This window comes from Leuresthes tenuis, unplaced genomic scaffold (genome assembly GCF_036924035.1).
Source record: "Leuresthes tenuis unplaced genomic scaffold, fLeuTen1.0.hap1 SCAF_19, whole genome shotgun sequence".
Taxonomy (NCBI): Eukaryota; Metazoa; Chordata; class Actinopteri; order Atheriniformes; family Atherinopsidae; genus Leuresthes; species Leuresthes tenuis.
The window spans coordinates 30,297,154-30,441,332 of NW_027325373.1; the positions used below are offsets into that span (position 1 = coordinate 30,297,154).

At 41.7% G+C, this 144,179-nt stretch overlaps 2 protein-coding genes across 3 annotated transcripts in view; both read right to left on the reverse strand.

Annotated features, from left to right (window-relative positions):
- Positions 1-7,615, reverse strand: part of nr5a1b (nuclear receptor subfamily 5, group A, member 1b) — a 13,336-nt gene extending 5,721 nt beyond the window's left edge. Inside the window, exons 1-4 of the mRNA XM_072371737.1 lie at positions 7,533-7,615; positions 7,193-7,349; positions 6,875-7,016; positions 2,786-3,378 (exon numbers count right to left, since the gene is read on the reverse strand). Coding sequence (XP_072227838.1) covers positions 2,786-3,378; positions 6,875-7,016; positions 7,193-7,324 — 867 coding nt within the window. The 5' untranslated portion in view covers positions 7,325-7,349; positions 7,533-7,615. The remainder of the gene's footprint in view (positions 1-2,785; positions 3,379-6,874; positions 7,017-7,192; positions 7,350-7,532) is intronic.
- A 36,267-nt stretch (positions 7,616-43,882) lies between these two features.
- Positions 43,883-116,296, reverse strand: LOC140276633 (LIM/homeobox protein LMX-1.2-like). 2 transcript variants are annotated; one of them, XM_072371412.1, is made up of 9 exons: positions 116,230-116,296; positions 115,589-115,602; positions 115,181-115,350; positions 54,391-54,623; positions 54,009-54,184; positions 52,486-52,563; positions 50,547-50,613; positions 45,583-45,747; positions 43,883-44,291 (listed from the first exon to the last, which is right to left on the reverse strand). In XM_072371412.1, the coding sequence occupies exons 1-9, from the start codon at positions 116,294-116,296 to the stop codon at positions 44,134-44,136; spliced, it is 1,128 nt and encodes a 375-aa protein (XP_072227513.1). In that variant the 3' UTR covers positions 43,883-44,133. The 2 variants fall into 2 exon arrangements, with proteins under 2 accessions (XP_072227513.1, XP_072227512.1); XM_072371411.1 differs by lacking the exon at positions 115,589-115,602 and having other exon boundaries at positions 115,181-115,367.
- Positions 116,297-144,179: the final 27,883 nt, after the last annotated feature.

The following is a 144,179-nucleotide window of genomic DNA, read 5'->3' on the forward strand; positions in this document are numbered from 1 at the left end:
GGCCAGGAGAAATTATTCTGCTGGTTCGGGATCTGTGGTGGCTGGGGGGCTGCTGGCCCCCTGGTGTGCCTGCTGCGCTACACCCCAGCGGAGTCGAGGGAGGGAGGACGTGTGGATGTATGGGACGTGTATGTATGTGTGGTGTTGATTGGGCCTGGGTCTGGGACTTGCTGTCCTCTGGCCTGCTTGTGCTTCTCCCGATGGGGGGGCGGCGTTGCCTCTCCCCGCTGCTCGTGACTTCACCCACCTGTGGGCACGTCTTGACTCCCAGGGCACTTGGCCAGGGGCACTGGGGCAGGCGCTGACCCACTGTGTGGCTGTCTGGGGCGCTTGGCTTTCCCGGGTATTGGGTGGGGCCTCTGCCGGGGGGTTTGGGGGCGCTCGGGCTCCTGGGGCCCGGGTCCGGTGCACGGCCCATGTCTGGGCGGCTGGGGCCTGGCGGGGTCGGTGGGCTGTTGCCCCAGGCTCCCGGGGGGCCTCTGCCCTATGCTTATGGGGGCTCTGTCCGGGGGCTTCCTCTGCAGTCTTCTGGGTGGATGCGTGGTTGCCCCTGCGGTGGGCTTCCTGGGTTCTGTGCTCCATGGGGGCTGCTGGTGGCCTGGGTCTTGTGGCCCTCTCTGCCTGCTTCTGATTGCTTGGGGGGGCTGTGGATTGTGGCCGTGTACACTTATACACTCATAACTAAGCACGGTTATCATGTAGGTCCTGTGCCATGGGTGTTGCATGTTCTCACACACACACACACACATTCATTAGTCCAGTAGCATGCACGCTAAGCAGTTGATGTGTTATCCTGTGGTTTCAGGTCATCTATATCCACAGTTGTGTTGTATGTGATTGCTGCTACTTGTGCTTGTTTTTGTTTGTTTGTGTGTTTGTTTTTTCTCTGCTTGTCTGCTTTCAGGTGCTCCTGGTGGCTCTAAGGCTGTATTCCCCTCAGAGGCCATGGATTGTTGTCTGTTTTGTTTTTTACAGGTGTAGCAGCTGGTTGTCTGGTTTTTGTTTCTATTTTTGTTCCGTTTCCTCTTCTTTCCTCTTCTTCTTTCCCTGTCCCCCGGTCCGGTTCAGTTCTATTACATGTTATATATTGTAAACAAAAATAAATAAATGGGCATCAAGGGGAGCTTTACATTTATAAAACTTCCCTTGGCAAAGCAAATCTGTTTGGCATCAAAGGTATTCAGTCTACAATTCTGCTGCCATAATGCTGAACAGGACAAGGGGAGGAAAAAAAAAAGAAGATAAGAATACCTTTTAACCCTACTCTGTTGTAGGGTTTCTTTTGACGGTTTAAATCAACTCGTTCGCTAGTATTTTAAAAGGACCCACATACTACCGTGTGTGACATACACTGCTCATATGTGATGTCTGGTTTCCGTAAAAATGATGACCTTTCAGAATCAGAGTGGTAGTCTGCTATCTTATGGGTGAAATCTGTTCCCATTTCATAATTTCTGGTGAGAGACTGTCACAAAGCCATCAATGACACAACTCATCTTAACATGACTCTTCCATTTACTGATACAAACTTTAATTATATGCACACATTTTTCCATTTTGCAATAAAATTTTCAAAATGAAGATTCTGCAATTTCTTTGTACTAACTGTGAAACATAACTCCACATTGCTGAAGAGGTCAATGCCAATGACTAATCTTGTGGTAGAATAACAAAGTGTATAATGAGACGGAAATAAAATTAAAGGCCTAAAATACAAAGATTTAAAATTGCAGCAGCACTTTATATATTTGAAAAAAGAAAATAAGAAAAATTCAGGTTAGATATTTAAAAGAAACTGTAAAACTAATTCTGTTATGTTTACTTTATTTACTTTATTTCAAATAAATTATTTACTTTAGTCTAATCTAATGCCTTTGAATGAACAGAAATAAATGAATAGGTTATTCCTGCTACTATAATATGGGACAGGAGTAGAGCCCTGCGCGGTACTGTTTTCTTCACCCCACTCCCGCAACGTGTATGTCCACACCCGCCCGCACCCGCAAAACTGAGAATTTATGCCCGCACAATAATAGAAATGCATTGATTTTGTGTCTTCTCCCGTCCCGCAGGAGAAAACACGTCATTTTATAGGCTATAATAAAGAGATTCATGGACAATTGAGAAACTTCTCCAAATGTCAGACTTGTCTTGCTTTGTCTTTGTGCTGTAAAGACCTTCTTTGAGCTTCCTTTCCACATCATTTATTGACTTCCTGTCGCTAGGATACATCCCGATCCCGCAGTGTTTTGTTTTTTTTTGCCTCCCGCCCGCAGCAAAGTTCATATGCGAGATTTGAGTTGGGTCCCGCGGGACTCTGCGGGACCCAACTGTATATGGCGGGCGGCTGTAGCTCAGGAGGAAGAGCAGTCGCCAATCGGAAGGTCGGTGGTTCGACTCTGGCTTCCTTCCGGGCTACAAGTCGAAACGGCCTTGGGCAACCCCACGTTGCCTCCTGATGTATCCATCAGGGTGTGAATGTGTGTATGAATGATTAGAAAGCACGTAGTTATGTGTATCCTAATATGTGCTGTGTGAGTGGGTGAATGTGGCATGTAGTGTTAGAAGCACTTTGAGTGGTCAGTTAGACTAGAAAAGCCAATACACCCTACAAGTACAGTTCATTTACCATTTACTAGAGTGTTAAGAGTAAAAGAAACAATGTGATCTTTCTCTCTCTTTATATATCTATATATATATTATATGATAATGAGTATACAGTACATGCAAGTCTACTTCAGGCTACTAAAGCAGAAAGTTTAAAATCATAATTGGTCGATATTACCTTAAGTTGCTTGAAGAAGATAGATGTGCGTGCCCACTCCACAATGGAGCACAACAGCTGATCAACCATGTGGTATATTGGGCTGAAGGTGTTGGTGTCCCTGTGCCACCTTTTCTCCTGCTGGAGGCGAGCAGTGATTTTCTTCTGTAGCTGTAGCTCATCTGGATCACAGCTCAGAAACTCCATCACAAGCTGAGACATTGTTGGACCTTGGGTAAATATAAGTCTTGAGTATGGCTCAAGTGGATCAATGAAGATTCCTGCAGCTAAGCCTGTTGAACCTGCACAGATGTTATTAAAAGGGGAGATGCACTGGTGCTGGGTGACACCAGGTGAGTTGGGGGGAAGGAATGAAGACATTGATGAAGCTTGGTCCATGTTGAGCAGGGTGCTGTGAAGGATGGCAACTGAGTGAAAACCACCAGTGAAGGTAAAGTCTCTCTGGTGGGTTGTTGAGGTCAGAGGAGAGCTGCTTTGTAGGTTGAATCTACAAGCTTGTATCAAAGCCTTTTTCTGCTGCTTGAGGGCACGGTCACGTTTGTATATAGGGCCAAACTTGTTTCTGCCCCCTCTCATCCGGTCTGAACGAACAGCTGAAGAAAAAAGTTGATCTGTTAATAGCAGTTTTCATGATAAGTGTGCTTGATAAGCAGATTAAAATCTCCTTAATTTGCTTGTTACTGACACACAAACATACATAACTTAATCAACCGTATGAGAGATGTAAAAGTATTCCAAAGAGTTTTCATGATAGAGGATTTAGTTTTAAACAGATTGGAATTTACATTTTTACTCATCAGTCTGATTAAAATGATCAGCTCGTCATCAAGCTCTGCAGTGGCCTGATAAGGTGCCATTCATTTCAATCAGGTGTGGTGGTGGAGGGAAACATCGAAAACATGCAGGGCAGTGGGTCATGAGGACCAGAATTGAGAAAGACTGATATAACATATCCCTACTCCCAACATATACCGTGCTGATGTTTGGTACTATATAATATTGAAGATGGAGATGAAGTATTCAGACATCCAGTAATTTAATTCTTAATCTTGTGTACCTCTAGATTAGAATAAAAACTCACTTCTACAGTTGCCAGCTATAAAGCTAGGACAACAATTCTACCACCTGTATTGCTGACCAGGGAAAACACACTGTATCCACTGATACACGATTGCTGAGTGTTTGAGAAAGCTGAAAACAGTCAACATGCTCTCACAATCAGAAATACATTTTCTTCAAGACATTTCTTAATCAAAAACCATGCTCAGAAAAGTACTAGCAGGTCAGTCTTTTCTTGTGGTAAGATAACTTCTGCTTTTGTAATTTCCACGGAGCATTATTTGCACACTCTAGCTCCATTGGGCGCACACTTCCTGGAGAATTTCCCCATAAAAGGAAATCTTGCTCTTCCTGAATGACATCACTCTAGAGGCAGGCCGCCTGCTGCGGTAGCTCTTGATATACTGTGTCTTCCTTTGCATCTTTTTGAGAATTTTATACTAAGTTTTATCTGCAAAAACTGGTTTCTGAAACATTTTTCTGTGCTGGTTTGGATATTATGCTGCTGGTAGGATCTCTGGCCATAACTCAAGAGGAGACATCGAGGATGCAGAGGAGGAACATTACGAAAAAAAAGGGTGAAAGAGGGTTAAACCGTTTTTCCCATGATCATCATAGAAATAAGCTCACAGGCCGATAAAATGGACAACCTTGGGTCCCAGATGAGGACACAGCAGGAATATCAGAAAGGCAATATGATTTTTTTTCATTGAGATATGGCTGCAGGGAAAACTCCTACACCTATCTCCTCAGTCTTAACAGACAGAGACTGCAGACAGAGTAGATTTTGCTCTGGGAATATTCACCTGATTGCCAGACTCCACAGATCTACCTGGAGATCTGGGCTTCCTGTAAAGACTCACTTGATCGCCTAGTTCCTCGGACCTTCCTGGAATTCTCTGGCTTCGTGAAAAGACTCACCTGATCTCCTGGTTTCTCAGTTTACCTGGCAATGTCACTATCATGCCATTATGCTATCTTGGAAGGCTTCACCTGCCAGCTTGCACTACAACCAGCTCCCACTGCCTCAGTCTCTCAGAGGTTGCCTGACATTCTCCAGATCCACCACACTGCCTGCAGTGGGACTTACCTAGACTATCGCCAATTATAAGTAAATTTCCAGTGCTTATTGTAAATAAACCTTTTAACGATCTTTCAGTTATGAGTATGCCTCTTTGGGTCCTACACACCAGTCTTGTCTCACAGATCGGTGTGAAAAATAAATGTGACATTGCTCAAGAGCTAAAGGAACCAGATATGGATAAACCCAAACTGGCGGGGAACCCCCCCCTGCGGCGAAAAAAAAAGGCTTGTGGAAGAACATGGGAACAAAAACATGCAACAGACATACTAGCAAATGGCAAAATCAGGCAGGAAAGGAAAAAAAAAAAACAACCATGATAAATACAGGCTATACATAGGTAGAAAAATCCAAAAAGACTTAAACTCGAGAAAATACGGAAGGTATGTAATCACAAAAAAGAAAAAGTAACAATACCTTTAAGTGAGCAAAATTTGGTTTAAATCTTAAATTTATGACTGTCAGCTTGAGAGACTAGAGGTACTAGAACAAAGCAACAAGTCCTGATGATGTCAATTCCAGCATCCTTTAGGCCTATCTAGAACAACTATGCAGGATTCCACAGCACTTCTTACGTCTTAGCCGGAGTCAGAAGAAAGTTTCAGTGCTGTGGAAGACATACTGCCTTGTTCCGGTTCCAAAACAAATGTAATTCATCTGCCCTCAATGACTATGGAGTAGTTGTTCTAATATTCCACATCACCAAAGTCCTGAAGAGACTGTTATTGACCTATTTAGGCATGTAAGTGGACACCTTTCAAGACCCCCTACAATTTGCTCATCATCCTACCTGCTTCAACAAGCTCACTCTCATCTGGATAAAACAGGGAGTACTGTGAGGATCATGTTGTTTAATTTGCTTTTCATAGCATTGACCTGCACTGCCATAGGAGATTACTGTGAATATTGAAAGAGCCAAGAACTAATCAAACAATATTTCCATCCTTGCAGAAGAGGTGGAGGTGGTGAAGGAGTACTGTCTGAACAGTTTGAACTGGAAATGCAACACTGAGGCTGTTGGTAGAGAGAGTAGACTCTACTTCTTGAGGGTTCTAAGTCCCTATGTAAGTCTCTATGTAACACAGTGATCAACCAACAAAGTGTCTTCAGTAAGAGGATTCTTGAGCTCCGATGCAACACAGACAGATGCATGTGGTCATTCCTGCCCGTAATATCTCAAACAATGTTATTATTATTATTTGTTTTTAACTGTGACTAATGACTGATATAACAGTATAATTAAATTTCTTTCACAATCTTCAAAAATGTCTGTTTTGACAACAGCTTTGAATACTCAAGACTCTAGTCTTTATGAGGTCATCATCTGGAGCTTTTCCAATAGCACTGAAAGAGTTATACTTTGCATTGGCCACCTCGTCCCAAATTATTTGCTCTGGCTCATTTTCCAGTATTGTATAAGCAATGCTTGTTTGGTGAAGTACTGAAATCTGAAAAAAAGAAAAAAAATCCCAACGGTGACACCTGCACAGAGGTTACATTTTATAAACAGTACAGGCCTGTTTTTATACTGTTATAACAGAACTGTATAAAAAAAAGAAGAAAAAAATGTTAAAATGAACTGCTCTTCTTTTTATTACTTTCCTTTTTTGCAGTCTTCTTTGACTTGATTATTTTTCATGTTCTCATTTATTTGTGAAAGGGGCTGTATGAATAAGACTAAAAGAAAAATAAATCGTGTGTTCTGTGTGTTTTCAAGGCAAAAATATTTTTGGCCAATACTTTAATTTTTCATGACTGTATATTATTTTTGTTTATGAAATACAGAATACAGAGGACATTTTAGACTCATTCCAGCAAAAACTAACTCTTCATCTGTGGAAGAAGCATCCCAACCTCAGGGAGATCACAGCTTGATGTGCATGTGGCGTAAAGAAAAGCTAAAAATTTTACTGCATAGCATATCATAGTAAAAAAACTGACCTACTCACCTTCAAGTCGCATTCCAACATGAAGGCACTTTTGAAATCTGCAGAAAGGACACCGTTTCCTCTGAGTTTTATCAATTCTGCACTGCTGATTTTCTACACAGGTGTATGTCTTGTTGTTTTGAACGGTCCTTTTGAAAAATCCCTGCAAGTGTAGAAGAAGACGAATCACTTTCAAGAGGATGATTCTGCTGCTATGGTTGTGTATCCTTCTAGATGTTGTAATAGGCATTCGTTTTAACAGGCCGTTGTAATCAACTCAGCATTAAATGTTTCAGACTTTTTCGGACTTTTGAGAACATAAAGTAAGCTTTCATTTACCTTACAGCTTTCACAGGTTAGCAGACCGTAATGGTACCCAGATACTTTATCTCCACACACTGGGCACAGCTCCTCCAAACCTACATCATATCTGCACTCCATTCTAGAAAACAGATCTGTCAAAGACAGCATGAGACGATCCTCCTTTCCACAGTTTCTATTAACACACACACACACACACGTACACACACACACAAACACACAATGCATATATTGTGAATTAGCAAAAAACAATAAAGAAATAATCACACAAATTTAGATGACTTCATGTAAATCCCCAAAAAGGCAACAGAAAACTAAATTCCAAAGTCAAACATAGAGCATTCACTAGTTGTTTTACCTGTTTAATCAGCTTATAGTGCAACAACCCAATCAACTGAACCAAAAGCAGTTACAGTTGCAGCATATCCTCTAGCTGTCCAGCCCACATGTGAAATGCAGTAGGGTGATCATGCATAGACTGTATGAGATCATGTCATCACCTCATGGAGGTGGGACATGTTCTATGGTCCTGATCCTGTGTTATCCATGGTGCTAAGGCTCCAACCAGTGGTTATGTCCAATCAATGCAACTCACCTGTGTTTGTGTTTATATCCTCACCTGATTACTTTCTCCAGTACTTTTTAGACTGCTCAATTCCTTCTTTCCTTTCCTCGTTGTAGGATACTTTATTGCAGGTAACTGGCCTGCACACATGAATACATATATATGTGTGTGTATATGTATATATGTGTATAAGTGTACATCATTTAGCCTGTTAAACTCTGAACAAGAATCACTGATGACTAACAGAAATGATAAGTGCACAAGGACATTTATAAAAAACTACCTGATCTAACTACCAGCTTTCACGAATACCCAGTCAATGTATGGAATAAAGCTACTGTAGATTGAATGCATCATATGAGGCCAAAAAATTTTTTTGGCCAATTTAGACCACTAGTACTGAAAAAAATCTTAAAAAAGCAAATCTAATAAATATCTTAGAATTTTAAAAAAAAGGAACAACCAGAGTATAAGCTAAATAAAAAATATGCTAAAAGTGAGTTACATAAAGTGACATTGCTATCCAAACTGTACAAACCTGGATGTGCCACTTCAAGTATATAAAAAGTGTAGTCATGGAAGGACCTTAACAAAATAATCACCTTAACTTCTCTAGGAAGTCCAGTCTGTTATATTCCATCTTACAGACAGCCTCAGTGTTGTATCCAGTCTGCAGTCCAGGTAAGCTCCCAGGCATCTGTAGGCCTTCATCACCTTTACCTCTTACCTCCCACACCAAGTGATTACTTTTCTGATTTGTGAAGCAAAAATAATCTCCACAATTTCTCTACTGAGCAAGTACACATTCCAGTAAGCACTACCAGGTGGCACTCAATGAGCCATCAAAATAGGCAAAAGCCTGAACAGACACCATTTCTGGCTTGCAGATCCAACTATGGACTTCTGCAGTGATATCTGTTAAAGGTCTGTTAAAGGCACTGGCTTGTTTGTTGCATCATTTTTCCCAAATGACAAGTCTTTTAGTCCGTCATTGAATTCACGAATGGTTATATGCCTTTGTTTCCGAGCTTCAGCGATGACCAGTTTCATAACAAATGGCAACACTCTTTCCAATACATCATGCATGATGTCAGGGGGGAAAGCTTTGATGACATCAAAGTTATCCAGCACCATATAAGCATAGTCTGTCATGGTCATCAATGTCACTCTCAACATGGTAAGTATATCTGTGGTTCTTAACACAAAGGAGTCCTCACAAAATTGTTTCTTAATTTCAGAATAAGACGCCATACAAAACCTACAGATCCTGCCTGAATTGAAGGACATTGAATACCCCCCGATCATGTGAGCAGACAAGTTATTGTAGGAAAATGTAGCAATGGCAGCTTTTATTGTGTGCTCTATTCCCTTAAAACATACAGTGATACCATGACTAGACAGAGCCCTCAGTTCATCTATGATTGGTTGCAGGATGTAAACTAATCTAAATTCTTTCATATGTATGTGACGGACCATTAATGCAAGGTGAATATGGCTCAAGCTTGATCTATGTCTATCACCAATGTTCCCTACAGTGTAATAGAATGCACAAAGCTTGTATTTGTTTCTTTTGGACCCTAAAGGATTTACAATTTGAAACTTGTCTTCATAAAAATGAAGTCAAAGAGCCTGTGGATTGTCTTGAAAGAATGGATGTTGCCTGAAGTACTCTCCATCAGTGAACTCTACCAAAACCTCACCATCTCCAGCTTTTGTAACATCTGCAACTATTTGCTCCCATACATCTTCCAGGGAACAGTATTTTTGGAGCACTTAAGTGACATAAGAAAAATGTCCGACTTTGTTCCCTGAAGCACCTCTAAGTGTATAATTAACTGGTTTGATAAAGCCCATTTTAGATTTGCAGTGACCTTTTTTTATCATATATGGAGAATTAATTGTTTCACATGCCTTGTCAAAAAAGTCTTTAGAGGACATAACACTATTCAGCTCTTCACATTCAGTCACATTAAAACCGTTCTATTCAAGATGATGCAAAAAAAGGCATCGTAGTTTTCTTTGAAAAGAAATTGAAGATCATCCACTGGGCATTTTTTTCTCTGGACTTCAAAACAAAACTGAATTAAATGATCTTTAAGACCATCTAGATGTAGTTAAATTCAATTAAATTCAATTCAGTTTTTTTTTTGCAGTGCCAGATTACAACAATTGTCATCTCAAGGCACTTAAGTAATATAGTCCAATTCAAGCCAATTGGAATTCAATTCATTGTAATCATAATCCAATTAATTCATATAGAGTCAATTAAAAAAATAATATTCTAGCTAAGGAAACCAACAGATTGCACTGAAACTTGTCTTCAGTCCAATCTCCCGTCCTGAGCGTGCCTGTGGCGACTGTGGAAAGGAACGACTCCCTTTTAACAGGAAGAAACCTCTGGCAGAACCAGACTCAGGAAGGGTGGCCATCCGCCTCGACCAGCTGGGGTTTGAGAAGACAGAAAAGAGGGGGGAAAAAACACCATAACACCATTCAAAGGATACCTGTTGGAACAGGGAAACACAAGTTGATAACCACAATAATGTCACATGTACATAATATCATTTGAGAAATTAAACAGGGGTAAAAGAGAGCAAAGTGAGGAAAGGTGTGACAGATGAGGTCCCCCAGCAGTCAAAGCCTATAGCAGCTTAACTATGGGATGTTTCAGAATCACCTGAGCCATCCCTAACTATAAGCTTTATCAAAAAGGAAAGTTTTAAGTCTAATCTTAAAAGTGGAAAGGGTGTCTGCTTCCCGGACATTTACTGGCAGCTTATTCCACAAGAGAGGGGCCTGATAACTGAAGGCTCTACCTCCCAGGCTACTTTTAGAAACTCTGGGAACAACAAGTAAACCTGCAGTTTGGGAGCAAAGTGCTCTGTTGGGAAAATATCTTACATTGAGATCTTTAAGATATGATGGAGCTTGGCCATTAAGAGCTTTATATGTGAGGAGAAGACTCTTAAATTCTATTTTGAATTTAACAGGGAGCCAATGACGAGAAGCTAAAACTGGAGAAACATGATTTCTCCAGTTAGTTCTAATCAGAACTCTGGCTGCAGCTGGAGGCTTTTCAGAGAATATGTGGGACAGCCCAATAATAAAGAATTACAGTAGTCCAATCTTGAAGTAACAAATGCATGAACTAGTTTCTCTGTATCACCCTGAGATAGGATGTTTCTGATTTTAGCAATATTACGAAGGTGAAAGAAGGCAGTCCTAGAAACCAGTTTTATATGTGTGTAACCCTGATTATATTTATAGCACTCAGAAATATCGGGTTCCTTGAATGCATCGTAGCATCGTCTGATAATTTAAATTTCGGGCTTGTCCTGAACATATCACCTGCAGCTCTCGTGAGAGAAAAGGTGTGGGACAGAGGAAAGAGCGGGAGAAAAAGGAGAAGGCAGGAGAAACTCCATGCTGCCGTGAAGCACGCTGCTTTCTAATTAACAGAGGAAAAGAGAGTTTTCCGTTGGCATTTGGAAAGAGCTGCTTTTAATGGTGAACCATAAGCCAGTACCTACCTCGAAGGAGTCGGAGTGGGCTGTAAGAGAGCCTTTGTCGGAGTGTCTCTTCAAACTTTTCGAACTATTCTGGTGAGTTAGCTTAGCTCAATTAGCACTATAGTTGCGGTTCAATGCGTTGGAAAATAAATAACCAGTCAGAATAGTAGATTAATGTTGTTCAGTGATGCTTGAGACCTGTTTGTATTGAGTATTGTGATGATGTGATGAATGTTTAGCACTTTTTTTTCTTTCCGGCCTGCTAATTTAGTTCGCAGCCGCCAAAGTGGCTATGCACAGTGCATATACAGTAGCGTTGCTGTAACTGCAACTGCGAGTGATGCAGAGTAATGCCATTCAGTGTATAATATGTTACGAAATGCTGTGTATTTTTCATGCTGAAGCTTATAGTTCATGTTTAAAGCTAGATATGCACATGATAATTCAATTTATTACATGTTTCATTCCATCTGTGAAGAAAAAGGGGAATTATTTAATTCATGTATGGGTTAACTAGTAAAATGCTATTTTATTTATTTGTTTTAAAACAAGGACATTAGAGGAAAAGACATTTAAGAAGTGTGGAAGTCTAACGGTTCTGCATATTTGTGTGCAGACTTTTTTTAAAATTTTTTTTTTTAGGGACAATTCTGTCTGTGCCAGTTGAAGAACTGTCCCATCGTGGTCCAGGACGCCATTGCTGTTGTGGATGTTTGCCGTACCAGGAGGGCGGTAGGAACAAAAAAAAACAAAAGGAAGTTCACCTGAGAGCCACCCTTTTAATTATTTTGCTCCTTTTCTCCACTTGAGACTCAGGTTGTTTTTTGTTCTTTGGCCAAGATACATGAGAGAAACTGACTAAAATTGACATCATAAGGAACTAAAGGTTGGAAACCAGTAAATGGTGAAGGGGTACCACAATTTATTTTCCTTTTCTTAATTTATTTTGGGGTATTGAAATATTTTTGTGATATGTTTGAGTTCTCTATTTTACTTTAAAGGTATTCCTACTGAACTGAACAAGATGTTTACATAAAGCTAAATTTCTGTTTCATAAATCTGTGGTCCTGTGTATTGTGTGGATTGGATTGGTCATTCATTCTTACAGAGCCTGCTACTGCCAATCTCCTTCCCAACCTAGTAGATCGGTGAAAGTGAATCCGAGTAACCTTGTGAAGAATCTGAACAGGAAGTCCAAGATTTTTGGTACAAGACTCACCTTTGTAGATATTATTTTGGGGTCAGTACAGAGCTCTTTATGACATAGAAGACACACGTCCAGGTTACATGTGCGTTAAATGATAAATTCTGGTCAAAAATAACTCCAAGGTTCCTCACTGTAGAACTAGAAGCCAAGGAAATACCATCTAGAGTAACTATATAACTAGACAATTTCTCCCTGAAGCGCTCAGGTCCAAAGAGAACAATTTCCGTTTTGTCTGAATTTAAAAGCAGACAGTTCTGAGTCATCCAGGTCTTTATGTCTTTAAGACAGGCTTGTAGTCTGACCAACCCATTGGTTTCATCTGGTTTCATAGATGAGTAGAGCTGAGTATCATCAGCATAGCAATGGAAATTTATGCCATTCTGTCTAATAATGTTACCTAATGGAAGCATGTGTAAAGTAAAAATAATTGATCCAAGCACAGAACCCTGAGGAACTCCATGACTTACTCTGGTGTGTGAGGAAGATTATTCATTTACAAGAACATTTTGGAATCTATCAGATAAATATGACTTAAACCAGCCTAATGCAGTTCCTTTAATCCCAATAAGATGTTCAAGTCTCTGTAACTGAATGCTGTGATCGATCGTATCAAATGCAGCACTGAGATCCAACAGGACAAGCACAGAAACAAGTCCACTATCAGAGGCTAAGAGGAGATCATTGGTGACTTTCACCAGTGCTGTTTCGGTGCTATGATGCACTCTGAATCCTGACTGAAACTCTTCAAACAGATTATTTCTATGTAAATGATCACAAAGTTGAACTGCAACTATTTTTTCAAGAACTTTAGACAAAAAAGGGAGATTGGATATAGGTCGATAATTAGCCAACACTTCTGAATCAAGAGTAGGTTTTTTAAGTGAAGGTTTAATTACAGCAACCTTAAAAGCCTGAGGTACATATCCTGTCAACAAAGACAGATTGATAAAATCCAATATGGAAGTGTCAATTAAGGGGAAAACCTCCTTGAACAGTCTGGTTGGGATTGGGTCTAAAATGCAAGTTGATGGTTTAGAAGAGACTATTGCTGTTGTTAGCTCAGAAAGATCAACTGGGCAGAAGTCGTCTAAATACAAATCAGGTTCTAAAGATACTTCTAAAGCTGCTGTATTTAATGATATATCAGAGATGATAGTGGGAAGGAATCTTCTCACTGATAGAAACAATTTTATTGATAAAGAATCTCATGAAATCATTACTGCTGAGAGTTAAAGGAATACATGGCTCAACAGAGCTCGGACTCTTTGTCAGCCTGGCTACAGCGCTGAAAAGAAACCTGGGATTATTCTTATTCTCTTCTATCAATGATGAATAATAAGCAGTTTTAATTTTACGAAGGGCTTTCTTATATGTTATTAAACTACCTTTCCAGACTAGTTGAGACTCTTCTAAATTAGAAGAACGCCACTGCCTCTCAAGCTTTCTTGCAGTCTGCTTTAAAGCAGCTGTGAATTATACCAAGGAGCCAACCTCTTCTGACTGATTACCTTCCTTTTCAGAGGGGCAACATTGTCCAGTATTGTACGCATTGAAGCTATAGTGCTGTCAACAAGAGAGTCAAGTTCTACTGGAGTAAAATTTAGGTAGCCCTCCTCTGTCATATCTGCACATGGCAGTGAAGAAAAGGATGATGAAATCAACTCTTTAAATCTGGTTACAGCATTCTCTGATAGATACCTTCTATATGTAAAATTCTTCTCAGAAGCCGTATAGTCAAGTAATGTAAATTCAAAAGTTATTAAAAAATGGTCAGACAAGACAGAGTTATGAGGGAACACTGTTAACTGTTCACTCTCAATGCCATAAGTCAGCACAAGGTCAAGGGTATGATTAAGGCAGTGAGTAGGTCTGTGAACACTTTGAGAAAATCCAATAGAGTCTAATATAGAATTAAAGTTAATATTTAGGCTGTCATTTTCAACATCTACATGAATATTAAAGTCACCCACTACAATGACTTTATCCTGCTGCAGCCAGGTTTCTGTAAGACAAAATATATCAATATGATGATCACAAATCAAATCATTCACTAACAGAGACTTCGAAAGGAGAGTAATAGTTTGATGTTTTTGTTCAGTTAAAGTTTTTGTTTTAAATTTTTTTGCACAAGACGATTTGCTCCTTTTTGTGTTTTTTGATTGGGGGGGTAGCATAAGGTGGGAAGCCACAGAGAAGACTACAACTCTGCATCCTGGTCTCAACCCTGGGTTGTCATGACTAATAAATTTGTCCATATTTCTAGAAATGAGAGCCGCTCCTTCCAAAGTGGGATGGATGCCGTCTCTCCTCATCAGACCAGGTTTTCTCCAGAAAGATTGCCAGTTATCTATGTAGCCCACGTTGTTTGCTGGACACCATCTAGACAACCAGCGATTGAATGAGGACATGCGGCTAAACATGTCGTCAATGGTCAGATTTGGCAGGGGTCCGGAGAAAACTACAGTGTCCAACATTGTTTTGGCAAAATTACAGACAGATGCAACATTAATTTTAGTGACCTCTGACTGGCGTAACCGGGTGTCGTTACCGCCAACGTGAATAACTATTTTACCGTATTTACGCTTATCCTTAGCCAGCAGTTTTAAATAGGATTCTATGTCGCCCGCTCTGGCCTCTGGAATGCATTTGACTATGGTCGCTGGTGTCTCTAATGCCACGTTTCTGACTATAGAGCTGCCAATTACCAGGGTTTTGTCCTCAGCGGGTGTGTCGCTGAGTGGGGAAAGTCTATTTGAAACGTGGACAGGTTGATGGTGAACCACAGGCTTTACTTTAGGACTATGACTCCTCTTCCTGACAGTCACCCAGCCACTCTTAAGTCCCGGCTGCTCGGGATCTGCTCTGGGACGACTAACAGAGCGAGCTACGCTAGGTGGCGCCGCACTGACTAAAGGGGCCTGGCTCGCTATCGGGTGGTTTTCAACAGTGCAGAGCCGAGCTTCCAATTCAGATAACCTTGCCTCCAAAACTACAAAAAGTTGTTACATGTACCATTGCCACTAAAGGAGGCAGAGGAGTAACTAAACATCTGACACACGGAGCAGGTGAAAGCAGGAGATAGAGGAAGAGAACCGGTAGCCATGCTAAGCTAGAGAACCAGACACACCGCTAAAAAGTGAAAAATAAAGACTAAAATTCTGTAAGAGTGAGCGTTAGAATATAACAAGTATGCGATAAAGTTAACTATGCAAGATGTGTTAATTATAGGGAGAAATAAGGTGATTATTAGTAGTTCAAGAGGAGCGAGAACTGTCACAGTGCACACACAAAGCAACAGAAAGTGATGCAATAGTCTTACCGCAAAGCAAAGCTGCAAAACCTCTCCACCAATCCATCCATTATCAGGCCCCTCTCTTGTGGAATAAGCTGCCAGTAAATGTCCAGGAAGCAGACACCCTTTTCACTTTTAAGATTAGGCTTAAAACTTTCCTTTCTGATAAAGCTTATAGTTAGGGATGGCTCAGGTGATTCTGAAACATTCCACAGTTAAGCTGCTATAGGCTTAGACTGCTGGGGGACCTCATCTGTCACACCTCTCCTCACTTTGCTCTCTTTTTCCCCCTGTTTAATATCTCAAATGATTTTATGTACATGTGACATTATTGTGGTTATTAACTTGTGTTTCCCTGTTCCAACAGGTATCCTTTGAATGGTGTTATGGTGTTTTCCCCCTCTCTTTTCTGTCTTTTCTGTCTTCTCAAACCCCAGCTGGTCGAGGCGGATGGCCACCCTTCCTGAGTCTGGTTCTGCCAGAGGTTTCTTCCTGTTAAAAGGGAGTCGTTCCTTTCCACAGTCGCCACAGGCACGCTCAGGACGGGAGATTGGACTGAAGACAAGTTTCGGTGCAATCTGTTGGTTTCCTTAGCTAGGATATTGTTTTGAATAGGCTCTACATGAATTAATTTGATTATTTTGAAATTAATTAATTGGATTTAATTGGATTATGATTACAATTAATTGAATTCCAATTGGCTTGAATTGGACTACATTATTTAAGTGCCTTGAGATGACATTTGTTGTAATTTGGCGCTATATCAATAAACTGAATTGAATTGAATTGAATCCATGTGTGAATTTCTCTTGCTAACTCTCTAAGGCCAAGAGAAATTATGATGATGGCAACTGTGAATTGTTGGCAATAAAGTTAGCATTGTAAGAGTCATGCCATTTGCTAGAGAGGATTAAATATTTATTCATTCTTTGAAATGACCACAAGAACCTTTCATACCTTGAAAATGCTGAGCAGCTCAATTCCCGTCAAGCCCGCTATTCTTTTTTTTTGGGAGAGTCAATTACACCATTTCATACTGTGGGGATGTGTGTTTTTGTTGTTATGCTTTTATTTTTTTAGTTTTTCCTGCATTCTTGTTGCTGTGTCATGGACTTCCTGGTGGTGACTGTGACGCCTTGCAGATTGCTTACTCATCTCATCTGTGGTGGCTGCTGTGCACTTAATGTGGAACAACTCCGGACTTTCGCTGTGTTTTTTTAGCTTTTGTATCTCTTGAGAATTTTTTTTAAATTGTTGTACACGTAATCTCTTATTGTTTAACTTTCATCTCACCTGTTACAAAGTATTCAGTGTTGAAACACTGAGCCACTACTGCCTCTGACACTGTCACTGTACAAAAACCTTCTCCTGGATGATGCTACAACTGTTTTTGTACAGCACCAGACCAGTTGTTTCCTAGTAGGTGCCTGACTCACAAATAAGGGCTCAAGAGCAGATGCAGAACAAGGTTTAGAGGTAGAACAGAGTTTATTTATAGGTGCAAGGTGTTGGAAACCAGAGGGAGGATCTGGGTAAATGTGGAACTCTGAGAGAGGAGGGAGACAGTTAGTGAGGAGTTGATAAATTAATTTGTCCAGACGATGATCAGTTCTTACTAGATCCAGGTGGGAATCCTGAATGGAAGGGGAAGATACTGGTTGTGGTGCAGTGGTTCTGAGTCGGTGGCAGGTAACAGGCAGGTAGGTGAAACAGGACTCTAACAAGGAATGCTGTCCTTAGTATGGGAATCCAGAGTGAGGAGAATAGACTACAGAAGCAGCACTGCAGAAAAAACAGAAGGCAAGGTAAGAACTACAAAATAACTCGATATGGAACACAGGAGTTGGCTTAATTACCACCAGTGAAGTAGACAATCTGGGGAAGACTGGCTGCTTCTGCAGCTCCTTAAGGCTGTGTCTTGATGAAGACAATTGAGGAATAGATGTGAACGAAGTATCAGTCTTGACTTTGTCCCGGACTTCCTGGAAACCTGCTCAGCCCCACCGAAGGCTTAAAAACCACAGCAACAACATCACATACAAGCATGATCTTGACAATCCCATAGTTTTGCAGAAGCCATTAAAATGTACCTGCATTTGATTGTCAACTATTGAAAATTTTCAAAACCATTGTTTGGCCATCCATTAGAAATTAAAGCTTGGATGGCTTTTTTTTAATTTTGTTGAGGAAAAGACTGACATAATGATTTTATGTGGTGCCTGTAATGCCTCTTGTATCTGTAAGGTCTTAAAAGAAACCCTAATTAATAAGACTAGTTTAGTTGTCTAGTTAGACCTTCAGATGTTCTAATAACCCTCTCATGCTAAAGTACATACATAAAATATATACATAATACAACTATGCTTATGTGTGAGTTCAATGAGGAAGATCTTCTCCCTCATGTCTGCTCCTATTATCTGGTGTTTGGACTTTTTATTCTGCTATGCTTTGTCACTTACATTTTAACACAGTTAAGCTCAACTCTGGAAAACTCCGGTTCTGTGGTCTTCTTTCCTGCTACATTTCCAGCCAATCAGTCTTATCCCCATTCTTTAAGTGTCTTCTGTTCTGTCATTCCCCCTATAGTGTGGCCTAGCTCTTCCCCACGTTCGCCTCTTTCTGTTACCAAGTCTCATCAGAAGTATTTGCCACCTCCTATCTTTGCTAATCCACCACCAGCATCTAGACTTCAATGGGGGGGATCCTTTCCTGCCCCCATTTTTCATGCACATCACTACTCCATCAAGAAAAAATAATGGAGTTTAATCCCCCCCCAAAAGAAAAATGTAATTCTTGTGCATTGTCACAATCTGTGTTATTTTGTATTTTTTTCTGGTTTCACATGAGTTTAGTCTGTTTAGTTTAGTCTTGCCATTTCCTGTATTCCTCAGTTCCCTCCTGTCAGTCACCAGGTCCACTCCTATCGCCTGTGTTAATTCCCCTCAGCTTCTTCTTCTGGCTCTCAACGAATGCGGTCGCATTTCTACTTTCTCCTGATTCTGCCCTCTCCCATATCTCTCCTGCTTCTCTTGTCCTGTCCTGTCTCAACTTCAGTGCCTCTCTCTGCATTGCTCTCAAACTAAGTCATGGAATTGATCGGCTGGTCTCTAAACGCAATTGACAAAATCTTTGCTACATGAAACTCGGGTCCAGGGGAATCCGCCTGTCCCGACGGAACATTTGCCGCTGGGTACACGAGGAACTCCTGTGACAAGTGGAGAGTCGTATGCCTGTCGATTCTTTCCGTTGAAGACGTCGAGGATTTATACATATTTGGAACCATGATAACGGGCTTTCTGCTGATTGGATTAGGCATTGCCCTGGTGTATCGCAAAATTCGGAAGTTGGAGACAGCGGTCATAGGTCCCAAGCTGCCCGACATGTTTGAATCGGTGGGCGCTCAGACTGTGGTCATTAACCGCAATATGGAAAACATCTTGGTGAAGCTGGTGGCTTTGCAAAGTCGTATGGATAGTTTTTGTGACCAGAATGGACAAACAGAGTGAGTCGTGTCCATTGAAAACGACTACTCGCCCTAACCAACTATCATAATCTAATCTGCATTCCTGCTCTCCTGGCAACAGCCTCGGCCAAGGCTGCTGCAGTAACAACTCTCCTGAAATCACTGCTGTGAGACGCTCTGAACTACTTCTCCCCCTCCCTTCTTCGGACACCTGGTGATTGTTGACTCCAACTGGGACCCAATCAAGGACTTCTCCGTGGCAACCTGCTGTGGCATCACGATGACATCTTGTGAACTGAAACATTGGTTGAGAGCCAGACATAGCAACTTACTGGGCCTACCCCCATCCCACACCTTCGTGTGTCTTGCGTTTATATGTCTGAAACGAGCAAATGTTTGTTTATGTTTTGAGTTTTTATGTTGGATGGTGACCTATGTCACTGTTCTTGATGTGCTGAGTTTTTTTCCCGTCCCCACATTGTACTCCCCATGGAGTATAGTCTGGTGGCTGTGTTTTTTTCCCCTCTCCTCTCCTCCCCCCTCCTTTCTCCCTCCCCCCCGAGCCTCCAGTGGCGCCCCAGATGGCAGCGACCGTTCCAACTATGTTTCTTTGCACATTGGAGTTGGATAAATGCAATTTCAGTCTGCTTGCAATGTAATGTTGTAATGCTTGATTGACAATAAAGTTTGCTTTGACTTTGAGCTGTAGCCTATCAATAATCACTCTCCCCACAGTATTTAGTCTCCAAGTTCCTCTGTCTTTGTCAGATCCTCGACGTCTTCTGGTCACTGTCTCTAGGCCCATAGTTTTTCCGTGTTTCCACCTCTGAGTTTTGCACAGCTTAGTTTTGTTATTTCTCTCTAAAGTTTTCTAGTTTTTTGGTTCCGTGTTCTTCAGCGTTGCTGTGATTTTTATTTATATTATGATAAACCCTTTTGAGTTTCCGTCTGGCTCCAGTCCCATGTCTACATCTGTGTCCTCCTCCTTTGTCGCTAAACCGTGACATTAGTAATTTTGTTAAATTTTTTCAGTTTATCCTGCCTTACTGAAATAATCTTGTGACTTTAAGTTGCCAGCAGGAAAGCCAGTGATTGCACAGATAGTGTTGCTTTTCTACAGATCCAAAATACACATTCCTAAAGACCCACAGTTATGTTCTCACATCTTCTCTGATCCATTTGATACCTTTTGTCATCAAGTGCTGATGGAAGGACTTATTTTAATGTAACCTATTGTCATATTATGTGTCTTGGATTTTCTTTTGGGCTTATCTATTCATTGTGATATTCTCTAAACTAGATGTTGATGTAGTGCTTGGGAATGAGGACTCTCGAAACATTTTTATTTTTTATCAAACCTTTATTTCATCAGGCAAGCAATTTTAGAACAGATTCTTACTTACAAATGCGGCCTGAGGATATACAGAAACATACAGAAATTAAGTATGTAAAATAGTTCTTAATTGCATGCTGTATTTCTGTAAATAATGGTTGAATAAACTTTCAGTATGTAGTAACCAAAAATCTCTTGATTAATGGTAAGTTTAAGTGAACATTTGCCACAGAGCCTCAGTCACAGTTGCTCATTTTTTGTTAAAACCGATACTTTTCTCAGTCATTCAAACCTTGAAAACCAGAGCAGTCAACGTTAAAACCAACAAAACTGTAGCACAACTGCATCATAAATTAACTGTTTGGACTTAAACCAGTCTGAAAAATATTTGCACTGATCAGAGGAAGTGTTCTCAATCAATCTCAACACCCTCAGCTTGCCACGTTTAACTTGAACAACAGATACCAGAAGGTGGAGCTCTGCCATTAACATTGGAAGGCAGCTGCTTCTAGGGATACCACAGACTTGTCTTCACTCTTGCATTCCAACCTCTCTGATCTTCCTTATCTTTCTGTTCAAAGCCAGTAATTTCTTCTGTTTTGTCATCATCTCTTTTGCTTTGCTTAGGTTCTAATTGAAAAAAATTAATAGGTTATTTATCTCTCTGTAATGCACAGAGACTGGAGCTGCTTACTGTCAATAATGCATTTTGACATAAACAATGATGGAAGACTATGATTGAAAAGTTCATCTTTTTTTTTCTAACCCTGTCCTGTCCAGCATCATGGCACGCAGAAGGATTGTCTGAATGCTGTGTTGTGCTAAACACAATTGCTTCGCCAAGGGCAGCTTTATGGATATCGAGCTCCCCTTGATACTTAAGAACTATTTCTTCATTCATTTGTTTTTCTTTTAGTACATATTAATGCCGAACCTTACAAAGGGACCAAGGAAAGGGTGAAAGCAAAGAAAAGAAAAACATGACAGGGATTCGACACGAACTATAGAAGAAAACAATACTATAAGAAAAATTAGACAAAACTGGACAACCAGCTAGAGAGAATCAACGGAATACATTCCACCGCCTCTGTGGGGAAACTAGGCAGAGAACCATCAGGAGCACCTGTAAAAAGACTAACTAATGATGATTAAAAACTTTTCCAGAAGACAGCATAGGAAAGCCCACAGTCACGGAGCAAAGGCCACGGGAACCAGGGGCAGCGGCCCACCAGCCCTGCCAGGCACCGGCTGCCCAAGCATGAGTCCGTGGGGCCCAGAACTGCTCAGCTCCTGGGCAGAGCCCCTGACTGATAACCAAGAGGACATAAAAAAAAAAACAGGACCGCGTACCTTTTATCATTTAACTATGTGGAAAGGTTGATACACACTTTCAAAATGTCCCAAATGGATAACTATAATCCCCTGCTTGTTTGTGTTTGCTAGGCCTCACCCTTATTTGTCCAGAATACTGTAGCTTGTCTTTTATCACAAACACAAAGGTTCCAATCCTGGCTGGGATGAGTTTGCATGTTGTCCCCATGTATGGGGGGTTTCCTTCCAGGTACTCTGGCTTCCTCCCACTGCCCAAAAATATGCATGTCAGGTTAATTTGTTACTTTACATGGACCCTCGTAGTGAGTGTGAGTATGTTTGTCTCTGTGTGGCCCTGTGATGGACTGGAGACCTGTCCAGGGTGTACCCTGCCTCTCGCCCAATGACAGCTGAGCTGCGACCCTGAACTTGATTAAGCGGGTATAGAAAATGGATGGATAGATCTACAAAAAATAAAAGTAGTGTTTTCTTTCAGCAATAAATTTTTGTTATCTTTACTGAAAGAGAAGGAAATGTATATTTTGCTTGCAAGGCTTTGTAAAGAAATTAGCTCCATTGAGGCTGGTTCCTTTATTTAGGAATGTAAATATATATTCAAAAATATAACAAAAAAACAAAAAGTATCAAGAGCAACAACCCTAGTTTAAAAGAGGAGGGAACAAAAACTATGAAACAAGGAACACCACGACTTGCCCTTTGGTAAGTAATGTTTTCTTCTCAGAAGTATGATTGCAATGGGATTATTGGCACTATATAACATAGCAGAAGGGTAATTTGTTTCTCATTTGAGTATGGGCACCAAGGTATCAGCCTCTGACTCAGGTTCAATCAATATGGAGGTTCTTCTTCAAGAAAGTTGTCTTTAGGTTAGGAAGCTTTATCATGGCTGAGATTTACTGCTTTGCTTACTCACACATGTGATGGCAGGTTAGTGTGGTAATAAGATGCCACGGGCTGCCGCACAGTGCTCACTGCACTGGACCCGGAGCAGAGCAGAACCCAGGGGACATCAGTGACAGACACTTCTTATTCCTAAGAATTTTGCATGTGTGAGTATTAGCATTCCTGTTGCTGAAACACACTCTTCAGATGTGTCAAAGAAAGAAAAAAAAATGGAAAACTGCAAGGTAATTGTCCAAAATTGCCCAACATATGTTTGTATAAAATGGTATTTTGATACTCTGAATGACATACGTGCAAAGACACTTCATCTATTAAGAAAAACATAACAGGATAAAATTTCAAATGTTACATAAAGTCAAGTGTTTTACATAAAAATGTCATGCTGTATTGTTTATTTACTGTATTGCAGATTAAAGAATAAAGAATGTTCACGTACATGTACATGGAGTTTCATTAACTAAATTTATTTTGTACAGTTTTTTAGTTTTATTTAGCCTGCTTGGGACAAGTGTTACAAGTGAGTATCTGCTGTAAACACGATGACACACATCTGTCTTTCTTTTTTTTCTTTTTTTTTTTTTAAAAAGGGAAGTTTTCAGGTTGCTAAGAATAGCATGCTAAGTGTCCTGTAGGTTGTTCTCTTAATTGAAGTACTTAATATCTAGTATATATATTATACACACACACATATATATACAAATATTTTAAGAAATGTTCTAAAAACATGTTACCTTTTGCTTTTAAGTATGCTCTATGAGAACTCTCAATCATCTGTAAAATGTTTGCTTGTAACTCTGAGGCTAATTGTAGTTGGGTGGCAGGTTTCAAAACTACTGACATCTGTCCCAGCCTGTATCTTCCACCTGACTGAATTCAAACCACAAACAGTTTTTGTGTGCTGCTGTGTAAACGAGTTACTTATTTTATGATCAATTGTTTGGCAAAGAGGCGACTGTTTGTCTTTCACACAGCAGCTCAGCGGCCTGGAACAAATGAAGTTATTCCACTCAAGTTCACTTGCAGCTCATACAAAGAGGAGGATGGGATTTGTTGCATAGTGAGTAAATATTGCTACTTTCTGTCAGTCTTGAAATCAAGCCAAGAAATACAGAATATGTACTGTTTAGTGAGCCTGCATATGCATCTCATATCACATGTGAACTTTAAAATCTAAATTGCACTTCCGGCAAAGCTGAATTCATATCCGTGTTTGCAGAAGCCATCTGAATTGTGGTTCTTTCTTTACTGTGTACCTGCAGGTGTGTGCGGATGTGTATTGTGTATGAGCTGTTTGAGGTTTTTGACGGTCAGAGAGTGGAGAAACATGCGGTAAAAGTTAAGATTAGGCTTGGTCTGGAGTTCAAATAAATAAACCTCTTAGACTGAGGGTTAAGTAACAGTTGGTCTGTGCTGCTAAAACTTTTAAAATGTCCATGTGTAAATTTGGCCATGCTTTTATCCAAGTGTCAAAATTTCACCAAATGTCATCAAAATATCCTTCAAATTTTATTAAATTTATTATATCTATAAATGTGTGTGTTTCACAGGCCACGGAGGGCCCATCTTGAGATGTTGTACATGAGATGTTGTTCTTCATAGCAACAATTTTCTGTGATGACACCGTGGTTGATAGGAATATCCTTCTCAGCTGCCAGCAAAAGAAAATCTGAAAGCCTATCCTCATAACAAAGGGTGTAGAGATTTGTCTTCACCAGTTTAAATTTTGAGAAAGTCTGTTCCACCATCGCTGCAGACAAAGCTTCAACTAAATTTAAGTTGATAGTGTAGTGGTAAGATTTCCACCTTCCATGTAGATGACCTGGGTTCAACTTCCCTGCATGAAAGGTACTACCTCCAGTAGAGGTCCTTAGGCAAGACCCCCTTACCCTATCTGCCTACCTGTAAGCTACTTTGACTAAAACCATCTGCTAAATGCATAAACATAAAAGTGATAAATATATTTATTTGATAAATAAATCAAATAAATTTGATTTATTTATATAGCGCTGTTACGACCAGCTCAAAGTCACAACATAATAAGGAAAACCATACTGAGTATGATGGAAAAGAATAACATTTATTTACAACCAAAAAGAAGTGCAACACAAACAAAGGATGGGATCTTGTGCCAGGGAGTTGAGAGAGAAGGGGGCGGAGGAAAGATCCGCTTATATAAGCCACGCCCTCAGCCTAATGCAGGTGCCCTCAATCATCTCTCAGGGAACTGCACCTTAAACATAGAGACATGGCAGACACATACAAAGGATGGCAACAAAAATATACAGTGACATGTAACACCCCCTCCCTTAAGATGACAGTCATGCTGTCAGCATTGACATGTTAGGTGACACGTGAGAGGGCATCAGCCACAACATTATCACACCGATTCTTGTGCCGAATCTCGATATTAAAATTCTGAGCCATTAGAGCCCACCGCATGAGCCGTTGGTTATTATTATACATGCGGTTTAGGAAGACTAGAGGGTTGTAATCGGTGAAAACTAACACCGGCTGTGGTGTTGAGCCAACATAGGCTTCAAAATGTTGGAGGGCCCACAGCATGGCTAAAGCCTCTTTTTCAATGGCCTCTTTTTCAATGGTGCTATACCTACTTTGGGCTGCAGAGAACTTCTTGGAAAAATAACAAACAGGATGATCAATACTCGAAGAATCCTCTTGCAGCAGTACAGCCCCAGCACCAGTCCCACTTGCATCAACCTCCAACTTAAACGGCAGAGCAAAATTAGGAGCCAACAACACTGGAGAAGAGCTCAGAAGAGCTTTCGCAGACTGAAAAGCCAGCTCACACTTGGTGTCCCACGACAAATCCTTGGTGGGGCTCAGGAGGTCAGTCAAAGGAGACAATGGCAGCAAAGTTACGGCAGAAACCTTGGTAGTAACCAGCTAGCCCAAGAAAACGACGCAGTTCTCGTTTAGCGGTGGGAGCAGGGAACTCAGCGAACTGGCTGTTATTTTGGCATCCACTGGCCTCACTTGACCCTGACTAACCCTTTTTCCAAGATAAGTGATGGTGGCCTTGGCAAACTCACATTTTGTCAGATTCAGTGTGAGGGAAGCATCTCGCAAACACTGAAACACAACAGACAAAGTGTTCACATGGGACTGCCAGTCATCAGAATAGACTACCAAGTCATCAAGGTAGGCCTCACAATTGTCCACCCCAGACAGCACCATTTGCATAAGGCGCTGAAAAGTGGCAGGGGCATTGCGCATACCAAATGCCATGACTGTGTACTGCATAAAACTGTCTGGTGTCACAAATGCAGAGATCTCTTAGGTGGAGGAGAGAGAACCGTTTCACTGAACCTGGCAACATAAGGCTTAAGCATGTTCACATGACATACACGAGTCTTTCGTCTCCTATCAGGAGTACGAATAACATAATCGGTTTCACTTACTTTCTTCTCAATCACATATGGCCCCGTAAACTTAGCTTGAAGCACTGAACCAGGAATTGGAAGAAAAACCAACACAGAGTCTCCAAGTTTAAAGCTGCGTTCAGTAGCACTCTTATCAAAGTGAGCCTTCATTTTATTTTGGGAGCCAGACTGCTTATTTTGCTACCTCACAGGCATGATGAAGACGCTCTCTGAAAGCACTGACATAGTCCAACACATTCTGAGTAGGAGAAGCAACGCCAGTCATCTGCTCACACAACAACTTCAGCGGTCCACGAACTGTATGGCCAAATACCAGTTCTGCAGGACTGAAACCCAATGACTCCTGAACAGTCTCTCGAACAGCAAAAAGAAGAAATGGTATGCCCTCGTCCCATTCCTTACCAGTTTTAAGACAATAAGCACGCAACATAGTCTTAAGGGTTTGGTGGAAGCGCTCTAGTGCCCCCTGGCTCTCTGGATGGTAGGCACTAGAGACATGATGTTTCAGTCAACTCTTCTAATACCTGAGCAAACACTTTTGACATAAAATTGGTACCCTGGTCTGTTTGAATAACCTTTGGCAACTCAAAAGTGGTACAGAATTTCATCAATTCTTTCACTACCACCTTGGCTTTAAGTGAACGCAGTGGAATTGCCTCAGGGTATCGAGTTGCAGCACACATTAATGTCAAGAGAAACTGGTGACCAGATTTTGATTTGGGTAATGGGCCAACACAATCAATGATTAGTCTCTCAAATGGCTCACCCATCACAGGGATAGGATGAAGTGGAGCTAGTGGGATCACTTGATCTGGTTTCCCAACCAACTGACATATGTGACATGAGTGGCAGTGTCTTGAAACATCTCTTTTCAAACCAGGCTAGAAGAAATGCTTCAACGTACGATAGTAAGTTTTAGCTATCCCTAGATGTCCAGACAAAACATTATCATGAGCTAAGCTCAATATCTGTGCACGGTAACCAGCAGGGACAACAATCTGGTATGCAGTATTACACCCACTGTCATCAGCTGAAGGAGCCCACTTACGCTTGAGAATCCCATCTTCCCAGTACTAAGCCACTTGAGAGGCAGTAATCTTATCTTTAGGCAATGCTGCTGCTACCCACTTGGCCAAGGAAGGATCGGCCTTCTGAGCCTCTATCAGCTGCTCCCTGCCAACCTTTACCTGAGTCTCAGACTCATCAGTCAAGGTGACAGGATGGTACAATGTAACCTCAACAGGATCACCTACAATGGAATCAATAGATTGTTTAGCTACAGTTAACTCAGAAGTGGCAGAGGGACCAGCAGACACAATCTCGACAGTTTCTTCATGTGGGGCACTAAACACTTCTGAAAGGTCTACTACATCCTCAACCTTTCTTGACTGAGCACGAGTTACAACACAAGCAGGAAACACTTTTGGCATCTGTGACAACCGATCACCTTCGTTAACAGACCTAGAGCTAACTGGGTTGTTCACAACAATGGGCGTAGGGAACACCTCCCCACCAGCCAAATCATTACCCAGAATCATGTCCACTCCTTCTACATGAAGTTCAGGGCGAATAGCCACTGTCACAGGGCCTGTAACCAAGCCAGACTGTAAATACACAACATGCAATGGGGCTTCAAACCAAGTCAGTCCACACCCCCGCACTAAAGCATTTTCACCGGTAGAGGATTCTTCATAGAGTGGCAATACTCCCTCCACCAACAGAGACTGAGCGGCTGCTGTATCTCTTAGGATACGAACTGGGACAAACTTCTCTAACTCAGAGGTGGCCACTAACCCCTCCATACGGAAAGGTGCAAAAAGGTCAGGCTCAGTGCTGTCCTCACTGGACTCACTCAGCCCTTTCCCCAACCCAAGTCTGTCCTTAGTGAGCTGACTGAGACCATCTTCTCCCCCAGGCAGACGTGACACTGAAGCGAGCAATGCCACTGGCTTAGCAGGTTTCTGCTTCTTACTGAGAGCATGACAGTCAGCTATAACATGACCAGGCTTTTTACAGAAGAAACAAACTCTCCCAAAATTTCGAGAGCCAAAACTAGCAGGCTTTATAGCAGAAACTAAAGAACCAGAACTGTTACTGCCAGCTTTAAAGCGAAAAGGACGAGGAGAAGCATAGTTCCTAGCTTCACAAGGTTTATCATTAAAAATTACTTTGTGAGCCAGAACATATTCGTCAGCAAGCACAGCGGCATCCCCAACTTTGGTTACACGCTGCTCACTCAGATAGGTGGCAACTGCTTCAGGAACAGTTTTTGAATTCTTCCAAAAGTACCAACTCACGAAGTTGCTCTTTGGTTTGAGCTTTTTGAGATGTGCACCACCTATTAAACAGAATTTCCTTCTCCCTAGCAAATTCTACAAAGGTCTGCTTGTCAACCTTACGACTACCTCTAAATCGCTGTCTATAGGCCTCTGGGACCAGCTCATAAGCCCGCAAGATGGCTGCTTTAACAATTTCATAGTCAGCACTTTGGGTGAGTGTTAATGAAGAGTAGACCTCCTGTGCTTTACCAGTTAAGACACACTGCAGCAACAAGGTGCATACATCTTTTGGCCAGTCAAATGTGGTGGCTACCCACTCAAAATGGGCAAAATATTTTTCCACCTCTTTCTCAGAGAAATAAGGGACTAAACTAATGTTCCTCCCAACATCAAACCGAGGGGAAGCAGAAGACGTATGAGAAATGGTACTCTGAGACTGCATCTCAAATGACCTCATCTCCAACTCTTTCATTTTCTCCTCATGTACCAGCCGCAACCTCTCCATTTCCAACTTCCTCCCCTCTTCTCTGTCCTTTGTCTCAATTTCCAACTGTTTCATTTTGAACTGCAACTCCAACTCTTGCAAACGAACAGATTGAGCATCCTGAGTCTGCAACTGCACAGCCTCTGTCTTACCAGCAGACACCTTAACAGGATGACTTAAGTCTGAATCTTCAGACTCACTCAATAGCACCCCCTGCTGAACAAGAGCAGTGACTATTCTGGCTCTCAGCTCATCCTTAAGAGAAATTGATGCAGTTTCAATGCAGTAGTGCTGTGCAATGGACATGAGCTGTGCCTTACTGTAATTAAAAAGCTGCTCTGCTGTAGGACCTTCAGTAAACCTCTCTAGGTCAAACTCCATAATGAGGTTGAAACAATAACTTTATGCAAAGATAAAGATGCCACTGAGGCCCAAACCGGTGCAACACAGTAACACTACCACACAGCAAGTGCTACCAAAACCAAGCACAGTAAATTACTACAAATCCTCCAACATCACACAATATCACACTTCCACAAAGAATTAAAGTATTTTATAACAACAAGCACAGTTAATGTCACCATCAGACTACACAAAGCCAGAAATAAGCAATTAGAACTTACAAAGAACACACTAGCATAGCAGTTACTCCACAACTATTTCTCGCCACACAGTATAGAAATAGTATTACTACTGCCACTTCTACCTGAGCCAAAACCACTCAAACGCTGAAGTCTACTGCTCTTCTCCACTGAGAAGAAAGTGGATCACAATTGTAATCCCTACAAAAACCATGTGACCAACAAACAAAACCCACATATTCACATATGAGCATGAGGGTCACACATACTCCTATAAGAGCACCACTACAGCCTAGCATTTGACAAAATCTACTGCGCAAAACAAAACAAAATTGCTCTACAACATTGCTCTAACTCCCCATACTCAGGTTGCACGTGGAAAACAAAGGCCAGCACATGCCACCACATGCTATCAATAGCTTAGAGGTTGTCTTAACTAACCTATTCTAGAGTTTACCTGGTTCCCTCTCTATCTAAGACTGTTTACCTAACTTACTAGGACTCAACTAGTCTTCGTCGGCTTTCCTGGGCACGCCAGGGGCCACCCCAGGGTTACCGCTCAAAAACAACAAAGTGGTGATGGTCACACCAACACCCGCCGGATGACTTAACCAGACAAACTCTCAGAGAGAAAAAAACCCTACCTCATGTGGCAACACAAGCATGGACCTCCTAACAAACCAAAAAAAATGGAAAACGTGGGTCTAGGGAAACAAAGCACTTACTCACCTACTCCAGACTAAACTTTGGATGAGCCCCCATTATGTTACGACCAGCTCAAAGTCACAACATAATAAGGAAAACCATACTGAGTATGATGGAAAAGAATAACATTTATTTACAACCAAAAAGAAGTGCAACACAAACAAAGGACGGGATCTTGTGTCAGGGAGTTGAGAGAGAAGGGTGCGGAGGAAAGATCCGCTTATATAAGCCGCGCCCTCAGCCTCATGCAGGTGCCCTCAATCATCTCTCAGGGAACTGCACCTTAAACATAGAGACATGGCAGACACATACAAAGGATGGCAACAAAAATATACAGTGACATGTAACAGCGCAAAATCCCAACAAATGTCATCTCAAGGCACTTCAATGATACAGTCCAATTCATGCCGATTAGAGTCCAATTCATTGTAATCATAATCAAATCAAATGCAATTACATTTATTTTAATTAATAATAACTAATTAATCCAATAATTAAATTAATTCAAAATGAATCCAATTTATACATACAGAGCCAATTCAAAAACAATATCCTAGCTAAGGAAACCAACAGATTGTACCGAAACTTGTCTTCAGTCCAATCTCCCCGTCCTGAGCCTGCCTGAGTTGACTGTGGAAAGGAACGATTCCCTTTTAACAGGAAGAAACCTCTGGCAGAACCAGAACCAGGAAGGGTGGCTATCTGCCTCGACCAGCTGGGGTTTGAGAAGACAGAAAAGAGGGAAAAGGGGGGGGGGGGGGGGACACACACACCATAACACCATTCAAAGGATACCTGTTGGAACAGGGAAACACAAGTTAATAACCACAATAATGTCACATGTACATAAAATCATTTGAGAAATTAAACAGGGGGAAAAAGAGAGCAAAGTGAGGAGAGGTGTGACAGATGAGGTCCCCCAGCAGTCAAAGCCTATAGCAGCTTAACTATGGGATGTTTCAGAATCACCTGAGCCATCCCTAACTATAAGCTTTATCAGAAAGGAAAGTTTTAAGCCTAATCTTAAAAGTGGAAAGGCTCTGCCTCCCATTCTTTTTCACCATTCACCATTCACCTGTTTGAACAGGGAAACACAAGTTAATGACCACAATAATGCAAAAATACACAATGTCATGTAAGGGAATAAAATAAAAGTGGGAGAAAAAACGAGAGTGAGGAAAGGTGCATCATGAGAGGTCCCTCAGTAGTCTAGGCCTATAGCAGCTTAACTATGGGATGTTTCAGGGTCACCTGAGCTAGGGATGGAGTGATTTTCTAGAGGATCGTCTATGGGCAATTGAAGGGAGGATCGTGATCTTTTTTTCAAATGGCGATCTTTAAGGCGATCTTGAATTAACTTACTACCATAAGATGTTAAAGAAAAAATCTTGAGAACCTGCACTTTACTGTGTACTTAAAAATGTTTCTCATGGAGCAACATGTCTGCATACAGAGCCCTTTGAGAAATCTTTCCTGCCAGATGGCTCATATTGCGCATCCAGTGTAGCCAACATTTTTTAAACTTTCTCTCTCAACTGTGACTCCTTCGCCAGATATCTTGCAACAGCTGTTGCACACTGGGCCCATCTTTCGCTGCCTTTCTTGTATTTGGTTGATTTTGCAAAAGCTGCCAATATTGTGGGCTACCGAAATGCATTTGTGCTTAATCCGGCAGCAGCACCTGATCTCGCAGCGGTGGTTGGGGGTATTTTGCGGCCTTGGAGGGGTGATGAACTCGTATGTGCCCAAACATACGCGGTCTTACCATTAAGGCAAAGATAGGCAATTGCCTGGGGCCCCCAACCTGAGGGGGCCCCCGACCAGCTGCCCCCTCCCCATTAAGCAGGGATTGGGGCCTCTGGACAGTAGCCCCCAACCATTGTGTTTATAAATTGTAATTGTGTATGTTTAAACGGAAAACAAAGACAAAAAACAAACAAACAAAAAACATGAAAATGCCCCAATCGTATCACCCCCCCCTTTCCTGTTATAATAGACTATTCCCTGCCTGAACGCGAACCCCAAACATCAGCGCGAAAGTCGTAAATTAAGTGGAAGTGACAAGTACGGTTTGTTGACAGTTAACTTAAAATGAAGTGACAATATCCAAGTGGGGCTAATAAAAGGAGAAAGCTGGAGGAAACAAAACAAAAGAACGCTATACACCCCAAACTTAGAAGTTTTTTTAATGTGTCAACAACTGGTTGACTCTAACAACGTTAATGTCGAGCCGGTCGTTGAAGATTCAGGGGAGCTACCTGTATGTGATGAGCTATCAGCTATTTCTGACGGAGCAGACGAGCTGATGGATGACAAGCCGACCACTTTGGAAGAAATAGTTGATGAGTTGGTGAGTAGCCCAGAGTCTTCTGACCACCGCGAAAGTGATATAGTATTGGGAGATAACCCGGCGCTGTGGCCAGCGGTTGTTAACGAGAGGGAACGATGCGACATTGTGATGAAAGTACCTGTTTCATCTCGAGCTAGAGTTAACCCGAAACGAAGAATTCGATTCACAAAAGTCAATTATTTCATGTTAATGAGGAACGGGGAGAAAATCAACAGGTCCTGGCTAGTCTACAGCAAGTCCAAGGATTCTGTCATGTGCTTTTGTTGCTGGCTTTTTGGTGATGGAGATACACAGCTGAGCTCCAACACCGGCTTTAACAACTGGGAAAACCTCCAAGCTCATCTTAAGCAACATGAGAGGTCTGCCCAACACGTCTCACATATGGATGCCTGGCACACACCGAGCACTCACCTTCGAAGTGGCACAGTTATTGATCATGTGAGACAGGATCTCATAAATGCTGAAGCTACTAGATGGAAAGAAATTTTAAAAAGATTGCTTGCCATTGTTAGCCATCTAGCCTAGCATAATCTTGCATTTAGAGGACACAGAGAGAAGCTGTATGAACATGGCAATTTCCTGGGACAAGTGCAATTAATGGCTCAATTTGACCCCGTCATGAAGGAGCATCTGTGGAGAATTCAAGATAAACAGCTCACAGATACATACCTCAGTAAGCATATTCAAAATGAATTAATATGCCTTGTTGCACAGTGCACCACTGATGCATTAGTAGAGCAATGTCACCTTTACATCAACCTCACTCCCATACACCCACTCTCTACTACTCCAACTAAGTTCTCTATCTTTCTCACTCACACAACTGTCTGGTGAGTTTTCTTTTTAAAAAAAATAAAAATTGTGCATTTTTACATATACTGGTGTTATATTTGAAACTTATTTCTCATATTCTTCTCTTTATTTAATGCAAGTAGCCTATTGACGGGTCCCTTTGTGTTAAAAGAACGGTTTTGAAGGGCCCCCTAGCTAAGTTCGCCTTGGGCCCCCAAATTGCTAAATCCGCCACTGTGCCCAAATACATTTGTCGTCTGCTTATCCTTCACAGGCACACATTTTTTGCATATTGTACAAATAGGTTGCGTAAGGTCTTTAGGCTCACCGTTGACATCCAGGAAAAACCTGAAATATGCCGATTTAGCATTCCTTTTTTTCCTTTTTTTCTTTTTTTTTTTTTTTTAGCTGCTGTAACTGCACCTGCCCTCTCAGACGAGTGGATCGCCTATCGCGATCGACAGTGGCCACGATCAAACGAAAATGGCGCCAATTTCATATCCCTAACCTGAGCCATCCCTAACTATAAGCTTTATCAAAAAGGAAAGTTTTAAGCCTAATCTTAAAGGTAGGCTGCTTCCTGAAGCCAAACTGGCAGCTGGTTCCACAGAGAGGGGCCTGATAACTGAAGGCTCTGCCTCCCTTTCTACTTTTAGAAACTCTGGGAACCACAAGTAAACCTGCAGCCTGAGAGCAAAGTGTTCTGTTGGGAAAATATCCTACTATGAGATTTTTAAGATATGATGGAGCTCGGTCATTAAGAGCTTTATATGTGAGGAGAAGAATCTTAAATTCTATTCTGAATTTAACAGGGAGCCAATGAAGAGAAGCTAAAACTGGAGAAACATGATCTCTCCTGTTAGTTTTAATCAGACCTCTGGCTGCAGCATTTTGGATCAGCTGGAGGCTTTTCAGAGAATATGTGGGACAGCCCAATAATAAAGAATTACAGTAGTCCAATCTTGAAGTTACAAGTTGGAGTTGCATCACTCTGAGACAGGATGTTTCTGATTTTAACAATATTACGAAAGTATTACGAAAGTGAAAGAAGTCCTAGAAACCAGTTTTATATGTGCGTCACATGATAAATTCTGGTAAAAAAATAACTCACTGTAGAACTAGAAGCCAAGGAAATACCATCTAGAAAAACTAACAATTTCTCCCTGAAGCGCTCAGATCCAAAGATAACGACTTCAGTTTGTCTGACTTTTTGACATGCTTGTAGTCTGAAGGTTGGTCAGACTTGGTTTCATCTTGTTTCATAGATAAGTACAGCTGAGTATCATCAGCATAGCAATGGAAATTTATGCCATGCTGTCTAATAATGTTACCAAATGGAAGCAAGTATAAAGTGAAAAGAATTGGTCCAAGCACAGAACCCTGAGGAACTCTAGGTAGTGGAGTGAGTGCGCCATATATTTTTAGCTGCCCAGACAGCTCAGGAAAAACAAGGTCAGCACTGTTTTTGTTGTGGAGGCTTAGCAATTCACTATTGTAGACTGGCTTCTCTGTTTTATAATTGCGAAGTGTGCATCTGTCGGAACACAGTTTATAAGTTCCCCCAAGACATAAATGAATAGGCAGGAAGCGGTCAATCCCTTTCATGGTGTTTAAATCCAATCTAAACACTTACAGGTGTGGTGTGTTTGTGGATGTGTGATTCTGGAATAACAATAGCCATCAATAAACTACTCACAATATGTTTAACCATAGCACACAATCCAAATAATAATGTAATTAGCATGAACATCACATAGAGAAAGAATATGCATGAGATACTATACATCACATATTTAACTGGCAACAAGAAAACGCAGTGGCATTCAGATAGCATAACATAAATTACCTTTGAACCATTAGAGAAGATTGCTAACACTGCTGGAAAAACTCAACGAGCAGGCTTATAAATATTACAACAAGGAAACGTCTCCAGTAAATAAACAATATCACTTACGTTTCTCTGGACGCACACTGAACTACAAATGGCAGATCAACCGACACAAATAATAACTTTGCAAGTGAATAACGGCTTCATCCACGTTATCCTGCATTTCACCGTCTTCTGTCTCTTCAATTCAATTCAATTCAATTTTATTTATATAGCGCCAGATTACAACAATTGTCATCTCAAGGCACTTAAGTAATATAGTCCAATTCAAGCCAATTGGAATTCAATTCATTGTAATCATAATCCAATTAATTCATATAGAGCTAATTCAAAAAATTAATATCCTAGCTAAGGAAACCAACAGATTGCACCGAAATGTGTCATCAGTCCAATCTCCCGTCCTGAGCGTGCCTGTGGCAACTGTGGAAAGGAACGACTCCCTTTTAACAGGAAGAAACCTCTGGCAGAACCAGACTCAGGAAGGGTGGCCATCCGCCTCGACCAGCTGGGGTTTGAGAAGACAGAAAAGAGGGAAAAGAGGGGGGAAAAACACCATAACGCCATTCAAAGTATATCTGTTGGAACAGGGAAACATAGGTTAATAACCACAATAATGTCACATGTACATAAAATCAATTTTGAAATTAAACAGGGGGAAAAAGAGAGCAAAGTGAGGAAAGGTGTGACAGATGAGGTCCCCCAGCAGTCTAAGCCTATAGCAGCTTAACTATGGGATGTTTCAGGATTACCTGAGCCATCCCTAACTGTAAGCTTTATCGAAAAGAAAAGTTTTAAGCCTAATCTTAAAAGTGGAAAGGGTGTCTGCTTCCCGGACATTTACTGGCAGCTTATTCCACAAGAGAGGGGCCTGATAACTGAAGGCTCTACCTCCCATTCTACTTTTAGAAACTCTGGGAACAACAAGTAAACCTGCAGTTTGGGAGCGAAGTGCTCTGTTAGGAAAATATCTTACAATTAAATCTTTAAGATATGATGGAGCTCGGTCATTAAGAACTTTATATGTCAGAAGAAGAATCTTAAATTCTATTCTGAATTTAACAGGGAGCCAATGAAGAGAAGCTAAAACTGGAGAAACATGATCTCTCCTGTTAGTTCTCATCAGAACTCTGGCTGCAGCATTTTGGATCAGCTGGAGGCTTTTCAGAGAATATGTGGGACAGCCCAATAATAAGGAATTACAGTAGTCCAATCTTGAAGTAACAAATGCATGAACTAGTTTCTCTGCATCACCCTGAGACAGGATGTTCCTGATTTTTAGTCTCTTCTTCTCTCAAACGATCTGTGGCAGTTTTGTGGTCCAGGGAAACGCCAAGGCCGGCGCTCATTAGCAGCTATGGGTGCTGGACATGTCTGTAAGCTGTTGTTCATCACCAACAACCTGTGGCCGACGTTTGCTGGTCGATTCTGGCACTCAGCATAGCATCCGTCTAGCACAGACTGTGGACACTATGGCTGGCGGACATGGCCCCCTGATGGATGGCACGCCCAATGGCACGCCCATACGCACCTACGGCACCAGGTATGTGGAGGTGTCTTTTGGTGGGTGGCGCTTTGGCCGGGACTTTGTTATGGCTGCTATGTCTGCACCGCTACTGGGCGTGAATTTCCTCTGTTCTTTCAACCTTCTGGTTGATGTTACAAACTGCCGCCTTATCAATGCCCTTTCTTTCACATCATACACCTGCACACTTGGGGGGGGCTGGAGCGCTCAGCCTGTCGAACACTCTTGCTACTGGAGACCCATATCTATGCCTCCTCTCTGAGTTCACAGACCTCACCACGCCCACGTTCTCATCTGCCGTGGCTAAGCATGGTGTGGAACACTATATCGCCACTGTGGATACAGCCAAGCTGTCGATCGCCAGGGATGAGTTTGCTATTGTGGAGCCTCTTGGCATAGGCACCGCTCCAACAGCCCATGGGCCTCCCCCTTACACAGGGTAACTAAAGTTGACGGCAGTTGGTGCCCCTGCAGCGATTTCTGTCGCCTGAACAACGCCACAATCCCGGACTGATACCCTGTCCCACACATACAGGACTTCTCTGCTCACTTAGCGGGTGCCATCATCTTTTCAAAGTTCGATCTGGTGCGCGGATACCACCAGGTGCCAGACCATCCACAGGATGTGCCCAAAACAGCTGTAACTACACCCTTTGGCCTGTTCGAGTTCCTACGAATGCCTTTCGGCCTCAAAGGGGTGGCACAGACGTTTCAGCGTCTGATGGACTCTGTGCTGCGAGACATGTCATTCTTGTTTGTTTACTTGGATGACATTCTTGTAGCCAGCACATCTGCAGAGGAACACCTGACACACCTCCAGTAGCTTTTTGAAAGGCTCAGCGATCACGGGCTTATTGTCAATCCTGACAAGTGTAAATTCGGACAGTCATCCATCACCTTCCTGGGACATCACATCACTCCACAGGGAGCAGTTCCACTTCCTGCCAGGGTGGAGGCAGTCACTGGTTTCCCACGCCGGCACACCACAAAGTCTCTTCAGGAGTTTCTGGACATGGTGAATTTTTATAATCGCTATCTTCCACAGATCACCTCATGTGTCCTTTGTATGAATCCCTCCAAGGCAAAAGAGCCAATAATGAGGTGGATTGGTCCCCAGACAGGGACAAAGCCTTCTGTGCTACCAAGACCGCAATGGCCAACACTGCTCTGTTGGTGCACCCGTCTCCCAGGGCCCCGGTCGCCCTCACTACAGATGCCTCTGACTATGCGGTGGGGTCGCTGTGTGAACAGTGGGTGGATGGTTCCTGGCAACCACTGGTTTTTTTCAGCAAGCTGCTCCACGATTGTGAGAATAAATATAGCACCTTTGACAGAGAACTCCTGGGTCTATTCCTCGCCACCCGACACTTCAGATTCCTGTTGGAGGGCCGCCAGTTCAGTGCGTTCGTGGACCACAAGTCGCTGACATTCGCAATGTCCTAGACCTCGGAGCCATGGTGTGGTCATCAGCAGCGGCAGCTCTCTGCAATCTCAGAGTTTACCACAGACATTCAGCACCTGGCAAGCAAAGACAACTTAGTCGCTGACTGTCTTTCCCGAGCGGGTGCGTTGTCTGTTCACCTAGGACTGGACTATGCCTCCATGGCGACGGACCAAGTGGAGCCGCTAAGGCTAGAGGATGTGGTGTTCGACAGAGCCAATGCCACGCTTCTCTGTGACGTCTCCATCAACCAACCGCGCCCTATGGTGCTGACTGGCTGGCGACGCCGGGTTTTTGACACCATCCACGGCCTTTCCCTTCCGGTTGTGAATGCCTCTACCAAGCTGGTAGAGGCGAAGTTTGTTTGGCTGGGTCTTAAGAAGGATGTTAGGGCCTGGGCGGGTTCTTGTGTAGCATGTCAGAGTGCCAAGGTGCCACGTCATACAAAAGCCCCTTTGGCACCTTTTGTAGTACCTGAGAAGCATTTCAACCTTGTGAATGTGGACCTGGTGGGTCCTCTGCCTCCCTCCCGCGGATTCACTCACTTCCTCACCATGGTGGACAGGACCACCAGGTGGCTTGAAGCAATTCCCCTGTCCTCAACTAAGTGAGCAGAGGTGGCCAGGGCATTCATCGCATCCTGGATAGCCCGGTTTGGCACATCTTCAGACCTTACCTCAGACAGGGGCCCGCAATTCACGTCGGAGCTCTGGACTGCAGTCACCGAGCACCTGGGGGTGTAGCTCCACCGCATTACGGCATACAACCCACAGGCCAACGGGCTGTGTGAGAGGTTTCATCGTGCCATGAAGGCTTCCCTATGGGCAAGCCTGATGGGCAGCAGCTGGGTTGACCGCCTTCCATGGGTCATGCTCGTGCTTTGCTCACGCCCCAAGGATGACCTCCAGGCCTCATCTGCTGAGCTAGTATATGGACAGCCACTGCGGGTCCCAGGGGAGTTTCTCCGGGTTGCAACAGCTCCTTGGTCAGCTGACTCTCATCGGTCGCAATAGATCATCGTAAGCCTGCTCATTTGGACATGGAAGAGCCCATTGAGTTGGCCCGGCCCCCACGGCGGGGACGCCCCCCAGTTTTGGCCTCTGGCCCTGACCCCCCCGTCCCTTCTCTTAACCCAACCTCTTACTAAGCGCAGCCGTTTTGGCCGTCGGATCTGCCCCCCACCCCATTGATTGTTTCTCGAAGACTGTTCACTGTTTTGTGTTGAACTGTGTTTATTGCCTGTATGTTTCCATTTTTTTGTATGGGGGGGCTGTGTAGTGACCCACAATAAGGAATTTAGGAGAGACATTCACCAGAGGACTTGTACCTTTAAGAGCAAGGGCTTATGGGATATGCCGGTTCGAGATTCTATAAAGTTTACATGTTGCCTAGCAACAGTTAGAGTTTCAGAGTTATCAATATCATTTACGTCTCCACAAAATGACATTTTGGACATTAAGGGGCTAAAGGGTGGGGACTCAAGGCCCTAAAGCAAGCCCCTCTGCATGTGCATGATGACAAGTGCGCCAAATTTTTTAGGAGAGCACAAGTATCACTAAATCATGTAGCCATGTAATTAAAGGATGGCAGGTGAAAAACAGCAACATGGGGTAACTAAAAGGGTGTTTGTTTAGCTGTTACTGTCAGGGACTGTGGATTTTCGGACTATGGATTTATTTTTTCTTGTCTAGGTTTTTCTGTGTTTTGTTTCTATTCTGTTTTCTTGTTTGTGTTCTTCAGTCATTGGTTTGAATTGAATTAGGATTGATTCTGTCTGTATTTGTCTAGTTTTGATTTGTCTTTTTGTTTGTAGTCACTCTCAAGGTGTCTTGTTTTTTGATTTTATTTTCCCTTGAGTTTCCTAGTCTTTTCTAGGACTAATTTCCCTCGTGGACATCAATGTAAAAAACTAAACTTACTCCCCACAAATCTTTATATGGAAGAATATATGGAATTTATATTCTTTCTTAAAATAAATATTTGTTCTTTCAAAACTGATTTTGAAAACTGACTGAAATCAAATAGTCCAGGTGGGTCAGCACTTCAGTAGGGAGTTTGTTGCAAAATTCAGTACTGCTGTCTCACTTAAAGAATACTCTAATATTTCCCATGCTGTATCAGCTGAAATCTGTGCACCCTTCAAACAACTATTGCTTTAGGATTCAGATGCCCCTCTTGTGCTGAATGCAGCTGACACTCCTGATGTCTATTTTGCTGAATCTCTTAAAAACAATAACAGAATTATTTGTTCCAAGAAGACATGGTCTCTACCTCTTATGTTTACTTTTACTGGAAAATAATCGTTTCCAATATTTCATGGGAATAGATTTGCATACTACCACACAAATATTTAATAAAAAAGTTAAAGGAGGTTTCACTTAAATTAGTAAACATACTTTACCTCACAAATTGCCCAACAAGATTTGTAAAAACAATCAAGTCTTGTAGCACTTGTTGTAACAATTAAGTTGAGACTATCATTCACTTGTTTTGGAACTTCTCCTTTTCAACAAACCTTTAGAAATGTTTTTATAGGTCTATGTGTGGAAAGATTTCCATCAACTGGTAGCTGTATTGATTTGATTTCTTGACAAAGAGGGTGATGATGAATTTTATGTTAACAGCCTTGTTATCTTTTTTGCAATTTAATTCTGTTAGTGCATAATAAGGCATTATTTCTTGTTAAATAGTTAAGTAAATGAATCTATACATTTCAACCACCTCCAGAAAGCACAAACAAAAAGTAACCAAGACTTTTAGTGCTTGTATTTTTTTACAATATTTTTAATGAATTTGAAATAACAGTTACCCACTGGCAATACTTATTCTAATAATTTTTTTTTAAATCTGTCTATTCTCTTTATTTGTCTACTTTTTGTTGTTGAGAAAGAAACTACACTTCATGTGTAATAACAACTTGGTTGAGATGGGAAGATGATAAATTTGGAAGGCTAATGGTGCAGCAGCGGTACCCTGGGAATACCGCTTCTGTGGGAAAGAGCTGTCACAAACTGAAGTAATTGGGAATTTCCATGTATGCTGACATGTACATGTCTCTGTGGCGGTCTGTTCAATAAATTCCCATAAGAGGATGACCACGAAGTGTTGTGGAGAAAAGAGTGGTCCAACCACTCTTTTCTCCACAACACTTCGAGCATCACTTTAATTTGACTGCTTTCTAAAAACTGCTATACTCACTTAGGAAGATAAAAATAATCCCTGCTATTCATGACTAGTGAATAAATTGTTTGGTAATGATAATCAAGCCATTGTACATTATATCTTTTTCTTATCATCCAGTAACTGATTGAGAATTCAATTCAATTAAATTCAATTCGGTTTTACTTATATTGTGCCAAATTACAACAATTGTCATCTCAAGGCACTTAAATAATATAGTCCAATTCAAGCTAATTGGAATTCAATTCATCGTAATCATAATCCAATTAATTAATTTCAAAATAATCCAATTCATTCATATAGAGTCAATTCAAAAAACAATATCCTAGCTAAGAATCTGTTTCCAACAGTCAGAAAAATCCTTTTAAAAAGTTACAGTAAAGAAGAGTTGTTCAACAGTTTCAACCTCAGAGTCACAAAACACACAAAAAGTCACATCCCAGGATGATCAACCTGTAGGTCAAAAGCCAATCCCATGACACACTGAAAGATAGCCCCCTCATTTACATAATGAAGCAGAAAGGCATACAGTGATAACAAAACTAAAGATGGCCGTTTCCTGATCAGAGTGGGAGTTTTTCAATTGCATGATTGGCTATTTAGACTTGAAGCTTCCGTGAGGTGCTGAGATTCTCATTGACATTTTAAAGTTTTTTTCAAAGTGATCAGCGATAAACCTGATGACTTTTATGATCAGTGAGTGAGAAGTAGTAGGGAGACTCCCCTTCACAGCTCCATTTCAGCTGTACCAACAGAGAGGAGGAAGTGGGACAGCAGAGACTTCCTGCCACATCTAACTTTCATTGTACATGTAATTATAGCCAAAATCACAGAAAACATGAACTTAAGTAAGTGGTGGTGTAATAATATTGTGCTTAAAACATTTAGGATAATATTGAAGAGCAGAAGCTTCACAAGCGGCCAGCAGTGAACATGTAGTAATTTTGCCATCTAAAAACACAATTAGAAAATTAAGGGAATGAGAGCAGATTTATTGGGAATTTGGCTATACTAAGATGCTGTAGACGTCAACTCTGAAAACAAATAAGACACTATTCTGCTGCCATGCTGTGCTACAGCTACCTTACTTGAGATGCTAACAAGCTTTATTCCAATACAGCAACAGGTTTGCTGCAGAAATTTGTATTTCCGTTTGCTATCATGCAAATTTAAGACAAAACAACAAATTCACAATTGTACAAATCTGCCTCTAACTCCACAAAAAAATACAACTTTATTCTCTAAATAGTTATGCAAAGACACTATTTATGAGAGAAAAGCTTCTCCTTCACAAGCTTTTTTTCTTGTAAGAACCAGTTCCTGGGGACAAAATGCAATGAGGAAATTATAGAGAAAGTAACTAAATATATGTAAATTAAATATCGTTCAACAATGTAATAAAGATATAATACATAAATAAACTGCTTTGGGGAAATGAACAGAGGGAAAATGAGAAGGAAAAAAATAAATTCAGTGATGAAAATGATAGTTATTATTCATTAATTTATCAAACCATGGATTAGGAATGATTAAATCAATGAACAAAATTGAAAATTAAATGGCAAAGTAAATACATGGGGTATTAACACAAAGTTAAATTATTACAGTTGGAAATTAAAGCACATATTTTAATTTATTTCACATTCTATTCACTGACAACTGTATTATTTATTTCAATAGCATTTTTTTGCATATTAATCTATTAGAAGTAATTTATATATTTTTGTATTTTCTATGATTATGGCAGTTTCAGTCGTCCATACCGCCCAATTTTATAAAGTTGCCAGTCTCACAATTCCTGTGTTTTGAGGCATTGTTGGACTATACATGGCTTTTTATTAAAACTTTATATATAGGAAAATATCTTTGTTATCATTCAAAATTTCCTGTCAGAATTTTTTCAGGTGATTTACCAAAACCACACCAGAATTCAAGAGAATGCAGTTTATTTGAAGAACAAACAGATTTGGTAAGTTGGCAAATTCAAAAGGAATGTCTTGATTATGCCCTGAAATAATAAACGTAAAAATAAATAGCAAAGCAATATTAATTTGCACAGACATAATTCAACAGAAAGACTGACAAATAGTTGAAGGACATTTCTTTTTTGTACTTTACAACAGAACCCCATGGGCAATTAAACAGAAAAGTTTTGGTTTATTGTACATGCAACTATGGCTGATGGTGAGAAATAAATACTTACTGTCCATATTAACATGCAAAACTGGACGTTTCTCAAGAATGTTGAGTACAGTTGGTGCATTATATACAATCAGAAACAATTGTTTGATTGCTCAGAGATTATTTAATTTCCACACCAGAAAAGCTTGGTAGTTAGCTGCAATCACATAATCAAAACTGTATTTGCCTGATTTTCCCAATAAAACAACATACAATTGTAGTGATTTACCTATTCTTAAGAGAAAATTAGAAACTAAGAGTTTTATTTAGACAAAATCTTAAAAAAATCTTATGCAGTGGTATTTATACTGATATTGACTGCTATTTGTCAAACAAACTTAACCCACCTGAAAACCCAAATATGCTGCATATAAACTCCAAAACTTATGTTTCAAGTATTCCCTTTTCTTTGGCAGGTAGAGGCCAGCTTGATCTTCTTGATATATCATGCCAGGTAGCTTGGTGTCTTGTGTCTGCACAATTGGATGATTTCTGTCAGTAGTCTGGAAGAGGATATGGTGGGCGGCATGTCACCGATGATGACAGGGGTCTCAGGAAGCAAAATAGGAGCTTTGCATGGAGTAAAGGTGGTCAATGGGGTTCCCTGTCGGTGCCGTCAAGGAACCTGCATCTGAAGCAGCCATGAAGCACTCACTTACACTTGTTAGAGAAGTATCACTGTCAATGTCGAGGAAGATGGTGTCAGTACCTGATAAGGTTGGAGATGACAGAGACAGAGAAGTCATATATGACAAATAACAACCACATGTAGGTAATAAGATCCTATTCTGTAGCTATCACTGCCTTTATTACAACAGATTATACACTAATTACATTGCAAAGACGCCCTGTGAAGTTAAGTTGTGTGATTGTCAGACCAGCTATGTTACATTGTAAAACAAACTGCCATGCTGAGAAAAACTTTATAATGTTGTTTAGGAAGGGGGAATATTATGGATGTTGATGAAAGCAGTTTTGACCCAGAAGACAACAGTATGCATACCTAATCTGATGTGTTTGGTTTGTGCTTAGATGCATTATGCAATTTGTCTAGAAATGTTAAAATGAAGGCCGTTTTGGAAGGATCCAAGTTGACATAATGGGTGAGGATGCAATTCTGTGAGATCAATTTCTGTTGCCTTTTTATAGACCTTAAACATGTCCCTTTGTGTCTGCATAGTTGGTGGTTGTGTTCAATCAATTAGTTAAAATTGTAGTAATTTAAAGGATAGTGCTTTGAAATGGCAAGGGAGTAACATGATATATTTCTTTGTCAAACCTATACAAATGTTTAGTGTTTTGCAGATCACTGTGTAATGTTTTCTAAAAAGTGTGAGGGGGTAGAAATGAAAAACTTAACTCTTTAAATTGTCTTACTCTAGTGTTTATTCTTTTATTTTCAATATCAAGCCCTATTGTAGAGATACACCTGTCAGATGAACAAACCTGTGTCCAGAGAATTTGAGAAATGTTCTAAAATGTAATAACTTCAATCTGTAATTTGATAATTGGTTTGAACTTTTATTTCATGGACTCAAGTACAAGTAACTTATCTTCAGAGTCTTCCTTGACTAATTGTATTTAGACATGTTCATGTAGATTCTCAGTCATCCAGATCATGGTAATCCTAAGAGCTTGACAAAGGTCAACTGAACTTCTCCATCTTGGTTCTTGAAGACGTTTCACTGCCCACAGACAATTTGAGAGAGGATGGTTTGAGAGAGGAGTCAAAGTGTTAACTATGTTAACTAGAACCTTTATAAATTGAACTTGCAATTATATACGTCTTGCAACTTTGGGACCATGTAAAGACCAGCTAACAGCTATACTTCTGTTGGCATTATAGAGTACAAATGAGTATTTTGACAAGTGTTCAACTGTGGCACTCATTGAAGTCTCCAGCCACAGTAATGTGGGTGAAAACCAGAGGAATGCAGAATAACACCTAGAATAATGCCCACACTGCAAAACATGAAACAATGGGTGCTGTGTACGCTAACCATATGGATACATGTGGTCACCAGGCATCTGTGGTGGGGTAAGGCCCTGCTGGAAGGGGTCTGTGTTGTAGCCACTATACTCGATGGTCACCAACTGCTGCTGGCTTGAAGGTAGAGGCCCAGAGTAGGAGCTGAACAGGCCCTCCATACAACCAGACACCACCTCTGTAAGAATAAATGAAAAAAGTGAGACCCTGTTTCAACCTGCACCTTCTGCATTGGTGAGGGCATCTTACAGATTAATTTACCCATCTTAACCAAACAGATCTTAAACTTTTACATTTTAGCCAGTTATCAGTGTTGGGCAGTAATGCATTACCTAAATAAATGTTAGTTATGCCATTATCTTTTTCGCATGTCAAGTTGTGTTAATCTGAAAAGCATTGGATTACACCCCATTACTTTGACATTTTGGGTTTAGCAGATTTGCTATTGTATTGCAAATTACTTGGTAGTTTAGTGTCAGTGTTGCCTGTGATGGTGGATTGGACTGACTGGTTCAGATAGACTGCACTGACTGTATCTATCATGTAAAGAAGAAGTCATATGTGAACATGATCTAGACATACTGCTGTCTTTTCTGGACCAAAGCTCATCTAAAACGGACTGAGGCAAAGGACAATTGGTCTTTGGTCAGATAAACAGAAGTTTGTAACCTTTTCTGTAAGTTATGGAGGCCAAATCTGGACCAAAGAGGTGAAGGAACATCCAACGTGTTATCAGCGCTCAGGTCAAAAACCTGCATCTCTGATGGGATGTGGTGCATTAGTACCTATGAAACTGACAGCTGGCAAATGTGGAAAGGCTCCATCAATACTGAAAGGTAATTACAGGTTTTAGCAGCATTTGCTCCCATCCAAACTATGTTTTTTCAGGGAAGGCATATTTCATAGACACAATGCTAAATTGCATCTATTACAACAGCATGGCTTCGTAGCAAAATAATTTACCTGCAGTCCAGACCTTTCTCCAACTAAAAAAGACATTTGGAGCATCATGAAATTCGAAATACAACAAAGAAAACCCAAGATAGTAGAGCAGCTTGAATCCTATGTCAGATAAGAATTATGACAACTTTCTTCTCCAAAAAGTCCAGCAACTCGTTTCCGTAGTTCCCAGACATTTACAGACTGTTAAAAGAAGAGGGGATGCTACACAGTGGTAAACATGGACCTATACCAACATTGTGAGACATGTCACTGCAAGTGAAGAGGCTAGAACTGATTGATGCATCAGTAAAAAAAAAAAAAAAAAAAAAAGCATGTCAAGTAATTATTTACCAGAGGGGTACTATATTTATTTGTTAGGAGTTTATGTGGCATTTAAGTTCAAGAGGAGATGAAGAAGTCCGGACAGTGTGAGATTGGTAGGAGACAGCGGTTGACTCTTTACAGCCACATCAGCTTCTGGGGATCTGGAAACTATCTTGCCTCCGACCTGCCTTGTGGCTGCGGTGACCTGGGAGGTTGAGCAAGTGGTCAGGGAAGCTCAATGGACACAACCAGACCCAGGTACAGGTTCAACCGTTTGTTTGTTCCTGAAAATGTTCAAATGTCTCCCATGTTTCCTACCACCGTGGGATGACCCAAACTCTGTCTCTTCTCCGGAGGCTGTTCTGGTGGCAGTCAATAGAATTTCAAAGAATATGCAAGAATTGCAGCCTGTCCTACCTGTGCTAGAGGAGAGACCTCCACCCAGCCACTCACCGGACTCCTTCGCCCACTCGCGGTGCCAAGCAAACCATTGTCTTATAAAACCCTGGACTTCATCACCGATTTACCACCTTCCAAAGGTAGCACTGCTTTACTCACCCAAGCTACCTTCAGTTATGGAGACTGCGCAACTAATAACCCAATGTGTTTTTCACCTTTGTGGAATTCCTGCGGCTGTTGTTTCTGATTGTGTTCCCAAGTTTGTCTCACAGGTATGGAGAGCCTGGGAGCAACTGTCAGTTTGAGTTCAGGATTCCGCCCTCAGACCAATGGCCAGGCAAAGTGGGTGACCCAGGATCTCAAGTCAGCGCTGCTCCCTCAAGTGACTGCTTGTGCTGGGTGGAGTATGCCCACAACTCACACTTTTCAGCAGCTACTGTTATGATTCCGTTCGAGGCATCTGTGAGGTACCAACCCCCACTTTTTCCAGTCCAAGAGGAGATCTCCGGTCCCTCGGTCCAACATTACCTCCATCATTGTCGCCGGCTATCTGTCTCTATGAGAGTTCATCCCAGCTTCCAAGTTTCTCAACTCAAATCAGTCTCTAGCAGCAACCTGGTCCCTCCGCCCAGACCCCACCCACCCCTCCAGGTTATCGATGATCTTGTGGCTTCCACTGTCTGTCGGCTTTTAGATGTGCACTGCAGGGGTCAGGGCCTGTGGTACCTCGTTAATTGAGAAGGTTATGGTCCAGAAGAGAGGTCCTAGGTAGGTCAATCCTTCATCTTGGACCCCAATCTGATTGGCAACTTTCACAGGTCCCACCTTGTTAATACTGTTACTGTCATGAGTCTCTGGATTCAGGTCGGTTTCTCTTGTCTTCTTGTCTTTGTCTTCCCCTGTGTCCCCTGAGTGTGGTTCACTCTCTTCTTCAGCAGGTTCAAGGTGCAGCTGTATCTCATCAGACACATCATCCCTGCTGCTTATATTCTCTGGTCAGACCTTTACTCAATACCAGATGGTTGTCACTCCTAAGTGGTACAATTAGCCACCTAGGTAACTTTGCCCAAGTACTAACCATGTTCCTCCTCTGCTTTTTCGAAGTAATCCCTTACTGGAAAGCTGCTTGCCGTGAACCATGGATTCCTGTTGCCAACCCTGGAGAGCCACACAGGCACCCACCACATCAAGGAGAGCTCTCTGGAATAAACTCACCTGGATACCATTCGGACCTGAAAGCTCCAAACTCACGTGGAAGCCATTTGGACCTGGAAGAGCCATACCCACTTGGAAATTGTTCCTGTCTGTTCGCTTACCGAGCCCACTCCTGTTCTCTGGATCCCCGATCCCTGTTCCTAACCCAGACTATATTTTAGTCTCTGGAAACATTTTTGAATCGTGTTCATCAATAAATCTGTGATTCTTATCTTGACACTGCAGTCTGCTTTTTTGGACCAACAAGTCTCTTTGTGACACTGATAGTATCACACTTGGATAATGGTACACCTCTAAAAAGGGAGTGCTCAGACATACAGAGTCTGGGCCTTTTTTTCTTACTTGGGTTCCTTCAGTCCCAATGGTAGTAGCCCCTCCAAGTCTCAATGCCCACTTTGTATCTCAACCTCCTATTCTGTACTGTACCACGTAATTTCTTGTGACACCAGAGATGACATAACTATATTCAAGTGCACACAGACTTATCTTTTTACAAAATGTCAATGACATGTGCGTTTCAGGCCATATCATTACCCAATTAAAAATGCTGAACCATTTGTTGTCAAGAATAGGAACTAATAATTTCTCAGCATATCTGGTAACCAGGCCCAATATTTACCATACTGGGATGGATTATTTACCATATTACCATATTTAGTTGTCAGTTTTAGTCACTGTCCCAGACTTAAGTCACTTGTGTCCTGCACGGTATGTTTACAGTAGGTGTAAATTCTGTAAGTTCAGTATAGTGACACTAATGTTACTACCATCTGCTGATGTTGCCAAATAAGGAAATCTGAAACACACAAACATGTCAAACAAACCTGTCTTAAAGCTGAAATTTGAAATAATGTTTAATGAATCTGTTATTTCATTACTGAGTAAATTGGTATTTTGAAATAATAAAAATGTTCATTCTTAAGAATTTGATCACATTCTCTCCACTGCTAGCAGCAGTTTTGCTCCCTGAATCTGCACTCTTCCAGTAGCTTACTGTTTGTAACCAAGAAACCTGTTTATACACTCATCCACCCACTGACCCTTGAGGATTACGTTCTGTTTTGCAACCTGCATAATATCACAGTAGTAAACGGTCTTCTATATTTTTGTTACATTTTCCCACATGTTTGTAACAGATGGTTAACATTGGTAACTAAGCAGCACACCAGCTCTGTTTTCGACTGGTTCTCCTTTCACCACAAATCAATTTCTCTCTGATTGTGGTTACTTCTCTTAACCCCTTTCCATTCACTGGTCTCTCTGCTGCATATCAAACTCTAATGTCTATCATGTGTATTTATCTTTTTCAAGCTCTTCAACCACAAAACTCTTGTGTGTATCCACATTTCTTATTGTTAAACTCTCCCTCTTGTTACTGAGCCCAAACATGCCTAAAGATGTAAGAATACATTGCATCCATATTTTTGTAGTTTCCTATGGATAACACAAAATAAATGTACTGTCTAAGCTGCATTGCAGTTTTAACCTGAGGATGGCCCCATCTTTTTCTGACATCAGCTTCAAATAATCCTCTTTAGCTGGTTTGCGTAGCTCATTTGGTTATCAGCAGCAGCGTCCGCTATAATAAACCCTGCTCTACTGCCAATATTGACATGCTGGAAGTCCCTGAACAGATAGAGGCAGTATTTGCCAAAGAAGCTACATACTTATCTAAACTGTGTGCTCATATCCGCAGCAAGATCATGGTGGCAAAAAGCCAAGTAATCATGAGGAACTGTGCTCCAGGGAGAATCATGGCTCTCACTTTATAGCTCTGCCATCAGAATAAATCATATTTACCAGCAGAGATGTTGCTCTGGCTTCAGAATGATGGGACTCATTCTAAAGCCTACAAAACTGGGAGTGTTTGCTGAGTGACAGTACTCTGTTTACTGTTCTCATTATTCATGTAATATTTCAAGCTGTTTCTTCAAATAACTCATAAATTACTTAACTCTCAGTAATCACTGTAATATAAATTATAATGGATACATTCCAGATGCAGAAGTGTATAAAGGTTTTTCTTTTTGTGACACCCCCCCCCCTCCACACACACACACACACACACACACACACATACAGATTATAAATCATCACCTTGGCCAAGCCTTTGGCTGTTGTGTTGCTCCTGCTGTTGCTGTTGTCTACGGGCTAACTTCTTCATCTGTACATAAATAAACAAATGGAGAAAAAGCTTAATGTTGTGAATGACAGGCAGCTACTCACGGGACGCAGACCAAACAGTACACAGGTGTGAAAAAGCACACTTGTCAGCCTCCATTACATCAAGTCTTTGTCATTTCAATTACTGACAAAAGTCAGAACGCAGGTGTAATTTGAGTGTGAGATATATATAGAACCTTGACTGTGTTGAACATTTTGCTGGATCCGGAAATATAGACAGAATAATTATCAGTTGAAAGATGTATCTGAGATTATTATAAATGAATAAGAATATTGAACAACTATTATGATTGATGAAAACATTATGTTTATGTTAATATTTCCATCCATCCATTATCTGCCGCTTATCCGGGGGTCGGGTCGCGGGGGCAGCAGCTTAAGCAGAGAAACCCAGACATCTCTGTCCCCGGCCACTTCCTCCAGCTCTTCCGGGGGGACCCCGAGGCGTTCCCAGGCCAGCCGAGAGACATAGTTTCTCCAACGTGTACTGGGTCTTCCCTGGGGTCTCCTCCCAGTGGGACGTGCCCGGAACACCTCCCCAGGGAGGCGTCCAGGAGGCATCCTAACCAGATGCCCGAGCCACCTCATCTGACTCCTCTCAATGCGGAGGAGCAGCGGTTCTACTCCGAGCCCCTCCCGGATGACTGAGCTTCTCACCTTATCTCTAAGGGAGAGCCCAGACACCCTGTGGAGGAAGCCTATTTCGGGAACGTAGATTGACCAGTAAATAGAGAGCTTCGCCTTCTGGCTCAGCTCCTTCTTCACAGCGACGGGTCGGTGCAGAGCCCGCAACACTGCAGACGCTGCACCGATCTGCCCGTCAATCTCCCGCTCCATTCGTCCCTCACTCGTGAACAAGACCCCGAGATACTTGAACTCCTCCACTTGGGGAAGGATCTCATTCCCGACCCGGAGAGAGCATTCCACCCTTTTCCGGCTGAGGACCATAGTCTCGGATTTTAATTATTTTCTTTTAAAATAAATTAAGTTAAAAGGGGAGTAATTAAAACCAGTGAGCACTGCAGTAACCTATCTGAACCACACATTTCTGCATGAATTGGGGAAATGTTTAAAACTACTTCTGGACTTTCTTCCTCACAGGGACATCTTCCCTACACACAAAACAGTCTCAGTATAGATTGTTCTCATTTGTGGTTCCATGATGGTGAAAGAAGCTATCAAATGGTTTAAGAGCAGAAATGTCCCTTGAGTCTTTTCAAAACTCATCTCTTCAGAGAACGCCTTCTCTCCTAAAACCTCAAACACCCAACACACCTTACGCAGACTCTCTTACACTTTTACATCTTATCAACTTGTACTTATTTAGACAGATATAAATTAAATTAGCTCTTAATGTAGAGGCTAACATTTCTAACTGCTCTGAAGCTTAAATGCTGTTTCTTTACTCAAGTCACTTTTGAAAAAAATATCTGCAAAATGATTAATTATAATGTATAAAGATTACATGACTTACAAACAAGATAACAGTCAGACTTATACACTTAGAGCTAACTATGGTAAAAAATCTTATTTTCTCAAATGGCACCAAGCAGAGTAAATAGCATATTATGCATTCTTAATCCATTGGGTTTAATTGATGAAGCACTGGTTAAGATATTTAAGCACATTTGGCAAATACAGGGCCAACTTTCAGTGGGAGAGATGTGGGTTATCGAAAGGGTCGACAACATGTATATTACAGTTTGTGTAATCTAAATAAACAGTCTAAGGCATCATTAGGCTAATTTCCATTAGCCTTGTAGGATAGCACTACCATTACTGTAAGAATGTCAGGAGCACAGCAATACCTGTGTGTACTGTGTAATTCAAACAGCTTGTTTTGGTGACTGACCTTAGCTCTCTGGTTCTGAAACCAGACTTGGACCACACGTATACTTAATCCAGTCTCTGCAGCCAGGGTTTCTCTCACCTGCATATCATAAGAGTCAGAGTCATCCATTATTTTACACACTAAAATCCTGTGTGAGTTAGTGTTGGGAAAATTTCCTAGATGTCAGAGAAATATTGTACATTGTGAACCTGTTGCTATTAATCTTAGACAGTAACACAGTGCACAAAATAATATTCTTACATTTCCTTGTGTAGTCAGGTTCTGATGTTTTTTTGTACAGTAACTTAGTTTATTCATTTGTCTCAGAGGGGAAATTCTTTTTCACAGATCTGTACACATGCCATGCCAAGGATTTACTGAAACTGAGTAAAGTGTAAGGCTCCTAGGTAATGTTGTGTTACTCTGAGGGTAAAACCAAAGAGCTACAAGATTCCACATGCTCTACTGGAGGTCTTTATAGATCTATGCTTCTCAAACAAGTCATTTATTGTTTCAAGATATATAAAGACCATTTTATGTGGAATGCCACGCAGCTGTTAATTATTTGATTACAATGCTTAACTTAAAAAAAAAGTGCATTCTGTACTTGAAACGCTTTGATATTGTATTCATGTACCTTTCATAGAGCCATACAGTATCTACTATATAGAGTTATTTGAATTTCCCCCACTGGGGGGTGAATAAAGTATTTTCCATTCTATTCTATACATTTTATTATTCAGAAAACAGCAGAAACTAACGGCTGGATTAGAATTGAATTGGGACTGATTTATAGATCCATTCACAATAACGCCCTATCCTTTTCTCAATAATTGAAACTACAGTTTCTTACACAAAATTATGCCATTATGTGTTTTAGAAAGCTAGTTGCAGTTGTGCTCAATCTCAAGCTGTTTAGAATCAAGAGGAAAGGTTTATTGAGAAAACAAGGTTGAACAATGTCATGTTCTTACTGGACAATGCTGACATGTTGTTACCACCCGTGGTCTGCAGACCACAACATGGTAACAACATGTAAACAGAGGGTCTGTGTCTTATTTTCCACATGATCCATTATATATGCAATTCATTCCACCTTCCTGCCATGTCACAACTCAAATTAAAAATGTTGATCTAAATTATGCGACTGTCTGTGAAATTAATTTTCCCTTGGCCAAAAAATTTTATTTATGACATAAGTTGAGAAAAGAAGAACTCACCTACTTATCCATAAACTTTGTCAAACTCTTTGTCAAAGTAAAATTTTGTTTGTGCTCTTTAAAAACTGTTAAACTAGTCAGTTATGGGCTTCTTCTGCAGCTTTTTCGTTGCAAATTGACTGAAATATATTTGTAGTCATCAACATCACTGATTTAACCCTGTTTCTCTGATTTAGAAAAAATAATGATGATTAGAAACGAAAGTACAATACCTCAGATCTGATGACCAAGCAAGGTTTTATGATTGCACTGTTTTATAAGAGAATAATTCCAGTAAAACATTTCAATATACTCTTACACATTATTTACAAGACACTTGCAAACCTTTCTGCAGGGTTTTGATGAGACCTCAAATGAGGCCTTAAAGGCTCTCCTCTGCTGGGTGGTGAGGATGGTACGTGGTCGTTTGGCCCGGCGAGGATTCTTGCTGTCATTGCTTCCCTTCCCTATCACAAGGAATGCCTCTGGCTTCATATCCAAATCCTCATCATAACTCTTATCTGACAACAGACACAAAAAGCCCAAACAGGATTTTTCTTTTACTGATGGCAACTTGACTTGGGTCAAGTTTCTTGTGAAACTTTTTTACTGCACTGCAGGCAATGTTGAAATTAATCTGTAATTATTCTAACGCAAAGCAGCTGCAGGCTTGAAGATCATTAAAATGTATACAGTAATTAACACAAGGGATTAACCACCAGTCTACCTGAGTCTGAGTTGTCTGGACTGACTGTACTGAGCAGGTTAGTCTCCTTCTCATAGTCACTCTTGCACAGCAGCTGACCATCTTTTAGAACAAACTCATCTCCTTTGCACAGCTGGCGTTCACAGACACAGCAGCAGAAGCAGCTGAGGTGGTAAACACTCTCCAAGGCTCGCATTACTAACTCCATTGGTGCTATGTTCTCAAGACATCCACAGCACTTTGTTGAAAATAACCTGAGGACAGACACAAGTGAGAGGATTATCAGAGCATCTCATCTCATTACCATTTATCTTTAATAATTTGTGGGACTGACTATGAAAATACATTTACAAAATCAACATTGATTAACAGCAGCAGAAAGTAGGGCAGCCAGGGCTTACCTGTAAGTTTCTATTCTAATATAGTGAAAGGAAGACCGATAAAAAATGTGTTAAGATATTCATCAGTGTCAAGGGTCCTGCCATCAGATTTACAACACAGTAGTTTACTGACTGGACACGAATCCAAAGTAAAGCTTGTTATTTTAACCTTACCTAACTGAGAAAGAAAGAAAGAAAGAAAGAAAGAAAGAAAGAAAGAAAGAAAGAAAGAAAGAAAGAAAGAAAGAAAGAAAGAAAGAAAGAAAGAAAGAAAGAAAGAAAGAAAGAAAGAAAGAAAGAAAGAAAGAAAGAAAGAAAGAAAGAAAGAAAGAAAGAAAGAAAGAAAGAAAGAAAACTTCCCCCGGCAAAAAGTTCAACAATCGCCCTTTTTCCGTTTACCGTATGAACAACCAAATACAAATACCTGCCTGGTAAAACATTCTCCAAACGATTCACAAATTTGGAGTTTTCAATGAGAAGGCAATAATTCTGAACATTGTTGAAAAAAAGTGAAAAATATTTTTTCTTACTTCACAAAAAGCACATTGATCTGAGACCACAGGGTTTAAAATAGATACATATGCAGTCATATCTATAATACCATGCAGAATATACCATTACAAATCACCAACATATTTGATCACTGCTGGTTTATGAATCATGCTTCATGCAGGTTTAACATCAAAATGGACTTTAAAACTATCTCTCCAGTCCATTCTTTACAGCCAGTAAACCATCCTGACACCAGCCTTTTGTCTAATAAAGCCTTCCTGATTTTTTCTAGCATCTGACTGATAACCTGAACGAATTGAACCTCTGGTCTTCTTGCAAGGGTGCCAGCATTGTTCATTTCAACTCCAACTACTTCCAGAAGGCGTTGGGCAGTAGTCACACTCCTGTTTGATAATGGATCAGACATAATCAGTACATCATTCCAGGATGAACCTAAGCAAGTTCCTTTAAGAATAGGCTTTATTAACAGGCAATACAATCATGTATTAGACCCAATTATTTGAGTTTCCATCAACTCAAGTGTTTAACGCAATAATATAAAAAGGTGGCATACAATTCGGAGGGAAACTTGAACAATCAAGGGTAAACAAAGTCTTTTCAAAACCCAGATAACCAACTTGCTTTTTTAAGATTCAGGAATACTTCAACTGCATGTGGCTTCTGATCAATAGCATTTGTAATATCTCCAATTGAATCAATTAATGTCGGTGATGTTGAGCTTTTTGATCTGAATCTGTATTGACTGTCGACAGTATTTTGTGTTTATCTAAAAAAAATTCTCATTGAAAACTTGTTAATTATTGAACAATTTTTCAAGGATTTTGGAGAATTGTGGCAGTAGAAAAACAAGGCAAGGCAATTTTATTTGTATAGCGTACATACACAAGTGCAACTCAATGTGCTTTACATAGCAGGAAAATAAATTATAGAATAAAAGGATGAAAAGATAAAAACGTGCAAAGACACGTAAAACAAAGCAAGACAATAAAACCTTCTGTAACAGCCGGAACCAGAAGTAGTGCAAGATAGAATTAATAAAATGCTTTGGTAAGAAAAAAAGGATAAGACCAGTAAAAAGGAGATAATAAACACTCAAGAGTATCTGTAACTCTAACCATTGGTCCCCATCATCACATTTCAAAGGCCTGAAAAAACAAGAAAGTTTTGAGCCTTACTAAAAGTAGCAACATTTGGGGCACATCTAAGTGTTTCAGGGAGTTTGTTCCAGAAATAAGCAGCACAATGTCTGAATGATGCTTTACCATGTTTTGTCTTAGGACTATAAACCATTAGCAGTCCCTTTCCAGGTGACCTAAGGGTTCTTGATGGTTGATAGGGAAAAAGAAGATTTAGCAGGTGTTTTGGGCCCAAACCATTTAGGGATTTGTAGACCGGCAAATCAATTTTAAATTCAATTCTCTCACACAGAGGAAGCCAGTGCAAAGATCTGAGAACTGGTGTGATGTGGTCGTATTTTTTGTTTTTTGTGAGTACCCATGCAGCTGCATTTTGAACACGCGGCAATTTTTGGATGGTTTAAAGTCTACTTGAGATAAAAGCATGGACAAGTTTTTCCAGGTTGGTTTAGATAGAAGGCCTCTAATCCTTGCTATATTTTTTAGGTGGTAAAATGTCGACTTGGTTAGTGAATTAATCTGGTTTTCAAAGTGTAAGTCAGCATCTAATATAACATCCAAGTTTCTGGCATGGCTTATAGTCTGTAGTGATAGGGTTTTCAGATAATCACTGACCTTGATCCTCTCATTTTTGATAGGACCAAAAACAATAACTTCTGTTTTGTTCTTGTTTAGCTGCAGGAAATTGTGGGACATCCAGTCATTTATCAATGAGATACAATAATAAAGGGAATCAATTGGGCTGTAGTCATCAGGAGAGAGGCGAAGGTAAATTTGAGTATCATCCGCATAGGTATGGTAGTTGACATTGTTGTCTCGCAAAAGTTTTCCTAAGGGAAGCATGTAAGCATTTAAAGGTTAAATAAGAGAGAAACAGAACTGTAATTAGTGAAGTGGTGTCTATCCCCAGCTTTATACAGCGGCACTTTAGCATCCTTTGCCGGATGCGGATCACCGGGGGCCTCCACCTGGAGGCAGGCCCGGGGGTGGGGCCGCGAGCGCCTGGTATGCCCATGGGGCTCGATCAGGCACAGCCCGAAAAGGGGTTTGGGTGCAATGCGAGTCCTTTGAACAGGAAGGACAAAACCGCCAGACAAACGAACATGCCACAATGTATTGCCAAAACTGTGGCAAAGAGTATATACATATATGATGTTGTAAACCATGTCCTTCCGGTTCAAAGTCCAATCAGCAAAATCTCCCACTATACAAACTATCATTTATAACTTGCAGCCGATCCTCTGCTAATGTGGACCAAAAATGCTTAGAAAAATCCAAGTCCATCAATTACAGGAGCTTTATTATTTTCCATACTCAATAGTGCCACTTTAATGCCAAGTTATGTTCCCTCATAACCCTGTCTTGTCTGACCATTTTTTAATAACTTTTGAATTTACATTACTTGACTACACGGTTTCTGAGAAGAATTCTACATATAGAAGGTGTCTGTCAGAGAATGCTGTAACCAGATTTAAAGAGTTGATTTCATCATCCTTTTCTTCACTGTCATGTGCTGATATGACACAGGATGGCTACCTAAATTTTACTCCAGTAGAACTTGACTCTCTTGTTGACAGCACTACAGCTTCAATGCGTACAACACTGGACAATGTTGCCCCTCTGAAAAGGAAGGTAATCAGTCAGAAGAGGTTGGCTCCTTGGTATAATTCACAGCTGCGTGCGTTAAAGCAGACTGCAAGAAAGCTGGAGAGACAGTGGCGTTCCTCTAATTTAGAAGAGTCTCAATTAGTCTGGAAAGATAGTTTAATAACGTATAAGAAAGCACTTCGTAAAGCTAGAACTGCGTATTATTCATTATTGATAGAAGAGAATAAGAATAATCCCAGGTTTCTTTTCAGCACTGTTGCCAGGCTGACAAAGAGTCCGAGCTCTGTTGAGCCATGTATTCCTTTAACTCTCAGCAGTGATGATTTCATGAGATTCTTCATCAATAAAATTGTTTCTATCAGAGAGAAGATTAATGGAATCCTTCCCATTATTATCACTGATGTATCATCAAGTAGAGCAGCTTTAGAAGTATCTTTCGAACCTGAATTGTATTTAGACAGCTTCTGTCCAGTTGATCTTTCTGAGCTAACAACAGCAATAGTCTCTTCTAAACCATCAACTTGTATGTTAGACCCAATCCCAACCAGACTGTTCAAGGAGGTTTTCCCCTTAATTGACACTTCCATATTGGATTTGATCAATCGGTCTTTGTTGATAGGATATGTACCTCAGACTTTTAAGGTTGCTGTAATTAAACCTTTACTTAAAAAACCTACTCTTGATTCAGAAGTGTTGGCTAATTATCGACCTATATCCAATCTCCCTTTTTTGTCCAAAGTTCTTGAAAAAATAGTTGCAGCTCAACTTTGTGATCATTTACATAGAAATAATCTGTTTGAAGAGTTTCAGTCAGGATTCAGAGTGCATCATAGCACAGAAACGGCACTGGTGAAAGTTACCAATGATCTCCTGTTAGCTTCTGATAGCGGACTTGTTTCTGTGCTTGTCCTGTTGGATCTCAGTGCTGCATTTGATACGATCGATCACAGCATTCTGTTACAGAGACTTGAACATGTTATTGGGATTAAAGGAACTGCATTAGGCTGGTTTAAGTCATATTTATCTGATAGATTCCAGTTTGTTCTTGTAAATGAGGAATCTTCCTCACACGTTGGAGTAAGTCATGGAGTTCCTCAGGGTTCTGTGCTTGGACCGATTCTTTTTACTTTATACATGCTTCCATTAGGTAACATTATCAGACAGCATGGCATAAATTTCCATTGTTATGCTGATGATACTCAGCTGTACTTATCTATGAAACCAGATGAAACCTACAGGTTGGTCAGGCTACAAGCCTGTCTTAAAGACATAAAGACCTGGATGACTCAGAACTGTCTGCTTTTAAATTCAGACAAAACTGAAGTTGTTCTCTTTGGACCTGAGCGCTTCAGGGAGAAATTGTCTAGTTATATAGTTACTCTAGATGGTATTTCCTTGGCTTCTAGTTCTACAGTGAGGAACCTTGGAGTTATTTTTGACCAGAATTTATCATTTGACGCACATATAAAACTGGTTTCTAGGACTGCCTTCTTTCACCTTCGTAATATTGCCAAAATCAGGAACATCCTGTCTCAAGGTGATGCAGAGAAACTAGTTCATGCATTTGTTACTTCAAGATTGGACTACTGTAATTCCTTATTATTGGGCTGTCCCACATATTCTCTGAAAAGCCTCCAGCTGATCCAAAATGCTGCAGCCAGAGTTCTGATGAGAACTAACAGGAGAGATCATGTTTCTCCAGTTTTAGCTTCTCTTCATTGGCTCCCTGTTAAATTCAGAATAGAATTTAAGATTCTTCTTCTCACATATAAAGTTCTTAATGACCGAGCTCCATCATATCTTAAAGATTTAATTGTAAGATATTTTCCTAACAGAGCACTTCGCTCCCAAACTGCAGGTTTACTTGTTCTTCCCAGAGTTTCTAAAAGTAGAATGGGAGGTAGAGCCTTCAGTTATCAGGCCCCTCTCTTGTGGAATAAGCTGCCAGTAAATGTCCGGGAAGCAGACACCCTTTCCACTTTTAAGATTAGGCTTAAAACTTTTCTTTTCGATAAAGCTTATAGTTAGGGATGGCTCAGGTAATCCTGAAACATCCCATAGTTAAGCTGCTATAGGCTTAGACTGCTGGGGGACCTCATCTGTCACACATTTCCTCACTTTGCTCTCTTTTTCCCCCTGTTTAATTTCAAAATTGATTTTATGTACATGTGACATTATTGTGGTTATTAACCTATGTTTCCCTGTTCCAACAGATATCCTTTGAATGGCGTTATGGTGTTTTTCCCCCCTCTTTTCCCTCTTTTCTGTCTTCTCAAACCCCAGCTGGTCGAGGCGGATGGCCACCCTTCCTGAGTCTGGTTCTGCCAGAGGTTTCTTCCTGTTAAAAGGGAGTCGTTCCTTTCCACAGTTGCCACAGGCACGCTCAGGACGGGAGATTGGACTGAAGACACATTTCGGTGCAATCTGTTGGTTTCCTTAGCTAGGATATTAATTTTTTGAATTAGCTCTATATGAATTAATTGGATTATGATTACAATGAATTGAATTCCAATTGGCTTGAATTGGACTATATTACTTAAGTGCCTTGAGATGACAATTGTTGTAATCTGGCGCTATATAAATAAAATTGAATTGAATTGAATTGAATTGAAAGTTATAGGACAGTCCAGGGGCCTCATGTACAAAGACTTGCATGGATTTCCTACTGAAATATGACGTACGCTCAAACCAAAATGCCCTGAGTAGAATGAGTAAGACGGGAAAAAGAATAACTTAACAGAAAGCGAGATGGAGGTGCTACTTTGTGAAGTGGAGGCCCGTAAAAATGTGCTCTTTGGCACGCTGTCCTACGATATAAACAGCAAACGTAAGAGGAGTGGGTGGGAGAGCGAGGCTTTAATGCTGTGGGGCCTGAGAAGCGCACACAGGCAGAGGTGAAAAAGAAGTGGTCTGATAATAAGGTGGATGTGAAGCGGAGACTGGCTGCCCACCGCCGAAGTGTGGACAAAACAGATGGGGGAGGGGCTGTTTGAACAGAGAGTCGGCACAACTATGGGTGACACTGCTCTCTCAGGGGTGGTGGGTGTGGGAGTGTGGGTGACTCTGATTACCCCCAAGGTAAATACCTATATTTGTGTAACTCACAACAAACTGTTCATACAGTAACTAGAGCAGAAGTGCACCGGGGAAAAGGTGAGGCTGATTAAGACATTTCACGCTTTACGCACAGGGTTATTAACACTTACACACAGAGACGATCAGGGGCTTGTTCGAAAGATCTAAAGCTGTTGTTACAAACAAGTTACAAACATAGAACCACCAACTATGATGCTGTGAAGATGGGATAGAAATTGGGGGGCACATGATCAATGCATGTCACGGGGAATAATATTAGGACAAAGTTACTCACCAAGAAGCCACCCATCGCACACAGTGCCAGCTTGTAGTCTGTTCCCAACAATTCTGTTACTGAATGTATGAATCGTGCGTTGAACCAGGCCACCCCCACAAAGGATTTGGGCATCACATACATCTCTACATTGATGGAATGAAAATGTTTCCTGTTGATATTCAAATTCATCATGTGATGGACTTTTATAGCACTGTGTGTGCAGGCGATAGCTCCAATTACATTAGGAAAACCGACTCTCGCTTCAAATTGCACTTCAATGTTGGCCTGTTCAACAGCATTGTGGGAATTTGATATACCTGCTGAGATGCAGATAATTCCGTTCCACTCGACTGGCATGGCTCGGCATGGCTCGGCTCAGGGTCGACTGTCACAGTCCCAATCAGTTGGCCAGCTCCATCTGGAATGCCCCGGTTGCTTATACACAACTAGCAGTGCATGGCTCCTCCCTGTGTTGTGCTCCAACGCCGGCCGCAGCTCTGCGCACAGTTCCAGGAGGATTGGCCTCAAAACAACTGATGAGCCAGTTGTCATCACATGCCAGCAAATCCTCTCAGTCTCTGAACACACACTCTCTTCCAATTGCACCATTTACAATGTCTTCCAATACCACTAAAGCAGCCATTGTTTTTAATGGTATGCACTGCAACACTTTGCGCATGCTTTTATATCCACTCGTGTAATTGCAGACACATGTGTTAATTGTTCAGTGTTAATTGTTCATATGTCTCAAATGTGCACGTCAGTCAGTCTGAGGACAAATTGTGTTCACATTTATTTATTATAACAGTTCCCCCAACATCACCTCTAAGTGTCGCCAAAGAATCAACAGCTGTAGAAAAGTGCGTACGACATCCCTGAAGTTGGCATGAGGCACCGCACTTTTCCACGATCATTTCGCTCTTGATAAATCTGATCATTGACATGAAAAAGTGTGTACGCCACTTTTTTGTGCATACGCACCCTTTGTACATGAGGCCCCTAGGGCGGCTGTAGCTCAGGAGGAAGAGCAGTCGCCCACGACCGCAGTCGGTGGTTCGACTCTGGCTTCCCCGGGCTACATGTCGAAGCGTCCTTGGGCAAGACACTGAACCCCACGTTGCCTCCCAGTGTATCTCTGGGGTATGAATGTGTGTATGAATGATTAGAAAAAGCACGTAGTTAAGTATCTTAAGACGTGCTGTATGAATGTGTGTGAGTGGGGTGAATGCAGCATGTAGTGAAGCGCTTTGAGTGGTCAGTTAGACTAGAAAAGCGCTATACAAGTACAAGTCCATTACCATCTGCATTGTCCTGTGCTGAAATCTTATGGAGTTTTGCTAAGAAATTGTTCTGTCTGTGAGCTCTTTTCCATCCTCTCATCAAATACAATGAATTAATAGATTCTGACTATTTTTTCACTACAAATTGAAGAACAAGTTAGACAGAGCATTCTTTAATATTTTGAAAATGCAAACAAACTAAGGCTCCCTGCACTCAAAAGCATCTGGCATTGGCATCTGCCAAAGCAGCTTTTTTGTCTTTGAAAGCTGGAACATGGCTTCAATCTCCTGATGATTCATTAATGTTTAGAATTCCACAATTTCCGTTTCTAGATCTTTAATTGATTGCATCACCTCTCTGGTGACATTGCAAGTCCTACCACTGTTGTGCAGATATAAACTGAGTGTGTTAGTCCTTCATTATTTTCAAAAATAATTAAACATCTTCTAAAAAAAAAAAAAACTTTTTTAATTTGTCAGAACAGTATTTAAATGCCAATGCCTGAGCAAAAGTGATGTCAATGCGCTTAGTTTTTATAAGTTCTAAAAACAGAGTTGTTGTTTTTTTTTTTTTACATCTCTTGCTACATTAAGGTTTAAAGATGAAATCCTAAAACTACTCATAAGCTAATATAAAGTGATCGAAAGTTGAAAATATGTACACCATGTTTTCCAATAACTCTTACATCTTTGATTCTTTACTAAGCTACACTGTCACCTTTTGCACCAGTTTTCTAAGGTGATTATCACAACCGGGGTAGTGGGGTTGTGCGTGGCGTGGTGAAGGTAGGACCCAGATGCAGATATTGTAAAGGAAAACTGATTTATTTAAAACAAAAGGAACAAAAAGCGCAGCTGAGCCAGATAACAATAAATCTAAACTGTGGAGAGACAAATAAACAAAACTAGGCTTTGGCTGTGGCTGTGGCTGTGGAAAAACCACAAGGCAAATCCTAAATACAAGAATACGTGTGGCATCAGTGAAGGTAAGGATTTTGCAATGTGACTGGGGAAACCTGGAAGCTAAATACTGTGGTGAGGTGATTGGGGATGGGGTGCAGCTGTGAAAACAAAGACAGGTGACTTGAATAAACCTAACGTGGCAAGAGTGACATAGCAAAAACTAGTGACTAAACAGAAACCTAAAACCTGAAAACAAAACAATAATCATGACAGAAAACACAAAACATGACATGACAGCAATAAACCTCATTATCCCTCAAACAATCAGCATTTCTCAACCATTTAGCAGAATCAACAAACAATTTTCAGTCTTTCCCTCTTGGTTTTACCTCTCTTAACTCTCTGACTTTCTTTTAGTATTTGGTACTTTAAACACAGTTTCATAATCTCTTACAGCTTTTTCTCTATCTGATAGCGACTTCAGTATCAGTATTCATTTCCACCTGCACTTTTCCTTCTAAACTATTCTGACTTAATTCATCCAACATTACAGCAGAAGTAGAGCCAACCTCACTATCCTGCTGCATGCCTGAGCCCAACTCCAGGGCTTCTGCCTCCCTCTGCTCCAGCCTCCCTTTGCTCCCTTCCATTGTATGCAGAACTCCCTCTCTCTCCATCCTCTCCAGCTTAAGCAGACTCAGGCTCTGGCTCCCATACCTTTTCAGGACAGTTGCACACTGAATGCTCTTCCTGTGCGCAACCAAAACACCTCATACTTTCCATTGTTTCAAAGACAGTGTAATCAAAACAATCAATTTTTAGTTTTATTACCAAATTCAAACCTTCAATGTAATTTTTCAGCATCATGTACACTTTTCTCCTAAAAGGCACGACATGCTTTAATTTGGCTGATTTACATCCTGACGTCAGCATGTTTAGAGCCGACACACTTTGATCATGGCATGACAACTCCTTCTCCACCGCCACATCACTGATAAAAGGTGGTAAATCAGACAATTAGACAACAAACCAATCATTGTGCATTGGGTGGCTGTAGCTCAGGAGGAAGAGCAGTCGCCTACCAATTGGTGGTTTGACTCCGGCTTCCCCGGGTCACTTGTTGAAGCGTCCTTGGGCAAGACACTGAACCCCACATTGCCTACCAATGCATCCATCTGTGTATGAATGTGTGTCAATGTAGTAGGCCGTATGGACTAAGACGTGCTGTATTAGTGTGTGAGTGAATGGGTGTATGTGGCATGTAGTGTTAAAAAGCGCTTTGAGTGGTCAGCTATTAGACTAGAAAAAGTGCTATACGAGTACAGTCTATTTACCATTTACCATTATCCACAAACTGCAGGCATAATCACCCGTCTGTCATGGTCCAGAGACCCAAACCAGACAGCGGTTTAACCGCTACCTCCTGGATCTCACAGATCGATCACTTGTGTAAATAAATCACTAATTTACATGTGCTGTAGTCTGTGTGTTGTGTCTACTTTTGGGGTCCATTCATTTTGCTCTGGTTATGACAAATATTGCTTTCAAATTTTCACATCCTACAACTTTTCCAACTGTCAAACTATACTGTTCAATCAAATATTCCACGCCAGCTGGTACTTTAATGCTGTGTGAGCGAATGAGGTTTTTTAAAACTCTCAGGCCCATTGTTTCTGTCTGCCGTAACTCCCAGCAAAACACTGGCTGCTGCCAAACAGAACACCAACAAAAATTACCCATGTGTTTAGAGACATGTGTGTTAACAGTAGGGAAATATGTGTATCTTGTGAAAGAAAAACCATTCAGGATATCAAACTTTTCCGGGAGAGGAAAAGGCTCATCCAATCACCAACACACTCTCCACTCACTCAGCAGATGCTCACGCATGCGAAAAAAAGGAACGAAAGAACTGACTGTTTATTTTGTCACTCCATCTCTAAAAATGTATGATAATAGGACAACGAACCAGATGTTTGAGAGCAGAATGAAGTGGAGTAGAATTATTAAAGCTTTGAGGTACTATTTCTGAGCCAGAATTCAATTCAGTTTCTATTCAGTTTTATTTATAAAGCGCCAAATCACAACAAATGTAATCTCAAGGCACTTCAGTGATACAGTCCAATTCAAGCCAATTAGAGTCAAATTCATTATAGTCAAATCCAATTAATTAAATTCAAAATTAGTCCAATTCATACATACAGCGCGAATTAAAAAAACAATTTCCGAGCTAAGGAAACCAGCAGATTGCACCAAAACCTCTCTTCAGTCCAGTCTCTCATCCTGAGCGTGCATGAGATGACTGTGGAGAGAAACCACTCCCTTTTAACAGGAAGAAACTTCTGGCAGAACCAGACTCAGGAAGGGTGGCCATCCGCCTCGACCAGCTGGGGTTTGAGAAGACAGAAAAGAGGGAAAAGAGGAGATAAAAAACACCATAAACACCAGAAAAGGGATCTACTGAGAGAGAGAAACACTAGTTAATGACAACAATGTCATATTAACATAGAAAAGAAAGAGAATAGAGTCAGAAAAGGTGTGACATAAGTGCCCCCCAGCTGTCTAGACCTATAGCAGAATAACTATGGGATGTTTCAGGGTCACTTGAGCCATCCCTAACTATAAGATTGTTTACGATTACGAGGTATCTCTACCTTTAAGATTGACTGGACAACTGTAATTCCTTATTATTGGGCTGTCCCACATATTCTCTGAAAAGCCTCCAGCTGATCCAAAATGCTGCAGCCAGAGTTCTGATGAGAGCTAACAGCAAAGATCATGTTTCTCCAGTTTTAGTTTCTCTTCATTGTCTCCCTGTTAAATTCAGAATAGAATTTAAGATTCTTCTCCTCACATATAAAGCTCTTAATGACCGAGCTCCATCATATCTTAAAGATCTCATTGTAAGATATTTTCCTAACAGAGCACTTGGCTCCCAAACTGCAGGTTTACTTGTGGTTCCCAGAGTTTCTAAAAGTAGAATGGGAGGCAGAGCCTTCAGTTATCAGGCCCCTCTCTCTGTGGAACCAGCTGCCAGTTTGGCTTCAGGAAGCAGACACCCTCTCTACCTTTCCGATTAGGCTTAAAACTTTCCTTTTTGATAAATTTTATAGTTTGGCAATGGCTTAGATGAGCCCTAAATAATAATCCCATTTAATCCAATAGTTAACATGCTATAAGCCTAGACAGCTGCGGGACGTCCCGTGAGTCACCTTTCCTCACTTTGCTTTCTTTTATCCAACCCGTTTAATTTCTCAAATGATATTATGTACATTTGGCATTAATGTTGTCATTAATTTGTGTTTCCCTGTCTCAAAAGGTATCCTTTTAATGGTGTTTGTTGTCCCCTCTTTTCTGCCCTCTCAAACCCCAGCTGGTCAAGGCAGTGTCCCTGTGGCCAGAAAATGTGAAAAGACTTCTCGAGAGCCAGTGTTTGATTTGTCCCTTCTAGGCACCAAATAACAGGGCAACATCTTTGCAAGGTTGAAGGGGATGATGTGTTCTTAGGTAATTATGAGAAAAGAGTTATTTTCTGTGTATTTTGTTTGACCAGTAAATGTTCTTTAAAAATCCGAGGAACTTTTCATAAAGTGCCACTAGCCAAACTCTTGTAATGATGATGGGAGAAGGAAGGAGTTAAATCCAAGGGAAGTACAGAAGGGATCACTGTTTGAACAGCTGCACTCCTCATCTCCTAATGATACTTCCCTCCACTATTCAACAGTTCATTCTACCTGTTGCCCATCTCTCACACTTCTTCTCTTTTTAGTCTTTGTCTTTTCATCAGCCTGCTCAGACATTTGCACAATGAAATTAAAAATAAGAGGAAGAAAATTACGTCAAGCATACGCAAGACATTATTATAGACATCAATACTGTGCATTTCTCTATTGTAATAGAGGTGCATTGTAGAAATGGATGACATTTCTACAATGATGAGAAAATCATCATCCAATTGGTAGGAGTATGACGTTGTTGTTTCTGTACTTGTTGTCACGGTTTATGTTCTGTTCCATGTCTTGTCTCTTCATTTCCTGTTTTATTTTGAAAAAGCACTGACCTTCTCCTCTCTCCTTCTCAGGTATCTTGCCCTTCCTCCCGTGTCAAGCGTCTCATTGTCTTCCCTGATTCCCAAGTGTTTCCACCTGTTCCCCTTGGTCCCTCATGTGTTCAAATAGTCTGCGTTTCCCTTGTCTTGTGCCAGTATGTTGTCTCTCCCCATGAGCATCATTACCAGCCTTTTGTCTAGAACCTTGAACCATAGTTCCACGAGCCTGCAGTGAGCGATCCTCTTGCAGTGCTTTCTTGTTTTGTAAATTATTCTTGTCCATAGCCTTAGTTTATTTATTCTAAACGGTAAGTTTCATAGCCTTGTTTTTTTTCCTCCGTTTTCAAGGAGTGATTTTTCGTAGTAAGTTTTCTTAGTCACCTCCGTTAAAGGAGAGTTTGAATTAATCGTTAAGGTTTCATAGAGCCTCTATTTGTAAAGAGTGCGTCTTTTGTTTAAACCGCCTCATTAGGAGAGCGTGTCTTTGTTTTGTAAAGTGTTCATAGCTTTTCTGTTTCCTCCCAGTTTGGAGAGATTTATGTTTGTACCTGTCATAGCTGCGCTCCTCCTCCGCGCCATAGTTACTGAGGAGAGCGCTTAGGTTTTTCATAGCCATTACTTTCCTCTGCCTTGAGATCGCCCTGCCTTGCTGTGCTCTGTGTGGTTCGTTAAATAATAAAAAACCTCTTGGAATCCAAACAACCCTGCGTCTGTGTCCTGAGTCCCCTGGTAACTGACACTTGTTTTACCTAAAAATTTAAGTGTTTTCATACCAACTTTGAATGGTCCTTTTTTCTGCCATCAAGTATTGGTGGGACTATATGTCATGAGGTGCATTCCCACTGTAGGAACCTTCTGCAGTTCCTAGAACCTTTTCAGGAATAGGGCCGTTTTTTTCACGCATTCGGACATACAGGAACTTGGGACCGCGGCCCTCAGTTCCTGTAACCATTTTAGCTCCTTCTCCGAGGCAGGGTCTGTTCTGGGTTCCATAGGAACACATATGACGTAGGTGTTTGGTAGCTACGCCTCTTGTCTGAAGTGTTTACTCGTATGACATGGACACAACCGGCGCAGGTTTAATAAGTTAAACTTAGACGTCGTCTCCTTTGTCTGCGGCGCTCTGCTCTCCTTCTCTGCTTCATGAAATGAAGAAATATCGCTTGCTGCTCGATTCTTCGTCTCCTGTGCTCTGCCAGACTCGATCTTAGACACCTGATGTGATCGTCCATGATTAATATTTCCGTCATGCAGACCATGAACACGGAGGCCTCCTCACTCTCCATATTAGTTTCTTTGTGTCACGGTTTTTGTTATGATTCTCTTGTTTTCAGGTTATTTTTTTATGGTTTCAGGTTCTTTTTGTTTTTTCCCCTGTCACTTAGTTCACTCAAGTCACCTGTTTTCTGTTCGACAGCTCCACCTCATCATGAATCACCTCCCCACAGTATCTAGTTTCCAGGTTCAGTCACATTGGAAAATCCTCACTCTACCTTTCATGCCACAGTCATGTTTGTTAAAGTAAGGTTTTGCCACCATAGCCACAGTTTATTCATAGTCGTGTTTGTTATTTAACCATAGTCATAGTCTTGTTTTGTTGTTTATTTCCTGCCACAGTTTAAGAATTTTGATAATCCGACTCAGCTGCGCTTTCTGTTTTTGCCTTTGGAATAAACCTTTTGATTTTTGAGAAGTCTACATCTGGGTCCTCCCTTCCTCGCACCATCATCCTCTGACACTTGGTGGTGTTGTTTTCTTCTCTCCTTGCTTTTCGCGGGTTTTGTTTAGTTGTTGAGTGGCGCTAAAGTAACACGTCTGTCGCAGACGGTTGTGTCACATCAGTCCCTGTCAAGGTCCCTGACTGATGTGCAAAAATGAAAATGAAACAGTTCCCCTGGGGAAGGGCAGTTCTTATAACGAAATTCGAGGTGGACAGTTCTTAGAACTGCCTTTTTAGAACATCTCTGTCCAAATGCGGCTATGATGATCAAATGTGGCCCTGAGGTCACTTGGGAACTAAAACGTTGACAGTGTTTATTGTAGTGACAGCTATGTCTTTGGTCTGTCTGTCTGAATCATATCATGGTAAGATACAATCACAAAATGCAACTTTAATGGTGTGACGCTGACATAGTTGAAGTTAGAGTTTAAAAATCTAGTCAAGGAGAATGGCCACCCTTCCTGACTCTGGTTCTGCCAGAAGTTTCTTTCAGTTAACCCTTAGATGCATAAGTGGGTCAAAAATGACCCGGTGAGGTTGTTTTCTTGCAATATCTTTGTAACAAAAAGTTGTTATCATTTCGTATTCCAGCTATTCCTAAAAAAAAAATTTTAATTTACCTCTCATACATTCAAATTTTTGTATTACTACCCCAAGCTTCCACAAGTGGGTCAAAAATGACCCGCATTCATTTCCTATGGAATTTCATGGGAACTGTGACTGATAGCAATATATGTTTTGAGGACCACACAGACTACATCACAAGTGTCACGTGTAACGATTATTGTATACAGCAACATCTGATACATGAAGAATGTGATACAAGAACTGGGATGTATCAGTCCGTGTATCACACGTATCCCCTATGCAATAGATGAAGTAGATTACACGGGGAGGCAACCAGGGGAAGAAATTAAAAAAAGATCTGGAAAAAAACATCCGACAGTTGTTTACTTCATTCAGAAACACAGGGTGCAACATCACCATGGACAACTTCTTCACTAGGAATGGGAATCGAGAACTGGTTCTGGTAACGCCTGACGATGACATCTTGTGCATGCTTCATATTTTGGCTCAGAATGTTTCCAACATGTCGTCGAGGCAGAACCGCTCCAAAGTTTGGTTATAATTCATCAAAAAGGACAATACTAGGGCCAGTTGCAACACGTGCAGAGCTGTGATTACATCAAAGGGCGGAAATACCTCAAACATGCTGAAACGTTTGACCACACAGCATGCAGTTACCTTCCACAAATGGAAAGTCTTTGACGTGCTGCTAAGTGATGGCTGCAACTCTCACAGGGAGGCTTATGGAGATGTAATTCTTGCCTGCATTCAAAACTTGAGAGCCCTGTTGTAATATTAGCGACATACTGTATGAATAATTTATATCTGATATTAACATTTAGTTGACAAGGGCTTAGGTGAGGATGGGAACGTAGATTGACCAGTAAGTAGAGAGCTTCGCCTTCTGGCTCAGCTCCCTCTTCACAACGACGGGTCGGTGCAGAGCCCGCAACACTGCAGACGCCACACCGATCCGCCCGTCAATCTCCCGCTCCATTCGTCCCTCACTCGTGAACAAGACCCCGAGATACTTGAACTCCTCCACTTGGGGAAGGATCTCATTCCCGACCCGGAGAGAGCATTCCACCCTTTTCCGGCTGAGAACCATAGTCTCGGATTTGGAGGTGCTGATTCTCATCCCAGTCGCTTCACACTCGGCTGCGAATCGCTCCGGTGAGAGCTGAAGGTCACGGCCTGACGACGCTAACAGAACCACATCATCTGCAAAAAGCAGAGACCCGATTCTGAGGTCGCCAAATCGGACACCCTCAACGCCCTGGCTCCGCCTAGAAATTCTGTCCATAAAAGTTAGGAACAGAATCGGTGACAAAGGGCAGCCCTGACGGAGTCCAACTCTCACCGGAAACGTATCCGACTTACTGCCGGCAATGCGGACCAAACTCTGGCACCGGTCATACAGAGACCGAACGGCCCCTATCAAGGGGTCCGGCACTCCATATTCCCGGAGCACCCCCCACAGGACTCCACGAGGGACACGGTCGAACGCTTTCTCCAAGTCCACAAAACACATGTAGACTGGTTGGGCGAACTCCCATGTACCCTCCAGGATCCTGCCGAGGGTATAGAGCTGGTCCACTGTTCCACGGCCAGGACGAAAGCCACACTGCATCTCCTGAATCCGAGGCTCGATTATCCGACGGATCCTCCTCTCCAATACCCCCGAATAGACCTTACCAGGGAGGCTGAGGAGTGTGATACCCCTATAGTTGGAACACACCCTCCGGTCCCCCTTTTTAAAGAGGGGGACCACCACCCCAATCTGCCAGTCCAGAGGCACTGTCCCCGATGTCCACGCGATGCTGCAGAGGCGTGTCAGCCAAGACAGCCCTACCACATCCAGAGCCTTGAGAAACTCAGGACGGACCTCATCCACCCCTGGGGCCTTGTCACCGAGGAGCTTTTTGACCACCTCGGCAACCTCAGCCCCAGAAATGGGAGGCCCCGTCTCCGAGCTCTCCGACTCTGCCTTTTCCGAGCACGTGTTGGTAGGATTGAGGAGTTCCTCGAAGTACTCCCCCCACCGACTCACAACATCCCTAGTTGAGGTCAGCAAAGCCCCGTCCCCACTGTAAACAGTGTTGACTGTGAGCCGCTTCCCCCCCCTGAGACGCCGGATGGTGGACCAGAATCTCTTCGAGGCCGTCCGGAAATCGTTCTCCATGGTCTCACCGAACTCCTCCCAGGCCCGAGTTTTTGCCTCAGCAACCGCCGAAGCCGCAGCCCGTCTGGCCTGTCGGTACCTATCAGCTGCTTCCAGGGTCCCACTGGCCAAAAGGGCCCGATAGGACTCCTTCTTCAGCTTGACGGCTTCCCTCACCACTGGTGTCCACCAGCAGGTTCGAGGGTTGCCGCCACGACAGGCACCGACCACCTTACGGCCACAACTCCGATCAGCTGCCTCGGCAATGGAGTCACGGAACATGGCCCATTCGGACTCAATGTCCCCCACCTCCCCCGGGATATGGTTGAAGCTCTGCCGGAGGTGGGAGTTAAAGCTCCTTCTGACGGGGGATTCTGACAAACGCTCCCAGCAGACCCTCACAATACGTTTGGGCCTGCCAGGTCTGATCGGCATCCTTCCCCACCAGCGGAGCCAACTCACCACCAGGTGGTGATCAGTTGACAGCTCCGCCCCTCTCTTCACCCGAGTGTCCAGGACATACGGCCGCAAGTCCGATGATACAACCACAAAGTCGATCATCGAACTGTGGCCAAGGGTGTCCTGGTGCCAAGTGCACATATGGACACCCTTATGTCTGAACATGGTGTTCGTTATGGACAGTCCATGACCAGCACAGAAGTCCAACAACATAACACCACTCTGGTTCAGATCGGGGGGGCCGTTCCTCCCAATCACACCCCTCCAGGTCTCACTGTCATTGCCCACGTGAGCATTGAAGTCCCCCAGCAGAACGAGGGAGTCTCCGGTAGGAGCATTCTCCAGTGCCTCCCCCAGAGACTCCAAAAAGGGTGGGTACTCTGAACTGCTGTTTGGCGCATAGGCACAAACAACAGTCAGGACTCGTCCCCCCACCCGAAGGCGGAGGGAGGCTACCCTCTCGTTCACTGGGGTAAACCCCAATGTACTGGCACACAGCCGGGGGGCAATAAGTATGCCCACACCTGCTCTGCGCCTCTCACCACGGGCAACTCCAGAGTGGAAGAGAGTCCAACCCCTCTCAAGATGACTGGTTCCAGAGCCCAAGCCATGCGTCGAGGTGAGTCCGACTATATCTAGCCGGAACCGCTCAGCCTCGCGCACCAGCTCCGGCTCCTTCCCCAACAGAGAGGTGACATTCCACGTCCCAAGAGCTAGCTTCAGTAGCCGAGGATCAGACCGCCAAGGCCTCTGCCGACCCCCTTGGCCCCTCCCACGGGTGGTGAGCCCGTCGGAAGGGGGACCCACGTCATCATTTCGGGCTATGCCCGACCGAGCCCCATGGGCACAGACCCGGCCACCAGGCGCCCGCTGCCGGGCCCCACCCCCGGGCCTGGCTCCGGGCAAGGGATCACGAGGTCCAAATTTTTTGTTCATCATAAGGAGTCTTTTGAGCTGTTCTTTGTCTGGTCCCTCATCTAGGATCTGTTTGCCTTGGCTGACCCTACCAGGGGCTTAAAGCCCCGGGCAACATAGCTCCCAGACTCATTGGGGCACGCAAACTCCCCCACTACGATAAGGTGACAGCTCAGGGGGGAGTGGTCAATCTACGTTCCCATCCTCACCTATGGTCACGAGTTGTGGGTAGTGACCGAAAGAACAAGATCGCGAATACAAGCGGCCGAAATGGGTTTCCTCCGCAGGGTGTCTGGGCTCTCCCTTAGAGATAGGGTGAGAAGCTCAATCATCCGGGAGGGGCTCGGAGTAGAACCGCTGCTCCTCCGCATTGAGAGGAGTCAGATGAGGTGGCTCGGGCATCTGGTTAGGTTAGGATGCCCCCTGGGCGCCTCCCTGGGGAGGTGTTCCGGGCACGTCCCACTGGGAGGAGACCCCGGGGAAGACCCAGGACACGCTGGAGAGACTATGTCTCTCGGCTGGCCTGGGAACGCCTCGGGGTCCCCCCGGAAGAGCTGGAGGAAGTGGCCGGGGACAGAGACGTCTGGGTTTCTCTGCTCAAGCTGCTGCCCCCGCGACCCGACCCCCGGATAAGTGGCAGATGATGGATGGATGGATGGATGGATGACAAGGGCTTCAAGAATGAGGCAGATTTAGATATATAGAGTTATATATTGTACTATATTTGTACTATGTAACTGGATGAGAATCGATAAGAGAACTGATAAGGAACCGGATTGATAAGCTGTATTGATAATGGAACCGGAATTGCTAAATTCTTAACAATTCCCATCCCTATTATTCACCAGTGGGCCTCTTGTGTAGCATCTCCTGGAGAAGGATCTCCCTATTGTGGGGTCTCTACGGCAGAACAAGCCAGACATCCCTCCTTAGATACAGGCTTCCAAATTGGATTTAATGGCAGCCTAACCATGGTCAGCTGCATCAGGGAAAATGGAATGGCTGTTGTGCTCATGAGCACAATGCATCACAGCAAAGTGGTGGACTAAAATAGCAGAAAGAAAAAACTAAAGCCATCATATACAAGACAAACTGACATGTAGACACCATGGACTAGATGGTTACACCTGTAAGCGTCAAACACAGAGGTGGTCCATGGTACTGTGGTACAACATCCTTGACATACACTATATTGCCAAAAGTATTCACTCACCCACCAAAACAATTAAATTCAGGTGTTCTAATCACTTTCATGGCTACAGGTGTTGTGCAATTTTCGTTTTAAAAATGTTAAAAATATCAAAAATAAAATTTCAAATATCACTCTTTTGTGGATCAAATTATGATACAAAATATATTACAAATGATTATTCTTAATCAAAATGACAAAAATAGCATAACAACACATTGATTCTAACATGGGTCATGTTTGACCCACTTATGGAGAGTGTAGGGTCCTGTCACTCATGCATCTAAGGGTTAAAATGGAGTTATTTCTTTCTACAGTTGCCTCACGCACACTCAGGATTTGGGATTGGATCAAAGAGAAGTTTCGGTACAATCTGTTGTACAAGGCTACTTGCTAAGGGGCGGCTGTAGCTCAGGAGGAAGAGCAGTCGCCCACCAATCGGAAGGTCGGTGGCTCAACTCTGGCTTCCCTGGGCTACATGTCAAAGAGTCCTTGAGCAAGACACTGAACCCCACGTTACCTCCAAGTGTATCACTGGGGTATGAATGTGTATGAATGATTAGAAAAGGCACATAGTTAAGACGTGCTGTATGAATGTGTGTGAGTGCGGTGAATGCGGCATGTAGTGAAGCGCTTTGAGTGGTCAGTTAGACTAGAAAAGCTCTATACAAGTACAAGACCATTTACTTTTTTAAAATTGACTTTGTATGTATGAATAGGATTTGATTGAATCATGATTGTATTACAATGAACTGGATTTTATTGGCTTGAATTGGGTTGTATCTTTGAAGGGCCTTGAGATGACATTTGTTATAATTTGGCACAATATATATAAAGTTGAATTTAATTGAATGGAATTTTAATTTCAATTTTAATTTCAATTTTACATGATTCACTATTAGAGCTGTCACAATCACTACCTGCATTTCCTGTTTTATTTTGAAATCCCAGTTTATTTCTGGTTTGCAACAACCCTTACAGGGACCAGCTTCACCTGCACTCAGTCTAATAATTTTCACATGTGCTTCCCCTTTATAAGCTGCTCATCTGCTTTGCTTCCAGATAGCAACGCCCCAGCTCTGTTCTCCTGAGGGGTTTTGATCCTACTTTTGCCAACTTCTAGGGGCCTTGTCACCGAGGAGCTTTTTGACCACCTCGGCAACCTCAGCCCCAGAAATGGGAGGCCCCGTCTCCGAGCTCTCCGACTCTGCCTTTTCCGAGCACGTGTTGGTAGGATTGAGGAGTTCCTCGAAGTACTCCCCCCACCGACTCACAACATCCCTAGTTGAGGTCAGCAAAGCCCCGTCCCCACTGTAAACAGTGTTGACTGTGAGCCGCTTCCCCCCCCTGAGACGCCGGATGGTGGACCAGAATCTCTTCGAGGCCGTCCGGAAATCGTTCTCCATGGTCTCACCGAACTCCTCCCAGGCCCGAGTTTTTGCCTCAGCAACCGCCGAAGCCGCAGCCCGTCTGGCCTGTCGGTACCTATCAGCTGCTTCCAGGGTCCCACTGGCCAAAAGGGCCCGATAGGACTCCTTCTTCAGCTTGACGGCTTCCCTCACCACTGGTGTCCACCAGCAGGTTCGAGGGTTGCCGCCACGACAGGCACCGACCACCTTACGGCCACAACTCCGATCAGCTGCCTCGGCAATGGAGTCACGGAACATGGCCCATTCGGACTCAATGTCCCCCACCTCCCCCGGGATATGGTTGAAGCTCTGCCGGAGGTGGGAGTTAAAGCTCCTTCTGACGGGGGATTCTGACAAACGCTCCCAGCAGACCCTCACAATACGTTTGGGCCTGCCAGGTCTGATCGGCATCCTTCCCCACCAGCGGAGCCAACTCACCACCAGGTGGTGATCAGTTGACAGCTCCGCCCCTCTCTTCACCCGAGTGTCCAGGACATACGGCCGCAAGTCCGATGATACAACCACAAAGTCGATCATCGAACTGCGGCCAAGGGTGTCCTGGTGCCAAGTGCACATATGGACACCCTTATGTCTGAACATGGTGTTCGTTATGGACAGTCCATGACCAGCACAGAAGTCCAACAACATAACACCACTCTGGTTCAGATCGGGGGGGCCGTTCCTCCCAATCACACCCCTCCAGGTCTCACTGTCATTGCCCACGTGAGCATTGAAGTCCCCCAGCAGAACGAGGGAGTCTCCGGTAGGAGCATTCTCCAGTGCCTCCCCCAGAGACTCCAAAAAGGGTGGGTACTCTGAACTGCTGTTTGGCGCATAGGCACAAACAACAGTCAGGACTCGTCCCCCCACCCGAAGGCGGAGGGAGGCTACCCTCTCGTTCACTGGGGTAAACCCCAATGTACTGGCACACAGCCGGGGGGCAATAAGTATGCCCACACCTGCTCTGCGCCTCTCACCACGGGCAACTCCAGAGTGGAAGAGAGTCCAACCCCTCTCAAGATGACTGGTTCCAGAGCCCAAGCCATGCGTCGAGGTGAGTCCGACTATATCTAGCCGGAACCGCTCAGCCTCGCGCACCAGCTCCGGCTCCTTCCCCAACAGAGAGGTGACATTCCACGTCCCAAGAGCTAGCTTCAGTAGCCGAGGATCAGACCGCCAAGGGGAAATTCAAATTATTCGAGTAGCTCAAAAAATGATAAATATTTACAATGATTGCATACTAGACAACAATGAAATAAATAAATTTGAGAAGAACATGTCAGCAGTCACTATTAATAAGCCTTATGGCTGTGGGGACAAAGGACCTCCTGAACCTCTCAGTCCGCAGGTGAGATGAGCCTCTTACTATTATTCCATGATTATTAACATCATTATTAACCCTTGAAAGGCAGCAGGACCCCACACAATCCTTGGGCACACTCTCAGAGCCTGCTCATCTGGGCTGGCCAAGGTCCTCACAGACATTCATCCCTGTCCCTGGCAGACCACAGTCCGTCAGAGTTGGAAACCAGACATCGGGCACAAGAACGATCAGCACCAGCTGCCCCCAAGGCTGAGTGCTGAGTCTGCTGCTCTACACCTTGTTTACTTATGACTGTGTAGCCTCTCAGAACAACATCATCATTATTAAATTAGCTGATAACACCACAATCATGGGGCTAATCACTGTGGGATTGGAGACAGACTATAGGACAGAGGCTCAGGGACTTGTGGCCTAGTGTCAAGAAAATTATCTTTACTTGAACACAAACAAAATGAAGATGATCATTGACCCAAGGAAGACGAAGATGCAGCACATTCACATTGGAGAGGCTGTGGTGGAGAGAGGGAAAACCTTTGAATTCCTTGGAATCCCATATCAGCAAAGGATCTCACCTGGTCTCATGAAATTCAAGACTGTACTTTCTGAGGAAGCTTAGGAAATTTGGCATGCAAATCAGAATCTTCACCAATTTTTACAGGGGTACAGTAGAGCGTATCGTCACCTAATCCATCAAAGTGTGGCATGGAAACTCCACTGTGCAAAAGAGAGGAAGGCGCTCCAGTGTGGAATTAAAACTGCACAGTACATCTCAAGAGCAACCTTCCTTTCTCTACAGGACATCTACACTAGCAGGGTCATCAGAATGACCCACAACATGATTAAAGACAATACATTCCCTCAATACACTCATTTCAAACCGAAGGAGTGTGAAATCACGAACCACAAGTTTTTTTTCCCCACAAGCCACTAGAGTCCTGAATAATGTTAAAAGTTAAGTTAACCCCAACCCAAACCATCAACCTCATACTCATACTGACTTCCACTGTATGTCATCAGGTACTGTGCATTCAATCATACAATTGTCATTGCACTTGAACCTTTTTTACTTGATGTATTCTTAATTCAAAGCAATTTATTTATTATTTAAGCAAGGAAAGTAAGAATTTCATTGCATGGTTTTAACATTTGCTTTTACTGTGCAAATTTACTGTGCACATTACCTTCCAGAGTCTTAAATCTTCAAAACTGTTTTTAAAGTTCTTATTTATTAAAAAAAAAGTAAAAAGTAAAAGCCATTATAGCTTCCAGATAAATGTGGTGGAGCACAAATATATTATTTTGCTTTTACTTTTTTTAATCTAATTACAGTTACAGTTACCTTAGAACTGTAGTTGAGTGCAGTCCTATAAATAATTATTTTTACTGCTAACATTTAGCTGCAATTTAGCACAGCTTGTGCTTGTGTTGACGAAAACAAAAAAGATCCAGACATATTTTGTTTAAGTGTATTAGTTATGGAACAAAAGTATATAAATTTTGCTAGATATCTTGAGAGGATTTTTTTCAATTGACCTGTTTCTTTTTTTTTTTTTTTTTTCCAACATCCCACCACCACCCTGCCCCACAGAAGGTGAATAAATTATTGCATCTGATTGATGGCTGAGATGTTTTCCCTGCTAGCTAACATGCTGAAGTGAGTCCCCAGGGAATCTTTGGGCCTTACTCTGACTTCTTGAGCTTTGGCTGAGCAAACAGCACAGCCCCACTCTCTGTTGCCTGCTTTTATTTCCCCATGCCTTATTCACAATCATCTTTTGATAACTCCAACTAATTAAAACTCCAACAAGCTGTCGCCCAAAGCCACCACCCACCTACCCAGCCTTGTCCTTTAGATCATTCAGCTCCCTGAAGAGGAAGAACAAACAAGAGAACAGTGAAGGAACACACACACAGTCTATTTTTGCTGCTTCAGCTTTTCTCCAGTCCTCTTATCCTCTTTAATCCTGTACCTCTTTATGCTTGTTAAGCTGCTGGAGCAGTCTATGGAAACATAGGGCACAGGGCCAAGGGTCAAGGCTCCTCCAAAGAGGTGGCTCAGAGCATTTGTGGTTTAGACCCTGACTAATATGAACTGCAGTGGACATTTCCATGAATCTACTCTTGGAACAAACATCAACTCACATTAAAAGATGTAGAATACAAGATTTTTTTTAAAAAAAACAAGGCTAAAAGTCTATAAGTCAAAGTCAAGTCAAAGTCAAAGCGAACTTTATTGTCAATCAAGCTTACAACAGTACATTGCAAGCAGACTGAAATTTTGTTTATCTAACTCCAAATGTGCACGAGTTAAAATTTGACATACAACTAAGGTATAACTGTATTGAGACTTACAACACACTAGAACATAAAGTGCAATTGATATCAGATACCAGGCATGATAGAGGTATCTCTAACAGCAGACAGTAACATATAACAAGCAACAAACATAGACACTGTGAGCATACATCCTAGACTGTCAGTGTTTCAAGAGACCTTAAGGTATGTATGTTGCTGGAGTGCAATAGTATTGAGTTACAACAAGGTGCAATGAGGCAGAGTGCATGGTGCAAGCAGCATCATGGAGATGAAAGTTGTAAACTTGATGCAGGGCAGTGTGTATAGAGTGGTTGTCCTTTGGTTGTGTGTGCGTGTATGTATGTGAGTGTCTGTTTGGGGGGGGTTTAAGGTCTTGCCCTCAGGAGTGAGTTTAGCAGTCAGATGGCCTGTGGGAAAAAGCTGTTGCTGAGTCTGGTGGTTCTACAGCACATGCTGCTGTAGCGCTGGCCCGAAGGCAGGAGGGTGAACAGTGTGTGTGAGGGGTGGGTAGGGTCTTTGATGATGTTGATGGCTCTTCTTTGACAACGGGATGGATACAGGTCCTGAATGGGATGTAGTGCTGATCTTGTGATCTTCTCTGCTGTTCTCACCACCCTCCTTAGAGCTTTCTGGTTGGCAATGTGGCAACTGCCATACCAGACTGAGAGACTACTGGTGAGTATGCTCTCAATGGCTCCCCTATAGAAGGTGGTGAGTGCTGAAGGGGGGAGACTGGCTCTCCTCATCCTGCACAGAAAGTGGAGACGTTGCTGTGCTTTCTTGACGAGGGCGGTGGTGTTGGTGGTCCATGTCAGGTCATCAATGATGTGCACTCCCAGGAACTTGGTGCTTTTCACTGATTCCACAGCACTGCTGTTGATGGTGAGAGGTGTGTGTGGCTTGTGATTCTTTCTGAAGTCCACTGTTATAACCTTTGTTTTGTTGACGTTAAGGTGTTGGTTGTTGGTGTCACACCAGTTGATGAGATGGTGCACCTCTTCCCTGTAGGATGACTCGTCATCGTTGCTGATGAGGCCAACCACTGTTGTGTCATCAGCAAATTTAATGATGTGGTTTTTGTTGTATCTGGTACAGCAGTCATGGGTCATCAGGGTGAAGAGCAACGGACTCAACACGCACCCCTGGGGGACCCATGTGTTCATGATGGTGGTCTGTGATCAGTTTTCGCCAACTCTTACTGTCTGTGGTCTGTTTATGAGAAAGTCCAGTAACCAGTTGCAGAGTGGTGTGCTGATGCCTATGGTTTGGAGTTTGTCCACCAGGTGTTGTGGGATGACTGTGTTGAAGGCGGAGCTGAAGCCAATGAACAGCATCCGCACGCAGCTGTTTTTGTTTTCTAGATGAGCCAGGCTTAGTTGAAGTGCTGCTACTATGGCGTCATCAGTGGAGCGCTTGGGACGGTAGGCAAACTGAAAAGGGTCAAAGATGGTGGATAGGCTGGATGTTATGTGAGCCATGACCAGCCTCTCAAAGCACTTCATCATGATGGGAGTCAGTGCTATGGGCCGGTAGTCATTAAGTGATGTTGCTGGAGATTTCTTGGGTAGCGGTATAATGGTGGTGGCTTTGAAGCAGTCTGGTATGATGGCTTGGCTTAGGGACATGTTGAAGATATCTGTGAGAACATCTGTGAGTGAGTCAGCACAGTCTCTAAGCACACGCCCAGTTATGTTGTCTGGGCTTGCAGCCTTCCTGGGATTCACCTTTCGCAGGGTTCTCCGCACCTCAGCTGGGTCCAGTTGCAGTGTTGCATCTTCTGAGCATTGAAGGGCTTTTGTTGGAGTGGTGGTGTTGTTTTCTTCAAACCGGCTGAAGAATACATTGAGTGAGTTGAGAAAGTCTGTGCTATCATCGCAGGGTGGAGGGGTGGGCCTGTAGCCAGTTACTGTCTTGATGCCTTGCCATAGGCGTCTTGAGTCTTTTGTGTCAGTGAAGTGAGATTGGATTTAATGTCCATATGCTCACTTTGCTGCGCTCATGCCCCGGTTCAGGTTTGCCCTAGCTGCACTGAGGGCATCTTTGTCTCCAGACTTGAAGGCAGTGTTCCGTGCTCTCAGGATCTCACGAACCTCCCTGGTAAACCAGGGTTTATCGTTAGCCCTTGTGGTGATGATTTTTGCGACAGTTGCATCTTCCATGCATTTTGAAATGTAGCTGGTCACAGAATCGGTGTATTCGGTTATGTTCACATGTTGGTTGGAAGTGGCAGCCTCTCTGAAAACATTCCAATCTGTACACTCAAGACAGTCTTGCAGAGCTGAGGTGGCCCCCTCTGGCCAGGTTCTGATCTGTTTCACAGAAGGTTTGCTCCTCGTTAGCAGTGGCCTGTAGGCTGGGGTGAGCCAGATTGAGAGGTGATCAGAGTTACCCAGGTGGGGGTGGGGCACGGCATTGTAGGCTTGTTTTACGTTGGTGTACACCTGGTCCAAGATGTTTTGTCCCCTGGTTGCAAAGTCCACATATTTGTGATATTGAGGGAGTACTGTTTACAATTTGGCTTGGTTGAAATCGCCCGCGATTATATTAGCAGCATTTGCGTCTTGCAATGCGCTCACCGACTGATACAATGTAGAGAGTGCGTCCTTTGTGTTCGCGCTAGGCAGCAAATACACAGCTGTTATAGTGACGGCTGTGAATTCTCTCGGCAGGTACGTTGGGCGGCATTTGATTATTAGGAACTCTATGTCCTCCGAACAGTGACTTGAAATTACTTTAACGTTTGTGCAACAGTTATTGTTGATGAAAATGCACACACCACCTCCTCGTGATTTACCACTGAGAACTTGGCTTCTATCTGCCCGGAAAAGTGTAAAGCCGTCGTTGTCTGGGACAGTGTGGTTGAGCCAAGTCTCTGTGAGAATAATGGCGTTGCAGTCTCTCACCTTTCTGTGTGACGTTAGATCCAATCTGAGGTAGTCCATTTTATTTTCCAGCGAACGAACATTGGAGAGTAGAATCAAGGGAAGTGCAGGTCTGAACAGCTTTGCTTTTAGCCTTGTGCTAACTCCTGCCCGGCAACCGCGTCTGCGTCGTATGCTGGCTCTGCTAGTTCTCTCCCACCGCTTGTATCGCCACCAGTGCCGGCCGGTAGCTGGAGGAAAGTCCGATGCTTCGCAGGCTCTTGAGTACTTCCGGTTTAGCATACCTAGCTTGCCGAGTGTATGTGGGTCCAAAGTCCATGTAATTCCGGAAAGATAGTTTGAAAATTTGGAGTTCCGTAATATGAGTAGTAGGCTTCTGTTGTAGACTCTTTTTGAACAGGACTGAGACTAAACATACGATACATTTAATGAAAATCGCACATCTCTTACAGGAGTTAGATCGGTCGCCGCCATCTTGGGCGCTACCTAGGTGCTGTTTGTTAAAGACCAAAGCCTAACTTACAGCCTTATACGGCAGAGTCAAAAGATTGGTCAGACCCAACAGCAGAATTGAGTTTTGATATTATTAAAACCTAAACATTGGAGACAAACAGATTTAGTTGCTATTGGTCTAGTTGGGAGGATTCAAATGTGAGTGTGTCCCTGCTATGCTGAACCTTATTTCAATGTGTGTATTTTTTGTTGTTCTTTGTTTTACATTTGTTTTAACACAACAATAATTTCAACTAGTATTCTACTATTTTGAATTTCCCCCACTGTGGGATGAATAAAGCATTTTTCTATTCTATTCTATAGCAATATCTAACACTTAAGGGGCCAGATTTGTACAACTTTAGGGAAACTGTGAAGTTATTTCCTTGCCATTTTATGTCATTGGCTTTCAATTGACCACACCTATGAACTATTTGGTTAAACACAACCACAAAGTGTGCAGATACATGAAGTCTTATCTGTAGACACACCAGTCAGGGTTTAAATCTATTAATAACTTCCCAAGAAGAATCCTCTAGATCTATTGACCAGAAAAGATAAGCAACATCAATCTTTGGAAGACAAGAACAGCCAGTAGAAAAAGAAATTAGAATAAAAAGATGAGGATTTGCGTTGCGAAAACCAGCATTAAGTATTGCTAATCAGGTCCTGACAAGGAACCCCCAAGAGAAGAGAAAGAAAGGGCAACGAAGAAGAGACCTGCAGGTACATCAAAAGGATAAGCTTACCCTGAGGCAGCTTGAGGCAGCAGCACAGGGGAAACTAGATGTCTAAACTAAACTAAAAGTTAAACCTGTCTTCAACAACGATTAAAAGGTATAGATTAAGTTTAAGAAAAAAATACTGGCCACAAAGCAACTGTCAGTGACATTACCCTCTGTGCTGCCATCACACAGAATGGGGTCCTCTACCTCCCTGCCAACTTGGATCTTTACAATACCCCCTTCATTCTCACATTAGACATATGGCAAAATACATCACAGCAGCAAACCAAACTGTTGTTTGGAACAATGTATTTTTCTTCCTATCTCATCAACATCTACAATTTGGGGTTCAGTAGTCTCCTTGACGGAGATTATGAAGGGTGACCCCATTAGGGTTGTCACAATATGAGAATTTCAAACTCAATGCCAACACCAAGGAAAATACTCAATTTTCAATATTGTATTCTGTTACAATGTCAATTGTGAATGGTTATGGAGAACCCTGATTCAGAGAAAACTTGTCAGGAGGCAAACGGATGATGGAGGCAATGTCTTTATTAAACAAAACCAAAACAAACCAAAACCAAAACTTGGAAGACAAAATAATAGAACATAGATCATACAACAGATGTGGTGCCACTAAGCTGTGTGGACTATGAGGCTGTTGCTGAGTGCCTTGAGGTTCTAGGGCCACTGTCACTAGCTGCAACTGAGCTTTCACAAGAGAGAAAGATGTCTGCAACCAAAGTCATACCCATAATTCGAATGATACTAAATAAAATCACAGAGAAATCCTTATCCCTAGTCCATCCTTGCGCACAAGTGCTAAGCCACTTTTTAATGAAAATGGCAACTGTTCTGGGCCAAAATTTTTTAAACATTAGCATTTGGTAACCAAACCAATGCACAGGAGGCAGTTGCCAGAGTCCCAGCAGAATGTGCAGGATACATAAGATCAGAACTTGTCACTTCCCCTGCACCACAGGTTAAAGCTTTCTCTTTAGTTTATCATTACTTATATAAATGTTCTATCAAAGAACTCTATATGTGGTTACATTTTTTACAGTCCACAACAGAGGCCACATGTGCATGTGGCCACAGCATGAGGCTGACAAATTCACTCTGACAACTTGTGGGAACGTCTGGTCAGCCGATTCTCTGGCAAGCTGGTTGGTTGCATTAGTCTGCATCAATACATTCTTAGAGACAAAAATGACATACATTGAGTTTCCTCTTCTTATGTTCTGACTTCTTGAAGGTGCAACTCAAAGAGTTCAAAATACAACGGGTGAAGCAATGGAGGTTCAGCGTTATTTGATTAAGCCATACTTCACCACAGGAGAATACCGATTAAAATATTGGTACTCATGGGCAGCAGTTTATCCTAGTCTTCACAAGCTTGCCAAAAGATATCTTCATATGCCAGCTACTTCTGTGCCATGTGAAAGGGTCTTCTCTGAAGCTGGAGAGGTAGAAACTGAGAAGAGGAACAGACTGAAGCCTAACTCAGCTGAAATTACCCCCTTTCGAGATTCTCCAGCATTTTGTACCACTATTATCATAACTGTCCCTAGTTGCAGAAGCAGTTCCCAATTTTTTCAAATTTTTGTAGTTTGTAAATATATTTCTATCAATCTTGCAGAAGTGTATCTCTATTGTACTTTGTGATGGCACAATCACATTATAACACAAGTATATCATTAATGCCTTGAAAAGACAAAACAGTAATATATTTTAAGATGTAGATATGACCTTTATTGTTATACATACTGTTTCATGACACTTTGTCCTTAATTGTTCCATGCAAGTGCTATATTGAAGGTTGCCCAGCAGATGTCGCCATATTGAATTGTATCTAATGCTTCAAAACACTGAACCATTTCAACACAACTGCTTCATATTGATTTAGTGGTTCAAAAAGCTTTGGTTTATCCATCACTACTAAAAAATACATCAACCAGACCAGGAAAAAAATAGACACGCGAGGAACAGGACAACAGAGATTATCACTGATAAAGATAACAGTTTGAATCTGAGGACTGAGATTCACTGGGGTATATATACTGAGGGGGACAAATGAGAAAGTGACTAAAGCTGTGACTGATTGAGTGGAGATAGGTGTGAAAGTGGAGCTGAGGACAAAATAGTAACTAAGGACAACTAGGGCTAATGACCAGAAAAAATTAGGACAGAAACTAAAACCCAATACAAGCTATAACCCCAACCAACATGCCAGCTAAAAAGACAGAACAGAGAATATACCAAGGAACTAAGAAATAATTAAACTAGAAAAAAGAAAATGAACCCAAAGAACGGAAAAATCAAAACACAAAAACATGGATCATGACAATATTCAGTTCCACAGAGTGAAAACAGTTATTCATTTAGAGACATAAAATGTTCCTAATTAACAGAACTTCATATCTTTTTTAAGCTGTGACCTATTTTTAAAAAAAAAAATAGGAGCAACAGCTCCAAATGGAGCAACATTTTTATCAAAATTTACAAATGTTTTTTATCAAAACACATAAAATGAATGAAGTTAGACTGTTTTTATAACATAGAAGCCAAATGAATAAATAAATTGCTTGAAATAATAGTTGTTTGTTTTTTTTTAAAACAAAACACAAGTTTCTGTCTAAATACTTAGATAAAATTATTATTGCCACCATTATGATTATTATTATATTATACAATAGTCAAAAGGCTGAACTAAGCAATAGTCAAAAGGCTGAACTAAGCAGGCGTGAAAGTAAGATCCTTACTGAACAGACAGGTGTGCAGGTAGGTGACGAGTGAATGTTTTGCTGTTTGGGTGTGTGTCTGTGCTAACTGTGTGTAGTGGTTTAACAAAATAAGCCTAGTTTTCAAAATTGTTTTCAAGTTATTGAAAAGAAAACTATAAAACTGACCTGTAGAGGGATTTTTCTCACAGCAAATAGGGAGTTGGTTTGGTCTGTTTTTGTCAGGTAGCCTCCATCATCAGATCATAAGCCATGAGATTTTCAGGACCCCCCCCCCCCCAAAAAAAATAGGCAACACAGGTTGACAGTGGTTAATCTTTTTTTGCAAATACTCAATGTGCTGCCTTGAGGATAGAGTGCATGGAAGAGGAAGGAGAGGACATGCAAAGGCCAAGAAAGAAATCAGCTGAGAAGGCCAAGAAACAGACCAAACATGCAGACCAAAAACCAGACGGAGCTCCAAACAAGACACACGAGGAAAGGGAAAACACCTGGTACACAGAGAAAGAGGTGGAGGTACAGCTGGGGCTGTGATACATATGGCGCTTTTCACCTGGCTCACTTATGCTTCCTTGTTGTCTTTTTTCTCCCAAGCGAGAAAACACAGGTGTGCTCTTGCATGCATCTCTCTTTCACACACTCACGTTTTAGCTAGAAGAAGCTAAGTACCAATAGTCCCCAGCATATAGTCCTAAAACTGCTACAGGGCTCTCCATCTTTTCCTCCTTGACTCCTCTCCCAAAGCTGCTGTCATGAACACCTTGTCATATAAACTGAATTGAAACTGTCTTATTATTTGCCTTGACCACTATACCTGACCTTACAAGTTGATATGAGTTTAAAAATGGCACATTGTGAATAAGAATTGGTTCATGATATGATGGTATAGCCGAAAGACTGAAATTTGATAGCCTCTCAATCTAAAATACAAGTAACATGACACAAATGTCAGCATCCAACTACAGCCACTTGTTTGTTCAAGACTGCTGTCACTCAAAAAGCACAACTCAGAATAAAAAAGAGAAAGGAGAGGTTGCACATTGTTAGAGTTCTGGGACACTTAGAAATTGAATGGGGGAAACAGGAAAGTTGCCATGAGCTGAGGCACAAATTTCATCCTCTGGCAAAGAGCAAAACAAAATCTTGTGCCAAGAGAAAGCGAAAAAAAAGTGAAGAAGTTGGCTTAAGAGTTCATGTTGTTGAAATAAAAAATGATGGACTAAAATGAACAAAACAAGATTAACAAAGCTGCAAAATGATTTGTGAGTAAGGTATGCATATTCATGGATCCACACACACAAAGATTAATCAATCTGAACACATGTAAAACTCAAATTTGCTGGTAAGAATTTAGATATGACAACACATTAGTATGTTTCACACACTGTTTGGCTTATTTTCTATGAACATGTGTTTGGTTACCGAAAATAATTTAATGCAATATTTACTGTGTCCTTGCAAACTGCTTCTATTGTTCAGCAAATACATGATCTGCAACAAATCTTTATTTTGTAGTTTTCACAGTGTTCATGGTAGCACACTGACCCTCAATACTCCTGATGGAAGAAGAAAAAAAGCATCTGCTTTTCTTTCTGCTAAAGAAACTCTGTCAGTATCCCAAGGAGCCATGAAGAGGTGGTATGACCATAAGGCAGTTGTTTTAAACCAGGAGACGAGGTATTAGTGTTGTCATCATTACCAGGAACTCCTCTCACCAACTGGTTCCTGGGTCCATATGTGGTGGAGAGGAAAGTGTCTGACACTGATTATATAATCTGCACTCCTGAACGTAGAAGAAAGACATGTCTGTGTCATGTGAACACACCCCAGTCTTATTTTTCCAGAGACTCTGGTCCAGTTCAGAGTGACAGGTCAGCGGAGTCTGTTTCACTGGTGTGTGTTTAGGCAAGGGCTGACAATGAGCTCAAAATGCCCTCTGGTGGCCAACAGAGTGGTAGGTTAACCATCACTGAGTTTCTGTCAATCTTACCTCCCAGAGAAACATAAGAGGGACATCCTGATTTTATTTGAGTAATTTCCTGGCCTATTTGGTGATGTTTCATCTTGCACTGATGTCTTGGAGCATGATATTGATGTGGTTGATGCCTCTTCAATAAAACAACACGCTTATCGTTGCTCGTTAGACAAGCGGCAGTTAATGAAGTCCGAAGTGGAGTATTTGGTAGAACATGGACTGGCCAAGCCTAGTCACTGCCCATGGAGTTCTCCATGCTTGCTGACTCCCAAGTCTGATGGGACACCCCATTTTTGTACTGACTTCAGGAAAGTAAATGCAGTCACAGTGGCTGAGAGTTTTCCTCTGCCTCAGATTGATGACTGTGTGGATAGCTTTGGTCCAGCCAGATACATCTCAAAGTTAGACCTCCTAAAATAATATTTTCAGGTTCCATTAACTATGAGAGCATCTGAAATATCTGCATTTGTCCCTCCTGACCATTTTATGCAGTACGTTGATATGGCTTCTGGTTTAAAAATGCACAAGCTACTCTCCAACGTCTCATGCACAAAGTGTTGAGTGATGCACCGCAGTGTAATGTTTACCTTGATGATGTGGTGGTATGTTCCAGTGACTGATCTAGCCATATCTCCAGTTTGCAGATTGTTTTTCAGCGGCTTTCAGAGGCCAAGTTGACACTCAATCTGACAAAAAGTGAATTTGGGAAATCTACAGTCACCTATTCAGGTGAAGGAAATGCAGAAAGATAAAGTGCAAAGATAGAGGGGGTAGGTAAGTAATCAGTCAGAAGAGGTTGGCTCCTTGGTATAATTCACAGCTGCTTTAAAGCAGACTGCAAGAAAGCTGGAGAGACAGGGGCGTTCCTCTAATTTAGAAGAGTCTCAATTAGTCTGGAAAGATAGTTTAATAACGTATAAGAAAGCCCTTCGTAAAGCTAGAACTGCTGATTATTGATAGAAGAGAATAAGAATAATCCCAGGTTTCTTTTCAGCACTGTTGCCAGGCTGACAAAGAGTCCGAGCTCTGTTGAGCCATGTATTCCTTTAACTCTCAGCAGTGATGATTTCATGAGATTCTTCATCAATAAAATTGTTTCTATCAGAGAGAAGATTAATGGAATCCTTCCCACTATTATCACTGATGTATCATCAAGTAGAGCAGCTTTAGAAGTATCTTTAGAACCTGATTTGTATTTAGACAGCTTCTGCCCAGTTGATCTTTCTGAGCTAACAACAGCAATAGTCTCTTCTAAACCATCAACTTGTATGTTAGACCCAATCCCAACCAGACTGTTCAAGGAGGTTTTCCCCTTAATTGACACTTCCATATTGGATTTGATCAATCGGTCTTTGTTGACAGTATATGTACCTCAGACTTTTAAGGTTGCTGTAATTAAACGTTTACTTAAAAAACCTACTCTTGATTCAGAAGTGTTGGCTAACTATCGACCTATATCCAATCTCCCTTTTTTATCTAAAGTTCTTGAAAAAATAGTTGCAGTTCAACTTTGTGATCATTTACATAGAAATAATCAGTTTGAAGAGTTTCATTCAGGATTCAGAGTGCATCATAGCACAGAAACAGCACTGGTGAAAGTTACCAATGATCTTCTCTTAGCCTCTGATAGCGGACTTGTTTCTGTGCTTGTCCTATTGGATCTCAGTGCTGCATTTGATACGATCGATCACAGCATTCTGTTACAGAGACTTGAACATGTTATTGGGATTAAAGGAACTGCATTTGGCTGGTTTAAGTCATATTTATCTGATAGATTCCAGTTTGTTCTTGTAAATGAAGAATCTTCCTCACACGTTGGAGTAAGTCATGGAGTTCCACAGGGTTCTGTGCTTGGACCGATTCTTTTTACTTTATACATGCTTCCATTAGGTAACATTATCAGACAGCATGGCATAAATTTCCATTGTTATGCTGATGATACTCAGCTGTACTTATCTATGAAACCAGATGAAACCAATAGGTTGGTCAGACTACAAGCCTGTCTTAAAGACATAAAGACCTGGATGACTCAGAACTGTCTGCTTCTAAATTCAGACAAAACTGAAGTTGTTCTCTTTGGACCTGAGCACTTCAGGGAGAAATTGTCTAGTTATATAGTTACTCTAGATGGTATTTCCTTGGCTTCTAGTTCTACAGTGAGGAACCTTGGAGTTATTTTTGACCAGAATTTATCGTTTGACGCACATATAAAACTGGTTTCTAGGACTGCCTTCTTTCACCTTCGTAATATTGTTAAAATCAGGAACATCCTGTCTCAGGGTGATGCAGAGAAACTAGTTCATGCATTTGTTACTTCAAGATTGGACAACTGTAATTCCTTATTATTGGGCTGTCCCACATATTCTCTGAAAAGCCTCCAGCTGATCCAAAATGCTGCAGCCAGAGTTCTGATGAGAACTAACAGGAGAGATCATGTTTCTCCAGTTTTAGCTTCTCTTCATTGGGTCCCTGTTAAATTCAGAATAGAATTTAAGATTCTTCTCCTCACATATAAAGCTCTAAATGACCGAGCTCCATCATATCTTAAAGATCTCATTGTAAGGTATTTTCCTAACAGAGCACTTCGATCCCAAACTGCAGGTTTACTTGTTGTTCCCAGAGTTTCTAAAAGTACAATGGGAGGTAGAGCCTTCAGTTATCAGGCCCCTCTCTTGTGGAATAAGCTGCCAGTAAATGTCCGGGAAGCAGACACCCTTTCCACTTTTAAGATTAGGCTTAAAACTTTCCTTTTTGATAAAGCTTATAGTTAGGGATGGCTCAGGTAATCCTGAAACATCCCATAGTTAAGCTGCTATAGGCTTAGACTGCTGGGGGACCTTATCTGTCACACCTTTCCTCACTTTGCTCTCTTTTTCCCCCTGTTTAATTTCACAATTGATTTTATGTACATGTGACATTATTGTGGTTATTAACTTGTGTTTCCCTGTTCCAACAGATATAATTTGAATGGTGTTATGGTGTTTTTCCCCCCTCTTTTCCCTCTTTTCTGTCTTCTCAAACCCCAGCTGGTCGAGGCGGATGGCCACCCTTCCTGAGTCTGGTTCTGTCAGAGGTTTCTTCCTGTTAAAAGGGAGTCGTTCCTTTCCACAGTCGCCACAGGCACGCTCAGGACTGGAGATTGGACTGAAGACAAGTTTCAGTGCAATCTGTTGGTTTCCTTAGCTAGGATATTAATTTTTGAATTGGCTCTATATGAATTAATTGGATTATGATTACAATGAATTGAATTCCAATTGGCTTGAATTGGACTATATTACTTAAGTGCCTTGAGATGACAATTGTTGTAATCTGGCGCTATATAAATAAAATTGAATTGAATTGAATTGAATTAAGTACAAGGTGAGTGCTAGGATAGGAGATGCTCTCTGAAGAGCTGGGTTTTCAAGAGTTTCTTGAAGATAGACAGGGACGCCCCTGTTCTGGTAGTGCTCGGTAGGTCATTCCACCATCGTGGGACGATACATGAATAGAGTTTGGATTGTCTTAGGCGTGGTGTAGGCACTGCTAGACGACAATCCTGACCGAGTTGTGATGCAAGCCTTTGCAAGAGCATTCAAGTAGATGGGAGCCGTTCCATTAAGCACTTTGTAGCTAACATCAGTGACTTGAATTTGATGCGGGTGGGTAAGGGTAGCCAGTGGAGTTCAATGAACAGAGGGGTGACGTGTGTTCTTTTAGGCTGATCGAAGACCAGACGCGCCGCCGCGTTCTGGACCATCTGCAGAGGTTTCATAGTACAGGCTGGGAGACCAGTTAGGAGGGCATTGCAGTAGTCAAGGCGGGAGATGACCATGGCCTGCACCAGAAGTTGGGTGGCATGTTGGGTTAGGTATGGTCTCATTTTTCTTATGTTTAGTAATGCAAAGCGGCATGAACGAACAACGTGATCTTTGAAGGTTAGTTGGTCATCAATCATGACACCCAAGTTTCTAGCAACCTTTGATGGAGCAAGAGATAGGGATTCGGTTTGGATGCAGATGCTGTGGTGTATGGTTGGTTTGGTTGGGAAGACAAGCAGCTCAGTTTTTGGGAGGTTAAGTTGGAGGTGATGGGCTTTCATCCATGTTGATATGTCAGAGAGTCTGAGATTCGTGCTGAGACCGTGTGGTCATCAGGTGGGAATGACAGATAGAGCTGGGTATCATCAGCATAACATTGGTATGAGAAGCCATGTGATCGGATGATCTGTCCCATTGAGTTGGTGTATATGGCAAAGAGAAGAGGTCCCAGTACTGAGCCTTGGGGGACCCCTGTGGCGAGGTGGTGCGCTGCAGAAGTGTGACCAAGCCAGGATACTTTGAAGGACTGACCAGTGAGGTATGATTCAAACCAGGAGTGTGCTCTCCCTGTGATGCCCATGCTAGAGAGTATGGACAAAAGGATACTGTGGTTGACAGTGTCAAATGCAGCTGATAAGTCGAGCAGGATAAGTACAGAGGACTTAGCTGTCGCTCTGGCTTCTTTTAAGGCTTCTGTCACAGCTAACAGAGCCGTTTCGGTGGAGTGTCCACTTTTAAACCCAGATTGGTTTGGGTCAAGGAGGTCGTTATGTGAGAGGTAATCAGTGACCTGCTTAAAGACCACCCTTTCAATGGTTTTAGATAGAAACGGGAGGAGAGAGACCGGCCGATAATTCTCCACATGAGTTGGAGGGAGGGAAGGTTTCTTGAGCAGCGGTGTAACCTGAGCTTGCTTGAATGTGGTAGGAAATGTGCCCGATGTCAGTGAAGCATTAATCACATGCGTGACTGCTGCAGTTACAGTAGGAGCAATGGATTGGAGAAGATTAGTAGGGACGGGGTCCAGCGGGCATGTAGAAGGACGGCTACATGTGAGAAGTTTAGACACACTGCTCTGAGCGAGAGGGGTAAATGAGGAAAATGATGCAGTAGGACTTCTGCATGCAGATTTTGTGGTACCAGGTTTGGTAAACTGTTTGCTTACAGCTGCCACTTTGTCAGTAAAAAATCAGGCAAAGGTGTCTGCTGTTAGATTGGTAGCAGGTGGCGGAGGCGGAGGATTAAGTAGAGTTTTGAAGGTGGAAAAAAGTTTCCGGGTGTCAGTAGTACTATGAATCTTGTTGATGTAGAAAGACTTTTTTGCATCAGTAACACTGGATGCGAATGATGACAGTAGCGTCTGGAGTTTAGCTAGATCTGCCGGATCTTTTGACTTGTGCCATTTCCTTTCGGCAGCTCTGAGATTGGTGCGCAACGCTCGGAGAGTATCATTAAGCCAGGGGTGAGACTGGGAGGATCGGGAGGGTTTGGTGGATAGAGGACACAGACTATCCAGAGATAAGCTCAGAGTAGAGCAAAGTGACTCCGTGTTATCATTAACCTGAAGGGAGGAGAATGTGCTGGAGGTTGGAAGAGCGGAGGCAACAACGGAGGAGAAGCGGGTGGGCGACAGGTTGCGGAGATTGCGGCGGAAGGAAATCATCGCGGTCGAAGCAGATGATCTTCTTGGGAGACTCACTCTGAACTGAATGAAATAGTGGTCAGAGAAATGCAGAGGTGTGACAGATATAGATCGGAGGACTGCTGAGCAGTTGTAGCTCAAATTATAGCTGTAAAGCAATATCTAGTGCCCACCACCAGACGTGAACTACGCCGTTTTTCTGAGTATGGCTGTAGAAATTTCTCCGTGGTGGTTGCTCCTCTCACACAAAGGTGTAGCCCAAATGTTCCTTTTAAATGGACAAAGGGCTGTCAACAAGCTTTCGATGCTGCCAGATCCCTGCTGTGCTGTGCACCAGTTTTAGCTGCACCTAGGTTTTCAAGCCCTTTTGAACTAGAAGTGGATGTCAGTGCTTGTGATGCTGGAGCAGTCCTCCTGCAGGATGGTGCTGATGGGGTGCCAGTGTGTTTCTTCTTAGTCAGGTTTAAGAATCATCAGTTTAACTATTCATCCATTGAGAAAGAAATCCTGACGATGCTGCTTGCTTTTCAGCACTTTGATGCATATGTTGGTTCCCGTACCCTCCCAGTGACAGTGTACACTGATCACAACCCTCTGGTTTTCTTGGGGTAGATGTACAACCATAACCAATGGTTAATGCGGTGGACATTATTGGTGCAAGAATATAACATAGAAGTCCAATACAAGAAAGGAGTGGAGAAGGTGGTAGTGGATGCATTGTCCATGTGTGAGGTAAGGGTTTTGTGTTTTTTATTGTGAACATTTTTAAAACAAACCAAAGTTTGTTTTGTTTTTTTATGGGTGGGGGTGTTACAACCCGAGGGTCATATAGTATGTTGTGAGTTTGTGTTCTTCTTCGTGATGCAGCCAGGTGAGTTGTCCCAGCTGTAGCTGAGTAGGCCTAATCAGCTGGGCTACCTTTAAAAGGAGGAGGAAGACGTCAGCCAGGGGCCTGTGGGGCCAGCTATGGTTTTGTGCGTTTGCAGGAGCTAGTTTTGTTATGTTTTAAGTTCCTGATTCAGTCTTTAGTTTTGCCATGTTTTCCTTAGCTTCTCTTGCCTTGCCATCAGCTTCATCCACATCACCTGTGTTTCTCCCCTCGGCTGCACTCACTCACCAATTACTCTCCTCAGCATTTAGCCTCCAGGGCAAGAGAAACTAAGGAAAACATGGCAAAACTAAAGACTGAAGCGGCATGTGCCTCAGTTTATCTTCGCCAGGGAAAGAGAGCAGTGAATGACTACGCCATCAAGTTCCGCACCCTGGCAGCGACTAGCAGCTGGAACTATTTGGTTTGAACAGAGATGTTCATAGCCGAGCTAGCAGGCCCCATAAAGGACCAGCTAGCGCCTCTGCAACTTCCCGACAACATGGATGGGCCCTGGAAGCTCAGATCAACAGTTAGAGGAGGGAGAGAGAGACAGTGGGCGAGCGAGAGAGTGGCTGCCAGCTGCTGCCAGCGGCTGCCAGCGGCTCCAGTTCTGGTTTCCAAGAGGCCTCTTTCAAGGGGTTGACGCCAGTGATGCCTGCACCTCTCAACGCTTTGGTCTGGGATCTCCAGCCCGTCCACCGGAGGAACCCATGCAGCAGGGGCTCCACCTGAGGAGCGCGAACGTCGATGCCACAAGAGTCTCACCTTCTTGGGGTTGAGTATGCCCACAATTCTCTACCTACTTCTGCCACGGATCTCTCGCCATTTAAATGTGTGTTTTGGTATCAGCTCCCCCTCTGCGCCACCTTTCCTAACCTCAAGCCGGATATCAGCGTCCCCTCAGCGATGGATTTTTCAATTTCAACTTTGTTCACCCACTACAACCAATCAAACTTTGCGGCGATGACGGTAAACAGGAAGTGAGGCCATATCTCAGCAACCTTTTGATATTTTGACATCTAACTTCTAACACAGACTCATGACCACTTCTTTAAGACCAAGAATTTCGGTGACCTTTGACCTTTAAGGGGCGCTATATGTAGCAAAAATGCATTTTTGCTTATATCTTATGACCCATTGGTCCAAATTTCACAAATGAGGTACAGTTGGAATCCCTGGATCAAGACGAGTTCATTACACCATATGATGTCATTTTCACCATGGATTTTCTGCCATTTTGAATTTTATCAAAATCTTTCCAAAACCATTTCAGGTCACCCAGACGGTCTGATTTACACAGGACTTGACACGTAGAATCATCAGACCAAGCCCTAATAAAAGTTATCATGTGTATCTTTTAATTTCACTTCCGTTTGCCTGTAGCAGCCAATCAAACTCAGCGCCAACACGCCAAACAGGAAGTGAGGCCATATCTCTGTGATACATTGATGTATCGATGCCTAACTTGGTGCATGGACTCGTGATGCCTTCCTGAGCAGCCACAGGCTTGCCTGCTATACTGTTATGCAGGGTGAAATTAAAAATGTTTTGCTCACCTCAGGATCTTGAGTATAAAAAACAGTAAAGACAAGGAATCATAAGTTTTCCAACAGTATGAGCCCATTTGCTGTAAACCATATTACTACTCTAGACATCGTCAAGAAAATGGATGCATGTGCTGCAGTACCAGCTGAAACTTAGGATCTAATCTGTAAACAACAAGAGAGTACATACAAGGTCTCCGATGACCGACTCAAGAAGTAAAGAGTGAGAATAATGCTTAATAAAGTATTGTGCTTTGGAGCCTATCACATCTGTTACTGTGCGAGGGGTGGGGTACAGCCTGAATGGGTTGCCAGTCACAGGATCACACAGAGACAAATGAGACACACAACCATGCACACTCACACCCACTCCTAGGGACAATTCAGAGTCACCAATTAACCTAACATGTTTTTGGATGGTGGGAGGAAGCCAGAGTACCAGCAGAGAACCCACACATGTGAGAACATGCAAACTCCACACAGAAAAGCCCCAGTCACGATTCGAACCAAGATTAGGCTACATCCCTTCTTGTTTTCTCGCATCAGGGGGCGGACCAAAGGTCACACTACTTTAAACTTGCATCAAAGAAATTAGTGGCGTTAAGAGAAACTTTGTGTTAACTTGTTATTAATGCGTTAATTTTGACAGTCCGAGTTGGTTTATCGTCCTGTTTTCACTATGAGCCTTGGGTTGCTTTTATGCATAGTCGGTGTTCTAATATCTATAGTTTTTTTCCATATGTATATGGGCAAAGGTTTATGCTTCCACCTTGATTGTGTCTCCCTGTAGAAAGAGATTGCAAGTCTTTCTTTGCTTTCTTCTTTTTTCAATATTATCAGATTTTCTATTATACAGGCAGTATACAAACACATAAAAACCCAAAGAAAAATCATACAGGCACCCGTGTAAAGACTTAGTCACCTTGCCCAGAAAACCGAAACCTCACAAGCCCCTTTGTGAGTGCCTAGGCATTGAAGTTATCCCTTGTGAGCAAAAAGTTCATCTCGCTACGGCTGCAAGTTGGAGAAGGGAAGGTTCTGCCATCTGAGAATTCTCTTGTTCTTCAGGGGGACTTCAATGCCCATGTGGGCATTACTGGAGTGACCTGGAGTGACCTGGAGTGACCTGGAGAGGCGGGATTGAGAGGAACGGCCTTCCTGATCTGAACCTAACCTTGTTTTTTTACTTCTGTGCTAGTCATGGATTGTCTATCATGAACACTGTGCGAGCATACGGCGGTCATGTGTGTACATGGTACCAGGCCACCTTAGGCCAAAAGTCAAAGATCGACGTTGTAGTTGTAGACTTGCGGTTATATGTCTTGGACACTCGGGTGAAGAAAGGGGCAGAGCAGTCAACTGATCACACCGGGTGGTGAGTTGGATCCATTGGTGGGGAAGACTGCCTATTAAGCCCAAGCGGGTAGTGAAGGTTAACTGGGAACTGCTGACCCAAACTGAAGATGTCATGGCATGCGAAGGAGCACTTTGAAAATCTTCTCAATCCAGCCAGCATGTCCTCTAATAAGGAGGCTGTCTGAGGATTTGTCCGAGGTAGCGGATATAGTTTAAATGCTTCCCTGTGGCAAAGTGCCAGTGGTGGACAGGATTCTCCCTGAGATGCTGAATGCTCTGGACATTGTTGGGCTGTTTTGACTGATATGCCTCTTCAGTGTTGCATGGTAGTCTGGGACAATGCCTGTGGAGTGGCAGACTGTTTTGGTAGTTCCCATTTTCAAGAAAGGTGACCAGAGAATGTTACAACTACGGGGGGATCACACTGCTCAGCCTCCCCGGAAAAGTTTACTCCAGGGTAAGTGGTGGAGAAGAGGCTCTTGCGGATTTTCTAATCTTGGATTCAGAAGGAGCAGTCCGTATTTTCCCCAGGTATTGAAGCAGTGGACCACATTTTTACCCTTGCAGAGTTACCGAGGGGATCGTGGGAGTTTGACCATCTAGTCTAGATGCGTTTTGTGGACTTGGAGAAGGCTTATGGCCCATGTCCCACGAGGAATTATGTGGGGAGTGTGCAGTAGTATGCAGGAGTGATATGCTTGCATCCATGTAAAACTGATAGAGCTGGTATAATTTGACCAATCACAATCTACATATCTGTGAGACTGCTGCAGCCAAAGCAGGAAGGAAAGCCAACAAAAAAGGATTATGGGGTACCGGGTTTGCTTTATTCGGTTCCTGTATAACCAAAGCAAGGCAAGGCAAGGCAAGGCAAGGCAAGGCAAGGCAAGGCAAGGCAAGGCAAGGCAAGGCAAGGCAAGTTTATTTGTATAGCACAATTCAACAACAAGGTGATTCAAAGTGCTTTACAGAGACATTAAAACAGAAGAAATAAAAAGCATGATTTAAAATTTAAACAAAAGAAAGAAATAAGAACAATAGATAAAATCAGAAAAGATTATATATATGAAAGATAAAATCAATAGTTAAAATATGATTCCGTTTTGAAACTCAAGCTTATTCAAATGCAGTGTTTCAGCTGATCTGAGGCTTTCTGAGAGTTTGTTCCAGACATGTGGAGCATAGAAGCTGAATGCAGCTTCTCCATGTCTGGTTCTGACTCTGGGAACTGATAAAAAACCGGATCCAGATGACCTGAGGGGTCTGGAAGGTTCATAGTGGGTCAGGAGGTCACTGATGTATTTTGGTCCTTGACCATTCAGAGCTTTATAGACCAGCATTAGAACTTTAAAGTCTATCCTCTGATGGACAGGCAGCCAGTGTAGACTTCAGAGCTGGACTGATGTGCTCCACTGTTTTGGTCTTAGTGAGGACTCGAGCAGCTGAGTTCTGGATGAGCTACAGTTGTCTAACTGACTTTTTAGGTAGACCTGTAAAGATGCTGTTACAATAATCAAGCCTACTAAAGATGAATGCATGGACTAGTTTTTCCAGGTCCTGCTGAGACATCAGATATTTTAGCCTTGATATATTTTTAAGGTGATAAAGCAAAGCAAGAGCTGTGTCTGCATTCTTGGCAGTAGTAGAAACTCATTTATAGTGCATATTGGACTCCAGGGCTGCCCCTTATCATGATACTGTTTATAACGATCATGGACAGGATCTCGAGGGATCTCAAGGTGTAGTTGGGGAGAGGATGGTGTCTGGTTTGGGAACCTCAGGACGTCTTTGTTTTTTGATGATCTGGTTCTGTTGTCATCTTCATGCCAAGGCCTTCAGCACACACTATGTATATATAGTATAAGGTAGATGGGATGACAGTCTGCTCTTCCAAATCTGAGCCCATAGTTCTCAACCAGAAAAAGGTGGAATGCTCTCTCTGGGTTTAGGATGAGTCCCTGCATCAGATGAAGTATCTCAGGATCTTTTTCAAAGATGATGGCAGATTGGAGCAAGAGATGGACAAGAAGATTGGCACTTCATCAGTATTATGAGAGTGTTGCTCCGGTCCATCATGGTAAAGAATGAGCAAAACCAGAAGGTGAAGCTTTCAATTTACATGAGACATGAGTAGTGACCAAAAGATGAGGTCGCAGATACAAGAGGCTGAAATGGATTTCCTCCAGAGGGTGGCAGGGCTCAGCCTTAAAAATATGGTGAGGACTTCGGCCATCGGAAAGGGAACTTGGAGTAGAGCCGCTACTACTCCGCATCAAAAGGAGTCAGTTGACGTGGCTTGGGCATCTGGCTAGGATGCTTCCTGGTCACCTCACTTTGGAGATTTCTCAGGTACGTCCAACTAAGAGTAAGCCCCGGGACATACCCAGAACTCGTTGGGATTATATATCCCCTCTGACCTGGGAATGCCTTGACTCCCCCAGTATGAGCTGTAGAGTGCTGCTCGGGAAAGGGATGTCAGGGTTTTCCTCCTGAACATGGGACCTCCACGACCTGTCCCTGGTTAAGCATAAAGCAGTGGATGTATTTATCAAGTACACATTGAACTGAATGTTGGGCTTTTGTACAACAAAAGTGATACACTACTTTTAGTCAGACAACACTGAGGAGATAGTTTGCTAAGTGTGTCAACTGTTGAAGGTCTTTTGTGTGTGAGAGAATAATAAACACACCCAGAGAGGACTTCTGCTTACACCAGACTAAAAGGCTTGATGACCACCTGTTTTTGATTTAACCACTGAAGCAGCAGTACACCCACACTGATTCCTGTTGTAGTTTTTCTTCTTTATTATTTTTTTTGTGAAAACACAACTACATTTTAAACTCAAAAAGACAGTTAGCAATGATAGATTGTCTCCCACCCCATGCAGGACACCATCAGTAAATCAAAATAAATCAAAATAAAATAAAATGTGCAATAACAATTACTACACTGTGCAATTCACAAGCCCATGTACAACTGCTGCTATTGTCTGATACTACCTGCTGTTGTGTTTTCTATTGTTTTTTTGTCTTTATCTTTATCTTTATCTTTCTTGCTGCTGTGACAATGTGAATTTCCCCATTGTGTGACAATAAAGGGAGATCTAATCTAATCTAATTGTCCTGTCATACAGTTTTCTGCTCAGATGTATGTGGCATGACAGTTTATAGTCTCTATTTATGTATACCTCAGGTTTGGAAAGGAAAAACAACTAAAATAACAGCATCCTGAAAAACAGGATTTGGCAATACAAGCAGATACTATTAGGTCTGTTTAACATATAAAGCTACAAGGGAAATTAACTCAAATTTACTATAATATTACAATAATAATTAACTATACTACATTTTTTCATTCATGAGCACAAATTATGTCAAGAGCATACAGTAATGGTTAAAAAGAAAAATAAAGAAAGTGAGATTTTGCCATCATTAAGTGAGTTTGAAAACAATAAATTGATAGAACAACAATGAATGGTGGAATACATACAAGTTATTCATTTCGCTGCAAAAATCTCTAGGAATGATTTAAGATTAACCTGTTAATCAACTTTGTGAACACATGAGTCAGAAAGTTGGTCTTGGCTTCAGTTAGTTTGTGTTTTGGTAAGAAGGCAGTGACCTTCCAAAATAAACCATTGTCTGCCCTGCTGACAAACTCAGTCAAGCTGGAAAAGGTGACCTCATCTTTGGTCTGTATGTGGTGGACGGTGTTGTGTAGTCTGGTTTCACATTTACTGTTTGAAAAAACATTTTAAACCTGTTTTGATTAAAACACTTGTGAAACCACAAGTGTTATTATCAACATATTCATCAACATATTGTTAATGTCCTTCAGTTAGTTTCTCTACGCAATTCTTGTCAACCTTCATATTAAAGATAGAGTCTCATGAAAAAGAAGTACAATTTCTTTCTATTATAAGGTTTTTACATGCCAGGACAACATTTAAAAAATATCAAACAGTAGAAAAATTAAAGGAATATTGAGTACATGTTCCTCCACTGCTGCTTGAACTTCTTGTCCATGTCAAAGCTCATGTCTATTGTTCTCTCCTGAATCAAGCAGACAAGATTCTATACTGTCTCTGGATTTTCAGACATGGTGGTTACAACATATTATCTGGTCTGTTTGGTCTCCACAACAATGCCCCCACCCCCGACATTAGCCGCATTTTGCTCTGGCCCTGCAAGTAGTTGGTGCTATAGTATCACCAGTTTTTAGGACTGGAGCTAGAGCTTTAATGATCAAAAATAACTGGTTGGAGGCTCTGACTCCAAACCAGCACTGAAACTGCTTAGGCATTAAATTTCCTGAAGTCGCTTTTATTCTCCATGTCACTGAAAGGGAGCTGCTTATATATGGTTTATATTATTTGCATTTCCATTAAGGTAAAAAATCTGTGAGAGAGCTAATGACATGCTGACTTGATAACTGAAGGGGATTTCAGAGACAAAGCCATTTCGAAACAATCATTTTTTCCTCTCATTTGGACAGCACAGTTGGATAATTGGATGATACAGTATGGCTGCTTTTATATTTTCTTACAAAGATTCCCCACTGCAGAGTCAACAGAAAAAAACATATTGTGGGGAAAAGAAACAAAGTTCTTGCTCACACAGTTTTGGTTGAACACATCACTTCACACAAAGGTAATTCCTACTGTGTTTATACAGAGATGTTGACCTCCAGGTGAGGATGTGAAACACATATACAGTCAAGCATGCACACACACAACACTACTACAAAAAGTAGAAAAAAAGTCCTCAACCTCTGAGATGAGATCACCACATTGAGGCTGGATAATAAATGAGGGAAAGGTGGGGGTGAGGGCGGTGTGTGGAGCAGAAGTGATTTTTTTCCCCCAGCTCTTTTATTCTGCTAAGAAGGAGGCTCGATGACCAGAAGATCTGAAAGCACCGAAACTTTAGAAAATACTTACAAATCTACAAAAGACAAGCAAATTGAGAAAACAACTATTTATTAGACAGTGCACTAAAAATACACATTACCAGAGTGGTGTGATGTAAATACTCTGTTTTCAGGGAACACACAAAAGTAATGAAGTTTGCTGAGACAAGCTGGCTGTGGAATGCAGTGTGACAATTTAAAGTAGTAAAGTTAAATACTTTGCTAAGTTATCGGGGTCATTCATGAGTGTAACATTGTTTTCAGACGAAAAAACTCAAAACCACATTGTTATTCTGATGGATAGAGTCCTGTGCTCTGTATCATTGTCCTGATGAGCGAGAATGATCATAAGACAGATCAGGTTTTTATATCAGATCAGGTTGTGTTAATGGTTGTCTTCCTTGTCTTTTTACAACTTGTTGCTTCTTTTTGTGAAATTCAATATTTGAACTGATATTTACTGTGATTACAACTGTACACCAACCCATCTCTCCAACACCATCATCAAATTTGCTGATGACACCACCTTTGTCGGGCTCATCTCAGGCAGGGAAGAGTTGCCGTACAGAGATGAGGTTGGTAACCTGTCAGCGTGGTGTTCTGCTAACAACCTTTCACTGAACACCGCAAAAACAAAAGAACTCATCCTGAACTTCCGAACTGGCCCCTCTGATCATCAACGGGGACTGCGTTGAAAGGGTTCACACTTTTAAATTCCCGGGCGTCTGCATCACGGACGACCTCTCCTGGTCTGCTAACACCAAGGCTGTGGTGAAGAAGGCTCAGCAACGTCTCCATTCCCTGAGGGTGCTCATGAGAAACAGCCAACAGCAGCAGGCAGGAGAGCTCTGCAGAGAGTGATCAACACAGCTCAGAGAATCACTGGTTGCTCTCTGCCCTCCCTGGACAATATTGCCAGCTGACGATTCGCTAGCAGGTCGAAGGACCCACCCCGGTCATCACTTCTTTAACCTGCTGCCCTCAGGCCAGCACTACAGGTCACATATAGACAGAACGAATAGGCTCAGAGACAGTTTCTTCCCCAGAGCCATCAGAACTCTAAATACTCTTCACCATAAAACACACTGACTTTAAATCTTCTCATGCAAAATAAATCTATGTGCAATCACCCTGCCCCTCCACCTGTACGTGCAATACACTTGGCCAGTGCAATTATGTATATACTTTTATTGACCTTATTATGTTTAATACTTTTATTCAACTTCTTACTTTATTGCTGTTTTTCTTTTGTATATATGTGGCACCAAACAGAGCAGCGCTCCTGATTTCATTGTATGCAAGTCATTCAATGACAATAAAGGCTTTCTATTCTATTCTATGTGTGGGACTAAGTGTCTCAGCAGCTGTTATAGATCAGATATTATTCTTTTCAGCAACCAAAATGAGCATTGTTAATGATATCACAAGTTCTACAATACATAAACACATTTGCTCCAGTTGTTGCCCTGCTTCAAAGCAGGTTATTAGTGACTGGCCACAATGTTGCAATCTCACAAATCTGAGCAAAATGCAGGTTCAAAATAAATAAAAAAAGAAGGGGAAAACTCCCATTGTCAGTTTGCGTCAACGATTCTACATGTTCTGCCTAAAAAGAGAGCCCAAAGGCAAACATAGTGTATGGAGCTCAAAAGATAACAGACACCTGTCGGTAATTACAATTAAAATTCACACTACTGTAATTAGTATAATTACACAATAGCAATAAAGTAATACTGTCACCCTGGTGCTAAAGGTGCTGTCATAGTCATTTTCTTCCTCCTTCTTCAGGAAGAATCCAAAGAGAAAAAATATGGTTTAAAAATAAACATAGAGTAAGAAGCAAAAGAGAGAAATAACTGTAAATACAGACTGGAGGAGTATGTGTCTGTAGTGTGCCATGAGTTTGAATGACTAAGAACTGAAAAGAGCAGGAAGCCAATAAAGAGGACAGCTTGGAGCAGGCAGGTTTTGGATGAGCCCTCTGGGTGTTGTGTCGTCTCGGCGTGTTAAATGCCAGCCAGATTCTTAGGAGAGATGCACAGTGCTGATAAAACAAGACAGCAGAGGGAGGGGAGAGAGACACAAAGCCAACAACAGATTGGCTAATGTGTATCTGTCAGAGCAGGAAGCTGCTATCTTCAGACAAGAGTATTGTCCAGGCTAAATAACAGAATCCTCCTCTTTGTAAACATTTTACCATGAAAGAAACGAAGTGCAGCCCACTAAAATCCACAACAGCTTTTTCTGTGAGCAGACATATATATGATGATGTAGCTATTGTAATGAATTATCTCTTATAATTATAGAATGAAAGCATCTAACCTTGGTTTATTTAATAACTCTGCCCACACTGTGATTGTCTGCTTTTTTTTTTTTGGGGGGGGGGGGGGGGGGGGGTAAAAGAATGTAGCTTCATGGTGGTTGATGGATGTGTATGTTAGAATGGAGAGATGTTACAACCCCACAGAGCTTGAGATGGAATAATGCATCACAGCAGACAGAGTTGGTGCTGACCCTGGTAAGCTTAATGTTCTTACCTCCTCTGATGGATCCCAACTGCAAAATAATAATATTATTCCACTGAAAAAATGGCAGACTTTTTTCTCCCAAACAGCTGACAAAATGAAGTAGGAGCCTGAAAAACAACAAATAACATCAGGACTTCTGGTGGATGTTGACTGTACCATATCCAACCACTGGCAGTAAGTAATTATTACCTTTAGTTTGATGTTAGAAATAAATAAAAAAAACAGTGGAAATGTAAGTGACAGGAGTCCCTAGTTCTGATTTTCTCTCTAACTTCTCTCTAACTAGTAATAAAAATAATGACTTCAACTAACTCCTCTGACATGCTGTCCCTTCCTAGAGTGTTCCATAAATCTGGCAGTTATGACCCATACTGCAAAGTAGTCTGTGCCCCCCACTTCCACCTCCACTCCCTGGTGGTTCAGTGGTTTGGCTCTGCTAGTATGGTTCACTCTTTGATCCTCAAGCTCATTACGAGTACACTGCACAGACTCCCTCAGTTCAGGGACTATTTGAGAATTGCAGCTTTCCATAGCAAGACTTAATGTGGAAATACAAGGGTGGAGAAATAAATGTTCACCAGTAAAACAACGAGCAGTAAAAATGTGGTAGGTCCACTTCAAAATAAGACCCAGTCACAGACAGCTTTTGCAGTTACTGCCTTTAACTAACCTAAATAACACAGAGAATACATACAGTCCTGATGATTCATGTGCTTTTCTCTTTCTTAAGTCATAAATATGACACAAGAAACAAGCTAAAGAATATACCAACCACAATACTGAAATCATTTTAATTGTTAAGTCATATTATTTCCCTGTCATCTTGTGCACCTCACAGTTCTCACTGTCATGAATTTTAATGGAAAAACTAAATTAAGGCAAATAAAATATATTCATATTTTCTTCACAAACAGATACATATTAGTATACATTTTATATAAGAAATAGTTAATTTCAATTATATCTGTACAGAGTTAGAGCGGTTATAATAACTGAAAATGAATATCCTGCCTGTCCTTAGTCAACGAGAATATATATTCAGTGTTTCTTTGAGTGGTCTTCTTCTTTGATCAAATATTTCCTTCTATTGTAGCATCTCTCCTAAGACCAGGCTGTTTAGTGGGGCGGAGCCGAAGGGCCATGGTTTGAGCGACAACTCCCTCCTCTACTCACTTTACAGTAAACGCAAACATAATGAAACCATTTCTCCTGTTATAACAAATATATTCCACCTCTATATATCAATATCTACTGAGCTGAGAGGTAAATGGTTTATCAGTATAGCGCTGTAAGTTAGCAATACATGTTAGTAAACCTGTAATGGCTCAAGCCGGAGATGTCCACAGCGTAACTCGTAGTAATGCATGTGTACCGTTAATTACTGCATTTAAATCTTTTGTATATATTAACATCATTAAATTATTGTACTTGGAGACCTACTTTTGTAGAAACATGCCAATAGTGCAACCGAGAGCAATACATTGCATTCAATGTAGCATTGAGAGTGAGGAGAGGACCAGTGTTGTGTTGAAAAATCTTTTAAAAAGTAACAGCAATAAGTGTTTAGAAGTTGGTGTATGTCATTGTGATTATGATAGGGTGCTATATAAATAAAACTTCACTGAATAAGGCTAAATAAATACACCACGAGGAATTATTTCCCAGATACTTCCATTTCCCTGCTCTGAAGTTCAGCTCTGAGAGTTGGAACTGATCCTCTTTGTGGCTCAGTTCCTTCAGTCCAGCGTTGAACTGGACCAAGTTGTTAAAACAGTGGGATGAAAAGTGGCTGCTGCACATTCACAGTCTTTAGCTAACTCTGCTGGAACATTAGCCTCAGATATAGTTTATCCACTGGGCTCTTATATCCTCTGAGGCTGCTGCTGGATGGAAGATGCATGCTCCTCAGTGCAGCTGACAGCAGAACATTTCCACCAGAAGCTGGCTTCATCCGTCCAGCAGGGTGGATGCGAGTGGGCGGGGCTTAGAGGTCCAGGCTTAGCAGAGGAGGTGGAGTGAACTTGATGAGTGATGTAAGTTTACACTTAAAATGGGAATGACTTGTTGAGTGACATATTTTCAAACCAAGGGGGCCTAAAATGGAAAGCCAGGGTTGTGTTGGCTTTTGTATTGGTGGTGACCTCAGACATCCAAATATCTGCTCAAGCATAGAAAAAAGTGATTTTTCTATAATATGTCCCTTTTAACACCTTGTCTTTTTGAAAAATAGAAAATAATCAAAGGATTTAAACAATATGCAAATAATTGATTACATTATATTTTCATTTATAGTTTGTGCCTCCCAACCATTTTTGAAGTAGTACTGTAGTATCGGTATTCTCACTTAGCATCTGATGGACCTGGGATTCCATCAAACAAACTAATACTTTGGTGTTAAACATGACTGATGGGGTACCATCAATGTTCGCAAGCTGATTGATTATCATCCTCTCAGTGACAAGCACGAATCAGAGTCTGCCTGTGGCCCCTTTTAACAATGATTTGTATCTCTTTCAAATTTTAGAGCCTGTCCTAGTGTGACAGAGGAATGTCAAGCTGTTAGGTCAGTGAAAAGAGACAGAAGAGATCACTCTCTATATGACACCAAAGTTAGTGTAATAAAACAACAGGAAGCTGGCTGTAAAGGGAGAATTGTGTGCAGCAGCAACACATTTTATTCTGTGAATGATCTGTGCAACATCATTTTGCTGCCCTTATAGTCATCCAGTGCTTTACTTGGTTTTCTCACTGCTGTTAAGGGAACGCATATTTTAATTTTTAACAGATTGTTTTGTATATGCTATATTACACAATTTAAAAAAAAGGGTTTCAGCTAGTGTTCCAGCTTAATTCAATTAAATTTTATTTATATAGCGCCAAATTACAACAATTGTCATCTCAAGGCACAATCATGTTGTGCCTTGTGAAAATGTTAACAATCAACATTTTTGGTAGATCTCCATGAATCTTTCTACAGGCATTAATGTTCCCCTGAGGATGTATCACACATCTAAATTCTCCTCCAGTGCCACCAGCAGGTCAGCAAAAAATAACAACATTCTCTCACTGACAATGTGGCTTTGCCTTATTAGTGTTAATAAGTTTATTACTGCACGAAATGCTGACACAATACAACAATTGTTTTATTATTGTATATATTACATCTGCTGAACACCACATGTTAGAACTGTTCCAATGATCATGTTAGTGGGTTTCTGTTAGCCTTTAGCTAAAAGCCTAAACTCACATTGCTATCAGCATACACAGACAACTTTTGTTTACAGTGTATTTTTTTCTATTCATCTTTTGAATGATTGAATGATTATATAATTTCTATATCCCATCATTTATTTATTTACTTAACCTGTTTCCACTGAATTTCAGCATTTACCTTTTTATCAATATAGGCTAACTATCAAAACCTTTTTTTTCAATATTTTCAAGTGTTGGCGTTTTCATCCAGCAGTTGATGCCTGGAGTATGTGTGACAAATATGAACTGCATTTACAAATTCCATGTTTCGCTTGCCTGCAATTTAAGGTATCGATCTGGCATGAGGGAAAAGTTTGGGTTCAGAGTCTTGAGCTCAACATGTTATTAGTGGACAATCTGCTTTTTCTTGAATCACAGCTACTTAATTCTGTCACCTTTTGCCAAAGCTTGAAAAAGTAGCTAACGTACATATTCATAAATGCATCAAAGTTGCCTTCACAAGTTTCTGAAACAGCACTGTCACTGCTGCTTTCTTCATCAGACATACCATCAGATATATCATCATTCAGCAACCTTATCAGTAAATCATGACCTGTGAAACATGTAACAGCTACACACATGTATCTTGCAGATTTTTTATCAAAAACATTCATTCATTATATTATTCATCATATTCATTCTTTCAGAATTACAAAATGTATGATTGTGTGTCTGCCTCATGCAGGTTTGAAATCTAAAAAGTGCCCAATAATGTCATTGCATCATGAAAAGCAGAGGTATTCCTCAAACAGTTGCCTGTCTCACTCCCTCCCTAGTGTCTTGTGCTCTATGTCCGCAGACTGTTTCGTGTTGCCGCTGTTTGAAGTCGAGGTGGGGTCAGAGGAGCAGCAGCATCAATCACTGTAGTTAGATAATGGTGGAAACTGTAGAAGCATAACCTGATGCTGCCTGGGCAAGATTTTGAAGAGGCGATGAAACCCAATCTGCAAACTTTTTACAAGAGCTTGTTTGTCTAGGGCTGGCTTTGGCCGGTGATCAGCTGAGGTACCCAAACAGAACAGTGCTTTAAGTAGTTCCTGCTGGTGTCCATGTTGTTTCTTTACATTGACTTTAGACACTGCCCTTCTCTTTTCTTTTTCCCCCACCCCCAGGAGGTACAGAGCGTATTGAGTCCTCGACAGCCTGCTGTGTCTGGGTTGAGGATTTACTTTCGGATCTTCACCTGCAGGGGGTCTCTGCTTTGATTAATGCTTAACACACAAAGTCCTCTGGTTTCTAATAAAATAAACCTGCTTTGTTTTAGAATGATATATCCCACATACTTCCTTGTTTAATGATGAATAATGAAAGCTTATAATGCAGGGTAAGGAGCAAAAATCACACAAGATGCAGTACAATGACACTTCAAATAACATATAATTGTTTCATACAGTTAGGTTTTGACTTAATTAATAGAAATGCAATATATAGAATTATTATAGACAACCACCAAAGTAGAGAGGTGGAAAAATTCCTTCAAATTTCTTCAAAGTGTCCTTTATTGCACGAACCATAGAATATGCAAATGGTTGTGCATCTATACGGTTACATGAAGTAATAAAGAAGATCAAAATGACTAATTACTGTCATAGGGAGAATGTTGGCCCCTAACTAATCCATCATGTGTTTTAAATACCATGCCATGATATCAACTCTCTCTAACAAACCAAAGAAACTCCAAAAACGAACAAAAACCCTTAAGCAGTCCCCGATAGCTATGAGGCTAAAATGAACAACCTTTTGCTCTACGGTTTATAGGCTTTTGGAAAAATACAGTCTCTGTGTCCCCATGAGGCCAGGGTAAAATCAGAAAACTCATGGCAGGATCAATTTACTTCAACACAATCAAAACCTCAAATATAAAAGTAAATAGCAGCCCCACAACAATAAGCCACTAATGACACTGAACCTGTTCCAAATTCCAAATGTTCCAAAAACCACAAGTCTACTACATCTCATGCAACAGAAGTGACACATAAAACAGCTACATCTGTTTTCTACATAGTAGGCAGCTTTTTATTTAACGTGCCATGCACATCAGCCTTCAAAGAGAAGTCAGCCACTTGCATTTTAATAGCAGATTCAGACTCCTGGTACAGGGACCCCCTGGATGGAGAAGGTTACAGTTTTAAGCTTCACACATAACAGTTGATACTGATAAGTAACTGATAAGATTGAGCAACTATGGTTGAAATAAATCAAAACAGTAACAAAGACATTTTCAGTCTGAGCACTTTTCATTCAATACAGCTTTCTCTTCATGATAAAGAACTCTGCCGGGTGCTACAGGTGCAACAAAAGAACAATAAGTATGAAGCAGGTTTGGAATGGTTCAATGGTTCCGACTCGCAGCCGTGGTAGCCATGAATGGACATGGACAGCTGCAGCCACGAGCCCGACTGTGTTCCAGCCGGGCTCCACGTCTCTGCCGGCTGGAACACAGTCGGGCTCCACGTCTCTGCCGGCCTTCCAGCCGGGCGCCACGTCTCTGCCGGCCTTGTTCCAGCCAGTCATCTCTTCACCTGAACCGGCCTCGCCGCCGGATCCCTCCTCCGAGCTTGAGCCGGCCTCTTCCAGCCGGTCTTCTCCTCGTCCAAGCCGGCCTTTCCGCCGGGCTCATCCGAACCGGCCTTTCCGCCGGGCTCATCCGAACCGGCCTTTCCGCCGGGCTCCTCCTCGCCAGAGCCGGCCCTTCCACCGGGCTCATCCTCGTCCGAGCCGGCCTTTGCGCCTGCGTTCGGAGCCCGTCCCTCCCACCCTGAGTTGCGAACGTCTGGGAGCCGTTCCTGGGGGAGGGCTGTGGGCGTCGCCGGGGGTGGGTCGGGTGGACGCACCGTCGTCCTCGCCTTCACCTGTGGAGGCCCGGGTGGGCTCATCGTCATCCTCGCCATCGCCCGCGGAAGCCCAGGGGGGCGCAGCCTTGTCCTCGCCGTCGCCCACAGAAGCCCAAGTGGGCGCATCTTTGTCATCGCCCACACCCACGGAAGCCCAGGTGGGCGCACCCCCACCACTACCTTCACCAGTGGGAGTCCAAGTGGACCCACGCCTGTTCTTTCTGCCGCCAGGGAGAGCCCGGGCTGGTTCACGGATGTCCTGTCCTCTCCTCACTGCCCTGAAGGGGCGTCCGGGTCGCCGGAGGTTTGGCCGTCCGCCAGACGGTCTCCGGCCCCAGAGACCACGTCTCCTCGTTTTGTGTTTGGAATAAACCTTTTTGATTTGGAAGTCTTCATCTGGGTCCTACCATCCTCCACCGTTCCTGACAGTGTCAACAGGTGATCGTAATAATGATTTCATACAAAAGCATCATCAATGAAAGGCTGAGTCTTTGAGGAGCAAAGATGGCAGAGGATCTCCGGATTGTCAATAAATGTCTTAAAACTAGTTTTCTACTAATTTTAGTTGTTACACTTTCTACAGTAAAGAGATTGTTGAGGTTATCCATCTACCCTGAGCTCCTTCACAGTCTAAAACATGGTCACCTGACCTCGCCAAGGCACCTGTCATAATTACTGTGGCCCCATCAGGTTTTGGGGTGTATGGTGAGATGGCATTTTGAAATAAGTGGCTTTCTTCATTCCATTTCTCAACTCTTTACTTAAGCTATAACAAATAAATGAGAAATTAGAGTATATTATGAATTATGCTTCTGTATGTGTCATTAAAAATTTCCTTCTAAAGCTGTTGTGCTAACAACTGAAATATTCCTTAACTTGTGGTAAATTTTAGTCACTATTCTTTTTCGATATAGTATTTGTTACAGGAGCATAATTTTGACAACAGATAGACGGTTAAATACACTGGATAGTGTAGTGGTATGATTGCCACCTGCCATGTGGGAGACCTGAGTTCAAATCCCCTACATGAAAGGTACTAACTCCAGTAGGGGTCCTTAGGTAAGACCCCCTTACCCTACATGCCTATCTGTAAGTCGCTTTGGATAAAAGTGTCTGCTAAATGCATAAACATGGTAGTAGAGGGCTGCATTGGGATTGGGTCCCCAACTCAAATCTCGTGGGAGTGGGCGGTATGAACTTTGCTGCGGGCGGGAGCGGGAGGCTAAAAAAAAAACTTACTGCGGGATCGGGATATGTCCTATCAACAGGAAGTCAATAAATAATGTGGAATGGAAGCTCAAAGAAGGTCTTTACAGCACAAAGACAAAGCAAGACAAGTCTGACATTTGGAGAAGTTTCTCAATTGTCGATGAATCTCTTTATTAATAGCCTATAAAATGACGTGTTTTCTCCTGCGGGACGGGAGAAGACACAAAATCAATGCATTTCTATTATTGTGCGGGCATAAACACCCGTTTTGCGGGTGCGGGCGGGTGTGGACACACACGTTGCGGGAGCGGGCGGTAATGATCTGAAATTCAGCGGGAGCGGGATAAAGAAAACAGTCCCGCGCAGGGCTCTAAATGGTAGCATCTTATCTTCTGATATTTGTATTTGTATTTTTCAGATACAGAGGAGCACAAATGTTTTCTCCTCCAGGGGTAATGCTTGATCAAAACAGAGCTCTCTGTGGAAAAGTAAGGCACCTATTGTAGAATCACAGAATTATTCATGTAGATATTTGGACTTAATTTAATTAACAAAAGGTTGTTTTTAGTTTCTTTTGATGAAAATAATGAAGAAAAAATCCTAATATTTTTTGCATTAGATCTAACAGTCTAACAGGCCAGTCTACTTGTTAATCAATTACTTAATTTGTTATTTATTGATTAATTACTTTTGCCTCTCTTGTTCTTAATGAAATAATATAAATTTGGACTACCTCAGTTGACATCACTGTTATCGGCCATATCTAATTTCCCCATTGCTATCATATGGATGAGTATATTATATAGATATATACTAAAACCTAAAACCTTCCGGCCTACTAGCCAAGATGACCAAGGTTGATTTGTATGATTTGCTAGATATATCATGATCTGTATTTGCATACATGTCTGTCTGACATCACAGCTACGTGTTTATTAAAATATTATCTTCACCAGACCTAGTCTTATTTGGCATTTGTACTAATTGTTCTTGATTAATCTACAAATCCATTAATTAATCGACAAAATATTTTGAAAATTACATTCATGCTTCATTCATTTAATTTTTCCATTGTATTCCTGTGAGACTCGGTGTAAAAAAATCATATTTTTTATGGAATTTGCTCTTTGGTTCATTTGTGGCTTGCTAACCAGCTATAAGTCGAAGCCTACGCTGAGAACCTTTGTGGATCTCTGTTAGTAGTTCTCAGGTTAAGATGGGGCTTTGGGAGCAGACCCTTCAGTTCTGCAACATCCTGTTAGCCTTCATTTAAAACATCTTGCCTTTGTGTTTTCTTGTGCATTTTCCAGTGTTTGCTCCCCAGTTCTGATTACTTTTGTTGTATGTTATTATTTCATTTAATAAAATGCTTTCATATGCTATTCAACAAAACAGATTTAACAACAAATCTTTCCTGATGAGATATAAAAATCTACAAACACATTCAATGCCGTCGGTCTGTTGCTGCTGGAAGTTTAAGCCGCCAGGGTCTCTGTGTAAACTTACTGAGGATACATGCTGCCAGCTGTTGGTCAACAGACCTTCAACTTGCAGCAGTAACACTGAAGCTGTAGCGGTGGACAAAGGCCCTAAGAAGAGCAGACAGCAAGACAGAGAAACCCAGCAGAGAGATGATGTGACAGTCAGATGGCCTGCAGTGCCAGCTTCTCTGAAGAAACCTCAGTGCAACAAGCAAGACCACCCAGCTACATGGTTCCTTCCAGTAACATTGTTCATACAATATCAGCACATCAGACTGAGACTGATGAAATATACAGTTTGCATGACACCTACAACCAGCTCTCTGACATGTTGCTCATGCCACCTCTGCCCTGTACCTTATTGAAAGGCATAATTTTATATGGTTCCCTAGATATTTGCATATTGAAGGATACATCCCTTCAAGAACCTGATTACATTTTGCAGCCAAAACTATTCACATGTGAAGTCTTTTCATACTTGTCCTTTATACACATGGAATTAGTATGAATAATGTGCAATTTAGGTGTAAACTAAAGTCACACTTTAAAACTCAAAACACACTGCACACTGACATTTTATTAGTTATCCATAATTTTTCCTCTGAATTCAGTTAGTAAAATGAGTAATGTGATAACAGTCATCCAAAAAACATGCAGTCAGCATCAGTGCACACTTTCTGATCTAAAAGATTTATGTTGCATGGTGTTACTTTCACGATCTATCTTCTTAAATAAAATAAATAAATGACATTAATGCTAGTGCACATTTGTGAATGTTAATATTAAGACATCAACAAGTATTTCATCAACTCAAAACTCAAAATGGAAAAAATTCAAATGAAATTACTAGAATATAACTGATTGTGCCATTCTTATAGTGTATTTTTACTTGTATGATGTTGATTTTCCTGTGAACAGTAACAGTGATAAATTGTTATCACAAAGAAGTTCTGACAGTTTCCTTTGTTTGTCCATTCATTTTAAAGTGGTAATCATTTTTTAGAGTGGTAGTATTTTGGGTGCCTTGGGGAAAAAGGCTGAATAGAATGAGGATTGCGAAAGGAAGCGCAGATAAATCAAATTGTCTCATTACTGAATCATAGTGCGTTTTTTAATATAAAGATCAGATTCAAGCAGTGGTGTGCTAACACTCAAATGGTGATAATTTTTGTTTCTCGTTTCTTACTGTTCTGTACGTTTTAAAGCTATCTTTACCTCCGGCCGCTGCATGCGCGCCTGAAGGCCCGCTGAGGCCGAGCCGACAGCGGCTACAGAAACAAACTGTCTTACCGTTGGTAGTCGCTCCTGCAGTACAGTTTGGTGTCCTTGAAATAGCAGGTGGAAGTGAGCGGCTGCTGGCACGCGGCGCATTGCAGGCACCCCTCGTGCCAAGATGCGTCGTTGACCCGCATCAGGAAGCGGTCTGAGATGATCCGCGTGCAGCCCGCACACACGGCCTGCTGGGCAGAGTCACCGCCTGAGACACAGCAAGGGAGAACGGAAGACTCGTGAGCTGCAGCACAGCTTGTCTAAGCACAGAATAATAAAATAAAGTCAAATAAAATAAAACAGAATGAAATAAAATGCGTAACAGCCAGAGGAAACACTGAGGTCGTGAATGGAAAGAATCATTGTTTTTTCCTACATTGTGTGTTATGGTCCGTGGTTTGCATGAAAGGCTAAAAGTAAAGGTCAAACATTGTGTTTAACATCTCCGTGCTGGCATGTTTCTGTCTCCTCACTTAAACTAAGCGGGTAGAAAGTGTACCTGTGGCCCGGATCCACTCAGGTCCATTGTTGTGTAGGCCTGCCTCGGACACGCTGTGCCGATTCTATCTTCGTGTTCTCTTGTTTAATTCTAGCATATACCCGCTGATTCTGGCTGCTCTGAAAGAACTGAAACTGTTTTTCATGTATTCCCAGTTGGTTCTACCTTTTGTTTTTCTTGCTCCTTATAATGTGACAGGAGCGAAGACAATGATGCTCAAAACCACATCACATTTGCTGCTGTTCCTGAAATAACGCGTTTCATTCCTTTAGAAATATTGGCTATAGCACACTGGATAAACTCATCAGTATGAACAGACAACTACAGAGATAACACAGGCTACAGCCCAAAAACAGGCCTAAAACCAAACTGCCATCAGAATTAATTCAAGCAACAGCGGGATGAGAGAAGGCTGAACACGAATACCGACCGATAAAAGAAAAAAAAATTAAAAATCAAGCAGTTTCTACTAAACCCGACAGACGACTCCTGTCTGGCTGGTGCCTCTGCTGAGGGGCAGCCACCTCCCTCCGCTGCCAGCACACGAGTTTAGAGAGCACTCTGAACTCACCCATTATAACGTGCAATGAGCTGGCATCACTGAGAAGACGATCCTCTATTTTTATGTCATTCAGCATCTTCACACAACCAGCAGAGCCGACCGACTCGCGCCTCTCTGCACGCGACACACTTGTTGCAGTTTCTATAAACTGAGAGATCCCGGACTGTCTTTAGTCCCTGCCGCCTGAGAGCTGCTGTTAAATGAACAAGGGCTCCAAGATACTAAGCTGAAACCCTTTATCAATGAGGATGAGTATCAGCTGATGTAAGCCCAGGGTGCTGGAGGGAAGCGGATCCTGCAGTTCTGAATGTGAAGTCCGACTCTGTCACTGAAAAGGGTAACAGCAGACAGAAACCCTCCCTTCAGCGGTACTGCTGTGGATGGATCCGCCTCCACTCAGTCTACAAACTAAATGCTGTCGGTCTACTGAATGAAATCACAAAAAACAGCCCTAAGTGCTGCTACTCTGAAACAACACCGGGCTGCATTTAGCCGACAACACGTCTAATTTCAGGGTAATTTCATGTTTTCAAATAATCCCTTTATTTAAAGAATAAAATCAAACAAAAATCAACCCTTTATTAAGGAAGAGATATGTTTGCATTTCTAAAGGATGTACCGAAGAGCAAAATATAGACAAACCTATACAGTCCGCCATTTTCAGAAAGAATTAAAACAACTGAATACAAACCTTCTCCATCCGACTATGGACTGACTGAGACCTTTGCTGTTGACTGTAATATGAAATCAAAAGTGTAATCTTACATTTGAAAACAAATGATCGTAATAAAACTTTTCAGCGTGCGGTCTAATTTATCTTTCATTCATCTTTCATTCATCTTATCTTTCATCTTTAATTTGTGGAAAGTCAGGGAACAGCCCAGTTCACAGCAAACATTTGTATGTGGTCGTGGAAGCACTGGTTCTAATTAAATATTCCAAACCAACATATAAATGGAATGAACGGTGGTGCCATGCGGTAATTACCCTGTTATACACGATAATGCTTAAAAGTGCACATCTTCATAAATCGTAACATTCTACATCTGGTCATGTCCTACTGGTCACAGAGCAAATGTTAAAAACTGTGCAGCCCACCTGAGAATTTCACTGCCCCGCAGTATGAGTCCCATCTACACGGGCTCATGGTCACTTTGCCCTACACATTAGGCTCCCCCCAGTTATAGCCCACACACCGCCATAACATCACATTAATGTGAGTGGCCAGAGATGAAATGGAGACAATAAGCAGCTGAAGACTGAACATGTTACATGTATGATGGCCTGAGAGCTGTTCGCCGCGTGGGGTGTTTTCCTTTGTTGGTGCTGCATTCACTGTCAGCTCGCTGGTGGTCGGAGGAGGATTTTATTAACGGAAACTAAAATATCAAGAGATGCAAACGGATCAGGTTCAGTCCAGGCTAAGGACCAGTTAGTGATCACGAACACTGGTCAGTGTCATGATAAGCAGGCTGTGTGTGTTTTTTCTTTTCTTTTCTTTTTGAGAGTAAATCATGATGTGAAGAATTCTGGTCTTGGTTGGTGGAGTGCTGACCCGTGTTCTATCCTTCCATTGCAAACATATCTTAAAAGCTGAATTAGGGGAAATGTTTACTGATTGAAACATTGTGGAGGTTATGTTTCCATCCAAGTAAAAACTAATACAAAAAATCCTAAATTATTTCTGTAGAACTGGAGATGTTAACTATGAGGTGGAAACAAGCTTCCATCATATCTCTAGGATGCTTGGCCTTTGCTTTTGAGACATTTCCCTCAGTGATATTTGAGCTTTGGACTGAACTTGTGGGGAATTGGGACAGCTTATTTCATCACTGTTTTAGGCTAAGTATATTTATTGTTTGTATATTATTTGCTGTATCATTTTGTTCATAATCCAAAGCACTTGCACCAAATAATCTTTTTAAAGACAACTACACCTCTTTTGCACCCCAACTTTGTTTGATTCTCTTGCCTCTACCATCCCTCTATGTTCTGGATCCCTGCTTACTTTCTTTCATCTTCCTCTATTCTTTTCCCTTTTTTCTCCCATTTATTTAATTTCATTCCTGCTATTTGCTTTTTTTCTTGTCTTAGTATTGTTCCTCCTCTCCTACCAAAACTATTTTATTCCACTTGTTTTATCAGGATTATAGGGATGGGTTAAGAAGTCAACGCTAAACTTAGTGTTATATTTGGCTTGGTTTTTGTATCAGTGAAAAGTTGTTTTTCGTCATACCTACCAAAAACAACCAAGAAAATCCATAGAAATTCATCCAGTAGATAACCATCTTTATTATCAAGGCTCTGTAGATATGAAAAAAAATTTAAACTAAAACATTGAGGATACACAGTAAAGTAAAACTTTTGATGTTTTTTTTTTTCCTCTCAGCCAAAATGCTGATGGCGGAATCAGCCTTATATGATTTGGCTGGATGAGTCAGAATAAAAACTGCCAATGATCAAAAATGGAAACCCGATATGAACATATTGTGGAGTGATTTTTATTTCAATAGCACACAATATTAGAAACAACTACAGAAGAGATTGTTGCGTTGACTCAGAGAACATCTGATATAATGTGTTCAGTTACAAACACTGAGCCTCTTTGAATATATGGTTGGTGGATAGATGATTTTATCTATTCAATTCAGTTTTATCTCTATAGCGCTAAATCCCAATAAAGGTTATTTCGAGGCATTTTAAAGATACAGTGGGTTCTTTGTTAATAAAACCTTAGCTTGAGGCTCCAATCATTTCTTCATAGTAATCCACGACAAAATAAATTAAAAAAAATTCCAAAGGATTATTTTGATTCAGTTTTAATGTTTACTTCAAAAATAAAACAAGAACTAGTGCAAAAAAAAACAAAACAGCAAATAAAGATTAAAAAAAAAACTGTGGCTCCTCTCCACGTTAAAATGACTCTAACTCAGACCAGGAAACCACACCGACCGAAATATGGCAAATGCATATGGACAATTACAACATAATCCCAAAGCCATATAGATACATTTTCAATTATCCACACCCACATCCCAAGTGCAACAAATTAAATATGAACTTAAATTATTCCCCAATGTAGTGGCACTCTGTTTCATTCAAATTCTTCTGTACCACCTTTTGAAGTCAGTCTAACAACCAGTATTTGAAATGTGAGTGAGATCAGATATTCTTCTTTTAAAATTTTTACTTAAAAATAAAATTGTACATTGGTTAAAAAACTGTTGCTTCCACAGTCTGTTCAAACTTAAACAACCACATCCAATCAGAAGCTCAAAGTACAGAAATCCTTTTCTAATTACCAGTTTATGAATTCTTTTAACAAAGAGTCATTATGATATTTGATTCTATTATTTTCACTATTTAACCAAATTAGTACAAATGAATTATTTCCAAATTGGCTCTTTGATCCAAATATTAATAAACTAAAATGGAATTGAGGCTACTTCAGATTTAACCCATAAAGACAAAGGTAAATACAGGTTAAAACTAAATGTCAGGACAAACATAAACACAGTGAACTAAATTCATCTCACAACCTATGTCACACATGTAACATGTATGTAACACAGAAAATATTCTAACAACCAATCAATAGACTAAAATTGTGAAATGAATCAAAGCATGGTTTGAATAGCAGTCTAATTTACAGTAAACCTCTATTCTAATCACCATGGATTGTACAAAAAAAGGGTTTTGCAGACGTTAACAGTATGGTGATATAGCTTGGTGTGCATTTGTATCAGGACGACTGTGCAGATGCTTTCAGTTGGGTTGAAAAAAAAGAAAAAAGAGTTTGATTTAACTATTTTCAGGTTTCCATTTCAAATGTGGTCGATATGTTAGCTTGTTCTATGTCCCTGGGATGAACACTAGTAAAAGTTTTCCATTTTCTTCCTTTTCTTTTTTGTGAATTTCATGGTTAGCTTTCATTCCCTATGACCCATTTATACGGCACCACTCCAATAAACACATGTAATGTAATTCTGTGGTTCCACGGCTCGGGAGTCGTTGAAAAAGCTTCTCCAATAAGGCAACAAAGTAAAGTTACTTCATACTGTCCCAACCACCCTGAAACTCATTTGGATGTAATCCTACACTGAAAAACAAAAACTTGTGGTTTGAGTAAGATGAGGCTCTTATGTCGTGGAAACTTGTAAGAAGTCATCAAAAGGTGTGTCAGATAATGTGACATTAATCATTTCCAAATCATTTATACAGTTTTTGCTTTGATCTCAATTTGCATCTCTTTTGCGGATTGTGAGAGATGGCAGGACCCTTAAAGGAGATAAGGATGACAGAACTAACGTAAAAAGATTTATTTACGATAACAGAATGTGTGAAAACTGAACTCTGTTGTGCTAAGGGGAAATGTTCTGCTTACAGATGCTGTCAGGAGGTTTGGTATCTTCTTTTTCACTTTTTAACAATTTTAACGAGTTTTAACCACTACTTCAGTCTCAGAAATACAGATCTGACATTGGACCTCTCTTGAACAAACTTTCACAGGAGCTAACAAGTTGACAAGAGAGGTGGCATGAAGCCTATAGTGGAAAATTACCGGATACAGGGAGATAGGGAGGAGTTTTGCCACACAAGGAGAAGATATCTGACTGGAGCAGAGATGGGGTATGAGGCTGAAATCGGACCAAGGACCAATCAGGGAAAGCCAAGTCTAAACCACGGCTTCTCCCCAACTTTTGGACCAATAATATTTACATCATATTTGTATGGCAATATAAAAGTTTATTTTACAAAAGAGAGGTAGCCCTTTTTCTGATCAGATTGCCTGGCAGAGAAAGGTCCAAAGCACTGTGTAACTTGAACCTTGAACCATTTAATAAATTCCGAGCTAGACTTGGAGTTTGCATATCTTCTCTTAAACAAACGAACACAATGAATTGGTGACCCTGACGTGATCTGAGTGAGGAATCAGAGACCGTTGGCAACCGGGCCAGACGGTGAAGTGAGCCTCAGCTGGCTTCTCAGACTCCCAACCTCACAAAATGAAAGGTAAGCAGAGACCTTTTTATTAAGACCTAACTATGCAAACTGACTTTGGAAGATTATACTGGGAGTGACTGATCGGTAAGGCAACCGAGTGAAAATGATCTAAACCGTAGTGTATTCTGAAAGTGTATGATTTGAGTTTCAAGTTTAATATAGTGGGTTTAGAGTCCCCCTGCTTAAGAAGAAAAGCAACAACAGGGCAGTGTTTAAAGTCGCGCGAGGTATAGTAGACGTCCTGAAAGCAACAGGTTCATATAAAATAGGACTGTGTCATGTTTAAAGTCAAGTAAGGTATCAAAGCCCTTACAAAAGCAACAGGCACACATAAATTAGCATTAAAATAGCATTTAAAGCGTATAAAAAATGTGTGACTTTGTTTTCGTCTGAATAAAAAAAAAAGTGTGTGCATTACCAACTGATAAAGGAGTAGGTGAGCAAAGGTTTTGTTGAACAGTAAGAGTGCATCATGGTGTGGACAGAGAAGGTATTGCCAATCTCGTGGCACAGCTGAGCTAAATCTTGCCTGGCTCCGTCTGACGGAGGGCTGGTGATACTGCAGGTCAGCAGACTGACCCCTGGTGGACCCAGGTAAAAGAGTAAAAGGAAGAAAAAATAAGACAGTAATAAATTAAAATCAACAGTTCTCTTTATCAATAACTATTCAACACCAGAACAAAACAAATAATACCTGATTAAGAAAAACATTAATAGGTCAAATAAAATAAGCAAAAACAAAGCTGTTTTGAATCACTGATTCTCAGTTTTTCCCAAAGTGGAAATCACAAAAACCTCTTGTGTTTGTTGTTGTGTATCGTCCACCTGGCCCTTATTCTGAGTTTCTGTCTGAATTCTCAGAGTTTTTATCCCAGTTAGTGCTGAGTACAGATAAGGTCATTGTAGTGGGTGACTTTAATATTCATGTAGATGTTGAAAATGACAGAATCAGAAACTGTTTTACTGCCAAGTAGGTTTACACATACAAGGAATTGTATGCAAGTGTGCTGGTGCTTTGTTTTCTGAAAAGTTCAATAAAAAACAAATAAGAACACCAAGTAAAAGTGGAAGTGAAACAATGGAATAAGTATGTACAGGTATTGTGTAGACAGTCCGTGGAGGAGATAGTACACAATGTAATGTGCAGAGGGTGGGGGATCAGTGTCAGTGGGGGTCTCTGCAGAGGGGAAGAAACTGTTCTTGTGGCGTGAGGTTTTGGTCTTGATGCACTGCAGAATCCTGCCAGAGGGGAGTGGGTCAAAGAGTTTGTGTCTGGGATGGGAGGGGTCAGCTGCAATCTTGCCTGCACACCTCAGTGTACCAGAGGAGTACACATCCTGGAGACTTGGGAGGTTGCAGCCAATCACCTTCTCAGCAGAGTGAATGATACGCTGCAGTCTGGCCTTGTCCCTGGCCATGGCAGCAGCGTACCAGACGGTGATGGAGGAGGTGAGGATGGACTCGATGATGGCAGAGTAGAAGTGCACCATCATTGCCTTTGGCAGGTTGAATTTCCTCAAATGTTTCAAAAGCATTAACATCAGCACCTCTCTGACAGCCTGGTGGGAATTTCTTAAAATAACAAAGTCTTCAATTGTCCCATGTAAGGTTACACCCATCTGGAACAATCCTGACATACTGCAAAACAAAAAAATGCTAAACTTTACTCTGTGGAAGATCAAAGGAATCAAACATCTGGAACATATAATCCAAAATGGACATTTTATTTCATTTGATGAGCTCATATCACAACATGAGATAGGCAGCAATAAATTCCTAGAATATCAACAACTTAAGTCTATAATAACAAAGAAATATATCCTCCACCAACCAGACTTACAACTCCCGACTAGGGTAGCAGAATTTCTAAGCATCTGCACCCCAAAACTACTATCAAAAATATATAAATTATTGTCTAAAATAGATGACACAATGTCTCTTTCATCCTCAAAATGGGAGGCAGATTTATCCATCAGTTCTAGTCATAGCTTCTGGCCACAAATATGTTTAAACACCTTCAGAATGACTCAGAATTCTAATTTACAGCTCATACAATACAAAATTCTTCATAGAACACACTATACAGGACAAAGGATGTCCAGGATGGGTCTAACACACTCAAACATCTGCTCACATTGCACAGATAACACACCTGATGATTATGCACATGCTTTGTGGTTCTGTGCGCCTGTTCTGGCTTGAAGTCTGTGCGGACCAATCAACATGGCTAAAGTGTAGCATCCCTGCATGCCCCACACTGTGCATACTGGGTGACTTAGACAACATCAACATGGAAATTAACTCAGCACACATGGTTCTCACAGTGTTATGTATCGCAAAGAAAACTATTCTCATGAACTGGAAAGCGAAGAACAATCTGTGTATTAACCAGTTTAGAAATTTTCTTTTAGACTATATTAGCATGGAAACAATGTCTGCCTCCTCAAAACATCAATTGGCTCTCTGGTCCCCTCTGATTAGCTTTATCACATAGTGGTGGTGGTGGGTTGCTGTCCCGTCGCTCTGGGCGGTTGGGTGTGTGCTGGGGGGGGCTGTGTGGCTTCGGGCGTCTGGTGGTCTCTCGGGTCGTGGGGACCGGGTTGGTCATTGCTGGGGGGGACTGTGTGTCGGGCTTGGAGGGCAGTTTTGGGGGCTTGCGGGTGGGACTGTCTTGCGGTGTGGGGCGGGGTCCCTTAGGGGCCTTGGGGTGGTGACTGCTGGCTCTATGCCGGGTGGCCGGGCCGCTCTGGCGTGGGTGGTGGTGCTGGGCCCTGTTGGCTGGGCGCTTCCTTGTGCCCGGGTGGGGGGGGGTGTGGGGGGTGTGGGGGGTTGTCCTGGACGCGCCACAGTATGGGTGGGTTGGTTGTAGAGGTCCTCCGGGGTGTGGTGGGGCGGGATGGGTACCTTCTGGGGGTACAGTAGCTCCCGGAATATGGTCGTTGCAGCCCCTCCTGCCCTGGGTTGGGGGGGGGGGGCTCTGTACACTTATACACTCATAACTAAGCACAGTTACCATGTAGGTCCTGTGCCATGGGTGTTGCATGTTCTCACACACACACACACACACATTTATTAGCCCAGTAGCATGGTCGCTAAGCAGTTGATGTATTATCATGTCGTCTCAGGTCATCTATATTCACAGCTGTGTTGTATGCGATTACCGCTTCTTGTGCTTGTTTTTGTTTGGTTGTGTGTTTGTTTTTTCTCTGCTTGTCTGCTTTCAGGTGCTCCTGGTGGCGCAAAGGCTGTATTCCCCTCAGAGGCCATGGATTGTTGTCTGTTTTGTTTTTTACAGGTGTAGCAGCTGGTTGTCTGGTTTTTGTTTCTATTTTTGTTCTGTTTCCCCTTCTTTCCTCTTCTTCTTTCCTTGTCCCCCGGTCCGGTTCATTTCTATTACATGTTATATATTGTAAACAGAAATAAATAAATGGGCATCAAGGGGAGCTTTACATTTATAAAACTTCCCTTGGCAAAGCAAATCTGTTTGGCATCAAAGGTATTCAGACTACAATTCTGCTGCCATAATGCTGACTTATGGCATTTGATTCAAAGTAAACACAATAAACTTGTGCTGAAGAAAAAAATGGACCAGACTCAGTGAATTATTCCCTATGATCCCTATATAGACCAGTGAGCAGTGCTGACCAACGTGTCACTGGGGTCATCAAGTGGGAACCTCCTTTCATCATTGTCTAGTTTGGCCCATGACACCTCCAGGAGGCTAGACAGTGATCACTGGCGTCCCAGAGTCACTCCCCTAATGCCAGCCATCACTGCTCCTCACACCACAACAACCATCTTTTTTTCCCACAACCACAAGCTACCCCAGCCTCTCATCAGCTGCACACCAGTCATAGCAGGGTGGGGATACAAACCCCGGTTCGGGTGGGGGGTTGGAATAGAAGAAGCAAAGATAAGTAAGAATGGGATTCAAACCCTGGTTCGGGTAGGGGGTAATGAAAGTAAAGACTGTGCTAGAGGTGGAGGCAGCACAAGACACACTAGCAGATTCAGCAGACAAACTCACTTAAACAGTCCTACAGTCACTAAAAATGCCAGCAAAAACAAGGCCATACAGACCAACTCAGCTAAAATGGCCGCCTGGTTTCAAATGGCTATCATGGGCCACACCATCCACTTAAATTTATCCTGGATTTCTTCCTTGCTTCTTCCAAGAGTCTGTTTTCCCCTAAGTGCTTCCCCTGCTGGGCCCCCAGCTACTATTGCTTCTTCTAATCCAAATCCACTGACTGGACTTTAATGCCTCATCTGACACTCCCTTCACTATTTTCCTGACACTCTGTCCACTTACACCCAACTCCGTCAACAATGAGACAAGAGACATTGCAACAAATCCTCTACATCCTACTTCCACTGAACATATCCTAATTTTCCATCCTTGCAGCTCTGCTTCTGCCCCCAACTCCACATACCTAAGCTTTTTCCTTTCATATGCTTCTGCAATTAATTCCTCCCAAGGAACAGTCAGCTCTATGAAATAAACTCTCATTCTACTCCTAGACCACAAGACTGTGTCAGGCCTTAAATTTGTAGAGGATATTTCCTGGGGAACAACAAGCTTTCCTCCTAAACCTACCTGCATCTCCCAATCACAAGCATCTTCTAAGCTGCCTTGCCTGCTTAGTAACTTAGTAACTCTTGAACAAACTGAATACAATTAAATTCAATTCAATTTTATTTCTATAGCGCCAGATTACAACAATTGTCATCTCAAGGCACTTAAGCAATATAGTCCAATTCAAGTCAATTGGAATTCAATTCATTGTAATCATAATCCAATTAATTCATATAGAGCCAATTCAAAAAATAATATCCTAGCTAAGGAAACCAACAGATTGCACCGAAACTTGTCTTCAGTCCAATCTCCCGTCCTGAGCGTGCCTGAGGCGACTGTGGAAAGGAACGACTCCCTTTTAACAGGAAGAAACCTCTGGCAGAACCAGACTCAGGAAGGATGGCCATCCGCCTCCACCAGCTGGGGTTTGAGAAGACAGAAAAGAGGGAAAAGAGGGGGGAAAAACACCATAACGCCATTCAAAGGATACCTGTTGGAACAGGGAAACACAAGTTAATAACCACAATAATGTCACATGTACATAAAATCATTTGAGAAATTAAACAGGGAAAAACAGAGAAAAGTGAGGAAAGGTGTGACAGACGAGGTCCCCCAGCAGTCTAAGCCTATAGCAGCTTAACTATGGGATGTTTCAGGATTACCTGAGCCATGCCTAACTATAAGCTTTATCAAAAAGGAAAGTTTTAAGCCTAATCTTAAAAGTGGAAAGGGTGTCTGCTTCCCGGACATTTACTGGCAGCTTATTCCACAAGAGAGGGGCCTGATAACTGAAGGCTCTGCCTCCCATTCTACTTTTAGAAACTCTGGGAAAAACAACTAAACCTGCAGTTTGGGAGCGAAGTGCTCTGTTAGGAAAATAGCTTACAATGAGATCTTTAAGATATGATGGAGCTCGGTCATTTAGAGCTTTATGTGTGAGGAGAAGAATCTTAAATTCTATTCTGAATTTAACAGGGAGCCAATGAAGAGAAGCTAAAACTGGAGAAACATGATCTCTCCTGTTAGGTCTCATCAGAACACTGGCTGCAGCATTCTGGATCAGCTGGAGGCTTTTCAGAGAATATGCGGGACAGCCCAATAATAAGGAATTACAGTAGTCCAATCCTGAAATAACAAATGCATGAACCTCTGAGACAGGATGTTCCTGATTTGAGCAATATTACGAAGGTGAAAGAAGGCAGTCCTAGAAACCAGTTTTATATGTGCGTCAAATGATAAATTCTGGTCAAAAATAACTCCAAGGTTCCTCACTGTAGAACTAGAAGCCAAGGAAATACCATCTAGAGTAACTATATAACTAGACAATTTCTCCCTGAAGCGCTCAGGTCCAAAGAGAACAACTTCAGTTTTGTCTGAATTTAAAAGCAGACAGTTCTGAGTCATCCAGGTCTTTATGTCTTTAAGACAGGCTTGTAGTCTGACCAACCTATTGGTTTCATCTGGTTTCATAGACAGGTACAGCTGATAATCGTCAGCATAACAATGGAAATTTATGCCATGCTGTCTAATAATGTTACCTAATAGAAGCATGTATAAAGTAAAAAGAATCGGTCCAAGCACAGAACCCTGAGGAACTCCATGACTTACTCCAATGTGTGAGGAAGATTCTTCATTTACAAGAACAAACTGGAATCTATCAGATAAATATGACTTAAACCAGCCTAATGCGGTTCCTTTAATCCCAATAACATGTTCAAGTCTCTGTAACAGAATGCTGTGATCGATCGTATCAAATGCAGCACTGAGATCCAACAGGACAAGCACAGAAACAAGTCCGCTATCAGAGGCTAAGAGGAGATCATTGGTAACTTTCACCAGTGCTGTTTGTGTGCCATGATGCACTCTGAATGCTGACTGAAACTCTTCAAACAGATTATTTCTATGTAAATGATCACAAAGTTGAGCTGCAACTATTTTTTCCAGAACTTTAGACATGAAAGGGAGATTGGATATAGGCCGATAATTAGCCAACACTTCTGAATCAAGAGTAGGTTTTTTAAGTAAAGGTTTAATTACAGCAACCTTAAAAGTCTGAGGTACATATCCTATCAACAAAGACCGATTGATCAAATCCAATATGGAAGTGTCAATTAAGGGGGAAACCTCCTTGAACAGTCTGGTTGGGATTGGGTCTAAAATACAAGTTGATGGTTTAGAAGAGACTATTGCTGTTGTTAGCTCAGAAAGATCAATTGGGCAGAAGCTGTCTAAATACAAATCAGGTTCTAAAGATACTTCTAAAGCTGCTGCACTTGATGATACATCAGTTATAATAGTGGGAAGGATTCCATTAATCTTCTCTGATAGAAACAATTTTATTGATAAAGAATCTCATGTTATCATCGCTACTGAGAGCTAAAGGAATACATGGCTCAACAGAGCTCGGACTCTTTGTCAGCCTGGCAACAGTGCTGAAAAGAAACCTGGGATTATTCTTATTCTCTTCTATCATTGATGAATAATAAGCAGTTCTAGCTTTACAAAGGGCTTTCTTACACGTTATTAAACTATCTTTCCAGACTAATTGAGACTCTTCTAAATTAGAGGAACGCCACCGTCTCTCCAGCTTTCTTGCAGTCTGCTTTAAAGCAGCTGTGGATTATACCAAGGAGCCAACCTCTTCTGACTGATTACCTTCCTTTTCAGAGGGGCAACATTGTCCAGTGTTGTACGCATTGAAGCTATAGTGCTGTCAACAAGAGAGTCAAGTTCTACGGGAGTAAAATTTAGGTAGCCATTCTCTGTCATATCTGCACATGGCAGTGAAGAAAAGGATGATGAAATCAACTCTTTAAATCTGGTTACAGCATTCTCTTCTATATGTAAATTTCTTCTCAGAAGCTGTATAGTCAAGTAATGTAAACTCAAAAGTTATCAAAAAATGGTCAGATAAGATGGTTATGAGGGAATACTGTTAACTGTTCATTCTCAATGCCATAAGTCAGCATAATGATATGATTAAGGCAGTGAGTAGGAAGTATTCATTGAGTCTTTAGCACAAATTTCTTGTGTTTAGCTCAATCCAAATCTAGCCTAGCAAGTGACTGCTGTGAATCGGGCATCTGACAAGAAGAGAAAGACCATGTGGTTGGAAAAACAGCTGACAGGAGGCAAAGACCCCAAAGGTGCTGGCTTGGGCTAGCACTCCATGGAAGCAGTAGCGAGGCCGAGCAGCTTTGTTACAATCAGCATAAGCTATAAGTAATTTAAGGATAATACCCCTCGGGTCAGCGAGAGCAGGGGCAGAAGATGACTCACAGGCAGACTACATGGCAACTGACACTGGAACAAACATCACTATGTGGTGGATATGTGACTCAGTGAAGGATGGGGGCACGGACTTATTCTCTAGGGCTAGAACTGGGCAGAATAGTTCTCGGAGCCAAGAGAGCATAGCTGGAGAAAATAAAAGGGGCAGGCTAGAGGGAAATAAACTCCAGGTTTGGCCTTGTGGCTGGCAGACAGTAATGTCAGTTAGAGGCCTTAAAATGCATCAGGGAAGAAAGAGATGTATGGTAAAAGAAGGGCAGTGTGGCCGCATCGATCAGTACTTTTTAAGAAGTCAATCGAGTAAGTCGGATGAAGTCCAACGGCAGGTAGAAAACCACAGTCCGAAGGATATGAATAACACAAAGTGAGGTGAATAGGCCAGTTAGAGAGAGAAATATGGAGCAGAAAGCTAGAGTTAAATGGTGTAGGGCAAATAACAAAGAATGGAAGGCAGTCAAAAGAGATTTGTCGATCATATTAGGTAGGTTAGGAGGAAATGCAAGAGATAGGGTAGAGAAGATGGGGAATATAATTTACTCCTATGGTGCAGAAAGATTTGGAGTGCAAGATAGAAAGAGGGTTGAAAGAGTACATTTAGTTAAGTCTAGACGGCAAAGAGAAATGGAGAAATTGGTTAAGGAAAGAATAAACTTAAGAAAGCAGTGGAAAAGAGCTACAGAGGAAGAGAGGGAGGGAATTAATGTTTTGCAGGAAGAACTGAGAAGAAGGCTAGCAATACTCAGAAGGGCTGAATATCTTAGGAAAAAGAGTAAGACGAAAGAATATGTAAAGACTGCATTTTACAGGGACCCGTTCAAGTTTGTTAAAGGGTTGTTTAACCAGGAAAAGGGAGGGCAGCTTAAAGCAACAAAGTCAGAGGTGGAAGTGTATCTAATTCAATTTAATTTTATTTATATAGCGCCAAATTACAACAATTGTAAGAATCTAAGAAATACACATTTAGATCTTGAGCAGTATAGAGTAGTAGGCCTTCCACCTGACATGCCACCATTAGGAGAGATAGTTCATAAGATGGATGTTAGACCACCTAGGTGGAAAGAGGTTGAAGAGAGTGGCAGTGGACGGCTTTGCTTTGCGGTAAGACGTATTGCATCACTTCCTGTTGCTTTGTGTGTACTGTGACAGTTCTCGCTCGTCTTGAACTACTAATAATCACCTTATTTCTCCCTATAATTTACACATCTTGCATAGTTAACTCTATCGCATACTTGTTATATTCTAATGCTCACTCTTACAGATCTTTAGTTTTATTTTTCACTTTTTAGCGGTGTGTCTGGTTCTCTAGCTTAGCATGGCTACTAGTTCTCTTCCTCCATCTCCTGCTTTCACCTGCTCCGTGTGTCAGATGTTTAGTTACTCCTCTGCCTCCTTTAGTGGTAATGGTACATGTAACAAATGTAGTCTTTTTGTAGTTTTGGAGGCAAGGTTATCTGAATTGGAAGCTCGGCTCTGCACTGTTGAAAACCACCCGATAGCGAGCCAGGCCCCTTTAGTGAGTGCGGAGCCACCTAGTGTAGCTAGCTCTGTTAGTCGTGCCCGAGCAGATCCCGAGCAGCCGGGACTTAAGAGTGGCTGGGTGACTGTCAGGAAGAGGAGTCATAGTCCTAAAGTCAAGCCCGTGGTTCACCATCAACCTGTCCACGTTTCAAATAGATTTTCCCCACTCAGCGACACACCCGCTGAGGACAAAACCCTGGTAATTGGCAGCTCTATAGTCAGAAACGTGGCATTAGAGACACCAGCGACCATAGTCAAATGCATTCCAGGGGCCAGAGCGGGCGACATAGAATCCTATTTAAAACTGCTGGCTAAGGATAAGCGTAAATATGGTCAAATAGTTTTTCACGTCGGCGGTAATGACACCCGGTTACGCCAATCGGAGGTCACTAAAATTAATGTTGCATCGGTGTGTAATTTTGCCAAAACAATGTCGGACTCCGTAGTTTTCTCTGGACCCCTGCCAAATCTGACCAGTGATGACATGTTTAGCCGCATGTCCTCATTCAATCGCTGGTTGTCTAGATGGTGTCCAGCAAACAACGTGGGCTACATAGATAATTGGCAATCTTTCTGGAGAAAACCTGGTCTGATGAGGAGAGACGGCATCCATCCCACTTTGGAAGGAGCGGCTCTCATTTCTAGAAATATGGACGAATTTATTAGTCATCCAAAAACATGACAACTCAGGGTTGAGACCAGGATGCAGAGTTGTAGTCTTACGCACTTCTCTGCGGCTTCCTACCTGATACTGCCCCCCCCCCCATCAAAAAACACAAAAGGAGCAAATCCTCTTGTGCAAAAAAAATTTAAAACAAAAACTTTAACTGAACAAAAACATCAAACTATTAAATGTGGTTTGCTGAATATTAGACCTCTCCTTTCCAAGTCTCTGTTAGTGAATGATTTGATCTGTGATCATCATATTGATATATTTTGTCTTACAGAAACCTGGCTGCAGCAGGAGGATCATGTTAGCATTAATGAATTAACTCCCTCTGACTATTTAAATGTTCACGTTCCTCCAACCACAGGCAGAGGAGGAGGAGTGGCAGCTATCTTCAGATCAGGGTTACTAATCAGTCCTAGACCCAAGATTAGTTTTAGCTCTTTTGAATCTCTGATTCTCAGTTTTTCCCAAAGTGGAAATCACAAAAACCTCTTGTGTTTGTTGTTGTGTATCGTCCACCTGGCCCTTATTCTGAGTTTCTGTCTGAATTCTGAGTTTTTATCCCAGTTAGTGCTGAGTACAGATAAAGTCATTGTAAAGGGTGACTTTAATATTCATGTAGATGTTGAAAATGACAGCCTAAATATTAACTTTAATTCTATATTAGACTCTATTGGATTTTCTCAAAGTGTTCACAGACCTACTCACTGCCTTAATCACACCCTTGACCTTGTGCTGACTTATGGCATTGAGAGTGAACAGTTAACAGTGTTCCCTCATAACCCTGTCTTGTCTGACCATTTTTTAATAACTTTTGAATTTACATTACTTGACTATACGGTTTCTGAGAAGAATTTTACATATAGAAGGTGTCTGTCAGAGAATGCTGTAACCAGATTTAAAGAGTTGATTTCATCATCCTTTTCTTCAATGCCATGTGCAGATATGACAGAGGACGGCTACCTAAATTTTACTCCCGTAGATTTGATACGATCGATCACAGCATTCTGTTACAGAGACTTGAACATGTTATTGGGATTAAAGGAACCGCATTAGGCTGGTTTAAGTCATATTTATCTGATAGATTCCAGTTTGTTCTTGTAAATGAAGAATCTTCCTCACACACCAGAGTAAGTTATGGAGTTCCTCAGGGTTCTGTGCTTGGACAGATTCTTTTTTAACTTTATACATGTTTCCACTAGTTAACATTATTAGACAGCATGGCATAAATTTCCATTGCTATGCTGATTACAATCAGCTGTACTTATCTATGAAACCAGATGAACCCAAAAGGTTTGTCAAACTACAAGTAAGTCTTGAAGACATAAAGACCTGGATGACTCAGAACTGTCTGCTTCTAAATTCAGACAAAACTGAAGTTGTTCTCTTTGGACCTGAGCGCTTCAGGGAGAAATTGTCTAGTTATATAGTTACTCTAGATGGTATTTCCTTGGCTTCTAGTTCTACAGTGAGGAACCTTGGAGTTATTTTTGACCAGAATTTATCATTTGACTCATATATAAAACTGGTTTCTAGGACTGCCTTCTTTCACCTTCGTAATATTGTTAAAAATCAGGAACATCCTGTCTCAGGGTGATGCAGAGAAACTAGTTCATGTATTAGTTACTTGGACTACTATAATTCTTTATTACTGGCTGTCCCGCATATTCTCTGAAAAGCCTCCAGCTGATCCAGAATGCTGCAGCCAGAGTTCTGATGAGATCTAACAGCAGAGATCATATTTCTCCAGTTTTAGCTTCTCTTCATTGGCTCCCTGTTAAATTCAGAATAGAATTTAAGATTCTCCCCTTCACATATAAAGCTCTTAATGACCGAGCTCCATCATATCTTAAAGATCTCATTGTAAGATATTTTCCTATAGTAAATAGATAAAGCTTATAGTTAGGGATAGCTCAGGTGACCCTGAAACATCCCATAGTTAAGCTGCTATTACCCTAAACTTCTAGGGGGCCTCTTATGTCACACCTTTCCTGTCTTTGCTCTCCCCCCCAGTACATTTTGCATTATTGTTGTCATTAACTTGTGTTTCCCTGTCTCAACAGGTATCCTTTGAATGGCGTTATGGTGTTGGTTGCCACGTCTTTTCTGTCCTCTCAAACCCCAGCTGGACGAGGCGGATGGCAACCCTTCCTGAGTGCCTTGAGATGCTGTAATTTGGGACTATATAAATAATACTAAATTCAATTCAATTGAATAGAAAACCACATAATATAATAACATAATACAAAAGAAAAAAAGAGTTCAATTAGCTTAAACTAAAGGATAATTAGAAGAAAATTATTATGATCGAAAAATATTAACAAAAAAATAAGAAAAAAGATAAGAAACAAGGATAAGGAGCTAGATTTTGAAGACGAAAATCAGACAGGCTGTCAGCCAACACCCCCATACCACCAGAAGAAGAGGAGCCAGGACCTCCCAGCACTATGGGCCAGCTCAAAGAACATGTTAATCATCAGGTGTTGGATGGAGTGGACGACAAAAAAAACGAGAGAAGATGGGAAAAAGCCTACAGAAGGTGTAGAAAGCGTGGGAAAAGGAAGGCTTCCTTACACCATATTCAGGGGAACCACAACACCAGTTTTTCACAAAGCCATTGGCCATAAGCCTGCGGAGATCAGCAATAATCAGGGATTAAAATAGTTCTTCTCACGCCAAGAAGCATCGAGCCCCTCTCCCTCCTCAACCTACCAAAGCCTACCCCCAGCTCGGCCCCCACCATCGTTGTCCACAGCTGTTATTTCCAACAGCGTCAATGCTGTTGTCTAGGACGCTAAGGGCCTCTGTGTTGGTAAATATAATCTCAACCAGAGGTCCAGGGATGGAGTGAAGAGAGGGACAGAAAGACTGTTCAATCAGAGAAATCTTATCCATATCCCTTGCAAGAACACAGCGTCCAGTTCAACTCAAGCTAATCTCAAACATGCAGTACTCAATGTCAGCTCTTTAAGTAACAAATCTTTCTAAATTAATAGTTTTATTTCCTCTCACAATCTTCATTTTATGTTTTTCACTGAGACATGACTCAACAAAATAACAGCTAATGCAATCCTGATTGAGTCTAGTCCACCTCACTTCAATTTTGTGTCTGAAACAAGAGAATATCATTTGTGCCATTATCAGGGACAACACACCAACCCACAAATTGTCATTTGTTTTTTTTTCATCATTTGAGTATGTGCCATTCGAAATGGAGATAAAACAATCCTCCATACTTTATATCACCATTTACAAACCACCACAGAATTTCTTTATTGCTTTATTTTACTGAATTACTTTTAATTGCGTGCACTGCTTTTGACTGTTTGATGTGCATTTTGATGTAGCTCATAACAAGCAAGCTAAAGAACTCACTGCTGTCCTTGAAATGTTTGTTCTAACTCAGCATGTGACTGACTTTTCCAAAGGCCTTAAAAACTGCTGTCATTAAGCCTATTCTAAAGAAGAGCAACCTTGATGCTACAGTACTGACCAACTACCGGCCCATATCAAACCTGCCATTCTTAGGCAAAGTCCTAGAAAAAGTTGTATATCAACAGCTTTCTGACTTTCTCCTGTCTAGCAATGCTTTTGATTTAGGTACCACAGCACTGAGACAGCTCTGATCAAGGTGACAAATGATATTCGTCTGAACACAGACGCAGGCAAAGTCTCAGTCTTAGTTCTGCTTGACCTGAGTGCTGCCTTTGACACAGTTGACCATGCAATCTTATTACAGAGATTAGAAGACTGGGTGGGAATCTCTGGTAGTGCTTTAAAATGGTTCAAGTCCTATCTCGAGGACAGGAAATATTTTGTTGAAATTGGTAACTGTGTCTCAGACCAAATAGCTATGACTCGTGGGGTTCCCCAGGGGTCCATCTTGGGACTCTTATTGTTCAATCTGTACATGCTCCCATTAGGCCACCTAATACGTAGCTATAATGTGTCCTACCAAAACCAAGCAGATGACACTCAGATCTATGTGTCATTGACAGCAGGAGAACACGGACCTGTACATTGTGTCACTGCATCGAACAGATCAGTGTGTTGATGCAAAACAATTTTCTTCAGCTAAAGTCAGACAAAACTGAAATCATTGTCTGTGGCCCAAAGAAACAAAGAGAAAGTGTTATCAGTCACCTTGAGACTCTCTCTCTAAAACCTAATCATCCAGTTAGAAATCTAGGGGTAATATTGGACTCAGACCTGAATTTTAACAGCCACATTAAATCAATAACATCAGCAGTTTTTTTTTTTCGTCGCTCAGAGAATTGACTTTAAAACAGTTCTGCTTGTGTACAAGTCTCTTCATGGTCTAGCGCCAAAGTACATCTCTGACATGTTAAAGCCATATGAGCCAACTCGGACTCTAAGGAAACCTCAGGGAGGGGTCTCCTGCTGGTGCCCAGAGTCAGGACTAAACAAGGTAAGGCTGTGTTTCAGTTTTATGCTCGTAAAATCTGGAACAGTCTTCCAGAAGATGTGAGATAAGCCTCAACTCTGACAATGTTTAAATCCAGGCTGAAAACAGTTCTATCTAGCTGTGCATATGACAACTAAAAGTATTTTATCTGCACTCTTCGCTTTTAATTTAATTAATTAATGATTATTTTTTATGTTTTATGGAATGATTATGTAGCTGTAAAGCACTTTGAATTGCCTTGTGTACAAAGTGTGCTCCACAAATAAACTTGCCTTGCCAATTTCAACATCAGTTTCTTTATGCTCCAGACTGCCCAGTCAGCCTTTTAGGCTGAGACCTTCTCAGCAAGATAGGCCTGACCATCTACTGCCCCGACCAAGACTTGTAGATCTGCTCCCCACTTACCTAACCCCTCCCCACTCAGGGAGCAGATCTACAGATCTACACTCAGGACAGGCCTTCCTGTCATCACCTGGTTTTGTACATGGCCTAACCACAGTAAACCACTCTCGGCTCAACAGATGTTGGGCTTCTTAGGCCTGGGGATACAGTTGAAACCACATCCCAAACTACGTCAACCTCACCCAACCCCTTTGTGACACTGTTACCCTGGCTGGGAATCACAACCTCACTGCACCTTTGATGTGGAAAAAGGAGGGGAAGAAGCATTCACGGCCACCAAACAGCCTCAAGCTGCTGCCTTAGCCTCACCAACTTATGACAACCCGTTTTACCTGGATGTTTCTGATAAAGATGGCTGCATTGTCAATGCAGTCCTTTTCCAGAAAAAGGAGGGAAGAAGACAAGTACTGATGTACTACAGTTCCAGATTGAACAACATGGAAAACGGCCAAGCAAGATGTATCAACTATCGGCCCACCCTAGCAAAGGCCATTGGGAAAACCAGCCACATAATAATGTGCCACCCACTAAAAGTAAATATGAACCATGGAGTGGTTGCATTTCTCGGCTCCAAAGCATTCACATTTTCTCTGGCCAGAAAAAAACAAAATCTCTGACATCCTAACATGACGGTACATCTCATATGGAACAGAAGAGATGAACATGGCAGCTGAAATGACCACCGAAAATCATAAACCACACAAATGTGTGCCATAAAAGACATAAGACTAAGACCAGACCTGAATAGAGAACCTCTGAACAACCCTGATCTCGCTGTTTACAGATGGATGTAGCTACAAGGGAGACAAGGGAAATGTGGCCTCCTTTGCGGTAATACAACAATCCCAGGATGGAGCCACACATGGAATAATCCCACAACATGCCTCAGCCCAATTTGACAAAGGCTATTACATTGGAGATTATTACATTGACAAAGGCACTGGAACTTTCGGAGGAGAAGAGAGTGAATATCTTCACTGACCCAGCTTACGGACATGGAGCAATGTGGATACCCATGTGGATGGACCACAATGGGTATGGAGAAGCTTTCTCACCACAGCAAACACCCCAGTGAGAACAGCTAGAAGACCTCAACAAAGCGGTCCTGCTTCCAAGGGAGGTGGCAGTAATAAAATGTAAAGGACATCAGAAAAACCCAACACTTGTGGTTGAAAGAAATGAAGCTGCAAACCTGGCAGCTGTCTGAAAAGTCTGCATATTATCACTGCATAAATGTCAAGGCCAGAGAGGCCATTATATATCAAAACTCACAAGGAGGAGAGGTGAGACAAAGAGAATGGTGTACTAAAAAGGAATGTTATCTTCACACTGCCTAAATAAGTCGATGACTGCATACTCATGATATATCCCAGGTCTCGGCACATAAAATATAGTAGAAGATTGTATGTATGTGTGTGATATGACACCAAATAAAAGGTAAAGGGAGGCAACCACTTGCTGGAGAACTCTTCTGAATCTGCAGAGAGAAGGTTCGTGTGTTGTTCTCCACTTGCAAGTAAAACATTTAGGCCTTTGAGCGATTTCTTGGTTTCAAGCCGTTGTCTGTGAGTGAATTTTCTAACACAGCCAAGATGGCAGGAAGGTACCAAAGACAGATGATAATGATTGCTACAGAGCTCCCACCACAACTCACTGAAAAAGACATCAAAGACATGCAAGACATGCATGGACTCTATGAAATTAATGAATGGATGGATGAAAAGTGCCACACAACAAAATGGGCTTTGGATATCTCATGATGGACGGATAAAGGTCCCAGCAAAGCTCTGTCACCTCCTGATGAAACAGGTACATGGTCCTGCACATGTCAGCAAGAAACAGACCCAGAAAAAACTGGAAGAACTCTGGTGGCATTCGCACATGAACTGCATCGTGGAGAACTACATAGCTACATGTGCCACATGTAATGAATACAACCCCATATGAGTGCCCCATGGGAAAGTTCCTAGTCCCAGATGCCCCATTTAAGGACATCACTATTGATTTCATGGACATGGGAGCGGAACACAGATTTAAAGGATACAAATATCTGCTGGTTATGGTGGACAGATTCACTAAGTGAGTGGAAGCAATCTCCTGCAAAAGAGAAGATGCAAAAACTGTGATAAAGTGGCTGAGGAATGAACTGATACCAAGATATGGGGTGCCGAGAGTCATCATCTCTGACAGCGGGTCTCACTTCAACTAAAGACACCTGGCTGAGGTTGAGGAAGTGTTAGGTATAACACACCGGTTTGGAGCAGTCTGTCACCCAACATCTCAGGGCATTGTCGAAAGAGCAAACCAAAACCTAAAAATCCAATCCAAAAGCAACAGACTCAGACTATTATGTTCTGGGAGTATGGCTCATAGGTAGTGATCCCGTTGGGCTATTTTACCTCAATGTTCACAAGTCTGCTGGCACGGCAGTTGCTGTACCAAGTCAGGATGGTAATTGTTAAGAATATAGGCACTTATTAATGCACAAGAGGAATAACTAAATTAACTCTGCAAAAACTTGGAAGGATACCTGGAACACGGAAAAACATACTAACTGACAAGTACTAGACGGCGAGGATATGACAAAGACAGAGGAAAACAGGAGACTAAAAGCTGTGGAGAGAATGATTAGTGATCTGAAACACCTAAGGAGACTTAACACGGGAGATGGGGGTGGAACCGGAGACTGACAGGGAACTGAGGGAAACAGGAAATGACAATGAAAACTCATAGGAAACTAAACAGCCTAAAAACTAGAAAACCAAAATACAAAATTGAACCAGAAAAACAGCCCCCCCCCCTTAAGGGATGGATCTCAGACATCCCAAACCTTGAGTGGGAGGGAGGGACTCTAAATGAGGGTCCCGGGACTGGAGTCTGTCTTCCGACCAGACGAGCGGTAGCGAGGGAGCCGGTCCGGTGGCCAGCCAGACTTCCGGCGACGTGGGACCCGTTTCTTAGAAGGAAAGTTTTAAGCCTAATCTTAAAGGTAAAGAGGGTGTCTACTTCCCGGACATTTACTGGGGGCTGGTTCCACAGGAGAGGGGCCTGATAACTGAAGGCTCTGCCTCCCATTCTACTTTTAGAAACTCTGGGAACAACAAGTAAACCTGCAGTTTGGGAGCGAAGTGCTCTGTTAGGAAAATATCTTACAATACGATCTTTAAGATATGATGGAGCTCGGTCATTAAGAGCTTTATATGTGAGGAGAAGAATTTAACAGGCAGCCAATGAGGAGAAGCTAAATGATAAATTATGTTAAAAAATAACTCCATGGTTATCAGTTATCAGTATTTTTCTTTTTTTTTCCATCAAAAGTATCTCAAGTCCAAAACTGTTTATGGTCAAAATGCTGGTTGCTTCATTAAAATTAATACATTATGAATAAAGTGTTTTTCTATTAATTAAGTGTTTTTCTAAGAATTAAAGAAGAACTGAAAACAACAGCGTTTTTTTTTCGTCTGATGATAACAGGCCACGGTGGATTCCTACTTTTGGATGAAACCTAATTATTAAACTTTCAAATAGCTCATTCTGGTCATTTTCCAACTGCTGCTTTATGAATTAGTTGCAAGGAAAAGAAGAGGTTTGATCTTTTTAACCATTTGCTGCCTCCCACAGCCTGTAAATGTAATGCAACACAATATATACAGAAGGATTAAACTTGGTCAAAGCCCTGTGAAGAGGCTTTGATGAAACATGCCCCACACATTGACTGCTGTCATTTATCTGATTTAAACAAGCAGCTCTTGTCAAGGACAGTTGTAAAGTTATTTCTTAGGAAATCCGTAGCAGCTGATGTCCTTATAAACACATCTTTATGAAGTTGTCTGTGATGTATCTTAGAGGTTTTATGGGCTGTGGAACTCGGCAGCAGCTTTATAGTTGCTGTGGCAGCAATATAAAGCCCTCTGGGTGGTTTTGTGCAACAGTGTGCAGTTTAATTAAAACCCATCGACCACATGACTCAGGTTTAAATGTGCAAAATGTCAGTTATTTGATCCTTGTGCTGTAGGTCTGTGTGGTGCATCTGACTACTTTAGCATGGTTCATACTAGACCAGAGTTGACCACAATCTTATTGAGAATATATACCTAATATGCTCCAAACTGGTAAAGGGAAATGTAAAAAATACTCCTCAAAGACGGTTCTTTGTAGAGCCACCTTCTGCAGCAATTAGAGCTGCAAGACCCAAGATTAGTTTTAGCTCTTTTGAATCTCTGATTCTCAGTTTTTGAGAACATCTTGTGTTTGTTGTTGTGTATCGTCCACCTGGCCCTTATTCTGAGTTTCTGTCTGAATTCTCAGTTTTTATCCCAGTTAGTGCTGAGTACAGATAAAGTCATTGTAGTGGGTGACTTTAATATTCATGTAGATGTTGAAAATGACAGCCCAAATATTAACTTTAATTATATAATAGACTCTATTAGTGTTCACAGACCTACTCACTGCCTTAATCATACCCTTGACCTTGTGCTGACTTATGGCATTGAGAGTGAACAGTTAAGAGTATGTAGCACCTATGAAGGTTACTTACAGGGAATGGGCTGTATAGTATGTACTAGCATACAACACAGTAGTAGAATAATCTTCTATGTACCAATATTGGATACCTAGGTTCGACTACAGGAGGAGTAAGCCACTTTAAAGGAAGAAGATCACAGACCAGAAAATAAGTTTAAATGCCGGCTTCTAATTTTTAGTACAGACAGGAGAACATACAAACATTAAGCATTAAATAAATCCCCTTATTTGTTCAAACCTTTTAGTTAGATTTAACAGGAGTTAGTTTCGTTTTATTCTAATAGGCTGCAACCTTTAGTTTAATTTAGTTTTAGTTCAAACTATTTCATTAATCTACTTCAGTTAATGCTTTTGTTAGTTAACTTCTATTTTCTTGTTTATGTTCAAGTATTTTCTTATTTCAAGTTAAACATAGGTATTTTTGAGTCTTAACCATACCTTTGCGCTCTTGTTTTACAACGAACAATTCACAGTTGTACTGTGAAAATATCTTTACAATATAATCATGTATGGTCATTAAAATAAAAAAATGCAAAAACGTACAAAACTCAAAATAATCCAGCAAAAGACTGAACACTCTGTTAACCACAGAATAAAAGTATTTTCCTGTAGAGTCTACTAATTCCTTTGTTCCAGAATTAGCAGTCCAATGTTTTTCTCCTGCATCCACTGGTTTTTGGTTGGAAATATGGACAAATCCTACCAGTTCAGACGTAAACCATGGTTCGCCATCTTGGATCTAGCAAGGGTTCTTTAAATTTTCAAATTCACTTTTAAATCAACAGTTCTTCATCCCAACCTAAGTTGACCTAACATAAACAACATAGAATACATATAAATTCTTAAAATAAAACGCTAGGTGAGTCTAAACTAAGAAAAAGCTAATTTCCGGTCTTAATTGCTGCTTGTTAAGAGAAAAACAAGAGGAAGCATTGATCTGCAAAGTTAAAACTTAAATTTGGCTCAAAATATATCAAATATTCACAATTTTTAAGTAAAATAACAGAAATTCACTACTTAGCTTTCTGTTTGCATGAATTTAGAATTACTTTGCACAAATATCATTTACATAAAATAAAGTACATGTTTTCCTCTCACCAAGTCCCTTTAATCCAAATTCACAAAAATCCCGATTTGGATAGAAAACCATCAATACCTTCTTTGAAGTAAAATAGAAAAAAAAATTGATTAATTTACTCGTTTTTTACTCTTATTTTTTTTATCCTTTTTTCCTCTCCAACACTTCGAAATATCTCCCTCGGTTTGCGTGGGAAAAAACCTGAAGCAATCTGTTTCTCTGTTGATTGCCGCAAGGATCACGCAACGACGTGCCCTTCAAAATAAGAGTTTAAATGCATTTTACTCTTTTTTTTTAAACATGAATTACAATGAATTTGCATGTTTCAACATGTTTTAACCCGAAATAAAATATATTAGTGTGAAATATAACTTTGTAACCGGGTTTTAATGATTATGAAACCACATTACTTATTTACTGGCTTTTCTTTTCAAAGTATTTATTGCTGCTTTTAATAACATGCTTTTACTTTGGTAGCTCCATTAACCTCTGGGTTTAAAGTATTCCCTCATAACCCTGTCTTATCTGACCAGTTTTTGATAGCCTTTGAGTTTACATTACTTGACTATATGGCTTCTGAGAAGAAATGTACATATAGAAGGTTTCCATCAGAGAATTCTGTAACCATTGATTTACTTTCATCATCCTTTTCTTTACTGCCATGTTCAGATTTTACAGAGGACAGCTACCTAAATTTTACTCCAGCAATACTTGACTCTCTTGTTGACAGTTATAGCGTGATGTGATAAAATATAAGGATTCATAAGAAAGTTCTCACTATCTAAATAAGCCGTATATAACCTAGTGGGCACCACCTTCAATCGAAGGAAAACACAGAATCTTACGATTCTGGTATGTTAACATTAATATTACAGTCTCATGCGCTACTCGTGAAATTCTCATTTGGTTGGATTGACAAATATGTAAAGAAATCATACAACACAACCGGTTAATTATACATATATGTGAACTATTTATTAAAATGATATGACCAAAGACATGAACCTTAAGACAAACAGTAGAAATGCTTTGAATTTGGAAGATTATATGGGAAACACTTAGTGAATTGAAAAGAAACTAACTAAAATGGAGGGGTACCGGAATTACTCAAATAATCTAAATTTGTTACTTTTTGAAGTTAAAGGCTAACAGCTTGGATTAATTTATCATTTTAACAGTGAATTCTCTCGACACCCAACACATACTGTCTGAAATGTGGTAAGAAGAGGGCAGATCTTACTTGGTTGACCCACTTTAGTCCCGTTAGTCAGCTTGGAACACACCAGTCGCCCGCGGGATCCAAGTGGGTTTCTCTCGGTTCCGCATCTTACATCCTTCCTTAGTGACTTTTGTGGACTTTCAAGATGCCTGAACAGGTCACCCTTCTACACTGGAGCGGGCTTCTGGTGGCCCAGGAGACGGAACTGGGTGGTATGGAGGAATTCACCGCAAAGAATGACAAAATGTCAAGGTCTTGAGTTGGTTTATGTTGCTGACCAACTCTGAAGAGGTGAACTTAAATTCACAAAATATTAACAAAAAGTTTGACAAGCTTAACGCTGGCTCTCTTGGTGAGCAAAACTATGTGATGACGCGTGCAGCAGCGGAGGTAAAAAAAAAAAAAAACGTGTGCCGTAAACAGACATGGAGACAGATGAGATGGACGAACGAAAAAACACAAAAGCGTCTGTCTTTCTACTACTTCATCATGTTTCTTTCTTTGTTCGGATCTTTTTCTTCCTTCTCATCTTCCTCTCCTGCCATCTTTCTGGTTACTTCATTTCTCTCTCTCTTGTTCTCTGTTCTTCTCATGCTTGTAATCTTATTTGGAGCTTTATTCAAATGCAGCTGAAAATAGATGTGTCTTCAGCTGATCTGGGGCTTTCTGGGAGTTTGTTCCAGACATGTGGAGCATAGAAGCTGAATGCAGCTTCTCCATATCTGGTTCTGACCCTGGGAACTGATAAAAAAAATGGTCCTAGACCATTCAGAGCTTTATAGACCAGCATCAGAACTTTAAAGTCTATCCTCTGATGGACAAGCAGCCAGTGTAAAGACTTCAGAGCTGGACTGATGTGGTCCACTGTTTTGGTCTTAGTGAGGACTCAAGCAGCTGAGTTGTGGATGAGCTGCAGTTGACTTTTTAGGTAGACCTGTAAAGATGCTGTTACAATAATCAAGCCTACTAAAGATGAATGCACGGACTAGTTTTTTCAGGTCCTGCTGAGACATCAGATATTTTAACCTTGATATATTCTTAAGATGAGAATAGGCTGACTTTGTTATTGCCTTAATGTGTTTTTCCAAATTTAGGTCTGAGTCCATCACTACACCCATATTTCTGGCCTGGTTGGTAGTTTTTAGGTGTGTAGATTGAAGCTCTGTGGTGACCTGTAATCGTTTCTCTTTGACTCCAAAGACAGTTACCTCAGTTTTGTTTTTGTTTAGCTTGTTTAGCACATCCATTCAT

Excerpts from the sequence above, each read along its gene's own strand:
- LOC140276633 (XM_072371411.1), bottom strand. The coding sequence starts at position 116,296 with ATGCTGAATGACATAAAAATAGAGGATCGTCTTCTCAGTGATGCCAGC. Across the intron at positions 54,624-115,180 it reads TGCAGGAGCGACTACCAACG|GTTATTTTCAACAAAGTGCT; the intron begins GTAAGACAGTTT and ends GTCTGTCCTCAG. Across the intron at positions 44,292-45,582 it reads TGACCACATGTATCCATATG|GTACTGACACCATCTTCCTC; the intron begins GTTAGCGTACAC and ends CAACCTTATCAG.